The sequence below is a fragment of the Salmo salar genome, chromosome 11 (assembly GCF_965601325.2).
Source record: "Salmo salar chromosome 11, fSalSal1, whole genome shotgun sequence".
Taxonomy (NCBI): Eukaryota; Metazoa; Chordata; class Actinopteri; order Salmoniformes; family Salmonidae; genus Salmo; species Salmo salar.
The window spans coordinates 2,092,888-2,220,650 of record NC_138301.1 but is presented as its reverse complement, the minus strand read 5'-3'; the positions used below and the strand labels follow the sequence as shown (position 1 = coordinate 2,220,650).

General features: G+C 43.0%; 3 protein-coding genes and 3 non-coding genes across 10 annotated transcripts; 1 reads left to right on the top strand and 5 right to left on the bottom strand.

Moving 5' to 3' along the window:
• Positions 1 to 22,978: 22,978 nt before the first annotated feature.
• On the bottom strand, positions 22,979 to 81,797 carry LOC106561878 (bifunctional glutamate/proline--tRNA ligase). 5 transcript variants are annotated; one of them, XM_014126152.3, is made up of 35 exons: positions 81,531 to 81,797; positions 72,933 to 73,017; positions 72,576 to 72,675; positions 71,699 to 71,855; positions 68,371 to 68,516; positions 68,068 to 68,156; positions 67,804 to 67,930; positions 65,348 to 65,540; positions 64,981 to 65,152; positions 58,848 to 59,081; positions 58,524 to 58,608; positions 58,229 to 58,288; positions 56,293 to 56,313; positions 55,198 to 55,308; positions 54,678 to 54,814; positions 49,365 to 49,572; positions 48,711 to 48,823; positions 48,301 to 48,412; positions 47,664 to 48,002; positions 47,165 to 47,401; positions 46,772 to 46,990; positions 45,899 to 46,126; positions 45,355 to 45,623; positions 43,873 to 43,924; positions 43,283 to 43,492; positions 42,979 to 43,051; positions 42,659 to 42,738; positions 41,520 to 41,621; positions 36,010 to 36,165; positions 30,246 to 30,443; positions 29,900 to 30,073; positions 29,282 to 29,442; positions 25,725 to 25,803; positions 25,298 to 25,362; positions 22,979 to 25,122 (listed from the first exon to the last, which is right to left on the bottom strand). In XM_014126152.3, exons 1-35 carry the CDS (start codon positions 81,571 to 81,573, stop codon positions 24,972 to 24,974), a joined length of 4,986 nt encoding a protein of 1,661 aa, XP_013981627.1. In that variant the 5' UTR covers positions 81,574 to 81,797; the 3' UTR covers positions 22,979 to 24,971. The 5 variants fall into 5 exon arrangements, with proteins under 5 accessions (XP_013981627.1, XP_013981629.1, XP_013981630.1 ...); XM_014126154.3 differs by having other exon boundaries at positions 47,165 to 47,380; XM_014126155.3 differs by having other exon boundaries at positions 47,165 to 47,329.
• Positions 29,614 to 29,748, bottom strand: LOC123725269 (small nucleolar RNA SNORA5). Its single transcript, XR_006757770.1, has one exon. It is a non-coding gene; the product is annotated as a small nucleolar RNA SNORA5 (small nucleolar RNA).
• On the bottom strand, positions 30,864 to 31,000 carry LOC123725325 (small nucleolar RNA SNORA5). The gene has a single exon (XR_006757823.1). It is a non-coding gene; the product is annotated as a small nucleolar RNA SNORA5 (small nucleolar RNA).
• LOC123725268 (small nucleolar RNA SNORA5) lies at positions 41,211 to 41,343 on the bottom strand. Its single transcript, XR_006757769.1, has one exon. It is a non-coding gene; the product is annotated as a small nucleolar RNA SNORA5 (small nucleolar RNA).
• A 9,264-nt stretch (positions 81,798 to 91,061) lies between the features above and the next one.
• On the top strand, positions 91,062 to 98,462 carry spdya (speedy/RINGO cell cycle regulator family member A). The gene is made up of 7 exons (XM_014126151.3): positions 91,062 to 91,511; positions 91,883 to 92,195; positions 92,362 to 92,420; positions 96,174 to 96,259; positions 96,542 to 96,713; positions 97,010 to 97,367; positions 97,651 to 98,462. The coding sequence occupies exons 2-7, from the start codon at positions 91,943 to 91,945 to the stop codon at positions 97,710 to 97,712; spliced, it is 990 nt and encodes a 329-aa protein (XP_013981626.1). The 5' UTR covers positions 91,062 to 91,511; positions 91,883 to 91,942; the 3' UTR covers positions 97,713 to 98,462.
• Positions 98,463 to 98,579: 117 nt separating this feature from the next.
• Positions 98,580 to 108,779, bottom strand: trmt61b (tRNA methyltransferase 61B). Its single transcript, XM_014126148.3, has 8 exons — positions 108,675 to 108,779; positions 107,395 to 108,495; positions 106,963 to 107,065; positions 100,551 to 100,741; positions 100,060 to 100,151; positions 99,637 to 99,839; positions 99,319 to 99,402; positions 98,580 to 98,704 (listed from the first exon to the last, which is right to left on the bottom strand). The coding sequence occupies exons 2-8, from the start codon at positions 108,289 to 108,291 to the stop codon at positions 98,670 to 98,672; spliced, it is 1,605 nt and encodes a 534-aa protein (XP_013981623.3). The 5' UTR covers positions 108,292 to 108,495; positions 108,675 to 108,779; the 3' UTR covers positions 98,580 to 98,669.
• Positions 108,780 to 127,763: the final 18,984 nt, after the last annotated feature.

The following is a 127,763-nucleotide window of genomic DNA, read 5'->3' as shown; positions in this document are numbered from 1 at the left end:
TGGGGTTGGACAAACATAAGAACCCACCAAATTATTTGTATTTATTTATTATTAATATAGCCTATTAATAGCTGCAAATAGAGAGAAAGCATGCCAACCTATAGGCCCTGCATGACCCCATTGCATTAAAAACTACACCATGTCCGGGCCAGTAGAAATGCTGTTCGGCCAGTAGATTTTTGGCCAGCTGGCCTGGTCGTGCCAGTGAGAAAAAAAGTTAGCTTTGGACCCAGTCATAGCCTATAAATAGGAACCAAAGGTTTACCTGACAAGGTCATGAGATTAGGAAAAACTGCCGGCCCCAGAAAAGACACGTAGAAATTTTGCCATACCACTTTTGAACCTGTTGTGTATCTGTGCTTTAAATACTATAACTTATGTCTTACCCTATCATAAACCAAAATATAAGTTTGCATTACTCCATTGTTTATAATAGGAATATAAACCATGTATAGTTTCAAAATATGTTAAAAGCTGTCAACTACTTTGAAGGCTTATTTATTAGGCTAGGTCAAATGAAGGGTTACGAGCAGTTTCGAGGACACAGATTACACCTAGCCCTGGACTAGAAATCCTTTTGGCTGGTGATTTTCCATTTATCTTGCTTTTTAGTCCATGACTAGGCTTAATCTGTGTCTGGGAAAACTTCCCCATAATATTTAAATGAGTGAAATGGGATGAGGTCTTACATGAAAAATCCTATTTACAGTACCAAGTATATTAATGGCTAAACCTCCTCTAAGAGTATGCAATAGGCTGTTTGAGAGAATGTTTGAATCCTAATCAACCCATCCAATGTGAGTACATCTGTTGTTGAGGTAAAGTAGATCAAAAAAAGCTACAGTACTCTAGCAGTAGTCAAGCTGCTTATGCTGAAAAGCCTTGTTAGTGCATAGGTAAAATTAGCTTTAGAATTTCCAGTCTTTTTCCGCTTCAGACAAAAGCTAATATTTCACTTAAAACATAGCTTTTTGTATGAATACTTCTTTACAAACAAAGATCTCTCTGTGATAAAATGGATACGCTACATGCCAACGTTATGTTCCAATGGGCATACCGAGAGGCCAGCCTTATCTGTCTTACTTTCTGAAACATGGTTAGATGAGACAATCATTGACTCCGAGCTTAGTTTGGACATTCGGTACACCATACAGGCTTGACAGAGACTATGCGAGCAATGGGAAAAAGCACAGAGGAAGATTTTGCATTTATTTCGAGAAAGCGTGGAGCAGATATCACTGCTCATCAGATGTGGAGCTCCTTAAGAATTCGGTCAGTTCTTTATCATTCTAGTGTATATTCCACCCACAGCCAATGTCACTCGAACAGCAGATTTTATCACATGATCGTGCATGCAGCGCATAGAGTCAAAATCACTGGTAAGCTCAAAAAGACTCAGCCTTCTTATCAGCAATATGTTACATGTGCTATAAGGCATAGTAAAACAATTGATCTTTGCTTCAACAAAATTAACCATGCCTACAAATCTATTCAGAAGGTTCCGCTAAGCACCGCTGATCATAAAGGCGACCGCATACTTGGTTCAGTTGCTCTCAGCAAAACTCAGCTTGGCGAAGCGAACGTCTGTGCCTCGCATGCGTCGTTTTTATTTTTTTACTGCAATATTACCGTTTGTCCCTCTTGAGATGCTGTAGCAACAACATAGCCAGTATACACTTCCTCAAAATCGTCCGAATTAATCTAAGCTAAATCAAGAAATCAGTAATATATTTTCACATTAAACAAAGCTAATTGGTGCAGTATTTCTCAGGCCAAGGTAGGAGAGTCAGACATATACACATGCAAAAACATCATTCACACTTACTTCCAGTATTGGAGTTGTTGGTTCTGTGGGTTGGGCGGATGGGGCACTGGCATCCTCCTTCTGAATCCTCCTCACGATGGCTGCAGAAGCTGGGGTCCTTGGGATATGTTGCCTACTCTGGATTTGAGGTCTTACCAATGCCTTGCCCAGCTCCTCGAGAAAGAGGCGTCTCCTCTGGAGCTTCCCTCTGTTCCAATCTGGGTTCAATGCCATCCAGATGACAAACGCGTACTCTGAGATGTCCAAGATGTTGAAGAATATCACAAGTGGCCAGCATAGGGTTCTTCTTTTGCAGCTGTAGCCAGTCACCCAGATTGTCTAAATTGTCCACCCCTCCTTTTGTGGCATTGTAATCCATTATGATTTCTGTTTTTTGATGGTCCTGGCCACAGATTCTCTCATCCCTATGCAGCGTACTCATGGTTACAAAAATGTTTGCGTTTCTTTGGCACGTAGGACACTAGGGACGTGTCAGTCATAAACATTGATTGGCCTGTTCCGTGTATTCAACAGCTGAGGTGGGAGCTCTGGCTTGTTTTTTCATAGTGTTCCTACCATCGTCAGCTTCCTCTTGAGGCACACCTGTCCCAGCTTGTGCGAACTAAACAAGTTATTACATGTGATGTTGTGGCTACGAAGTCACTGTGTCACGTCCAGGACAACCCTCATCCCTTGGTTCTTCTCAGGGGCTCCTCCATCTGGCTTCCCCGTATACACTCGCAAGTTCCAAGCATATGATGAAGCAGCATTACAGGCAGCCCAGATCTTGATTCCATATTTTGCGGGTTTAGACGGTATGTACTGCATGATGGGGCAGCGGCTCCTAAATGGCATAAACAGCTCATCAACAGTAACGTTGGACCCAGGGTTGTAAAACATGGGAAAGTGGTCCACCCGCTAGCTTGTCTTTCTGTCGCCTAGCTGGTCTGTTGTCTCGGTTATCGAAGTGGATAATCCTGGAAATAATGTAGAAGTTTTCCAGAGACATTGTTGCACAGAAAAGTTCTCTGCCCGTTTCTGCATCCCACAGGGATTCTGTGGATTCCCCATTGGTGTCACGTCCTGACCTGTATAAGGGTTATTTGTTATTGTAGTTTGGTCAGGACGTGGCAGAGGGTATTTTGTTTATGTGTTTCGGGGTGGTGGTGTATGTAGTAGGGTGTTTGATTTATTATTTCCGGGTTTTGGTCTATGTTCTATGTTTTGTATTTCTATGTTCTTTCTGGTTTTTTGAATTTCTATGTTTAGGTTGATGGGGGGTTGGACTCTCAACTGGAGGCAGGTGCTTTCTCGTTGCCTCTGATTGAGAGTCCTATATATGGGTAATTGTTTGGTTTGGTGTTGTGGGAGATTGTTTCTTGTTTTGCCTGTGTGAGCGGGACAAGACTGTTTTGTTGTTTGTGCGGTCTTCATTTTGATATTTTGGTGTTCTCTTTATTTAAAAATAAATATTAAGACGAGCATCCACATCCCTGCTGCGTTTTGGTCCTCTATCCCTGAAGACAACCGTTACAATTGGATCTGAAAACACCAGCAAGGATAAGAACCCCAAAGTATGTATGTAAATTAATTTGGTTCATCTCTTTCCAAAAACACACCTTCCCTCCAAATTAGTGCAGTCCAGAATGATTTTCTGGATGGTGTCTGGGATGACCAGTTCAAAAGAAGACTTTATGTGAGAACTTGTTCTCAACTAGCCTACCTGGTTAAATAAAGGTGAAATACATTTTTATTTTTTAAATGTCTGGGGCTGGCTGAGGGTCAATCTCATCCTCTTCTCCCAACTCACTGTCAGACTCTGAATTGACAGCGACATGATCCTCATAATCAGAAAGTTCTTCACCTTCCAAAGTGGAAGACGCTCCTAGCTTCTCTCTCTCTGCAAAAATTATTTCTAAGGCCCTCTGAGCAGAGATTATTTTTGCCATACTGATTGATTGTAGTAAGGACCTAAACATACAAAGCTATTTATTTGTTGTGTCCCTCCCCCAATTTGCACCTGGCAGGGATAGAGCGTGGGAAAATACATTGTAAAAAATGCAGTATCTAAATAATGTATCAAAATAATGTATTGTAATAACATTGTGTAGTATTGCACACTTCAAAGGGTAGAGTGAGAGAAAAGCAGGAGACATACAGACAGGCAGGGAGACAGACAGGTTCTTGATGCTATGTTGAAACAGCAGGCCCAGGGAGGAGGAAGACGGAGTGAAGGCACACAGCAAACCTTTTTGTTTCATTTTTAGTTTTCACCTACACTCACACACACTTTTCCACACTTATTACCCTTGGGTGGACCCGAACACCACATATGTAATAAATGTGTAGGGGGTGCACAGTGTACACTCAATGAAAATGTATTATTTTACATTTGTCACAGAAAATAGGCCAAGGCCAGTGAGTCTCAGATTGAAAAAATTATTCATTGTATATTAATTTTAGCAAACATTGAAAATGGGTCCCACAGACCCAAACACCAGGGTTAAGCTGGCAGTATTTTGAGACTGGCTTGAATTAGCCAATAGGCAGAGGGTAGCATAATTTGCCTTATTCTTTGTAATAATGGTATGGGAATAATAAAGCATTTTATTTTGTGAAGTGGTTTCTTGCATCAAACAACACCATTTCCAGTCACCTCCTTGTCTGAAGGACAAGTGGATAAACAGGTTAATGTTAAACACAGCATGTTTTTTAAAAGTCTCATGGAATGTAGGCAGGCCTGCATTGAACCCCACACATTGCCTGCTACAGTAGACAATGATAGAACAGCTATTTCCATGTTAAAATGTTATGGGATGAATTTTTTTCCATTGTTTTTGATGGTAGGCCTACATTATGATCAGATAGCCACAGTAGCCTACTTGGTCACTGTTAAAAAGCAGGTACAGCCTCAGTGTTCACAGTAAATGTGCACTGGAAGTTGCACACAACGTTCAAGTTTGCTCTCAGCTGACCTGGAATGTTCTCAGTGCCGAGAATAATTAGAGGGAACATTGCCACAGGTTACTGTTGGATTTGAGAAGGGCGCTCCTCCATCACCGCTTTTGCCCGTTCACGTCACAGGCCATAGATCGGTGCACTGCAGCTCAGGTTAATAGAGCTCCCTCATTGTGCTAGGCTAGGGCAACAAGCGGATAAGGCAGATGGGCAAAAAGCGGATAGGACCAGATAGGAACGCCAGATGTCCCAACTCTGTTCTTTCCTCTATGCTAAACTCACCTTCTTTACATACAGACGTGTAAGCCGGAACATTGGTACATTGTTGGAGGCAACCCTGTCTGTCCAGAGAGACTACCATCCGGGTATTGTATTATTGATTTGATGACTGTTGTACTGGCTAACAGAAAGTGCCAGTGGTTTAATCTTGTAACTTAAAGAGAAACTCGTAATAAAATTGTTTTTTATAAAGTATTGTTTGGTCCATTGTAATGCTCAGAACTCATGATCCAACTCAATAGGTGGCCTGTTACGAACCTGTGTCTTCCTATGATTGAGGTGTTCCCCCTCAGTAAACAGGAACTGCCGTAGTGTCACGCCCTGACCTGAGAGAGTCTATTTAGGTTTGGTCAGGGTGTGATTTGGGTGGGCATTCTATGTCTGTATTTCTATGTTGGGGATTGCTTTGTTTCGGCCAGGTATGGCTCCCAATCAGGAACAGCTGTACATCGTTGTTGCTGATTGGGAGTCATACTTAGGCAGCATGTTTTTCCTTTGGGTTTGGTGGGTAGATGTTTTCCGTATAGCTTATGTGCCTTATGGAACTGTGTAGTCGTTGTTTTGTTTTTTGTAAGTGTTCACTTTTCTTAAAATTAAAAAGATGAGCATTCATATTCCCGCTGCGTTTTGGTCCTGTGTTCCAGACGACCGTTACACGTAGCCTGTTAGTTCTGCCATTTTAGGTAACCCTATAGGCGGCAGGTGTTACTTAGTCATATGGCCAATAATATATTCTGTAAATATAATTACAATACAGAAATATACTTGCTCTTCAGTAAAGTTCTGTCAATCTTATGTTCTAAACCATAATCACGGAAACCTAGTTGCACACTACTTATACAAATACTAACCTGTTTCTTGAACACCAGTGTTTTTTTTAGGACAAGAATGACTAACCTTTAGGACAATGTCTCCATCACAGGTCTCCAAGGGTATAGTAAGGGTATATCGTTGATAACATAACTTGGGATGGTTTAAATGTTCAGATTGGGCATGACAAATCAATTAAGTAATCTTCCAACGTTGTGTCATTTACATTATACCTCACACAACCTTTCCAAGTTGATAAGCATTGAATGTAAGATTTTCACCTTTGTGAAGTAAGATGTATCTTTGAAAGTAATGACTCAAGCAACAACTATTGTTCAAGCAAATATATGGTGTAAACAGTACTGGAGGGGCAGAGCAAGCAGGTGGGCTTCCTAAATCTTTTGGGATACACTAAGGGAGGAGTTTGAGTCCCCGGCTGGGCAGGGGTGAAGCCATTGTCTACTGAAGGGGGTGGCTCTCCCATAGACACCAATGCAATAGCATCTGGGTCTGGTCTACTTAGCTCATTGACATTCACTAAAACAGAAAAAACATGTGGGATGTCCTCTTCAGTCTCTGGTGAAGCTTGTCATTCACTTGACTAGAGGTTATCTGGTGGGGCCCAGCTGAGGCCACTATGAAGGAGACAGGAGACCACGTGGAGAAAAATGGAGGGAAAGGGAGAGGGGGGTATCTGTGTAGAGTGGTGTCAATATAAGATTAAGTCGGCTCCAGGGGGGTTGGCTCCAGTATCTGGTGGACTGGGAGGGGTATGGCCCAGAGGAGCGGTGTTGGGTTCCGGTGAAGGACATTCTGGACCCCAACATCATCTGTGGTTTCCACCTTCGCCGCCTGGACCGACCCACTCCTCGTCCTCTGGGTCGTCCCTCTGGTCGGCGTCGTCCTGCGGCTGGAGCCACGCGTCAGAGAGGGGGTACTGTCACATCTTCTCCTGCTCCTCCCTTCCGGCTTATGACGTAGCCAGAATACTAACCACCGGTCCTGGGATTAATCATTACGCACACCTGGCACTTATTACTCATTATGATTCACACCTGGACTTCATTACCTTCATAATTTCCTCCCCTTTATATGTCACGCTCTCATGTTTTCTCACCAGTTGGTATTATTCTTGTGTACTGGCGTATTGCCACATGGAATTGTCTCGTTTCTGGTTTTGTTGTTTTATTAAACGTTTCACATGCACCTTCTTCCTGACTCACAACTCAGTTAATACAATTATTAAGGCCTAAGCTACAATTACATTTAAAAGGTTTGATTCCAAAATGCAATATATACACATTTTCAGAAATGTTGGTCAATTGACGTTAATTAAAAACATATTCTAGTGAGAAAGAGCTATACTTTTTTTCATCTTACCATGACATGGGCAAGTGCAAAGACAGACATGATTTTGTTTGAAATATATTGCAAGGTCATTTTATTTTAGAGAGACAAATGTTCATGTTTTGTGGCAAAACACCACAGCATATAGTGCATTTGGAAAGTATTCAGACCCTTTGACTTCTTCCACACACGTTACAGCCTTATTCTAAAATTAATTAAATGTATGTTTTTCCCTCATCAATATACACACACAATACCCCATAATGACGAAGCAAAAACAGGTATTTAGACATTTTTGCAAATTTATTACAAATAAAAACAGATACCTTATTTACTTAAGTATTCAGACCCTTGGCTACAAGACTAGAAATTGAGCTCAAGTGCATCCTGTTTTCATGATCATCCTTGAGATATTTCTACAACTTGATTGGAGTCCACCCGTGCTAAATTCAATTGATTGGACATAATTTGGAAAGGCACACACCTGTCTATATAAGGTCCCACAGTTGACAGTGCATCTCAGAGCAAAAACCAAGCCATGAGGTTGAAGGAGCTGTCCGTAGAGCTCAGAGAAAGGATGGTGTCGAGGCACAGAGGGTCCCAAAATATTTCTGCAGCATTGAAGGTCTCCAAGAACACAGTGGCCTCCATCATTCTTCAATGGAAGAAGTTGGGAACCACCAAGACTCTTCCTAGAGCTGGCTGCCTGACCAAACTGAGCAATAGGGGGAGAAGGGCCTTGGTTAGGGAGGTGACCCTAACCAAGGAACAACCTTCCAGAAGGACAATCATTTCTGCAACACTCCACCAATCAGGCCTTTATGGTAGAGTGGCCAGACAGAAGCCACACTAAAAGGCACACGACAGCCCACTTGGAGTTTGCCAAAAGGCACCTAAGGGCTTTCAGACCACGATAAACAAGATTTTTTGGTCTAATAAAGCCAAGATTGAACTCTTTGGCCTGAATGCCAAGTGTCATGTCTGAAGGAAACCTGGCACCATCCCTAAAGTGAAGCATGGTGGTGGCAGCATCATGCTGTGGGGGTGCTTTTCAGCGGCTGGGACTGGGTGACTAGTCAAGATCGAGGGAAAAATGAACGAAGCAAAGTACAGAGACATCCTTGATGAAAATCTGCTCCAGAGTGCTCAGGACCTCAGACTGGAAGGTTCACCTTCCAACAGGACAACGACCCTAAGCACACAGCCAAGACAATGCAGGAGTGGCTTCGGGGCAAGTCTCTGAATGTCCTTCAGTGGCCCAGCCAGAGCCCGAACTTGAACCTGATCAAACATCTCTGGAGAGACCTGAAAATAGCTGTGCAACGATGCTCCCCATCCATTCTGACAGAGCTTGAGAGGATATGCAGAGAAGAATGGGAGAAACTCCCCAAATGCAAGTGTGCCAAGCTTGTAGCGTCATACCCAAGAAGACTCAAGGCTGTAATCACTACCAAAGGTTATTCAACAAAGTACTGAGTAAAGGGTCTGAATACTTATGTAAATATGTTATTTCAGTTTTTTTTATACATTGGCAAAAATGTCTAAACCTGTTTTTGCGTTGTCATTACGGGGTATTGTGTGTAGATTGAGGGAAACAACTATTTAATACATTTTAGAATAAGGCTGTAACGTAACAAAATGTGGAAAAAGTCAAGGGGTCTGAATACTTTCTGAATGCACTGTACATATGAAATGGGTAAAACAGTATGTAAACATTATTAAAGTGACCTGTGGCCGATGTCTAGGTACATAGGGCAGCAGCCTCTAAGGTGCAGTACTGAGTAACCGGGTGGTAGCCAGCTAGTGACTGTGACTAAGTTCAAGGCAGGGTACTGGGTGGAGGGTGGCTAGTGATGACCATTTAATTATTTAGCGTCTAAGACGTTGGGGGGTGCTAAGATGACATATGGAATTGTTTTACAACGGTCATACTATGGATCATTTAGACATTTTGAATTCTGGGACCCCTATAGGAATCCCCACATTTCTTTTACAAAATATTGATTTTGATCTTTATTACTAAAGCCGATAGAAACACATGCGGTGAATTGAGACGCATCCAATGCAACAAAAAAAAAACATCTCTAGCTTAAATTGACGGATTTTGATGGGGATTTTTTGGTTATGTAATTAGATAGACGCAGCAGTGTGTCAATCAACTCTAGGTGGTTAACAGTCTGATGGCCTGTTTTTCCAGTCTCTCAGTCCCAGCTTTTATGCACCTGTACTGACCTCGCCTTCTGGATGATAGCGGTGTGAACAAGCTGCGGCTTGGGTGGCTGAGGTCCTTGATGATCTTCTTGGCCTTCCTGTGACACCGGGTGCTGTAGATGACCTGGAGGGCAGGCAGTGTACCCCGGTGATGCGTTGGGCAGACCGCACCACCCTCTGGAGAGCCCTACGGTTGTGGACAGTGCAGTTGCCGTACCAGGCGGTGATACAGCCCGACTGGATGCTCTCAATGGTGCATCTGTAAAAGTTTGAGTGTTTTTGGTGACAAGCCGAATTTCTTCAGCCTCCTGAGGTTGAAGAGGCGCTGATGCGCCTTCTTCACCACGCTGTCTGTGTGGGTGGACCATTTCAGTTTGTCCGTGATGTGTACGCCGAGGAAGTTAAAACTCTCCACCCTCTCCACTACTGTCCCGTCGATGTAGATGGGGGCGCTCTCCTAAAGTCCACGATCACCTCCATCGTTTTGTTGACATTGAGGGATTATTTTCCTGGCAACACTCTGCCAGGGCCCTCAACTCCTTCCTGAAGGCAGTCTTGTCGTTGTTGGTAATCAGGCCTACTGCCGTTGTGTCATCTGCAAACTTGATGATTGAGTTGGAGGCGAGTGTGGCCACACAGTTATGGTGAACAGGGAGTATAGGAGGGGGCTGAGCACACCCTTGTGGGGCCCCTGTGTTGAGGATCAGATGTACACAGTGTAAAAGCTCTTCAAGTTACAATGTTTTCGTTATAACATTTTTATAACAATTTTAATGACATCACAAAATAGACATACATTTTCCATCTCTCATCATTCAGATTGTTCTGTTATAGATGTAATAGGCTGACCACAAAATAAATAAAATGTTATTCAATTACTGCGCCCACACTGCTCGCGCGTCTGCGTTGCCAAGGGATAAAATAGAACTCCTTTCTATTTCTGACTCAGATCGCGCTGCAAGTCCTGCCTCTCCCATCTCCTCATTGGTTTATAGAAGCGGGTACCCACGTGCCATCTCCTCATTGGTTATACCCACGTGGGTGATTGAAAGACGAACTGTGTTGCCGGTCGGTGTAGTAATACTATGAAAGTTTAGATGCCGATCACCATATAAGTTCAAAGATGAAAAAGACTGGAAGGAGGAGGGATGACTAGAAACGATTTGGTTGACCGTTTTATGTGTGGATTAATTGTCGGAGTAGAGAACCTTGTGCATTTCAGGTAAAATAACAACTCAATGTTTATATCCCAGGACAAATTAGCTAGCAACAGCAAGCTAGCTATATAGGACAAATTAGCTAGCATGTGAAAGCTAACTAGCTAAATTGCCATAAATATTTAATGCTTTTCGACCTCTTCCCAAATTAATGTAATTGGTTCAGAGTTTGTTTTGATATTTTAACCTTCGTGTCGTGATCGCCTTTGGTGTAGGGGGACATAATAAATTTATGCACGATGGCGCACGCGCGCAGCCAGTTTGGGTTCCGTGTAATACTTACCTACACCTTACCTATATTACTTACCTTGAATTTGGCTCCCCCTATTGTTGACCTTGTTGAAGTTGGTCATTGTTACCTCATGTAGAGCTCAGAGTGCTCTGTTTTTAGTTGTCTGCTTACACTCTTCATCCATCCTTTACGTTATATGCCTTAGGAAGCTTTGTCAGTGAGTATTTTCATTGCTTTTGCATATATCTTTAGTTTCAGAGCATTATTTGTGGAATTTGGATGTGTATGTTTCCTTTGTGGAATAGATGGACAGCACTAGCTTAATTGCGACATTATGTTAGCCTAGCTTTTGCTAGTTGTCAGTGTGAGCAAAATATCAGGTTACGTTCATATCTAGTTTGTATTTAAGGACAGATTACATTGTCTTATGCAGACATTGTTGTTTTTGTGTTTCAGTTTCACTCTGTTTCAACTCAATAAATCTTGTGAACATGGATATCATGCTTTGAGGGTAATTCATGTGAAGGCATTTATCTTGCTGTCAAAATATGCACCATAACGCAAGAGGGTGACGGTATACGGATGTTGAAATATATTGTCCCAGTGTTCATTGTTTGACGTTGAAGTTTTGGGCAGCAAACTCTTCTGTAACAAAGAGACATTCTATTCGCCGAAACTTGAAACAAAAAGGAATCATCTGCCGCCTACAGGTGTCATAAAACCCCCACATCAATCCCCCCGATCAACTGTAACCTGATCCTTGGAGGAGGATGGATCCTTGGAGGAGGTTACAGTGGAGAGTCATGACACGTGACTGTAAACTGATAGCGTTAGATAGCTAGAGTGGGCCATTGTCTAACAGCCAAGATCCTTGGCAACGCTTGCATCACCCTCATGTTGGTGCTAGCAAGCAGGCTAGGTAGTGCTAGGTACAGTATCAACAGCCAATCCGGTAGGGGCTGGAAACTATAGTGAGCTTCGATTGGTCATTCACGACGCCATGTTGCAGACTATTTGAATAAAGTTAAGCTTATTCCAACTTTGGACCCGCGCTGTTCATGTCCCTCGCCCAAGCTCGCATTGCCCAATGTTCCTCCGCCCACTTCGTTTCCTTCATTGAAAATGAATGGGCTTGAATGGGTTGTTTCATCACGCCCAACATGCTAGGTGGATTTCCGGTGTTAAAAGGATCTCAGCCGTTACGTGAGATAGCAGGTCGATTCCACCTGCCCTGATATGTCTCGTATCTCGCAAAGGGTAATGGGATAGCTCAAAAGTAGTTCTGCTACAATGTGCAGTCTAACATTCATAAATATTACCTAGGTGACATCGTCTGATGAAACCCATTTCTGCCTCAAGTGTCGGAATTAATCTATGCTAAAACAATAAATATGTCAATAATGTTTATGCTTTTTTGGCGAGGAAGTCTTAGTTGCCCCATTTTACATCTAGCTAAGGATTCTTGTGATTCAATGAACAGTATTTCTTAAGTTTGACTATGGCACGAAAGCTAGCATAAATTTGTCCAACATTAATGCTAACGTTAGCTGAGCCAGTCACTGAAATCATGCTGCTAACCAACTATCTACCTACTTAGTGCTGCACACACAATGTTGAATCTTTCAACAAACGCTAGCTAGCAAGCTATGGTAGCTAGTAGTGCTAATTCTTACATTATTATTATTATACCCAGACACTTCACAGAAACTGGAGAACAGCCAGCAACACTGGCCCTTCACCACCCTACACCACTTCTCTCCCAGGAACTACATGCAGATACACTGCGCTATGCCCAAGCCGTACACAGTAAGAGGCCTCACGCAGAGTTGAGCTTCGCAAGCCACACTGCCCTCCACACTACCCTCTTCCCCCTACCCAATTCCCCCTAAAACCTCCCTCCCATGCCATACATGTAAAATCAAATTTCATGGCTTCTCAACCTTTCAATATTTCTGTTCCCAAGAAATTTGACCTCCTGGTTGTAGATGTGTCCATAAACCAGAATACACGTTTCTTTGTTGCTTGGATTTACCGCCGCCCTGCTGTATGGTGGATGCTAGGGTGCAGGCCAGGCAGCAGGCTGTTAGCCAGCCTGCTAGTTTAGTGGAGCCACTAGCACAGTCAGCGTAGTCAGCTCAGCTTTCCCCATTGAGACCGTGTCTGTGCCTCGATCTAGGTTGGGCAAAATTAAAGATGGCGGTGTTCGCTTTAGCAATCTCACTAGTATAAAGACCTCCTCCATTCCTGCCATTATTGAAAGAGATTGTGATACCTCACATCTCAAAATTGGGTTACTTAATGTTAGATCCCTCACTTCCAAGGCAGTTATAGTCAATGAACTAATCACTGATAATAATCTTGATGTGATTGGCCTGACTGAAACATGCCTTAAGCCTGATGAATTTACTGTGTTAAATGAGGCCTCACCCCCTGGTTACACTAGTGACCATACCCCCCGTGCATCCAGCAAAGGCGGAGGTGTTGCTAACATTTACGATAGCAAATTTCAATTTACAAAAAAAACAATGACGTTTTCGTCTTTTGAGCTTCTAGTCATGAAATCTATGCAGCCTACTCAATCACTTTGTATAGCTACTGTTTACAGGCCTCCTGGGCCATATGCAGTGTTCCTCACTGAGTTCCCTGAATTCCTATCGGACCTTGTAGTCATAGCAGATAATATTCAAATTTTTGGTGACTTTAACATTCACATGGAAAAGTCCACAGACCCACTCCAAAAGGCTTTCGGAGCCATCATCGACTCAGTGGGTTTTCTACAACATGTCTCTGGACCTACTCACTGCCACAGTCATACTCTGGACCTAGTTTTGTCCCATGGAATAAATGTTGTGGATCTAAATGTTTTTCCTCATAATCCTGGATTATCGGACCACCATTTTATTGCGTTTGCAACAAATAATCTGCTCAGACCCCAACCAAGGAGCATTAAAAGTTGTGCTATAAATTCTCAGACAACTCAAAGATTCTTTGATGCCCTTCCAGACTCCCTCTGCCTACCCAAGGACGTCAGAGGACAAAAATCAGTTAACCACCTAACCGAGGAACTCAATTTAACCTTGCGCAATACCCTAGATGCAGTTGCACCCCTAAAAACATCTGTCATAAGAAACTAGCTCCCTGGTATACAGAAAATACACAAGCTCTGAAGCAAGCTTCCAGAAAATTGGAATGGAAATGGCTCCACACCAAACTGGAAGTCTTCCGACTAGCTTGGAAAGACAGTACCGTGCAGTATCGAAGAGCCCTCACTGCTGCTCGATCATCCTATTTTTCCAACTTAATTGAGGAAAATAATATTTATTTTTGATACTGTCGCAAAGCTAACTAAAAAGCAGCATTCGCAAATGGAGGATGGCTTTCACTTCAGCAGTGATACATTTATGAACTTCTTTGAGGAAAAGATCATGATCATTAGAAAGCAAATTACGGACTCCTCTTTAAATCTGCGTATTCCTCCAAAGCTCCATTGTCCTGAGTCTGCACAACTCTGCCAGGACCTAGGATCAAGGGAGATACTAAAGTGTTTTAGTACTATATCTCTTGACACAATGATGAAAATAATCATGGCCTCTAAACCCTCAAGCTGCATACTGGACCCTATTCCAACTAAACTACTGAAAGAGCTGCTTCCTGTGCTTGGCCCTCCTATGTTGAACATAATAAACGGCTCTCTATCCACCGGATGTGTACCAAGCTCACTAAAAGTGGCAGTAATAAAGCCTCTCTTGAAAAAGCCAAATCTTGACCCAGAAATTATAAAAAAACTATCGGCCTATATCGAATCTTCCATTCCTCTCAAAAATTTTAGAAAAAGCTGTTGCGCAGCAACTCACTGCCTTCCTGAAGACAAACAATGTATACGAAACGCTTCAGTCTGGTTTTAGACCCCATCATAGCACTGAGACTGCACTTGTGAAGGTGGTAAATTACCTTTTAATGACGTCAGACCGAGGCTCTGCATCTGTCCTCGTGCTCCTAGATCTTAGTGCCGCTTTTGATACCATCGATCACCACATTCTTTTGGAGTGATTGGAAACCCAAATTGGTCTACATGGACAAGTTCTGGCCTGGTTTAGATCTTATCTGTCGGAAAGATATCAGTTTGTCTCTGTGAATGGTTTGTCCTCAAGGTTCCGTTTTAGGACCACTATTGTTTTCACTATATATTTTACCTCTTGGGGATGTCATTCGAAAACATAATGTTAAATTTCACTGCTATGCGGACGACACACAGCTGTACATTTCAATGAAACATGGTGAAGCCCCAAAATTGCCCTCGCTAGAAGCCTGTGTTTCAGATATAAAGAAATGGATGGCTGCAAACTTTCTACTTTTAAACTCAGACAAAACAGAGATGCTTGTTCTAGGTCCCAAGAAACAAAGAGATCTTCTGTTGAATCTGACAATTAATCTGGATGGTTGTACAGTCGTCTCAAATAAAACTGAAGGACCTCGGCGTTACTCTGGACCCTGATCTCTCTTTTGAAGAACATATCAAGACTGTTTCAAGGACAGCTTTTTTCCATCTACGTAACATTGCAAAAATCAGAAACTTTCTGTCCAAAAATTATGCAGAAACATGAATCCATGCTTTTGTTACTTCTAGGCTGGACTACTGCAATGCTCTACTTTCCGGCTACCCGGATAAAGCACTAAACAAACTTCAGTTAGTGCTAAATACGGCTGCTAGAATCCTGACTAGAACCATAAAAATTGATAATATTACTCCAGTGCTAGCCTCCCTACACTGGCTTCCTGTTAAGGCAAGGGCTGATTTCAAGGTATTACTGCTAACCTACAAAGCATTACATGGGCTTGCTCCTACCTATCTTTCCGATTTGGTCCTGCCGTACATACCTACACGTACGCTACGGTCACAAGACGCAGGCCTCCTAATTGTCCCTAGAATTTCTAAGGAAACGGCTGGAGGTAGGGCTTTCTCCTATAGAGCTCCATTTTTATGGAATGGTCTGCCTACCCATGTGAAAGATGCAGACTCAGTCTCAACCTTTAAGTCTTTACTGAAGACTTATCTCTTCAGTAGGTCCTATGATTAAGTATAGTCTGGCCCAGGGTTGTGAAGGTGAACGGAAAGGCTGGAGCAACAAACCGCCCTTGCTGTCTCTGCCTTGCCGGTTCCCCTCTCTCCACTGGGATTCTCTGCCTCTAGCCCTATTACAGGGGCTGAGTCACTGGCTTACTGGTGTTCTTCCATGCCGTCCATGGGAGGGGTGCGTCACTTGAGTGGGTTGAGTCACTGACGTGGTCTTCCTGTCTGGGTTGGCGCCCCCCCCCCCTTGGGTTGTGCCGTGGCGGAGATCTTTGTGGGCTATACTCGGCCTCGTCTTAGGAAGGTAAGTTGGTGGTTGGAGACATCCCTCTAGTGGTGTGGGGGCTGTGCTTTGGCAAAGTGGGCGGGGTTATATCCTGCCTGTTTGGCCCTGTCCGGGGGTATCATCGGATGGGGCCACAGTGTCTTCTGATCCCTCCTGTCTCAGCCTCCAGTATTTATGCTGCAGTAGTTTGTGTGTCGGGGGGCTAGGGTCAGTCTGTTACATCTGGAGTATTTCTCTTGTCTTATCTGGTGTCCTGTGTGAATTTAAATATGCTCTCTCTAATTCTCTCTTTCTCTCGGAGGACCTGAGCCCTAGGACCATGCCTCAGGACTACCTGGCATGATGACTCCTTGCTGTCCCCAGTCCACCTGGCCGTGCTGCTGCTCCAGTTTCAACTGTTCTGCCTGCGGCTATGGAACCCTGACCTGTTCACCGGACGTGCTTGTTGCACCCTCGACAACTACTATGATTATTATTATTATTTGACCATGCTGGTCATCTATGAACATTTTAACATCTTGACCATGTTCTGTTATAATATCCACCCGGCACAGCCAGAAGAGGACTGGCCACCCCTCATAGCCTGGTTCCTCTCGGTTTCTTCCTAGGTTTTGGCCTTTCTAGGGAGTTTTTCCTAGCCACCGTGCTTCTTTCACATGCATTGCTTGCTGTTTGGGGGTTTAGGCTGGGTTTCTGTACAGCACTTTGAGATATCAGTTGATGTACGAAGGGCTATATAAATAAATTTGTTTTGATGCTATAGCTGAGTGTTTAACACCTTTTCTGTCCTCGGAGTTGGTCATTTTAGGGGATTTTAATCTGGATTGGCTATCCCCGGCATCAAATCAATTTAAGAGTATATGCATTGATTTTAATCTGACTCAATTGATCTCAAAACCCACACAGCCAAATGTGAAAAACCCTGTTAACTCTTCATTGATTGATTTAATTCTTACAACAACAAAAAATATGTCTAGTATTTGCATATGATCTCAGGGTTCTTTGTCCCATAGTATGTATTGAAGATACGAATTAGCAAAATACTAATCCCTGTTTAATTAAATAGACACATTTTAAAATGTTTCCTGCTCAAGGGTTTTTACAAGCCATGTTCTACTCTGATTTAGCCACTGTCAGCCTCTCCTGTATTCCTGACCTTGAGTTGGCGCTAGAAAATTTATCCTTTATATTTATTCCTCTGGTAAACACGCCCCTTTTTTGTTATTAAAGTCATATTATGGGGTCTAGTGTGGAGCTTGGCCGGCTGCTGGAATGACTTGGACCTCGGTAGCAATCGTGGGGCAGGCTCGGGCACTCGTTGTCGCTGCACCTCTGTCATTGGGTTGGTTGGCTAGACAGCATCCTCATGGGGGCCTCTCCATGGCCTCGATCTGTTGGACTAGGATTGTGATATGACATAAATAGCAGCAAATGTATACAAGCAATAGCAGAAAATGGCACATAGGCAATACTGTACATTGGCAGCTAATAGTGGTAGGCGACCTCAACACACATACAATAGCTGAGGAGCGGCTAGGCCCTAAAAATTGTCAAAGACTCCAGCTACCCTAATCATAGACTGTTCTCTCGGCTACCGCATGGCAAGCGGTACCGGAGCACTAAGTCTAGGTCCAAGCCAAAAGACTCCTGAACATCTAATCAAATAGCTACCCAGACGATTTACATTGCCCCCTCCCCCTTTACACCACTGCTACCCTCTGTTGTTGTCATGTATGCATAGTCACTTTAATAACTACCTACATGTACATACTACCTCAAGTAACCGGTGCCCCCGCACATTGACTCTGTAGTGGTACCCCCCTGAATATAGTCTTGCTATTGTTATTTCACTGCTGCTCTTTAATTACTTGTTACTTTTCATTTCTTATTCGTATGTTGTTTTGTTTTTTTACATTGTTGGTTAGGGGCTCGTAAGTAAGCATTTCGCTGTAAGGTCTACACCTGCTGTATTCGGGGCGCATGTGACTAATAACATTTGATTTGGTTGCATCACTGCCTGGTATGGCAACTGCTCAGCCTCCGACCACAAGGCACTACAGAGGGTAGTGCATACAGCCCAGAACATCACTGGGGCCAAGCTTCCTGCCATCTAGTACCTGTATACCAGGCGTTGTCAGAGGAAGGCCCTGAAAATTGTCAACGACTCCAGCCACCCTAGTCATAGACTGTTTTCTCTGCTACCGCACGGCAAGCGGTACAGGAGCACCAAGTCTAGGTCCAAGAGGCTTCTGAACAACTTCTACCCCCAAGCCATAAGACTACTGAACATCTAATCAAATATTTGGATTTTTAAGAATTATCTTTGAAAGACAGGGTCCTGAAAAAGGGACGTTTCTTTTTTTGCTCAGTTTAGAATAGCCTACCTTGAAAATAAGACATTTTTGGGGCTATATGGTCCTTGAAAAGTAATCGGTTATGCTAGACTATTAAGGGGGCAGTATTTTGACATCTGGATGACAAGCGTTCCCAAAGTAAACTGCCTGTTACTCAGGCCCAGAAGCTTGGATATGCATATAATTGGTAGATTTGGATAGACAACACTCTAAAGCTGTTAAAATAATGTATGTGAGTATAACAGAACTGATATGGCAGGTGAAAACCCGAGGACAAACCATCCAGAAAAAAAAAAAAACAATCAGCCCACCATTGATTCCTATGGCTGTCATTTTTAATATGAAGGGAAAACCTACCAGATTGCAGTTCCTAGGGCTTCCACTATATGTCAACAGTCTTTAGAAAGAGTTTCAGGCTTGTTTTTGGAAAAATTTGCTCGAATTTGTAGTTTTTCTAAGTGGCTCCCATTTTGGCTGTAGTGTTTGACGCGTACTGGCGAATGCGCGTACTTGGTTGTTTATCTCCGGTAATGACAATAACGATTCTCCGTCTTAAATTGTATCGTTTATTTACGTATTAGGGTACCTGAGGTTTGATTATAAACTTTGTTTGACTTGTTTGGAGAAGTTTATTGGTAACGTTTGTGATTCATTTTGTATGCATTTTGAAGGAGGGAAACCGGTGGCTTATTGAATGAAGCGCGCCAGGATATAAAGAAAGACTTTATCAAACAAAAGGACCATTTGGGATGTAGCTGGGACCTTTTGGAGTGCCAACAGAAGAAGATTTTCAAAGGTAAGGCATGTATTGTATCGCTATTTCTGCCTTTCGTGGCTCACCTGCCTGGTTGGAAAATGTTTTTAATGATTTTGTGTGCAGGGCGCTGTCCTCAGATAATCGCATGGTGTGCTTTCGCCGTAAAGCCTTTTTGAAATCTGACACAGCGGCTGGATTAACAAGAAGTTAAGCTTTGAACTGATGTATGACACTTGTATTTTCATGAATGTTAAATATTACTATTTCTGTTATTTGAATTTCGCGCTCTGAAATTTCACAGGATGTTGTTGAGGTGGGTGTCTGACTATTCTTATCTCCTTCCCTCCCCTGCAGAGTTCTGTCTCAGTTACACATTTCTCAGAGGGGTCTTTTTATAAGAGAGAGCGAACTAGAAAACAACTGTGGAACAATTCTAAACCTCTATAATGAATATATATATATATATATATATATATATATATATATATATATATATTATATATATATATATATATATATATTGTTAATCTGTAGTCTAGGACCCTATATATGTAAGGAGGGAGGGGTCTTATAACATAATACAACCTTACCTGTTCAGGAGTCTTATGGCTTGGGGGTAAAAACTGTTGAGAAGCCTTTTTGTCCTAGACTTGGCACTCCGGTACCTCTTGCCATGCGGTAGTAGGGAGAACAGTCTATGACTGGGGTGGCTGGGGTCTTTGACAATTTTTAGGTCCTTCCTCTGACACCGCCTGGTGTAGAGGTCCTGGATGGCAGGCAGCTTAGCCCCAGTGATGTACTGGGCCGCACGCACTACCCTCTGTAGTGCCTTGTGGTCAGAGGCCGAGCAATTGCCATTCCAGGCAGTGATGCATACAGTCAGGATGCTCTTGATGTTGCAGCTGTGGAACCTTTTGAGGATCTCAGGACCCATGCCAAATCTTTTTAGTTTCCTGAGGGGGAATAGGCTTTGTCGTGCCCTTCACGACTGTCTTGGTGTGTTTGGACCATTCTTGTTTGTTGTTGATGTGGACACCGAGGTACTTGAAGCGCTCAACCTGCTCCACTACAGCCCCGTCGATGAGAATGGGGGCGTGCTCGGTCCTCCTTTTCCTGTAGTCCACAATCATCTCCTTAGTCTTGGTTACGTTGAGGGATAGGTTGTTATTCAGGCACCACCCGGCCAGGTCTCTGACCTCCACTCTATAGGCTGTCTGGTTGTTGTCGGTGATCAGGCCTACCACTGCTGTGTCGTCTGCAAACTTAATGATGGTGTTGGAGTCGTGCCTGGCCATGCAGTCGTGGGTGAACAGGGAGTACAGGAGGGGACTGAGCACGCACCCCTGTGGAGCTCCAGTGTTGAGGATCAGCATGGCAGATGTGTTGCTACCTACCCTCACCACCTGGGGGCGGCCCGTCAGGAAGTCCAGGATCCAGTTGCAGTGGGAGGTGTTTAGTCCCAGGATCCTTAGCTTAGTGATGAGCTTTGAGGGTACTATGGTGTTGAACGCTGAGCTGTAGTCAATGAATAGCATTCTCACATAAGTGTTCCTTTTGTCCAGTTGGGAAAGGGCAGTGTGGAGTGCAATAGAGATCGCACCATCTGTGGATCTGTTTGGGTGGTATGCAAATTGGAGTGGGTCTAGGGTGTCTGGGATAATGGTGTTAACGTGATCCATTACCGACCTTCCAAAGCACTTCATGGCTACGGACGTGAGTGCTACGGGTCTGTAGTCATTTAGGCAGGTTTCCTTTGTGTTCTTGGGCACAGGGACTATGGTGGTCTGCTTGAAACATGTTGGTATTACAGACTCAATCAGGGACATGTTGAAAATGTCAGTGAAGACACCTGCCAGTTGGTCAGCACATGCCCGGAGCACACGTCCTGGTAATCCGTCTGGCCCCGCAGCCTTGCGTATGTTGACCTGTTTAAAGGTCTTACTCACGTCGGCTATGATGCTCTCATGCATGCCTCAGTGTTGCTTGCCTCGAAGCGAGAATATGTGATTTAGCTCATCTGGTAGGCTCTTGTCACTGGGCAGCTCGCAGCTGTGCTTCCCTTTGTAGTCTGTAATAGTTTGCAAGCCCTGCCACATAAGACAAGCATCAGAGCCGGTGTGTAGAATGATTCATTCTTAGCCCTGTATTGACGCTTTGCCACTTTGATGGTTCGTCGCAGGGCATAGCAGGATTTCTTGTAAACTTCCAGGTTAGAGTCCCGCACATTGAAAGCGGCAGCTCGACCCTTTAGCTCAGTGCGAATGTTGCCTGTAATCCATGGCTTCTGGTTGGGGTATGTACGTACAGTCACTGTGGTGATGACGTCCTCAATGCACTTATTGATAAAGCCAGTGACTGATGTGGTGTAGTCCTCAATGCCATCGGAAGAATCCCGGAACATGTTCCAGTCTGTGATAGCAAAACAGTCCTGTAGTTTAGCAGCTGCTTCATCTGACCACTTTTTTATAGACCGAGTCACTGGAGCTTCCTGCTTTAATTTTTGCTTGTAAGCAGAAATCAGGAGGATAGAGTTGTGGTCGGATTTACCAAATGGAGGACGAGGTCGAGCTTTGTACGCGTCTCTGTGTGTGGAGTACAGGTGATCTAGAATTATTTTTCCTCTGGTTGCACATTTAACATGTTTATGGAAATTTGGAAGAACTGATTTAAGTTTCCCTGTATTAATGTCTCCGGCCACTAGGAGCGCCGCCTCTGGCTGAGTGGTTTCCTGTTTGCTTATTTCCTTATACAGCTGACTGAGTGCGGTCTTAGTGCCAGCATCTGTCTGTGGTGGTAAATAAACAGCCACGAAAAGTATAGCTGAAAACTCTCTAGGTAAGTAGTGTGGCCTGCAATTTATCACAATATACTCTACTTCAGGCAAGCAAAATCTAGAGACTTCCTTAGATTTCATGCACCAGCTGTTGTTTAGAAATATGCACAGACCGCCCCCCCCCCCCTCATCTTACCGGAGTGTGCTGTTCTAGCTTGCCGGTGCAGCGTATATCCCGCTTGCTGAATATCCATGTCGTCATTCAGCCACAATTCCGTGAAACATAGGATATTACAGTTTTTGATGTCCCGTTGGTAGGATATTCGTGATCGTACCTCGTCTAATTTATTGTCCAATGATTGCACGTTGGTGAGTAGTATTGACGGTAACGGCAGCTTTCCCAGTCGCCTTCTCCGGGTACTGACCAGGTATCCGGCTCTTTGTCCTCTGTACCTGCATCGCTTCCTCTTGCAAATAACGGGGATGTCAGCCCTGCCGGGTGTTTGGAGAATGTCTTGTGCGTCGTCTTTGTTGTAGAAAAAATCTTGGTCTAATCTGAGGTGAGTGATCGCTGTCCTGATATCCAGAAGCTCTTTTCTGCCGTAAGATACGGTTGCAGAAACATTATTTACAAAATAAGTTACAATAGCACAATTGGTTGGGCGCCCGTAAAACTGCTGCCATTTGTTCCGGCGCCATTTTACATGATCTCTGGGAAAGTGGAGTTTCACTTTTCCACACTGACCATAGAACAATGATGTGCACCTGTTTGGACAAGAATCGACACATTTTCATATAAAGTGGCCATAATTTACAGATAAAAAAGCACTCAAATGATAATGCATTTCCCCAAAACAGAAATCACCTGAAACTATACAGTGGAAATTCATAGTCCCTTTATTATTATAGATAAGTTCTACAATTGCATTAGTTGGAGTAAATCAGAAATTACAGTACAGGTATGTGATAGTACGTATTCCAATAGAATTAGGATGCTACAATGGATATGAACCTTCTTATGGTGGGACAAAGGTCTGCCATTTTGGTCAGGGAGATGGTCAACCATGGTTTGCCAGTGCTGTGATAAATAGTGTAAAATAATGAATTTGAATAATGTATCTGCACTGTATGTTTGCTAGCCAGCTTCAGAGGAATGATTCAATGCATTTTTCAAATTATCTGCCAATATGACAACATTCCATTCAAACAATGCTGTCAATCCACAGCCTGTCTCAAATCAGTTGATGATAGTACTTAAAAACAATATTGTTGCATTTACAACTTTTTTATCATATAATAGCACTCACAGCTTTCCAAGAAAACAAAAATGCAGACATTTATGGTCTTTTTCCATATATATTATAGAGCAGTGCTCTCCAACCATGTTCCCGGAGCGCTACTGTCCAGTAGGTTTTCGCTCCAACCCTAATCTAGCTCAACTGATTCTAATAATTAGCTGGTTGATAAACTGAATCCTTTTAGTTACAACTGGGGTTAGAGCAAAAACCTACAGGAGGGTAGCGCTCCAGGAATAGTTGGACAGCACTGTTTTAGAGGGGCATTCGCAATAAAAACTCTACTTATGATATTACAATATTTTAAGTTCACAATTCTAATACACAATTTCTGAAATCACATGCCTTACTTTTATTTTCCTGCATAAGAAAAATGTGGATTATGCCTCTACTGCCATCAATTTCAATTAGGCTGGTTTGGATTTCTCCCTGACCAATATAGATGTGGCAAAGAGGTCAATGGAACGCAGACCGTGGGGGATAAAAAGGACGTCGGATTGGCGCACATTCAACAAATCTGATTGAACAAAGTGGATATTCATCAAATCCCTCATTATTGATGTATTGTAGCAGGCCCACAATGTGATTACTAAAGGCAGATTTGGATATATTTGGATGTTTACGCTGCATAAAATTTAGAAGTAGTTCCTTTTCAGGTTTAGAAGAAGTAACTGCTAAATGCTAACTCCCGTTCGTATAAGCTGGTAGCACAGCTAGCATAAAGAAATCGGTGGTGGTAGTCAGTTGTTTTTAACTCTAATCCAGTTGATTATTACAATAATTATTTATATTTGTTTTACCTCAAGTGTGAAATACACAATAACAGCCTAAATGTAGGAACATTTTGCTGGGGGGGGCAATGAGAAGATTCGGGATCTTTCCCCCACGCATTTCCATTGTTTTGGTCGAGATCCATTGACCTTGTTACTGCTTCTATGGCTGCTATTTTCACCACATTCTGGAGCTTTGAGGGTTGTTTATGACATAGATCCTATTAAATTACTAGAGGGGCTATGAGTATTCCTATGAGTTGGTACACAGGAATAACATGTCTAAAACCTCCAGGAAACCACCCTCACAACCCCCTAGTCCACCCCCAATTGCTATGACAGAGAGGGGTCAATGTCAGTTCAGTTAGTGGGGAGGTACTAAAACATCTTGCCTGAGTACAAGGACATCTTTAAACCTGTAAAAGGTCCTGAGATAAGTTAGGGTGAAAGGGAGAAAGGGACAAGACTGTCACTGGGTATAAAAATGCCTTTTTTTGTTACATTTGGGGCTAGTGGGGGGATAATAGCTGATTACGGAGAGTGCCTTTCTTTAGTCACTTTCGAGGGGTTGGGCCACCACTGCAACATGGTTAAGGGCTGAAAGAAAGGGAACACACTATGGGGTGTTGACTCGGTATATCTCAATAGTCTGAAGTGACTTAATCTCTGCTCATTCAAAAGAGCATGATAGGGGGAAACACCCAGAGAATTTCAACTATCTAGTTCTTCACATTTCCCAGACAAAGTAGAAGTGACGAGGAAAGGAAGCCATTTCAGACGATTGAGATAAACCCTTAAGGTGTGTATTTAGTAGCTACGGCCAAACAGAGTGTAGTACTGGGCGGCCTCCTTGCCGCTGACACACATCTGGCCCGGCTGCAGGGGCTTGAGGGGCTTGAAGGGGATGCACAGGCTCTTTGCACCCATAGAGGGGGCACCGGGCTCCAGATCCTGGTCCCTGGAGAGGGGGACAGAGAGTTGACAGATCTATTGAGCTTCATTCTACATTTGCTAACACTTCACTAAGAGACGATAATGCATATTGATGTGATTATAAAGAATTACAAGACTTGTCATACACATGTACGTATATATGCATCACGGTCATTGAGAGATACTTGAGTGATACATACTTGGCAGTGGTCTTCTTGATCCAGTCTTCACACTCGATTTCTCCACAGAAGGGGATCTGGACAATCTGTGGACATCCCAACAAAAAATATTTAAAAAAATAAACGGTCAGTGTGTTTGTATTAGTTAAGCCAGCCAGAAGTGAAGAAAACTGACAGGAGTGGGACTGCCCCACTTCCCCTCCCAAATTGTATTTTTTGGGAAGTGGGGCAGTCCCACTCCTGTCAGTTTTCTTTAGCTTTATTGAATTGCTAGTACAGTGTGATATACGGAGAAGGGTGAGTCAAAGGGCAGTGGACCGGATACGAACCCATGCAGACTCTGGCTTACATGTGTGCCGGGGTGAGCGGCTGTAACTGCTTTACCACACGGGCCATGAAGACTTAATCTCTGATGAAGGTTCAAAATAACAGATAAACAGTAACTCACCCTGCCCTGGTCTAGGTCTTTCTGGAACTGTTCCATAGAGTCTGCTACCACCATGTGCTTGTTCAAGTCGTCTGATGCCCTGCGACACATAAAAATTTGAAATTAGTCCAGGATTCGACAGGTGACATGTGTGTGGAGTACATCAGCTCCAGTGCAGTAGCTGAGACACAAACAGAGACACAGAGAGAGAGACACAGAGAGAGAGAGAGACAGAGAGACAGAGAGAGAGAGACAGAGAGACAGAGAGACAGAGAGACAGAGAGACAGAGAGAGAGAGCATGTACAGTTGTGGCTAAAAGTTGAGAATGACACAAATATTAATTTCCAAAGAGTTTGCTGCTTCAGTGTCTTTAGATATTTTTGTCAGGTGTTACTATGGAATACTGAAGTATAATTACAAGCATTTCATAAGTGTCAAAGGCTTTTGACAATTACATGAAGTTGATGCAAAGAGTCAATATTTGCAGTGTTGACCCTTCTTTTTCAAGACCTCTGCAGTCCTCCCTGGCATGCTGTCAATTAACTTCTGGGCAGCATCCTGACTGATGGCAGCCCATTCTTGCATAATCAATGCTTGGAGTTTGTCAGAATTTGTGGGTTTTTGTTTGTCCACCCGCCTCTTGAGGATTGACCACAAGTTCTCAATGGGATTAAGGTCTGGGGAGGTTGCTGGCCATGGACCCAAAATATCGATGTTTTGTTCCCCGAGCCACTTAGTTATCACTTTTGCCTCATGCTGGAAAAGGCATTGTTCGTCACCAAACTGTTCCTGGATGGTTAGGAGAAGTTGCTCTCGGAGGATGTGTAGAGACCATTCTTTATTCATGGCTGTGTTCTTAGGCAAAATTGTGAGCCCACTCCCTTGGCTGAGAAGCAACCCCACACATGAACGGTCTCAGAATGCTTTACTGTTGGCATGACACAGGACTGATGGTAGCGCTCGCCTTGTCTTCTCCGGACAAGCTTTTTTCCGGACGCCCCAAACAATCAGAAAGGGGATTCATCAGAGAAAATGACTTTACCCCAGTCCTCAGCAGTACCTCCCTGTACCTTTTGCAGAATGTTAGTCTGTCCCTGATGTTTTTCCTGGAGAGAAGTGGCTTCTTTGCTGCCCTTCTTGACACCAGGCCATCCACCAAAAGTCTTTGCCTCACTGTGCATGCAGATGCACTCACACCTGCCTGCTGCCATTCCTGAGCAAGCTCTGTACTGGTGGTGCCCCGATCCCGCAGCTGAATCAACTTTAGGAGACGGTCCTGGTGCTTGCTGGACTTTCTTCACAACAATTGAACCGCTCTCCTTGAAGTTCTTGATGATCCGATAAATGGTTGATTTAGGTGCAATCTTACCGGCAGCAATATCCTTGCCTGTGAAGCCCTTTTTGTGCAAAGCAACGTTGACGGCACATGTTTCCTTGCAGGTAACCATGGTTGACAAAGGAAGAACAATGATTCCAAGCACCACCCTCCTTTTGAAGCTTCCAGTCTGTTATTCGAACTCAATCAGCATGTTAGAGTGATCTCCAGCCTTGTCCTCGTCAACACTCACACCTCTGTTTACAAGAGAATCACTGACATGTCAGCTAGTCCTTTTGTGGCAGGGCTGAAATGCAGTGGAAATGTTTTTTGAGGGGGGATTTAGTTAATTTGCATGGCAAAGAGGGACTTTGCAATTCATTGCAATTCATCTGATCACGCTTCATAACATTCGGGAGTATATGCAAATTGTTAAGTTCATGTTTTAAGTATCCCTATAATTCTGTTATTAAGGGGCTATCACTCTGTCAAGAGTGCACCTGCGCAGGAAGTTTAGTTGTTGATGGACCTAGCCTTGAGTGGAATGGCTACCTTGTCATACAGTATAGTAAACTTTGTTAAACTGGAACCTTGTCGTTGTGTCATTTCGAGTTAACACAAATTGCCATCATACAAACTGAGGCAGCAGACTCTGTGAAAAATAATGTGTGTTATTCAAAACTTTTGGCCACGACTGTACAGTTGAAGTCGGAAGCTTACATACACCTTAGCCAAATACATTTAAACTCAGCTTTTCACAATTCCTGACATTTAATCCTAGTAAAAATTCCCTGTCTTAGGTCAATTAGGATAACCACTTTATTTTAATAATGTGAAATGTCAGAATAATAGTAGAGAGAATGATTTCAGCTTTAATTTCTTTCATCACGTTCCCAGTGGGTCAGAAGTTTACATACACTCAATTAGTATTTGGTAGCATTGCCTTTAAATTGCTTAACTTGGGTCAACCGTTTTGGGTAGCCTTCCACAAGCTTCCCACGATAAGTTGGGTGAATTTTGGCCCATTCCTCCTGACAGCTGGTGTAACCGAGTCAGGTTTGTAGGGCTCCTTGCGTGCACATGTTTTTCAGTTCTGCCCACACATTTTCTATAGGATTGAGGTCAGGGCTTTGTGATAGCCACTCCAATACCTTGACTTTGTTGTCCTTAAGCCATTTTGCCACAACTTTGGAAGTATGCTTGGGGTCATTGTCCATTTGGAAGACCCATTTGCAACCAAGCTTTAACTTCCTGACTGATGTCTTGAGATGTTGCTTCAATATAGCCACATAATTTTCCTGCCTCATGATGCCATCTATTTTGTGAAGTGCACCAGTCCCTCCTGCAGCAAAGCACCCCCACAACATGATGCTGCCACCCCAATGCTTCACGGTTGGGACGGTGTTCTTCGGCTTGCAAGCCTCCCCCTTTTTCCTCCAAACATAACGATGGTCATTATGGTCAAACAGTTTAGTCTAAACAGTTCTATTTCTCCAAAAAGTATGATCTTTGTCCCCATGTGCAGTTGCAAACCGTAGTCTGGCTTTTTTATGGCGGTATGTCGATATAGGACTCATTTTACTGTGGATATAGATACTTTTGTACCCGTTTCCTCCAGCATCTTCACAAGGTCCTTTGCTGTTGTTCTGGGATTGATTTGCACTTCTCGCACCAAAGTACATTCATCTCTAAGAGACAGAATGCGTCTCCTTCCTGAGCGGTATGACGGCTGCGTGGTCCCATGGTGATTATACTTGCGTACTATTGTTTGTACAGATGAACGTGGTACCTTCAGGCATTTGGAAATTGCTCCCTAGGATGAACCAGACTTGTGGAGGTCTACAATATTTTTCCTGAGGTCTTGGCTGATTTCTTTTGATTTTCCCATGATGTCAAGCAAAGAGGCACTGAGTTTGAAGGTAGGCCTTGAAATACATCCACAGGTACACCTCCAATTGACTCAAATGATGTCAATTAGCCTATCAGAAGCTTCTGAAGCCATGACATCATTTTCTGGAATTTTCCAAGCTGTTTAAAGGCACAGTCAATTTAGTGTATGTAATCTTCTGACCCACTGGAATTGTGATACAGTGAATTCTAAGTGAAATAATCTGTCTGTAAACAATTGTTGGAAAAATGACTTGTGTCATTCACAAAGTAGATGTCCTAACCGACTTGCCAAAACTATAGTTTGTTAACAAGAAATTTGTGGAGTGTGTGTCTACACACTTGTATGAGTGCGTGAATGTACATGCATTCTACCTCTTGAAGAGGTTGGTCTGGATGTCCTCCAGTAGCTGTGTGAGCCTCTTCTCTGTGTCGGCCTCGGGCAGGGTGATCTTCTCCCCTGTGTCTCTCCTCACGGCCACACACTGACCCTGCTTCAGGTCCTTAGGACCCACTTCTAGACGAATGGGCACACCCTTAGAAGGATGGATGGAGAGAGGGAGGGGAAGAGAGAGAGAGGGGAAAGGGAAAGAGAACAAGAGTGAATGAGCAAGAGAAAAAGATAGAGATGGAAATAGAGTGAGACATTTCCCTTTGATTAGACACCTAATATTGGACTGATGAGAAGTTCATCCCTGAAATAATCTAATTGTCAGTAGTACAAATGTATCCCCAGGATCCATGGAGATGGGACAGGAGACCCATGGACTACAGGTTCACGGTGGCAGTCATTTCAGCCAGTGCGGTCCATTGTAGAGGAAGCACTGAATGACAAGATTACAAACCCCTAAAAGGGGATGTGGGGAGTAATAACAACAACAACTACTACTACTTTGCGTATGACCCCAGTGGGAATCGAACCCACGACCCTGGCATTGCTAGAGCCACGCTCTTACAAAGTGACCAGAACATGGCCAGGAGTTGTGGTTTTACCTTGAGCTCCCAGTGGTTGAACTTCCAGCCAGGGGAGTAGTTTTCTCTGAGGTCTGCCTTGACTCGGATCTCTCCCCTCTGCAGCCGAGCCAGGTACTTGGAGCACTGGGCCAAGAGAACATCTTTCTCAGCCTCGGGCAGAGAGGCCGTGATACCACATGGGATGATGATCACCTTGGTGAGAAGAGGAGCAGGAAAAGATGCAGAGTTATATCATTTTGAATTGGCACTGAATTTATTACGTCAACTTGACTCATGCTAATAAAGGTTGTTTTACAAATCTAAATCATTTACCTTTTGCCATCATTGTAAATAAGAATTTCCTGGTAGAATAAAAAAAACGTACCTGGAGACATGCGACTTTGGGGGGCAGCACCAGGCCCATGTTGTCACCGTGGACCATGGTGAGCACGCCGATGGTGCGGGTGGTGATGCCCCACGAGTTCTGATATGCCAGCTGCTTTTCACCTGGCTTCTTGGGGTCCTCGAACACAATCTCAAACATCCGCGAGAAGTTCTGTCCCAAGTGATGGGACGTGGCGCCCTGAGAGGAAGAGAAACATTTCACTTGGTTGTTTTCTTATTGTTAAAAAGCAGACCTGGGTTAAAATACCGTATAAAATCTTTCAAATATATATTTTTTCCTTTAGCCTACCTGGAGTGCCAGGTGGGTGGGGTTTGCACTTTGGGGACTTTTCTATTTATGTTAATTGCAACTGGTAAGAATCTAAAAATATATACAGATAGTCTTGCTCACCCTAAATATTCTCCTTAGGCGTTTACTCCATAAAATTATAGGGAGCATATAGTGTGCGACAATCCTTATTTATTTTTACACAAGTGTACTATTCTGTTAATCAGCACTTCTACTCCCCCCCCAAAAAAAATTGGTGTGCCAATTCATGCTTCTTATTGGATTTTCATTGTCTGTTAGAATGTATAATTGAAATCCACCCTTAGGCCCAATTGTCTGTAGTTCAAATCTATCCCCAATATCCAATGAAAAGAAATGTGAGGCCCATGAACTACAGGTTCAATGTGGCAGCCATTTTCGCCAATGCGGTCCATGGAAGAGGAAAAATGGAATTTGACAAGACTGCAGACTTTGAAATACTTGAGAAATGCGCTTAATTCAATTCAGGTCTGATAGTCTTATGAAGGCTCCAGCTATTTTACATATTGCACACACCTACTCCCATTGAAACGTCATTGACTCGATCCAGAATTTATGCCCATCAGATTAGTTCTCGCGGAAGTCATTCATTGTCAATGGAGCAGTCCGCAACACTACATTGGGGATGCCGCACTAGGCTGCGTTGCGCTCTGTGTACCACATGCTTTAAATACTTTCAACTGGTGCGTTGCATTTACATTTACGTCATTTAGCAAACACTCTTATCCAGAGCGACTTACAAATTGGTGCATTCACCTTTACCGTGTGGTGGTACAATGTACGTTAAAAAGCGTATCGCGTCAAATTCCATTTGTCACATGCGCCTGTGAAATGCTTACTTACAAGCCCTTAACCAACAATGCAGTAGTCCAGGTAGCCATTTGATTAGCTGTTCAGGAGTCTTATGGCTTGGGGGTAGAAGCTGTTTAGAAGCCGCTTGCCATCCCAGGCAGTGATGCAACCAGTCAGGATGCTTGCGATGGTGCAGCTGTTGAACTTTTTGAGGATCTGAGGACCCAAATCTTTTCAGTCTCCGGAAGGGGAATAGGCGTTGTCGTGCCCTCTTCACGACTGTCTTGGTGTGTTTGGCCCATGCCAGTTATTTGGTGATGTGGACATCAAGGAACTAGAACCTCTCAACCTACTCCACTACAGCCCTGTCAATGAGAATGGGGGTGTGCTTGGCGCTCCTTTTCCTGTAGTCCACGATCATCTCCTTTGTCTTGATCACGTTGAGGGAGAGGTTGTTGTCCTTGCACACTGCCAGGTATCTGACCTCCTCCCTATAGGCTGTCTCATCATTGTCGGTGATCAGGCCTACCACTGTTGTGTCGTCTGCAAACTTAATGATGGTGTTGGAGTCGTGCTTGGTCATGCAGTCATGGGTGAACAGGGAGTACAGGAGGGGACGGGGCACGCATCCCTGAGGGGCCCCCGTGTTGAGGATCAGCGTGGCGGATGTGTTGTTACCTAACCTTACTACATGGGGGCAGCCCGTCAGGAAGTCCAGGTTCCAGTTGCAGAGGTAGGTGTTTAGTCCCAGGGTCCTTAGCTTAGTGATGAGCTTTGAGGGCACTATGGTGTTGAACGCTGAGCTGTAGTCAATGAATAGCATTTTCACATAGCTGTTCCTTTTGTCCAGGGCAGTGCGGAGTGCAATAGAGATTGCATTATCTGTGGATCTGTTGGGGCAGTATGCAAATTGGAGTGGGTCTAAGGTTTCTGGGACAATGGTGTTGATGTGAGCCATGACCACCAGCCTTTTAAAGCAGTTCATGGCTACAGACATGAGTGCTACGGGTCGGTAGGCATTTAGGCAGGTTACCTTTGTGTTCTTGGGCACAGGGACTATGGTGGTCTGCTTAAAACATGGCATTACAGACTCGGACAGGGACAGGCTGAAAATGTCAGTGAAGACACTTGTCAGCTGGTCAGCGCATGCTTGGAGTACACATCCTGATAATCTGTCTGGCCCTGCAGCCTTGTGAATGTTGAACTGTTTAAAGGTCTTGCTCACATCGGCTACGGAGAGCGTGATCACACAGTCATTCGGAGCAGCTGGTGCTCTTATGCATGCTTCAGTGTTGCTTGCCTCGAAGTGCGCATAGAAGTTACTTAGCTCATCTGGTAGGCTCATGTCACTGGGCAGCTCGTGGCTGTGCTTCCCTTTGTAGTTTGTAATAGTTTGCTGGTCGGATGTGGCAGGGCTTGCATCGGAGCCAGCGTAGTACGATTGATTCTTAGTCCTCTATTGACACTTTGCCTGTTTGATGGTTCGTCGGAGGGCATAGCGGGATTTCATACAATTCTTATTTCCTACTCTGCCTTTCTAAGGTCTTCGAAAGCCAAGTGAAACAGATCACCGACCATTTCGAATCCTACTGTAACTTCTCCGCTATGCAATCTGGTTTCCGAGGTGGTCATGGATGCACCTCAGCCACGCTCAAGGTCCTAAACGATATCATAACCGCCATCGATAAGAGACAATACTGTGCAGCCGTATTCATCGACCTGGCCAAGGCTTTCGACTCTGTCAATCACCACATACTTATTGGCAGACTCAACAGCCTTAGTTTCTTAAATGACTGCCTCGCCTGGTTCACCAACTACTTCTCAGACAGAGTTCAGTGTGTCAATCGGAGGGGCTGTTGTCCAGACCTATGACAGTCTATATGGGGGTGCCACAGGGTTCAATTCTCGGGACAACTCTTTTCTCTGTATACATCAATGATGTCGTCCTTGCTGCTGGTGATTCTCTGATCCACCTCTACGCAGACGACACCATTCTGTATACATCTGGCCCTTCTTTGGACACTGTGCTAACAAACCTCCAAACGAGTTTCAATGCCATACAACACTCCTCCCGAGGCCTCCAACGGCTCTTAAATGCAAGTAAAACTAAATGCATGCTCTTCAATCGATCGCTGCCCGCACCTGCCCGCCCATCCAGCATCACTATTCTGGACGGTTCTGACTTAGAATATGTGGACAACTACAAACACCTAGGTGTCTGGTTAGACTGTAAACTCTCCTTCCAGACTCACATCAAACATCTCCAATCCAAAGTTAAATCAAGAATTGGCTTCCTATTTCGCAACAAAGCATCCTTCACTCATGCTGCAAAACATACCCTCGTAAAACTGACCATCCTACCGATCCTCGACTTTGGCGATGTCATTTACAAAATAGCCTCCAACACTCTACTCAACAAACTGGATGCAGTGCAAAACAGTGCCATCTGTTTTGTCACCAAAGCCACATATACTACCCACCACTGCAACCTGTATGCTCTCGTTGGCTAGCCCTCGCTTCATATTCGTCGCCAAACCCACTGGCTCCAGGTCGTCTATAAGTCTTTGCTAGGTAAAGCCCCGCCTTATCTCAGCTCACTGGTCACCACAGCAGCACCGACCCGTAGCACGCGCTCCAGCAGGTATTTCACTGGTCACTCCCAAAGCCAATTCATCCTTTGGCCGCCTTTCCTTCCAGTTCTCTGCTGCCAATGACTGGAACGAACTGCAAAAATCACTGAAGCTGGAGACCCATATCTCCCTCACTAACTTTAAGCACCAGATGTCAGAGCAGCTCACAGATGACTGCACCTGTACATAGCCAATCTGTAAATAGCCCATCCAACTACCTCATCCCCATACTGTTATTTATTTTGCTCCTTTGCACCCCAGTATCTCTACTTGCACACTCATCTTCTGCACATCTATCACTCCAGTGTTTAATTGCTATATTGTAATTATTTCACCACTATGGCCTATTTATTGCCTTACCTCCCTTATCCTACCTCATTTGCACACACTGTATATAGACTTTTTCTATTGTATTATTGACTGTTTGCTTATTCCATGTGTAACTCTGTTGTTGTTTGTTGCACTGCTTTTCTTTATCTTGGCCAGGTCACAGTTGTAAATGAGAACTTGTTCTCAACTAGCCTACCTGGTTAAATAAAGGTGAAATAAAAAAATAAAAAATAAAGTGTCTGGGTTAGAGTCCCGCTCCTTAAAAGTGGCAGCTCTACCTTTTATCTCAGTGCGGATGTTGACTGTAATCCATGACTTCTGGTTGGGGTATGTACGTACGGTCACTGTGGGGAAGACGTTATCAATGCACTTATTGATGAAGACAATGACAGATGTGGTGTAGCTTAGCTTAGCATCTGTGGCATCTGACCACTTCCGTATTGAGTGAGTCACTGCTACTTCCTGCTTTAGTTTTTTCGTGTAAGCACGAGTCAGGAGGATAGAGTTATGGTCAGATTTGCCAAATGGAGGGCGTGCTTTGTACGCATCTCTGTGTGAAGTAAAGGTGGTCTAGAGTTTTTTTCCTCTGGCTGCACATGTAACATGCTGGTAGAAATTAGGTAAAACGGATTTAAGCTTGCCTGCATTAAAGTCCCCGGCCACTAGGAGCGCCACTTCTGGATGAGAATTTTCTTGTTTATTGCCTTATACAGCTCGTTGAGTGTGGTCTTAGTGCCAGCATAGGTTTGTTATGGTAAATAGTAGATAAACTATTGGTAAATAGTGTGGTCTACAGCTTATCATGAGACTACCTCAGGCGAGCAAAACCTTGAGACTTAATATTAGATTTCATGCACCAGCTGTTATTGACAACTAAAGGCCGTCACCCCTTGTGTTACCGGAGGCAGCTGTTCAGCCAGCTGTATGTTATCCATGTCGTCGTTCAGCCATGACACAGTGAAACATAGAATATTACAGTTTTTAATGTCCCGTTGGTAGGATAGTCTTGATCGGAGCTCATCCAGTTTATTATCCAATGATTGCACGTTGGCTAATAGGGACTGATGGTAGAGGTGGGTTACCCACTCGTCGTCAGATTCTTACAAGGTACCCCGACCTACATCACAGTCTCTTCATGTGAATGACAGGGATTTGGGCCTTGTCCGGTGTCTATAGTAAATCCTTTGCGTACGACTCATTAAAGAAAAAATCTTTGTCCAGTACGAGGCGAGTAATCACTTTTGATATCCAGAAGCTCTTTTCAGTCATAAGAGACGGTGGCAGAAACATTATATACAAAATAAGTTACAAATAATACCAAAAAAAAACACAATATCACAATTGGTTTGGAGCCGGTAAAACGGCAGCCATCTCCTCCGATGCCATTATGTGCGTCAAGTACGGAAAATGCAGGTAAGACATTCGGCAAAATAAAATGCATATGCATCTGGTGGACATAGGGCGTCAAAGGGCTCAGACACAACAATAGCTCGTTATTGTTATTCGTACACCTCTGAATGTAATTTGCAAACCGAGTGCGCACCGATTTTACATGTAGAATCGAGTAAAAAAAATGGTTAGTCAGACGTCTACAGTGGGTTGTCCCTAAAAACCACTACGCTGAACGATCGGCATACGAACGCTAGATCCACATTCAGTGCGATGTGTGCAAGCCTCAAGAGTACCTGAATGGCTCTGCCACTGGCAGAGATGAAGGCCTCCACGGTGGTAGTGTAGTCACCTCCGGCAAACTTCTCCTTCTCAGTCTTCCTGCCCTTTACCACGGGGATGGCCATGAGCTCCTCATACACCCGCGCGTACAGGTCCAGGATCTGTAACACCTGGACACACGCACAGGAGGAGGGACAAGAGTAGTCAGTATTTATTACAAATACTACCATGTTCAGAAGACATGTAACTGGGAGGTATTAGCTACCCTAACATGAAATCATCCACCAACAATATCAATCTCTGTGCAAATGGACAATAATGGTAATTGGTAATTAACCAATCACTAAACTCCGCCCTCGAACAGCAATTGTCCAATCAGAGCTTAACAACTGCAACCAACCATCCGACACTTCACAAAAAAGCCTCACGGGTTCCATGACCTCTAACGGAGAGAAGTGTAGGTTGTGGAAAAAGCTTTGTGGACAACTTCATGCACAGTTTAACACAAGCAAGATAACAAAGGATGCATATACGTTTGCTCCAAGGTAAGCAACTATGTTAATCTTTTGCATAATGTGTGATATTACAATATATTTATAATAAAAAAATAAAAGAAACTGTAGACAAAGTCAGCAACAACTTTAACATTACACAACTAAGCTAAACATTGCTAACTTAGCTAGCTACCTTGTTAACAACATTAGCTAGCTAGTTAGCTTTGTTAGACTACATGTATCACAATGTAGGCAACAGATGTCTGATTTACACATTTGATTCCGAAGACCACTGAAACAATATAACCCTAACACTGAATATCTGAATGAATAACACTACATGTATCATCCCATATCTACAGATAAAGATCTGATGCGCAACAGGGCTCTACTGTGCGGCCATTTTACTTGCATATGCACTTAAATATTTTGCTGTGCGACATGGAATTTTTATTTAGGAATTCCAGTGCAAGATTCTAGCTTCAACACCTCACATTTTTCATTGTGCTCCTAAATTTGTGTGAGCCTATTTAAAAATAAATTAAGGCACACATGTGCTCCTTGTAGAAAAACGTCAGCGTAGAGCCCTGTGCAAGATGCAGCTTCCACTAACACCACAGGAGAGACCGCAACCAAATCACCAGAGGATACCGGAGATGACAATTCCTCCTTTGTTGAACTATCTGCACAAGGCCGGCAAGAAATGCTTAAAAAATAAGCAGTCCAACTGGCTTTTCATGCTATCCCACTTTTCTGCATTAACTCCAGGTGAAAGTCATTTTTACACATGACAAATAAAATCACACCACGCCATCCCTGTGATTCCCATTTGTCCCATAATATGGAAGTGGAACTCATGATTAGGTTTGTAAGCATAGCTACCATCAGCTCTTTGACAGAGATATTTACTACCAGTAAAGTTGTCTTGGTCTGGGCATTTTATTTCCAGAAGCCGTGGCATGGGTTCTCATTTCTCTAGACTTTCCTGTCAGGAGATGTGCCTAAATGGAGGGAGTGGGGGTTGACAACAAAACCACATGGGAACACTTCGTGCCCAGTGACTTCAGTATATGGTGCTGCTGCAAGCAGCTCAAGGTCTATCATCATTGCCTAGGTCTGCATGGTCTTCTTCCTCTGCATGCTGGTGGCAAGACTGTCAGTCTGCTACCTTGGAGCACACCCTCTTAAAGACGATGAAGTAAGTGGCTGGGAGCAGACGCCATGGCGGGTGTTGTTGCTCTGCCATCTTGTCTCTTTTTCCAGTGCCTCTGCTTCAGACTGGGAGATCATTAAATCACTGTTGTAATATCTTATTTTCATTCAGAACTGTAGAGAAACAGCTGGGTTGTTGGCGGCAGAGGAAATGTTGGGAACTCATCCGTAGGGTTGGAGGAGGATGGTGGTGGTGCTGTTCTCCAATAGTGGGAGCTGCAAAAGAACAGGGGAAAAACAGCTTTTACAAAGCACCAACTTGTTTAAATCATGTACGGTAGAAATTCATATTTTTATCATTTGGTGTATTTTGTGTTTCCAGAGTACATAGAGGAGCACCCCCAGTTGGAAGAAGATAAGGAAGGGATGAGCTTAAAGAGTCTACTCGCTCAAAAGTATGAGGAAATTGACTAGTTAAAAAGGGAAAAAAAAATCATGCTCTTCAGGAAACTCAAACCCCTAACCGGTTAACACCAGTCAGTAAATAACAGCAGTGTCCCCCCAACTTCTTCCAATACTGCACTGGGTTTACTTATGGTCAGTTTAATAACTTGTGCAAATTTTTAACATTATCAAATCAGAAACATATCCCCACAGACAACTATCCCCTTGACATAGAAGAGTAGATTGGCAGATGCAGTTTCTGCTTGTGCTGATGAAACTTAAGACAATTTTGACCTGAAAGATCTGGCTTTTACATTTCATATGGATTTACAAAGTGTTAGCACTTCATTCAATGGACTTTATTTTGGACAGGCTTGGTCAGTTGTCTGTATGGCCTCACAAGGACAACATCACAAAACATGCCAGACCACTTCAGGAGAGATTTTCCAACGACCATTGCAATACTAGATTGCACCGAGTTAAAGATGGAGAAACCAAGCTCATTGCTACTGCAAAGTAGGCTTGGGTGTAGATATACCAGGGTATTTGGAAATAACCATGGTATGGTTTTTCAATACAGTTCAAACTATTTATTTGAAGTTTTTATAGATATTTACTGAAAGTATCTGCAGTGAACTTGTGCAATACGTTAGGAGATAAACAACATTTCATTCTTTCACCTGTCACATAATTTTTCATTATGAAGCTTACCAGTAGTCCCCAGTCACATGGTGTTTGTTTACAAGCATACAAAGACAAGACTGGAGCCTTGAGTCACTCACTGTTGTGCAGCACGTAGCAGGTGATCTAGGTACAGTATGGAATTCCCAAATAAATGTTTGCCAGCTAGTTAGATATCTTATAACTAAGTTAACTGTATAACATGTGCTAAATGCTTTGCAGTTGTGCATTTGGTTTGCCAATTTATTACCTAGTTAGCCATCTAGCTAAGTGGTTAGCTTCTTCAGAAAAAAAAGCTTTCCTTGGTAACAGCAGAAAATCCCCTCCTGGATCAAGAGCCTTGCTGTCTAATATTTATTTTGTGTGTGCAGCAAACTGTTATTAGAATTTCTTTGTTACTTGTATAACTTTGAGCTGCGTTTCCTGTCCTGCAAATACTTCAGGTCAGAGACTGTACAAAAAGTTTACAATGAGCTCGTTAGCATTTAGCTGGCATTGTTTATGGGATTTTACATGTTTTTGTTAACATAGTAAGACTCAGTGGAGGTTAAACTTCAAAGCCAAACTTACTCCATCTACAAGTCTCCTGATAGCACGTGACCTATGTGGCTCAGTTATATTTGCATTCACCCTTTAAATATTTATCTGTCAGGACTGGATCCTGTGTAAACAGTAACATCACAGAGCGACTGCAAAATTTGATTCAATGTGGCTACCTTAAGAGAGGTGATGGGCTCATGGCAGACGAGGGGTTTCTCAATGAGCATGTTTACATGCACAGTAATAATTAGATGTTAAACTGACTAAGGAAGTAGGCAGATTATGCAATAGTCATGTAAACATCATACTCTGCTTGTCTTGAATTGTCTTAAGGTCCAACTCTAAGTAAGCATACGCTGATTAAAACCTGTTGTTCTGAGCAATCTTTAGAATGATTAGGACATGTAAATAGCTTAAATGGGCGTTCCAGTGGTGGGTTTGATCTGCACATGTGCTAGCACCAGCCGAGCCAGCCTCCCTCTTTAGCGTGACTGAAGTGAGTTCGGAATCTATGCGTCTTAGAAGTAGTTTTCACAACTTTATATGTCCAAACTCAGAATCCAATATACTTCCCAAAAATAACATGGTGTAATGTTTATATTGGTTGCCAATTTTCTGCATTTATCAGAGTGCCATCAGGTAGCCTGATTTCAGATGTGTCCATGGAAACAGAGTTATTAGGGAAATCGTTCTTCTTCCAAAGAATGTAAACACTTTAATCAAACTATTATATAAATCTGACTAGCCAAAATAATCACATTATGTGCATGTAACTGTACTCAGAGGAAGATGGAGGAAATTGGCCTTAGACTGAACATTCCTCCCTACAAATACTGAGACGACAAACATTTTGAAGCATAGGGTGCACGTGGAAAGGGAAATAGCCAAAATTAAGAAGTTTAAAGTAGTATCACGTAAGATCCCCAATTCCAGATGAGGAAACATAAAACAGATATGCTTTGTGGTTAGTATGCTGTCCAACTTCCAGGTACACATTCACCAGTAAATGGAAATCTGTTCATTTTGACACTGTCCTGAGAACATAAGCATACAAACATGAAGGTGAAAACATTTGATGACATCTGTTTATGCATACCCCTACTGTTTCTGCTGCTAACCATAGCTACATATCAAAGAAACCCATGTTAGACTAACAGTGAAAGATAATGGACTTGCCTCAGTTATAATACCCCCGTGGTTGGATTGATTACTACATGCATTAGAGATTGTAAACAAGACATTCACGTGTAGCTCACCTGTCAGTTCTAACTGCAGTAGACTGGTCTTCTTTTCCGACCCCGACCGCTGTAATAGGCTTGGCATCAATCTTCTTGCCTCTTGGCTTATGCAACTGTTGTAGCAAGCTTGTAGTGGACATTTCATCTGAGGCTCTCCAGAGGTCCAAGGTGTGGATCAGCCCAACAACATGCGAGCAGTAACCTGTGGAGTTAGCATAGAACGGTATATTTGTTGAAGCGTTGTTGGTTGTTTACGTTAGCATGACAGCTAGCTGAAGCTGAGATTGTACACAATACTGTATTGTATGAGTTTTGTTTTTAAATGATTGTGAGACCTACCCTGCAGTTTAGGAACAATGTTGCTCCTTTGCCTCGATGGTCAGCTAGTGGGGTTTCTCCCACTTACACTGGGAGCTGTAGACTTTGCCTCTATCCTAGTCCTCCTGCTTGCTGTGTTAAGCTCCTGCATAATTATTTCGTGAATATAGCCTTCAAAAGGCATACTGAAGATCCTTTAGTTTCCTCCAAACTCATATAAGTGATGGTTGTCTCCAAAAGTAACTTAGTACCTCATTGGGGAGTTCCCTTAGTGTTATTACTATGCGCTTCTCCATTTTCACAGGAAAATAAAAAGGCAAAGCTTGTCAGAGTTAGCAACAGTAACCAAGGTGTAGTACAAATGTATCCCCAGAATCCATGGAAAAGAGATCCAGTGCCCATGGCCTACAGGTTCACAGTGGCAGCCATTTTGGTCAGTGCGGTCCATTGTCAAGGAAACCCTGAATTTGACAAGACTGCAAACTTTCAAATACTTGCAAATACTTGCATCTAAATCCAAATTACCAAAAAACCCTGTTAAGCATCATTTGAATGCACTCCCCAGACATGACAAGTTCTATGTTTTTTACTCAACATTCACAAGAGAAAAGTAAGAACTAGTCTCATGGACGGTTAATAATAAAATGGCCTTGTTACCTCTTCGGCGGCCTCCTCTTTGGTGGCGAAAGCCGTGTGTCCCTCCTGCCACAGGAACTCTCTGGTCCTCAGGAAGGGTTGGGGGTGCTTGAACTCCCACCTCTGGGGGTGAGTGAGAGAAAGCAAAAGAAATTAGAGAAATAGTAAAAATCACGATACATTCTGAAAAGATCACTTTCGCAGTCAAACAGCAAGCATGACTTAAATTTAACCTTATACAAACAATTCGGTAGGAATGAGGTTTGGGCAGTAGGCCTTATACATTATCAAAGCATATTGGCTATATGCCTGGCCTGCAAATATTATTCTCAGACCATATTACATTTCAAAACTCAAGCTTTGATAAAATAGATCAGTTGGTGTAGCACTTGCGAGGCATGAATTGAAATAATTAGCTTTTATTTTACTGGACTGATTGTAACTGTATCTGATGGTCATGGTGCTTTCAAGACAACTGGGAACTCGGGGGGGGCAGGGACAATGTCAAATCGTGACGTCAGTGAGCAAGTCCGAGCTCTAGAAAGACACCCCAGTTTCCGACTTGAAATTCAAAATGATCCCAGTCAGATCACGTTTCCCCCTGTATTCTTTGACAGTCTCTCTGTGGTCATGGTTTTAAGTGCTTCAATCTTACGTAGGCTAGTAGCCTATCAAACTTTGCTGTGGCCAGGGTCGTGGAAGCTCTGCAGGCATGATAATGTGAGTGATCTGATTGGCCAGCGCTGTAGGCGTACTCGAGTTAGCCACAGATCTCCCGGTCCATCGGATAGGCGGAGTTTGTCTTTTCAGACATATAACATGGTTCAAAATGGGAAAACTGTGCTTACCCAGTGCGCAGCGCTTCTGAATCAAGTGCAACTATTGACAATGCAACACAAATAAAAAATAAATAAAAAGGAGCGCAAGCCTTTATTGTTGGCTTTTCTACAGAAATGTTTGGTGATCGACTGGGAATGCCTTGCGATCAACCGGTTGGTGACCACTGTCCTTAAACGGTTCTGCCAAAAGGCAGTGGACATATTGGACAGGGTTGAAGTCTTCTATTTTCAGTAGGTTTGGGCTTTTCCATTTTGAAAATTGTACTGACCCTAACAGTGATGGTGAATATGACAATTATCATTCATGGATTGGACACTGACCACAACGTTGCACCACTGGTTGAGTTTGATGGGGAGGTCTCTGTGAGACTGGACCCATTTGGCGTAGGCAGGGTACATCACTGTAAAAAGAAAAGACGAAGGATGCATTGGTCAGGGTGTGAATTAGTAAATGAATACATATATGGCATAGAGGGTAGAAGTAGTAAGCGCCTTGGATGAAAATATCCATAGATTTGTTGTGTCGTGAGTTACACCTATACAATGTAGTTCTTTGAGACCTAGTGAAAAGCATCTGGAAATTCACTGTGTCAAGTTTAACTTTAAAGTCTGACAGAAGTGGTCAGGTGTGTTTGTATTACCAGTTTCACTAGTGGGTCGGATAGCGACGGGCTCGGCAAGCTCAGTGTTCCCTGACCGCGTCACCCAGGCGACCTGAGGGCAGCACACACACAAACACAGTTCACTACAAATGTGTCAAATCACTTAAAGGGGGATCTTCAGTATGACAAGACAAATTGTGATCACACATCACTTGAGAAGCGAGGACCAGGATTTCCAATAGGGATTCATAAACGCTGACACCACATCTCACCACTAGATGGTGTCAGGAACACCCATCCCCCCAGTCCCCCTCCAACACCACACACACTTCGCAACACCCACCTCGGGGGCAAAATCCGCAATGTGGGACTTCTCCTTCTCCAGGGCAGCCTGTGAGACAAACATTGGGAAGTAGCAGTTCTCCACGCCCAGCTTCTTGATCTCGCGGTCAAAGAACTCCTTGATGGACTCCCAGATGGAGTATGACCAGGGCCGCAGCACATAGCAGCCGCTCACATCGTAGTACTCAATCATTTCCGCCTTAGTGATTACCTGGAGGGGCAGATGTGAAGGGAGACACTTGTCTTGAGCCCTATACCATGGCTGCATTCCGATTCTCCACCCTTTTCCCAATCCTCTAATGGATCTAAAACCACTGGATTGGTGTGATCATTGGCTGGAGGGACTTTCCACCATTGTTAAATCAATGACAGGAAGTGTGCAAGTGCACACCCTAGCTCCAGGCCCTATTCCCAATTACTTTTTCACATCCTTTTAAATCCACCAGGGGGAGTGTACAAGGAGTAAAAAATGGAATTGGGCTTCAGTCCAAAAGAGGATTGTGACAATCCCAGAACTACTGGCTATAGTGGAGTTTAGACTGCTAGTAAAAAAAAACTGGGGCAATCACTCGCACAGGTGTACAGACTCACCTGAGAGTACCAATCAGACAGGTTCTCCTCCTTCTTAGCCTCCAGTCCCAGTCTAAATGAGGAAAATACACAGAAATCAGGTGTGAAAACCACACAGTATACTACAGATGAGTTCAACAACTTTTTCTATTTTATTGATTAGTTGATGGTTGCTAGGGCGAAAATATAGGGAGAGCTATGCATGCATACTAGACATGGTGACTTGTCTATTGCGGAGGGAAAGCCACATTTTGTATCTAGTGAAGTCAAATCTATGCCCACTTTGCCCAGCAATGGAAAATATCACTTCAATTGGTGTTTTTCAATTCCCTATTTCAAATAGATACGGATGAATTAGACTGACTAATCGATTAATCAAACTCATCCCTACAGAACAGTGCGAACAATCAGCAGAAATCCATCTTCCGGTACAGTTAAAATGGTGATTCATAAGATGTTATTCCTTTGCTTGTAAATCCAAGATAACTTTTCAACAATGAATAAGTTGATAACAGAAAGTTTATCATGTTGTAGAGTCCACTGTAGCCAGCTAGCTACCTAGCTCTGGGCCTGGAAAAACTGCTCAACTTCAGCACCAACCCGTGTCTGCTAGCTAGGCCCTGAATCCATGGGAATGCACCCCTGGGGGACACCAACCTACGTACGGAAATGAGATTGAGTAGAGACTGCAAATGTCACTGCCATGACAAAATATGCATGTCCATTGAAAAAAAAACTGTTCCACTGCACTACATTTACATGATTTCAATTGTAGTCATCATTTAGCAGACGCTCTTATCCAGAGCGACTTACAGTAGTGAGTGTATATCATTTCATACTGGTCCCCCGTGGGAACCGAACCCACAAACCTGCCATTGCAAGCGTCATGGTCTACCAACTGAGCCACAGGGCACTACATATCAAAATCAGATTGGCTAATCATGCCGTCAATCCAAGGCCCTGCTGGTAGGATCAGGGGAAGATTCCTCCTCAGACACCGATACAGAAAACCCTGATTGGATAGCTATTCCTGTTTCCCTTCCCCACCACAGACAACACCACTCTGAACACAAGAGACGAATCATGATTGACAAGACTAATATAATTTTCAATCACTTAAACCTTTAATTTTCGGTTTAAATATTCTTAGGCTTCCTCTGATGGCTCTGACGGTACAGCACTGTCCAAGAGCAATGTTTTGGGCCAATGGCACAGCAGATCGAACCGCACAGGTAAGAATACCATAACGTGTGCATACATTTGTATTGCTGACCCCAGCAGGAATTGAACCCACTACTCTGACATTGCAAGCGCCAAGCTCTACCAACTGAGTCACACAGGACCACATCCACATTCAGCCTACATTCATCACCACCATCTCCCTTGATTTCTGCCATCTATCATTCCATTTTCAAATCTCCACTCCATTAAAGTACCAATGATCTCTATTCATCCATCTCTGCTTCCCACTCTCCCCTTCATCCACCCATCCAACCCTCTCACCGTGTCTGTTTCTTGGGACCTCCCTCTCCTCCTCCCCCTGCACCTCCCGATGAGACCTCCTTGACTTTGTCTCCCTTGGGCTGCTTCTTCCCTCCTCCTCCGCCACTACCACCTCCCTGTTTCTCAGACTTGTTCTCTCGGTCTTTGCGGTTCTTGTCCTCTCCGCCTGAGGCTCCGGCGGAAGCCACAGGTTTATACTCGTCTCCTGTGAGGGCCTTGTACTGGGTCTTCAGGGCCAGAAGCTGCTTCACGGCACCGTCCAGCTGGTCCTGGTTACAAGGATGGCATTTCACATTGGTTGTGTTATGTGGTCTGTTGCATTTAATTACTCAACAATCAGGACTATCCCTGAATAACAATATTAAGATTGAAATCTGATTTATCATTTGTACAAGTAGCTACAGTTGCCAACGTTAGCTAGCTATTCTAAGTTCTACATGCGCCAAAACTTCAGCATTCCTCATCTGAATAGCTTGTTCTCGTCAACATGTTTTCAGCACTTTTGGTCATAGATTTACGTGAGGAGAAATTAAATCTCACTAACCTTAGGAGCCTTCTCCGATTTCAGATTCCTCACTAACTCCCCCTGATGGGACACCTGGGAGAAGAGCGCCTTAACGGAGGAGCTAGACTGGGCCTCGGGGGCGGGGCTAGCCTGGACAGGGGCAGGGCTGGTGGCTGGGGCCATGCCTGGTTTGTAATCCTGGCCAGTCACCTGCTTGTACTCTGCTTTGAGTGACAGCAGATGCTTGACTGCTGCGTCCATCTGGTCCTGAGGGAGGGGACAAAAACAGAAGGGTTCATGTCACTTTCTTTTAAACTACCGTAAATGAATTAATAAAGCTCTTAATGCCAAAAATATGGGGTTAAATACAAAGATCAGGATACTATTTTTTTTTATTTTTAATATCTCTTAGATATAGGAGACACTTCAGAACAAACTTCCTTTTGATATGTTGTCGGGACTATTTGTTGTTCCATGTAGTGAATGTTATTCAATGCCTTTGTATGGGCTAATAGCAGTAAGACCAAAAATAATTGTATCAAATTAGTGTATATATTTCTGGGGATACTTCAAGGGGCCTTAAAATTCAAAATCAAAATAGCTAAATGATCCTTGGTATGACCTTAAAACGCCATATAGTAGAAGCCCCCACCTCCTCCCCTGGCTTAGACAAGGCTTAGACTCCGATGGGTTCATATTGTAAAGAATGTTGAAATAGAGCAGGCATGTCAATTCTCTCCCCAGACTAGTGAGTGTATGTATAATCGGAGGGTTGGGTTAATACAGAAGACACATTTCCATCACATATGGACTAATAAAGCATATCTATCTTATCTATATTAATTTATGAATCATTTTATCCAACTTGTGCCTAATGAATGCCAGCCTATCATCCCTTCCTGTTGGCCTCACCTTGGGGGCCTTCTCGGTTTTCAGCTTCCTCACAAAGTCACCCTGCTGAGTCACATGTTCATAGATGCCCGAGCCAGATGTGACTGTGGGGGCCTGGGTGTTCTGGACTGGGGCAGCAGCAGGGACTGGGGCAGTTCCTGGCTTGTAATCCTGACCTGTTGCCTGTTTGTACTCTGCCTTCAAGTCCAAGAGCTGCTTCACCGCAGCATCAACCTGGTCCTTTGTGGAGAGATAGAACCACTGTATATGATCAATCAATGGTAAAAATGTAGAGAACAGTTATGAACAGCTGGAGCAAATAGAGATGAGACAAGTCTTACAATGTACTATTACCGCATAATCCCCAATACCTGCAGGCTAAAAGTAAAGCATTACTGAACTCGTCTTCCTTACCTTCGCTGATTTCTCAGATTTAAGCTTCCTCACAGTGTCTCCCTGTTCGGTCACACGTTCGTATAGGCCTAAGGGAGAGGATGAGGGGGATGAGGCAGAGAGAGCAGTCTTGGCTTGGGCAGCAGAAGGAGGGGTCATCCTTGGCTTGTACTCCTTGCCTGTGATCTGATGGAACTCAGCTTTAAAATCCGGCAGCTGCTTGACTACAGCATCAACCTGGTCCGGGAGAGAAAAAAACTAAAAAGAGCGTTTAAAAAAAGTATTTTATTTCTACAGATAAAACCTTGAGATTAAAATATTTTTCACTTGTGACTAGGAGGCATCAAAAACATTTTTTTTTATTAATAATGTTTAATCTTCTACTCGTGGAAAAAAGTGGAACTACTTCTAATTGTGTAGCAGGCTATTTCAACTCAGGATTCAAAATATAATCCATTAAAAAAAAAAAATCTATAAAAAAAAGAGCCAAATGATAAACAAGAGAAAAATATACTCAAACCTTGGAAGCCTTCTCGGACTTCAGCTCCTCCTGCTGGGTGATGCAAGCAAAGGGGCAGGAGGTGGAGTCAGCAGAAGGTGCGGGGGTTGCGGCCTTCTGAGTGGTGGAGCTGGCGGGTGGGGCCATGCCTGGTTTGTAGTCCTGGCCAGTCAGCTGCTTGAACTGGGCCTTGAGTGACAGTAGCTCCTTTAACACTTCGTCCACCTTCTCCTTGGAGGCCTTGGCGGTTTTTAGATCGCGTACCTTCTCACCTTGAGCCACAATGCCGGAGAAAACGGCGTAGGCATCGCTAGCTGGGGCAGAGACGGGAGCGCCTTTGCACGTGGCTGGGAAGGGAGCCTAAGAGGAGACAAGGAGTTTATTCCTTATATTACAGAAATTTAACAAAATCTACATAAATCTATAAGAATACAGGGTGTATCGGAAAAATCAGGTGGAAGCAAATCACCAGGTGAGCCTCAGCTATATTGATTTGACTTATCCTATATTTTCAGATCAGTGCAGATAAATGAGACAAGTAGAGGAAGCCACTTCAGACTATTGAGATGAGCCCGTAGTTATTTCCTCTGTCCTTTCCTGTCACAGTAAAGGAGAACTCTAGAAGAGGGGAAATAGAGGAGTAAGTATTAAGACTCACTGTGGTGGTGGTAGCCTTGCACTTCTCCTTGGAGCCAGCGGTGGGCATCTCCTTGGTGTGGCCATCGGGGATGAACAGCAGCACACAGGGACTCTCCTTACAGCTGTGGGGACTGGTTGACAACACCAGGGACACGTTACGATGTGCTTCTGCATTTAGGAAATGTAGCACCCATCCAATCCTCTGGCCCAAGTCTAGTCACAGAGTATTAATACAGACACACTCTGGAACAATGCAGTAGTACTTCATTTTGAAGAGGCATTGTGTGCTTTTTCTTTAGAGAATATCCATCCATTTATTATCTCATCCAACTATCAAACCATCAATCCATCCACCCACGCATCCCTCCCACTGGCCCAAATGCAGTCAGTCAAATCAACTAGTCAAATATCTTGTAGAGGAGATGGAACCTGATTGGCTCGTAGGGCTGGTCACAGATGTAGAAGCCCCGCCTCTGCAGCTGGATGATGTCACCCTTCTTCAGGTCCTTCAGACAGGGGTCTCCCAGCATCTTTTCCTCCAGCTGAGAGAAAAAAAGGATGGGAGACAGAAAGAAAGGATGGGAGACCGATGTGAAGAAGAGAGAGAATGTGATAGAGGGATGTGAGGAGAAATAGGAAAACCCTTTCAGTCTTCCGAAGGATTAGAAGAGTGTTCCTCTATACTGGGCAATGATATCTGCTCCATTCAGAATGATGTGCTTTAATAAGAAATTACATTGGTAAAGCATTTTTCATTATACAGAATAATCCAAAAGTGCATAAAATAAAAACCAAATACAATATTTTTTTTAACTAGAGAGGGCAACTGACACAAAGAAGACAGCTGACACTACAAGGGATAACACCACCAAGGAGCACAGCTATCAACATAAAGCCTTATTAAAGAGAATGGTCATTAGGCCAAGCTGAAAACCTGATCCCCAAGGAGGAATATACTTAATTCTCATAACATTTTTGCTAACAAAAAACACACACAACACACTTCGCAAAGACAACCACCCTTGACTCGTCGCCACACACACACACACCTACCCTTGACCCATCCCACCCTTGCTCACCCACCTTGCTTTGTTTGTTGATGTACTCCTTGAAGTCGTCCTCCTTGCCTATGACAGGCTTGGTGATAAGGTGCTGGTAGTTGACGCAGACGGTGGGCAGCAGGGGCGCGCGGGGGGTCTCGGCCAGCCACGTTATCTTGGTGGTCTTCTTGTAGTCCTTGTTCTCCAGGTTCAATTTGCCGTCCAGGGAGGTGACCTTACCGCTGGCATCTCTGGATCACAGAGATCAAGTGAGGTAGTGTGAGGAGGGGGGGGATAGGATTTAGGAAGTTGACATTTCTTTTTACCATCATTGTATATTTGGTAACATTTTACGTAGAGTCAATAATGCATTTTAACGTGACACAGTTCCATTGAGCGAGAGAAAGACAGAAGGAAAATATACAGTGCCTTCAGAAAGTATTCAGACACCTTGACTTTTTCCACAGTTAGGTTTCAGCCTTATTTTAAAATGTATTACATATTTTTTTACACCCTCAATCTACACACAATACCCCCTAATGATAAAGCAAAAACAGGTTTAGACATTTTTACTAATTTAGAAAATAAGTAAGTATTCAGACCATTTACACAGTACATTGTTGAGGTACCGTTGGCAGCAATTACAGCCTCGAGTCTTCTTGGGTATGACGCTGCAAGCTCGGCACACCTGCATTTGGGGAGTTTCTCCTATTCTTCTCAAGCTCTGTCAGGTTGGATGGGGAGTGTTGCTGCACAGCCATTTTCAGGTCTCTCCAGAGATGTTCAATCGGGTTTAAGTCCAGGCTCTGGCTGGGCCACTCAAGGACATTGAGACTTGTCCGGAAGCCACTCCTGCGTTGTCTTGGCTGTGTTCTTAGGGTCGTTGTCCTGTTGGATGGTGAACCTTCCCCTTGTCTGAGGTCCTGAGCGCTCTGGAGCAGGTTTTCATCAAGGATCTCTCTGTACATTGCTTTGTTCATCTTTCCCTCAATCCTGACTAGTCTCCCAGTCCCTACCGCTGAACCCCCAAACTCCAAGCAGGCCGTCATGTGCCTTTTACTGAGGAGTGGTTTCCGTCTGGCCACTCTACCATAAAGGCCTGATTTGGTGGAGTGCTGCAGAGATGGTTGTCCTTCTGGAAGGTTCTCCCATCTCCACAGAGGAACTTTAGAGCACTGTCAGAGTGACCATGGTTCTTGGTCACCTCCCTGACCAAGACCCTTCTCCCCCTTCTTGGAAAACTTCAATGCTGCAGAAATGCTTTGGTACCCTTCCCCAAATCTGTGCCTCGATACAATCCTGTCTCGGAGCTCTACGGACAACTCCTTTGACCTCATGTCTTGGTTTCTGCTCTGACATGCAGTCAACTGTGGGATCTTTATATAGACAGGTGTGTACCTTTCCAAATCTCATGTCCAATCTACTACAGGTGGACTCCAAGTTGTAGAAACATTGAAGAATGATCAATGGAAACAAGATGCACCTGAGCTCAATTTCAAGTCTCATAAAAGGGTCTGAATACTAAAGTAAATGCAATATTTCATTATTTTCATTTTTATAAATTTGCAAAAAAACTGTTTTCGCTTTGTCATTATGGGGTATTGTGCCGAATGCTCAGGATTTTTTATTTATTTTTTAAACATTTTTGAATAAGGCCTTAACGTAACAAAATCTGGAATAAGTCAAGGATTCTGAATATTTTCTTTAGGCACTGTATATTAGTTACATGGTGTAGCTATAACATCTAGGCTAGCGACGATCCTTGCTGCACGTGGAGAGCCACAGCATATTTAATTTTTACTTTATTTAACTAGGCAAGTCAGCTATGAACAAATTCTTATTTTCAATGACGGCCTACTAAGAAGGCAAAAGGCCTCCTACGGGAACGGGGGCTGGGATTAAATAAAATATATATTTTTATACATATACACACACATCGTATCAAGTGATCTTGATTAGTTGAATTTAGTGTTTCACTGCTTAGCTGGTACTGCTGCTACCTGGGACTTGGTGAACACTTGCCTAGGCAAAGCCCTGTGGAATAGCCTTCTGTAAAAAGCTCTTCTGGTCCCACTTTAAATTAAGTACAATATATGAAGGCTTTATATAGCAAACATAAGTTTCAAGCACAAAATAAATGCTTCACAAATCAATAGGATTATGTTATGTTTTATAATGACTCTGTAGCCATGAAGTGCTTTGAAAGGACATGGCTCACATCAACACCACTTTCCCAGAAACACTAGACCCACTCCAATTTGCATACCGCCCAAACAGATGACGCAATCTCTATTGCACTCCACACTGCTCTTTCCCACCTGGACAAAAGCAACACCTACGTGAGAATGCTGTTCATTGACTACAGCTCAGCGTTCAACACCATAGTGCCCTCAAAGCTCATCATTAGCTAAGGACCCTGGGACTAAACACCTCCCTCTGCAACTTGATCCTGGACTTCCTGACGGGCCACCCCCAGGTGGTGAGGGTAGCCTCAACACAGGGGCCCCTCAGGGGTGCGTGCTCAGTCCCCTCCTGTACTCCCTGTTCACTCATGACTGCATGGCCAGGCACGACTTCAACACCATCATTAAGTTTGCTGATGACATAACAGTGGTAGGCCTGATCACTGACAACGACGAGACAGCCTATAGGCAGGAGGTCAGAGACCTGACTGTGTGGTGCAAGGTCAACAACCTCTCTCTCTCTCTCTCTCTCTCAATGTGATCAAGACAAAGGAGATGATAGTGGACTACAGGAAAAGGAGGACCGAGCACGCCCCCATTCTCATTGACGTGGCTGTAGTGGAAAAGTTGAGAGCTTCAAGTTCCTTGGCGTCCACATCAACAAACTAACATGGTCCAAGCACACCAAGACAGTCGTGAAGAGGGCACGACAAATCCTATTCCCCCTCAGGAGACCGAAAATATTTGGCATGGGTCCTCAGATCCTCAAAGGGTTCTACAGCTGCACCAGAGAGCATCCTGACGGGTTGCGTCACCGACTGGTATGGCAACTGCTCTGCCTCCAAGCACAAGGCACTACAGAGGGTAGTGCGAACGGCCCAGTACATCACTGGGGCAAAGCTTCTTGCCATCCAGGACCTCTATACTAGGCGGTGTCAGAGGAAGGCCATAAAAATTGTCAAAGACACCAGCCACCCTAGTCATAGACTGTTCTCTCTGCTACCGCACAGCAAGCGGTATCGGAGTGCCTAGTCTAGGTCCAAGAGGCTTCTAAACAGCTTCAACCCCCAAGCGATAAGACTCCTGAACATCTAATCAAATGGCTACCCAGACTATTAGCATTGCCCCCCTGCCCTCTTTTACGCTGCTGCTACTCTCTGTTATTATCTATGCTTAGCCACACCGGTACCCTCTGTATATAGCCTCGCTAAACTTTTTACTGCTCCTCTTTATTTGTTACTTTTATTTATTTTTGTAGGTATTTTTCTTAACTGCATTGTTGGTTAAAGGCTTGTAAGTAAGCAATTCACTAAGGTCTACACCTGATGTATTCTGCGCATGTGACAAATAAAATTCAATTTTTGATTTGATTTGACGTAATTCCCAAGGTTGGGTGAATTGCCAAATGTGACAATGCAGTGGTTCTTCAGCCTGGTCCTGGGGACCCAAAGGGGTGCACAATTTTGTTTTTGCCTTAGCACTATACAGCTGATTCAAAGCTTGATGATAAGTTGGTGTGTAGGGCCAAGGCAAAAACAAAAATGGGTCCACAGGACCAGGGTTGAGAACCACTGACATAACGCACTGTTTATTAGGGATGTAATGATTCACCAATACGCATCGGTCTCCAGTTCAAATGTTTAAGCTGAGTGCATTGGTCCCCAGGACCCCAAACTGATCCAAATGTAGCATGCATCGGTCATAACATCGACTGAAACATTACTTTGTTGTTGCTTGTACTACTTTCTTTCAACCTTCCGAAAATATCCCTAATCTTCTGTGACAAGTAATGTGTCCTCTACTTCAGTGTCAAACTAAGCATGTAACGGTGTTGACAGTCATTGATCTACAAGTCATTTTGCATCCCGAACAACCCAGGCTAGCAAGGCTAGTCAAACTGAGCACCGTTTCAAATGCTGACCAATGAGAGGTTGGCCGCGAGTCACTTTCAGCATTCAAACATTTGTAAAATGGCTTGCGCAAAATTAGGCTTTATCAGTTGAGTGACAACCAATGTAATTTATTACGTTATTGTTATCAAATGCACTGTTGAAAATGGTGTTTTACTGGAATAAAGTAGCCTAAGCAAGCGCCTGAGACAACTCAACTGGCTATATAGCCTACCTGGTGATCGAGGCTTAGCCTACAACAGATTTTATTTTGACTGTGCAGGTTCACTTTCAGCAGTAGTTTTGGTAGTTGTTTTGCTTTAAACAAACAATCAGTGTATATGGTAATTTCCTAGATACACAGGGTAAAGTTGACCATTTCATAATGAGGACAACAACTACTTTTTCTACCCACACCGCACTTCGAAATGCGAGGAAAAGAAAACTTCCAAACCATCTAAACCATTAGATTTTGAGACGGGGGTTAAATCCAAAGTTCTGATATATATTCATTGGCTATGTGAAAGCTAATATTCGATACATAACTATCTCAAACATTGTGAAACTCAAAAGGTACAAATTAATTAGTGGGTTTGCCTTCCTTATCTGTTGGTGGAGTGATAGATGCCCAGTTTCCCTTATGGCTCAGCTCAGGTGCCTACATACACCATAGACATATACACATGTAGATAAATGTACACACACAGACAAAGAGAGAAGTTCAGAGAGGCCCAGCTCATGAGCTCCATCAGCAGCATATTTTTGAATTTAGAATGGAACATGAATGTGTTTATACAACAAATGTAAGTGAATCGTATCGACTAGCATTGATTTGTTTCTCTAATCCACTGGTCAAACTCATCCCATGGAGGGCCGAGAGTCCGCGGGGTTTCGCTCTTCCCTTGTACTTGATTGATCATTTTGGGTCATTGATTAGTTAGGAACGCCCCTCACCTGGTTGTCTAGGTCTTAATTGGACAAAGATGTAAAGGAAATAACAAAAACTAGCATACACTCAGCCCTCATAATGAGTTTGACACCCCTGCTCTAATCAAACCGAATCATTTCAAAATAAAACATATCATTCCTGTATCGTATCGGAGCCCATGTATCTAGATACGTATCAAATGGTCTTGAAAGGGAAATATGCACATCCATAATGTTTTTAGACCATTTTTAAAGTATGACATGCTCATATAGATGATTTGAGAAGCATTTGTATGGTGCTTATGAAGCTTGTATGTATGCTTTATAAGTTGAACTTTAAGGTGGGATCAATCTTACTTGTGAATCTGGGTGATGATGATGTTTCCCCAGTTGATGAAGGTGACCATCTCTCCCTTTGTGAAGGTCTCTGCATCTGCCCCCTCCACCAGCACCCTGGGTCCGTACCACACTGCTTTCATCCCCACCTCTGTGTTCTGGGAGGGTAAAAAAAATACACATTTGCCAGGTTTAGTTACGGATGGTATGATGGATTGACTATATTTGGTTGATTTGGCGGTTTATTTGGCTATATTGGTTAGGTTATTAATTTGGAAAAGATAAAGTTGGTTGATTATTCACATCATATACTCAACTGAGGTATTTTGATTGTGAGGGGAACTCTTTTAGCATTGTCAGAGTAATATACATGTCATACTTTGGCTGCTGAACACTAGATTAGAGTGCAATACTTCTATCTTGTCAGGCTGTGTCCAAAATGACACCATAATCCCTATATAGTGCACTACCTTTGGCTTTTGTATTGTACTTTGTAGGGAATAGTGTGCCACTTCAGTGCAAATAAGTGGCATCAAGGTACCTTGGGGTGTTTGACGGCCTCCTTCATCTCCTCTGTTGCCTCAGGGATGACGACAGGAACTGAGTAGGATCCTGACAGGGCCGTGTATCTGGGGGCCACTGGGTCGATAACCTACAGACACACAGAAAAGGGAGAGGTTCATTATTGCAATGGTTTCCTGTGTAGACAGAAAAACTCATTCAATATCCTGACTGAAGACTAGTCCACAGAGGACAGTTCAATTGGACCGGAACATCTTCAACTTATTTCACACTAACCAGCTGAGTCTACAGAGCAGAGGGGTACTGTGCTGGCCTGGTTATGCATCCACCATAGTTGTTGGAACCATGCAGGAAACAACAAAGTGAAAGGAAAATACCCAACCCAGCACAGTACGGCTTGGCTCAAGTGTCAAAATAGTATTTCTCTGGGCAAGTGAACAGAAATACTTTCACCATACACACCATTGAAGGAAGTAAAGAAGGGGTGGATGGTGGTGGCAGAGTACAGGGACGACATGAAGGATAGAACGTAGAGGGGGAGCCAGTTTTGCAGTATGTATTGCCAACTACACAGACTAAAGGCAAAATGGGAGCATCTATAACCATGGGGAGCGGAGGACCTCTGAATTTTTCACATCCTGTAGCCTAGTGAAAACAGAGCCTAACAATGCACTGCTGTCATGTTATATACAGGTATGCCGGTGCCACCAAAGGTTTTCCTAATCAGAGTTTATAGATACTAGTAGTCTTCCAAAATCAAGTGAATAGTCACTTTCGAAGACTACTAGAATCCACTGTTTTCCTTGTGCTAGTCACCTCCACACCTCAAAGCTGCCAGTTGTGGGAATGGGAGGTGGCCGGAAAATCAAGGACACATAAGCAATGGGACAGGAGTGTCTTGGAGAGCAGTATGGGGGTAGGGGAAGAAAGTTCACTTTGTAGGGATGTTCTTCTCAGAAGTGACTAGGAGTCAGACTTCAGAATGAGCTTAACATTTGCGCCGAGTGGGATTTAAACAAAATTATTGTTGTAGAATTTATGAAAATGCAGATTGGAGAAGACAGGGGAGGGACAGGATGGAAAGCACAAAGATGGAGGGAAGGAGGAGGAGTACCTTGATACAGCTAATTGGCAGCTTGGAAACAGAAAGTGAGATGCAGTTCAATGTCAAACGAGAGAGAGACTGGAGGTTCGGAGTGGGTAAGACAAGTTCAGACAGGATCGGGTACATCTACTACATCCCTCCCCTCCTCATTACCAATATCATGGGCTTAGAGGGGAAATAAATGTCTTCCTTAGATATAATATATGACATACATAGCAATGTTTAAATCATTTCTGGTTTAGAAGAATGGGGTGTTTGTATATTGGACACAAAAAAATGGCAGTTTGACAACACCTAACCCCCCTGACCATGGCAGAGCGCTTTTTGATGACATCATCCAGCCCAGATGCATAGGTGCGCAAATTTAAGGAGGCAGTTACTGCATGCGGACAGACAATGGAATGCCAAGATTTACATGAAATTCTGAAAGGTAGCGAGGGGTGTATAAATTAGGGGGATATGATTGCAATGAATGTTACTCAGATAGTGCTGAGTTGTATTATCTGTGGCAAAAAAACTAAACATACTGGGTGTCAAACTGATTTAAGTTCTAGAAGTTTTTGGACGATTTTTCTTTGCATGTAAAAAAATATATTTTACATACAAAAAAAAAGAAGAAAAAAAAGAAAAGAAATCTGCCAAATACTTCTAGAACTTAAATCAGTGTGTGACACCAACGATGTATAAAGTATGCTGGACGGTGACATTCACATTTATTTTGAGAGAAACTTGTTTCATGATCACATCTATCAAACGTAAAGGCTAATGAATTGGACAGGAACCTAGCGCCTCCTCAAACCGTAGAGTCGGTTTTCATGGGCCTTAAGTCTATTCGTGGAATAAAAATGATGTTTAGTGGAGATTCTCCATTGAGCATTTTTTTTGGTCCAGAACTACACTTAATCTGGGTCTATGAAACCGACCCTTATAGTTAAGGTAAGAGGAAGATTGAAAAGTTGTACATTTTTCATTAAATGTCCCCTCTAAGTTTAAACCACTGACAGGAGCTACGTCATGAAGAGGGAAAGTGCAGGAAGATTTTATGTTTGTGCTTTTCTAATAACCAATTCGACTGGGTTCATGCAAGTGACTGATTCATCGTGCCTGAGAGGAATCCTCACTATTAGAATAAGCAATTTGGCAGTACGCCCAGAACATTGTTTTGAGAATCAAAAGGGATCTCTCAGTTTCAAGGTCTCAGCTTGGAGAGAAGAAGCCTCGTGAGGTCGTTCACATGTATGAACCAGTATTGGTCGGTCACATGCATGAACCAAACGTTAATGATGAATTAATTATGAATGATGAATAAGATAAATCATGCAAATGTAGCTTGTCTGTGTAATCAGTATATAAGATATCTAACGGGACTGCCCCGGTGGAGCTCACTTCAGACCAGTACTTTATGCATCTAAGTTTGACTGTGACATCTCCAGCTTGCTGACAAAGAATTATTCATTTAAGATTGACTTCAGGTGTCCCTGTGTAGAATTTCCTGGACAGAAGGATGGAAAGTGGGGAATGAAAGGAGGAAAAGGAGTAAAGCAGAGGAGAAAAAGAGCAGCACAAGACAAGGAAGGCAGCAATGCAAGCTGTGAGTAGGCACCCTATCAAAGGAACCATGTGTGTGTGCACGTGAAACAAGCTTCCTTAGGGATTGAAAGCATTTCATTTCTCTCCAACCAATTTAGGCAACCAAAACCTTCAATAATTGAACATTTCTAAAACCTACAATACAGTCTTGTCAAATCTACCAACAATGTATTTTCCCCTCATGCCACCGATTTTTATATATAGGATGGGCGGGATGTGACCAGCTTCAACCCTACAGTGGGTTTCAAAGTGGCAGGCTTTAATTAGGATCAAAGGGCAGGATTCAATCAGGATCAGTCCAAATGGGTATATAGGGAGTATGTGGAGGGGAATATCAGTGTCCATGCATGCATACCTTCTTGTTGAAGGCCCAGATCTTGTCCCATTCCATGTTGACCACGGACCTGGATCCACCCTGGGTGAGTAGGGGGGTAAAAACAAAATAAGGTTTCAAAGAAGGAATCAACAAGGGAATAAAAAGGGGGGGATACAGGTTAAAAACCTGAAACTAGGATGGGATGAACTTCAACATCCCCAAGGTTCTTAGACACACACATAGTTCATTAATATCTGAGGAACCACTGAGTACTAGAAAGCAGTTTAGACAGTCATTTCTCAAAACGGGGTTGTACATAGCAACACACACACACCTGGGCAGCGATGAACTGCTTGAGGCCCTCGACGGTCATTCCTCTGCGCAGGACACCTCTGACAGTTGGGAAGCGAGGGTCGTCCCTGAGGGAGAGGGAAAACAAATAATGAAGATTTTCTTATACCAACTGATCTCAAAGATGTACTCCATCAGCGAAAAGCGACTATTTATTCCAGAGAGATTGTTTTTTAAACAGAGTGGTACTTCCTGTATTTGTCAAATTAGAACACAGGTCTTCATTTACAGTTGCATACAATTTTGCTATGGTGTGTCCTACTGAACCCAACACCCTGTCGTGTGGAAAGGATATTAGTGGACTCACCAGCCATCGACGTAGCCCTGGTCAACGAACCAGGTGAGCTTGCGCTTGGAGAGCACAGTGTTGTTGAGGTTGAGCCGGGCGTACTCCCAGATGTAGGGCTTGCGCAGACGCAACGCCTCGATCACCCAGTAGAACTGGTCGTCGCGATCGTGGTACTCTGTTGTGCGCAGCGCATGAGTCACGCCCTCCACACTGTCAACGATGGGGCAGGCAAAGTCGTACGTGGGGTACACCCTGGGGGAGGGGTAGAGAGAGGGTTGAGTCACTATTTTGGAAAAGAGGATGCTTCTATACTGTCCCCCTGTATGTCTTCATGAAATGTGTGAAGCCTGTAATGCACCTTTGTGAGCTGCTGCACAGGACATACAATATTTGCCAGGTGTGAGCCAAGAGTGATACCAGTGTTTCCCCTACATTCATTCAGCAGCGGTGGGCAGGCAAAAATATTTCAGTGTAACCTTGAAGTGACTAAAACCATACAAAGTATGTATAAAAAAATAATGGAGCTATATATTTTTTTATAAGATCATCTTTAAGGAATAAAAACTAGACAGTCGGGGAGAATCAAAAATATGTTGCATGGGGTCCCCCATTGATTTTGTTGCGCTTGAGTGACTGACAGTATAACATTGCAAAATGTGTAGATTTGCAGGAAATAAGCTTTAAAACAGCAACATTTCACCCACGCCCTATGAATGGTGCCGGATGGGATGGCTGCCATTTTACGGGCTCCTAACCTGTGCTATTTTGTTCGTTTTTTCTCATTGTTTGTAACTTATTTTTTACATAATGTTGCTGCTACCGTCTGTTATGACCGAAAATAAATTCTGGACATCAGAACAGCGATTACTCACCTCGAAATGGACAGTAATTTTTTTTTTTTTAAACGAGTCCGGCGCCTAGGATATACTGCTTTCTCGGGAACAGGCCCATTTTTGTGAAGAAAAGATGGAGAAAAGGGGGGCAGAGGTCGGGCTGCATTCTGTGAATTCATAGGCGAGTGAGTAAACCTCCAATAGCATCCGTTCTATTGGCCAACGTGCAATCATTGGAAAACAAAATGGATGATATACGATCAAGACTATCCTACCAACGGGATATTAAAAACAGTAATATCTTATGTCCCACCAAGTCGTGGCTGAACGACGACACGGATAATATAGAAATGGCGGGATTTTCCACGCATCGGCAGGACAGACAAGCTACGTCTGGTGAGACAAGGGGCAAGGGTGTGCGTCTATTTGTCAATAACAGCTGGTGCGCGATGTCTAATATTAAAGAAGTCTCGAGGTATTGCTCACCTGAGGTAGAGTACCTTAAGATAAGCTATAGACCACACTATCTACCAAGAGTTCTCATCTATATTATTCGTAGCAGTCTATTTACCACCACAAACCAATGCTGGCACTAAGACTGCACTCAACCAGCTGTATAAGGCCATAACCAAACAAGAAAATGCTCATCCAGAGGCGCCGCTCCTAATGGCCGTGGACTTTAATGCAGGCAAACTTAAATCCGTTTTACCTCATTTCTACCAACATGTCACACATACAACCAGAGAAGGAAAATAATAATAAATAAATACACTAGACCACCTTACCCCACACAGAGACGCATACAAAGCTCTCCCTCCATTTGGCAAATCTGACCATAATTCTATCCTCCTGATTCCTGCTTACAAGCTAAAATTAAAGCAGGAAGTAGCAGTGATTCGATCAATACGGAAGTAGTCAGATGAAGCAGATGCTAAGATACAGGACTGTTTTGCTAGCACAGAATGAAATATGTTCCAGGATTCATCCAATGGCATTGAGGAGTACACAACCTCAGTATTCGGCTTCATCAATAAGTGTATCGACGACGTCGTTCCCACAGTGACCGTACGTATATATCCCAACCAGAAGCCATGGATTACAGGCAACATCCGCATCAAGCTAAAGGCTAGAGCTGCCGCTTTAAAGGAGCGGGACGCAAATTCCGCTACGCCCTCAGACGAATCATCAAACAGGCAAAGCATCAATACAGGACTAAGATCGAATCGTACTACACCTGCTCTGATGCTCGGCAGATGTGGCAGGGCTTGAAAACTATTACAGACTACAAAGGGAACCCGAGCCACGAGCTGCCCAGTAACGCGAGCCTACCAGACGAGCGAAATAACTTCTATGCGTGCTTCGAGGCAAGCAATACTGAAGCATGCATGATGTGCACTAGCTGTTCTGGATGACTGTGTGATAACGCTCTCGGTAGCCGATGTGAACAAAACCTTTAAACAGGTCAACATTCACAAAGCCGCAGGGCCAGACGGATTACCAGGACATGTACTCCGAGCATGCGCTGACCAACTGGCAAATGTCTTCACTGACATTTTCAACCCCTCCCTGACCGAGTCTGTAATACATACATATTTCAAGCAGTCCACCATAGTCCCTGGGCCCAAGGAAGCGAAGGTAACCTGCCTAAATGATTACCACCCCGTAGCACTCACGTCGGAAGCATGAAGTGCTTTGAAGGGCTGGTCATGGCTCACATCAACAGTATAATCCCGGATACCCTAGACCAGGGGTGCCCAACCAGTCGATCGCAATCTACTGGTTGATCGCGGAGTGTTTGCCAGTCGATCGTGAGATTATTATACATCTACTAAAATTCAGCCACACAAATCAATGCCTACAATCTCTTTCTGTTTTAACGTTTGGCAGTCCTCCATTCACAGCAATGTCTGACAAGTCACATGATTTACATAAAATATGACTAGTCCCTGCCCACTTATTGACGTATGCTTAGTTAACGCGGTCAGATTCCGACCAGCCAACTCCAAGTCGAGGTTATGGTGATGCCAGGCAGGTAGCTAGCTAACTTTGTAGACCGATTCGATCTTAAGTTGTGTGGTCGACAGCAGCAATAATGAGTGAAGGGAAGGATACCAAAAAAACAACGTATAATTTACACAAGGAATGGGAGGATTATTTTTGTCAGGTCAAACTCAAAATGCCTGTGCCTCATCTGCCATAATAGCATCGCTATCCCAAGGTAACATAAAACAACATTTTAAAACCACACAAAACCCAGGAAAGAGATTTTCCAGCAAAGACTGAATTACGAACAAGAAAGGTACAAGAAGAACAACCCAAAAAAAAATCTACTTGCAGCGCAGCAGTCAATTTTCACAAGGCCTGTGACCAAAGGGAAGGCGGCAACCATAGCATCTTATTATCTTAGTTATCACTGCGTAATTCATCAGCAAGCTTTGTGCCGGAAGATGCTAAACATGAAAGAGGTGGATGTTGCGATGAAGATTGTGTGTTCTAGTCGAGCATGAAGCCTACAGCGGACTCTATTTCGCACTCACTTAGAAGAGACTGAAGCGGAGAACACAGACCTGCTGCTGCACACGGATATCGGAGTTATAGTGAGTTGTTGCCTGAAATCAAGGAGTTTCTCAAGGTTTCCAAACATCCAGAATATGCACAGCTAGAGGACACACAGTGGCTCCTGGATTTAGCTTTTCTCACTGACCTAACTTACATGCTTAATGAATTGAATGCAGGGCTGCAAGGAAAAGGCAAACATGTAACCGACATGATCAGCTCTGTGAACATTTAAATGCAAACTACAACTGCTCACAAGATAGCTGCAATGTAAGGACCTGCACTTCTTTCAACACATGCATTCAGAACTTGAACGTCCGGGCAAGGACACAGCACAGGTTTACAATGCACGTTATGTGGAGCAAGTCCAGAGTATCTTATCTGAGTTTGACAGTCGTTTCTCTGACTTTGCATCACTTGAGCCTATTGCCACTTATATGTGCTTTCCATTTGGCACAGACATAAATGTGGAAGTCATTGCCTCCAAAACGGGATCACTTTTTCAGTTGGACACAACTATAGCAGAAACTGAAATTCTCACCATTCAAAATGACATTCAGCTGAAATCCAGGGCAACCACTGATGAAGGAAGAGTTCTGGGAGCTACTGCTAGAGGAGAAGTATCCCAACATAAGAAGATGTGCTCTCAACTTCTCAGCCCTTTTTGGATCAACCTACCTCTGTGAGTCTGCATTTTCTCACATGAAGATAATAAAGTCCAAGTACAGATCTACTATGACTGATGACCAACTTGTGGCCTGCATGAGACTTGCAACAAGCTGCTACAGCCCTGACTAAGAAAAACGACTTGCCTCCACCCAATGCCAAAAAACACACTACGGTAGGAAAGTAAATTAGTTGCATTTATTTGTGGAAAACATGTTTTTGGTCCACATTATATTTGGGTATCAAATAGGTATCATAGCAGCAGGTCCATACTCAGTGGTGTGTTGCGTTTCATACATGTTTTTGGTTGGTTTAGAGACTGGTAGATCTCATCAGGATGGCAAATGAAAAAGTAGATCTCACGTCAAAGAAGGTTGGGCACACCTGCCCTAGACCCACTCCAATTCTCATACTGTCCAAACAGATCCACAGATGACGCAATCTCAATCGCACTCCACACTGCCCTTTGCCACCTGGACAAAAGGAACAGCTATGTGACAATGCTATTCATTGACTACAGCTCAGCGTTCAACACCATAGTGCCCTCAAAGCTCATCATTAAGCTAAGGACCCTGGGACTGAACACCTCCCTCTGCAACTGGATCCTGGACTTCCTGACGGGCCAACCCCAGGAAGTAAGGGAGGAAACAACATTGCCACGCTGATCCTCAAGACTGGGGCCTCTCAGGGGTGCGTGCTTAGTCCACTCCTGTACTCCCTGTTCACCCACGACTGCATGGCCAAACACAACTCCAACACCATCATTAAGTTTGCTGATGACAACAGTGGTAGGCCTGAATAGCAACAACGATGAGACAGCCTATAGGGAGGTCAGAGACAACAACCTTTCCCTCAATGTGAGCAAGACAAAGGAGCTGATTGTGGACTACAGGAAAAGGCAGGTCAAACAGGCCCCCATTAACATTGACGGGGCTGTAGTGGAGCGTGTCGGGAGCTTCAAGTTCCTTGAAGCATGGTCCAAACACACCAGGACAGTCGTGAAGAGGGCACAACAACGCCTATTCCCCCTCAGGAGACGGAAAATATTTGGCATGGGTCCCCAGAAAGTTCTACAGCTGCACCATCGAGAGCATCCTGACAGGCTGCATCGCCGCCTGGTATGGCAACTGCTCAGCCTCCGACCGCAAGGCACTACAGAGGGTAGTGCGACAGCCCAGTACATCCCTGGGGACAAGCTTCATGCCATTCGGGACCTCTAAAAATCAGGCAGTGTCACAGGAAGGCCCTAAAAATTGTCCCAAGACTCCAGTCACCCAAGTCAAACTGTTCTATCTGCTACCTCATGACAAGCGGTACCAGAGTGCCAAGTCTAGGACTAAAAGGCTCTTTAACAGCTTCTACCCCCAAGCCATAAGACATTTTACATTTACGTCATTTAGCAGACACTCTTATCCAGAGCGACTTACAAATTGCTGCATTCACCTTATGATATCCAGTGGAACAACCACTTGACAATAGTACATCTATATATTTTTGGGGGGGGAGGGGGGTTACAAGGATTACTTAATCCTATCCCAGGTATTCCTTAAAAGAGGTGGGGTTTCAGGTGTCTCCGGATGGTGGTGATTGACTGCTGAACAATTAATCAAATGGCCACCGGACTATTCCGTTTGACCCCCCCACCATTTGTTTTTACACTGCTGCTATTCCCTGCTTATCATCTATGCAGTCACTATACCCCTACCTGCATGTACAAATTACCTCGACTAACCTGTACCCCTGCACATTGACTCGGTACAAGTACCCCCTCCCCTGTATATAAGCTCGATATTTTGTGATACTTTTTACTTTAGTTTATTTGGTAAATATCTTCTTATCACTTCCTTGAACTGCATTGTTGGTTAAGGGCTTGTAAGTAAGCATTTCACAGGAAGGTCTACACCTTGTTTTTCAGCTAATGTGACAAATAAAGTTTGATTTGATTAGATTTTTTTGGTATTGCAAAACCTGTCCTTAAGACTATGTAAAAATATCAACAGAAATCCTTTATTTGCTAGTGCATTAGGCTAAATAATTTTAAAAAGTGCATTAATTCCATTAAAAAAAAAAGATGGTAGCATGCCGTGTCCCCCTACCTGTAGGTGCTGCCAGTGCGGGGGTGGGGGGCATTCTTACAGCGGTAGAGGGTGGGGTCGCGCATGCAGCCGTTGTTGGAGGCCATGTCAATCTTGGCCCGCATGCAGCACGTCTGGCCATACTCCGTGCCCGCCTTCATCTCCTCCCACATCTTCAGGTTCTGCTCCACCGCTGGGGGAGAGCGAGAAAGGGGTGAAGATGCAATGAGTGAAAACAATGAGTGTTGCGGTTATCATAATTACTTCCACATGCCCTGTGAAATTACGCCACGTGGCTACAACTATCAAATCGTTTCAGATCTAACAGGGCCTACGGATTAAGGGTGATGTTGGAATTCAGCCATTGCTCCACTCCTATTCCCCTTACAGTTGCTGCGGTGGCGGGACTCGGTGCGCTGTTCCCTTGCCGCCTTCATCTGCTCTGGGGGTGTGTCATCGATATAGGCCTTGCCCTCCCTCAGCAGCTGCTCCGCCATGCCCTGGATGCGAGGGAAGTGGTCGCTGGTGTAGGTGAACTGGTCAGGCTTGATCTGCAGCATGGCCACGTCCTCCAGGATCACCTATGATAAAACAGAGGGAACAGGTGGATAGAGTTTTCAGGGGTTTCATTACAACCACTTGCATTGCATCACTTCAAAGCAGCCCCGAAAAGTCCAAGGCACACCAAGTCTTTTTTCAGGCCAGTTATACTCAGAGATGGAAACACAAAAGTCTGTCTTTAGGCCAAGCAATTCTTACGGTGGAAACATGCCATCAGAGTTCAATTCTGAGTTTAAATAAACATGTGAAACGCACACTTTCAGATTGATGTCAATGGAGACTTCTACGAACATTTGAGTAAGGCACAAGGATCTCAGGTCAGAATAGCACTTGGGTTGGGCGATGTCAACCTTTGTCCTATTGTGATTATGGACCCAGAAAGCATTGAGATAGATATATAGATATCTATATATCTATCTCTGTTATCGCCTCTTATTGGCCAACCCCTCCCCCAAAACTCACCTAAAAACGCCAGTTGGTCTATTACCCAAAAACGAATGAACTGGATGAATCCTAACGTTGTCGATAGCCTCTGCCCAGGCTAAGTGCCGGCACATCATTTTTTAATATTCCTTTCTTGTGGAGGAGCTTCTGCATGAAACAGCTTCTGCATGAATGTTTGTCTTAGTGGGGCGCACATGATGGCGCAGTGACAGTCTGGTAAGTAGGTTATACATCATGGGCTGGATAGAAGCAGTCTACTGTATTCAGAACTGGATAATAATTGCTTTATTTGCCTCATAAAATAATAGTAAATAAACAATATTGTTTGTTCCATCTCTCATAAAGCCGTGATTGAAAATAGCCTATAGGATTAGGCTATAAACCTCTTCGGGATCGGTGTCCCTTCCACAGGACGGTTGAGCTAACTTAGGCTAATGCGATTAGCATGAGGTTTGTAAGTAACAAGAAAATTTCCCAGGACATAGACATATCTGATATTGGCAGAAAGCTTAAATTCTTGTTAATTTAAAAGCACTGTCCAATTTACAGAAGCTATTACAGTGAAATAATACCATGCTATTGTTTGAGGAGAGTGCACAATTTTGAACATGAAAAGTTAATAATAAACAAATTAGGCACATTTGGGCAGACTTGATACAACATTTTGAACAGAAATGCAATGGTTCATTGGATCAGTCTAAAACTTTGCACCTGGGCTGGAATAATACATGATGGCCTTTCTCTTGCATTTCAAAGATCGTACAAAAAAAATGGTTATTTCTTTTCCTCGTATTATCTTTTACCAGATCTATTATGTTATATTCTCCTACATTCCTTTCACATTTCCACAAACTTGAAAGTGTTTCCTTTCAAGTGGTACCAATAATATGCATATCTGTCATTTTAGGCAAAAAAAATTGAAAAAAGGGGCAGATCCTTAAGAGTTAACTTAGCTTTTATGATGAGCCAAGTAGGAGGATAGGTTATTGGCCATTTGGTTTTCACCCTCGCATGGACGGATTGTATAGGCCGCATGAATCATTTTGCTTAAACTTGAATAAACTTGGAATTAGATTTTTCTATAGGCTATTGATATTGTTTGTCATCTCTTATTATTAGTCCCATGGCTACTTTACGTTTTTAGGCTTGTCAAACAACAGATGGAACTCCGTTACATTCATTGTTTGATCAGGAGAAAGCCATGCATAAAACAATAAAAGCGTAGCCTGTAGCCCAAAGTCAAATTAAGAGAGAAGATAATATAGGCCACGTTTTTTAAAACAGCTAGAGAAAAGATAGTTAAGGAGTGTCCATTATAATAAAAAAAATTATTAGGTTAGGTTTAGGCTATATATAGCCTAAGACTGATAATGCATCCGACAGCTTTGGTGGATTTCTCCGCTCCGTCTGGATAACATATTCAATAACTATTTCAATAACATATTTATTGAAATAGTAATTTTCCTATTTGCTATAGCCTATGTGTGCTGCCCTGCTGTGCACTACGAGGCTCCGTTCTTTACTGCGCAGACCAATTCAAGTTCTAATAGGCTAAACACTAAATGATCGCCTGTCCCATCACGATGTTGTCACCATCAACGAGGCTGTAAATCATCGTCGATGCTATCGTAATATCGCCCAACCCTAAATACCACCCTGTATCAGCATGGAGGAGATTTTCTCAAATGTGTTGTAGCTATATTGCCTCAATGTGTAAGCAATTCTTCAACGTGCATGTAGACAGTATTTTCACACTTGATGGTTTATAAATCAAGAGAAAATAACTGATATGAAACAATTTAGTTAACCAAAAGAAAATAGGGACATTTGGGGGAATACCTTCTCAAAGTCCTCCTTCTCCTTCTCAGGGTTGGTGTCGTCGAAGCGCATGATGAGCTTGCCCTTGAATGTCACCTGGTAGTGCTGGTTGAGCAGGGCAGCCTTGGCGTGGCCAATGTGCAGGTACCTGAGAGAGAGAGGAATAGAAATATTAATACAAGTAATAGCTATACATTTCCCCTTTTAAAATGTTAAAAATACATTCTCCTGTTTGTTCCTACTGAACACAACACTGTTGTTTTTTTGCCAAGTGGTGACACTCACCCGCTGGCCTCAGGGGGGAAGCGAACCACCACTTTTCCCATCTCGGCTCCTGGCAATTCCACAAACTTGCCCAAGTCCTGCTTCTTCTCCTGTTCCTCAGAGAGTAGGGACACAGAGAGGAGGATACAGTCAGATGGATTTGGGAATGCATGCATGCTTGATTTAAGTGTAAGTTTGTGTGAAGTGTGCAGATTTCAAGCTAGGACTCCACTCTTTACATTGGATTTACAGACAGAAATCCATTATTTCCAATGCAAAGAGGAGACATACAGCGAGTTTACCGTTGGCAATTGTGTTACTTACATCGGACTTGCGAGGAGTGGCCTTGCTGTTGGCATACTTGTTGCCCACTGCAGTAAAGGGCACCTGGGAGCCCAGGAAGGAAAACCAGCGAGCCACGTGAGAGAACGCCCCCGCCTGCTTCTGGATTGACTGCCACTCGTAGCTACCTGTACGGACACACGTGTGAGTGTGTAAGAGAGAAAGAGAGAGAACATACAACTGTCAAGTCCAAAATCAATGCCTAGCCTCGACCCCTCTACATCAGATAGATGTTATCAATATAGCTCTGTGCATCTAGTACAAGGTGCATCTAAATAGTTTAGTTTTTTAGATGCACACTATGTATATTTGCCTGCGCTATTATGTATGACTGTCTACACTGTCGTGACGTTGCCCTGTTGGGTGAGGTTTATGACCCCCCCCATAAATAACCTTTCCCCCTTTTCTCTCCACTCTACAGAATGGACTCTTGGAAATCCCTGTGTTACCACAAAGTACGGTATCATCAAAAGGTTGGGGAATGGAACAATATTTCCCTTTCTCAACCAGTTGAAAGTGTCCGTTGGTACTTAAAGAATATGATGTCAGATCAGTTGTTGTCTGGAACATTATATCTGATGATATGACGACAAATTGTATCTTGGAAAATCAACACATTCTCGTTAGATTCACATGGAATTGTTGTGCAATTTAAATATGAAACTCTGTGAGAAGATGAAATGTGATTTTAGCTTCTAAATGAGAGAATTGTTTTCATAAGTAAACTTATGCTCACTCAGTGGCCACGCTCAAGTGAACAGACATTGGTTGAGAACTATGAAACACACCCTTCTCTCCCGCAGTACAAAAGCCATTGACAGGAGTCAACCTCAGTTCCCGATGACATGAGGACTGGTGTCCATACGTTTGAAAGGGCTAATTTCAAATACAAAACTAAAGATATTGACATTTAGTTCCATGAAATGTTATAACTGCTGTCCTAACATTTAAAAGGGCGAATCTCAACGTGGAGCTGACGATCACCACACAGAAATGGTTAATTTCAACTAGACCAGCCAGAATACAGTGAGAGCTGATTGTGGCAACTTGGTATGAATGATTGAATGATTATTCCCTAAAGAAGAAGTGATAACTCAACGTCTAGGAGGTATCGGCTGCAGCTGTAAACGTACATGGCCTAAGAAAGGACAGACAATCTCCTAATAACGACAGGGTACTTTAACGCATCTGCTCTACAACACCACGACCAGAAAGATTCTTCAAAAAGGACAATGGCGATCTCTGCTTGGTGAACCAGTCTTCCATCTTCGACCCATCTATCGAAGCGCAGCTCAGAGTAAATAAATATATTGCATTTTCCTTTTCCGAATGGGCGGTTCTTAGAATGCATAAGATTCTGTATTTATGGTATGATAGCTTCTCAAGGTCCAATAGAGACCCAATCCCTTTGTCTTCCCTCTCTTTCATTGAAACCCAACCCCCTTCCTTTGTGTAACCAGCCATCATATCAGGTTAGCCAGCTAGGGGCTTTTTATGACAGGACAGATCATAAACTCAGCAAAAAAAGGAAGGTCCTCTCACTGTCAACTGCGTTTATTTTCAGCAAACTTAACATGTGTAAATATTTGTATGAACATAATAAGACTCAACAACTGAGACCTAAACTGAACAAGTTCACAGACATGTGACTAACAGAAATGGAATAATGTGTCCCTGAACAAAGGGGGGTTAAAAATCAAAAGTAACAGGATCTGATGTGGCCACCAGCTGCATTAAGTACTGCATTGCATCTCCTCCTCATGGACTGCACCAGATTTGCCAGTTCTTGCTGGAGATGTTACCCCACTCTTCCACCAAGGCACCTGCAAGTTCCCGGACATTTCTGGGGGGAAATGGCCCTAGCCCTCACCCTCCGATCCAACAGGTCCCAGACGTGCTCAATGGGATTGAGATCCGGGCTCTTCGCTATCCATGGCAGAACACTGACATTCCTGTCTTGCAGGAAATCACGCACAGAACGAACAGTATGGCTGGTGGCATTGTCATGCTGGAGGGTCATGTCAGGATGAGCCTGCAGGAAGGGTACCACATGAGGGAGGAGGTCTTCCCTGTAAAGCACAGCGTTGAGATTGCCTGCAATGACAACAAGCTCAGTCCAATGATGCTGTGACACACTGCCCCAGACCACGACGGACCCTCCACCTCCAAATCTATCCTGCTCCAGAGTACAAGACTCAGTGTAACGCTCATTCCTTCAAAGATAAACGCGAATCCGACCATCACCCCTGGTGAGACAAAACCGCCACTCGTCAGTGAAGACCACTTTTTGACAGTCCTGTCTGGTCCAGCGACGGTGGGTTTGTGCCCATAGGCGACGTTGTTGCCTGTGATGACTGGTGAGGACCTGCCTTACAACAGGCCCACAAGCCCCCAGTCCAGCCTCTCTCAGCCTATTGCGGACAGTCTGAGCACTGATGGAGGGATTGTGCATTCCTGGTGTAACTCGGGCAGTTGTTGTTGCCATCCTGTACCTGTCCCGCAGGTGTGATGTTCAGATGTACCGATTCTGTGCAGGTGTTGTTACACGTGGTCTGCCACTGCGAGAACGATCAGCTGTCCCTGTAGCGCTGTCTTAGGCGTCTCACAGTACGGACATTGCAATTTATTGCCCTGGCCACATCTGCAGTCCTCATGCCTCCTTGCAGCATGCCTAAGGCACGTTCACAGAGATGAGCAGGGACCCTGGGCATCTTTCTTTTGGTGTTTTTCAGAGTCATTAGAAAGGCCTCTTTAGTGTCCTAATTTTTCATAACTGTGACTTTAATTGCCTACCGTCTGTAAGCTGTTAGTGTCTTAACGACCGCTCAACAGGTGCATGTTCATTAATTGTTTATGGTTCATTGAACAATCATGGAAAACAGGGTTTAAACCCTTTACAATGAAGATCTGTATGTGTAATTCTGTGTGATTATTTAGGTATTTAGTAAATAAATAATTAAGCCAATTTGTGTATTGCTGATTCAACTTGTTAGCCAGGGTTCGTGCAGATAATCAGAATGAGACCAATCGAGGTGACAATTAATAATTGACTGCTACTGATATAAAAGATCGTCAGATCTTTAAGAGTGTGAATTCGGGAGATAACCGCTCTATATTACTTAATGCTTCCGTGGTGCCCCAGATTATTAATGGTTTAATTAAAACACGTAATCAATTAAACGTTAGGTAATCGATTTGATAAAATTGCATGTCATATAATTGAATCATAGTCAGAGACAAGACCCCATCCATCTTCGGTTATATAGTTAGACGCCCACTAGGGTCAGCTGGGTCACTGGGACTGACTGACCTTTGAGCGCGGCCCACACACAGAGGTCGGCCAGAGTCAGGCTGTGGCCCACCAGGAATGTGCGCAGAGCCAAGGCCTTGTCCAGCTCCTCCAGGGCTGTGGTTAGGCCCGACTGGCCACACACGCGCCGTGCACTGAACTCCAGCCAGTGGTCCACCTGGAGAGAGACAGAGGAGGGGATGAAGGGGAGGGTATTGAAAAAAAGAGACAGGTTGAGCAATAGTAAGGAGGGGAGGGGACCGAATGGCACACAATCTGAAATGCCTTAGATATAGCTGCATTGCAACTGATAAGACTCAAGTAATAATAAGTTGATCCATTGAATAGCAGTGAATGGCTGAATTAATTAATTTAGTGAGGGCCTCCCGAGTGGTGCAGCGGTCTAAGGCACTGCATCGCAGTGCTAGCTGCGTTACTACAGACCCGGGCTGTAGTCTCAGCCGGAAGCGACTGGGAGACTCATGAGGCGACGCACAATTGGCCCAGCGTCGTCTGGGTTAGGGGAGGGTTTGGCCGGCAGGGATGTCCTTGTCCCATCGCGCTCTAGTAATTCCTGTGGTGGGCCGGGCGCATGCACGCTGACATGGTCGCCAGGTGTACAGTGTTTCCTCCGACACATTGGTGTGGCTGGATTCTGGGTTAAGTGTGCATTGTGTCAAGAAGCGATGCGGCTTGGCGGGGTTCTGTTTCAGAGGACCTTCGCCTCTCCTGAGTCTGTACGGGACTACCAATTGGATATGATGAAAATTGAGAAAAAATGTATTTAGTGGGGCCTCCAAGCTCTGAGTTGAGTAGCCATAACACAGCTAATAATGCTGGGTAAATCTTAGGCAAGCCCAAGCACTTGGGAATCAGTGTGGCAGTGCTAGTCTGTCACCTCAGTTTGTTCCAGCATGTTGGAGCCGTACAAGCTCAGAGTGGGAGTCACACGGGCAAGGTAGCGAGTGATGGAGTTCACGTCGCTGAACTGCACTGACCTGTGGGAGAGAGGGGGAGAATAACCACTGTCAGCCAGACAAAAAGCTTGATTATTGCACAGTCAGTGCCTTATAAAACATCCTTATATAGGCCTAGTCACTATTGGTACTTTTGCAAAACACTAAACAGTGTCAAGTAGCTGAACCTAAAACGTAACAAATCCTTTACTCTCTCTTCACACATCAATGACACATTGTCATGAGAACATTTGTATAGAAAAAGCCATTGCTAGGTGTTGTGGTTGTTGTGTACTCACTCTGAGACATGGAGCTTGTTGTCTTTGCCCTCATCCACAGACAAGTTCACGCTGCCCTTCACATGCTCGGCTGCCAACAGCGCCCCTGCAGGCAAATAAAGTAATCAATGTAATTGGAATTTAAAGACCTCACCCGTCCTATCATGAATCCATTACTTGACAGAGTGCCTTAAATATAAAGTGGAAAGTGTGTGTGTGGATTTCATAACCCTTAGTTACGAGACTAAGCAAGTTCTAAAACACACAAAACGTTATGTTCTCACATTGTTGTGCGCCAGACAATGATGACACCCAAAGCCAATATGTGACCCGTTTCAAGAAGTCACTACTTGGCAGGAGAGGCATGAGTGTTTTTTTTGGCAGAAATGCCTTCTGGGACATGTTATTAAGGCACGTGAAAGTTAACACACTTGTATGGCATCTATAAATACAAATTGTTAAAATTACGAGCCTAGTAGGTTTAGCCACAGAAAAGGACAGGAACCTTCCCGATAGCCATGACTGGCTGTGCTAATGGATAGGCTGGACATGCCTAGAGATGAGTTCGGATTGGTCTGCCATGTAGCGCGCTTCTGTCTATAACCAGTGATGCAAACTTAGCAATTTTGTTGCTAGATTTAGAAACTTTTCAGACTACCCTGGCAACTTTTTTTTTTTTTTTTTTTAAACAGCACCGAGCAACAAATTTAGCTACTTTTAAAAATGTATTTTGAACTTTTAGCAACTTTTGAAAAGTGACTCAAACGCTAAAATACATGCATTTTCCCTCTAAATGACACAAATATGATTTTCTCTGTCACACACTCAGTCACAACACACGTGCCTGGCTGCGAAAGTGCATTGTGAGTGACGTCAGCAGCAGGCGCTCGGCTCGTGCACAGGCAGCAGCAGGCCAGCAGCAATTTCAGTAAATTGCAAATCATTGTTGGCTGACTGCAGCAGCACGAGTTCGACAAGCCAAACCCAATGAATATAGTTGGTCACGAATGTTTGATCTTGAACAGAACTTACAACATCAATCAACATGTCTCAATCAGAATTGTACAGCCAGAAGTAAAAAAAAGAGTGGCAGTCTGTACCTGAACAAATGTCAAATCATATTTTTTGCGGAGGTGGCAAGTCAATTTGAGTAACGTTATTGTGTATTCTACGTAATGACGCAGTTTTACGTTATCACGCAATAACATCACAACGTCATTTAGCAACTTTTAGCAACAAATCAACCTGCCTCTAGCAACTTACCCTGAAAATTTGTTGGCAACACTGTCTATAACATTAGCTGCTCAGTATGTGTAGACAATCCTTGCTACCGCAGCTTTTTTGAAAAATATAACATTAGCCATGGAAAACTATAAAAGTGTTGCTACTGCGCTCAAAATTGCTGCCCGGAAAAGACACGCTGCTGTGAAGTATTCATCCATGTATATGGGTAAGAGTCTAACTACATTTTAAGATATTATACATTTCTAATTTTGTCAGAAAGTTGTTTTCCTTGCAAGTTAAAGCGTACTGTTAGCAAGCAAGCGAACATTAGCTTGCTGGCTCGCTAGCTAACATTACATGATCTAGTAGTAATATTATTTCTCAGAAATCCATTTGCATTGCTAGTTATAGCCTAATGTTAGCTAGCTAGTTAACAATGAACCTAGTTGGTTAACTTTAGCTACCTGCAGATTCATACTCCAGCGTTACATGCATGGTGGCTAGCTATGACAATGCGTTCGTACTGTAGGTATGGGTAAGGATTGTGGTTTACTGTTTACCTACCTACCTAAAACGACTTAATAGGTGTAGACAAAGAAGAGCTCTCCAGTAGGCATACCAAAACATTCAAGGTCCATTTTTATCAAAAGGAGGGTTCATTACCTTTGAAATCAGAATTACTTTCCCATTGTTCCTCAACTGCAGTGTATGATATACCATTTTGTTGATCTGAATCTACTTTTACCCAATGTAAAAAAAAGAAACAAGATTTAAAATGTTGCTACATAAGACCGAATTGAGGCGGTCGGTCTAATTGACAAAAGTCTGTCAACTGTCAACTAGGGCCGGGACAATACCAGTATCACAATCCTCGTTAGCATCATGGCAAGGAAACAAAACACGAAGCAGAACTGACTTCTTGATGAAAAACAACCCTAAATGTTGGAAACAAACATGATTATGATATCATCCAGAATGCTTGTGTTTGGCATTTTAGACTAGCTAGTATGCATACTTAAGAAACTTGCCAAACTTGTTCTGTGACAAAAGTCACAAGAGTGGTTTCGGTTGTTTTTGTGTACTCAACAGCTTTGAACTGTGAATAACTTCCCATCAACAGGTCAATGATAAATTATACATGCAAAAATTCTGATTCGAATGCATAAACCAGTTAAAGTATTTCCAGCTGGTCTCATGTCATTTGCATCAGCAAGTTATTATTGCTAACGCCATGACAGCAACTATCCAAAGCAAAATATAGACTCAAATCAACTTTGTCACATGCGAATACAACAGGTGTAGACCTTACCGTGAAGTGCTTATTACAAGCTTAACCAACAATGCCGTTAAGAAAATATTTACTAACTAAAGTTAAAAAATAAGAGTAACGAGGCTATATACAGGGGCTAACGAGTCAATGTGCGGGGCCACAGGTTAGTCAAGGTAATTGATGTAATATGTAGAGTACCAGTCAAAAGTTTGGACACACCTACTCATTCAAGGGTATTTATTTTTTATATATTGTAGAATAATAGTGAAGATAAACTATAATAACACATATGGAATCATGTAGTAAACAAAAAAGCTTCACCTGGAATGCTTTTCCAACAGTCTTGAAGGAGTTCCCACATATGCTGAGCACTTGTTGACTGATTTTCCTTCACTCTGCGGTCCAACTCATCCCAAACCATCTCAATTGGGTTGAGGTCGGGTGATTGTGGAAGCCAGGTCATCTGATGCAGCACCATCACTCTCCTTGGTCAAATAGCCCTTAGACTGGAGGTGTGTTTTGGGTCATTTCCTTTTGAAAAACAAATGATATCCCATCTGGTTTGCGCTTAATGGGACTGGCGAATCACTGAAGAATGCTGTGGTAGCCATGATGGTTAAGTGTGCCTTGAATTCGAAATAAGTAACTGACCGTGTCACCAGCAAAGCAACCCCACACCAAAAATCTCACATTTGGACTCAGACCAAAGGACAGATTTCCACCGGTCTAATGTCCATTGCTTTTGTTTCTTGGACAAAGCAAGTCTCTTCTTCATTGGTGTCCTTTAGTAGTGGTTTCTTTGCAGCAATTCGACCATGAAGGCCTGATTCACGCAGTCTCCTCTGAACAGTTGATGTTGAGATGTGTCTGATACTTGAACTCTGAAGCACTTATTTGGGCTGCAATCTGAGGTTCAGTTAACTCTAATGAACTTATCCTCTGCAGCAGAGGTAACTCTGGGTCTTCCTTTCCTGTGGCGGTCCTCATGAGAGCCGGTTTCATCACAGCGCTTAGTGGTTTTTGTGACTGCACTTTAAAAAACAAAGTTCTTGACATTTTCCAGATTGACTGACATGTCTTAAAGTAATGATGGACTGTTATTTCTCTTTGCTTATTTGAGCTGTTATTGTCATAATATGGACTTGGTCTTTTACCAAATAGGGCAATCTTCTGTATACCACCCCTACCTTGTCACAACACAACTGATTGCCTCGAACTCATTAAGGAGGAAAGAAACTCCACAAATGAACTTTTAACAAGAAACACCTTGTGTGTAGAAATGCATTCCAGGTGACTACCACATGAAGCTGGTTGAGAGAATGCCAAGAGTGTGCAAAGCTGTCATCAAGGCAAAGGGTGGATACTTTGAAGAATCTCAAAAAAAGCATTCCAGGAGAAGCTTTTTTGGTTACTACATGATTCCATGTGTTTACATAGTTTTGATGTCTTCACTATTATTCTACAATGTAGAAAAAAAAATAAAGATACAGAAAACTCTTATGAGTAGATGTCCAAACTTTTGACTGCTACTGTACATGTAGATAGTCACTTAATACCTATGCATAGATACTAAAACAGTGAGGATCAGCTGTGTAAAAATGGAGGGGGGGGGGGGGGGGGGGGAGTCAATGCAAATAGTCCGGATAGCCATTTGATTAGCAGTCTCAGGGCTTGGGGGTAGAAGCTGTTAAGAAGCCTTCTGGACCTAGACTTGGTACTCAGGTATCGCTTGCCGTGCGGTAGCAGAGAGAACAGTCTATGATTAGGGTGGCTGGATCATCTTGAACCATGTGTGAAAATGACTTAAGATGCAGCCATCTTATGACCTTGCAAGAAACATTTCGCAAATGTTTTAATTAACCAGATAGCCATTTACTCACCAAATATGCACCTGAGGTACCTACAGTTGAAGTCGGAAGTTTACATACACATAGGTTGGAGTCATTAAAAATATTTTTTTTTCAACCACTCTACAAATTTCTTGTTAACAAACTATAGTTTTAGCAAGTCGGTTAGGACATCTACTTTGTGCATAAAACAAGTAATTTTTCCAACAATTGTTTACAGGCAGATTATTTCACTTAATCACTTAATTTCAGTGGGTCAGAAGTTACATACGAGGTGACTGTGCCTTTAAACAGCTTGGAAAATTCCAGAAAACGATGTCATGGCTTTAGAAGATTCTGATAGGGTAATTGACATCATTTGAGTCAATTGGAGGTGTACCTGTGGATGTATTTCAAGGCCTACCTTCAAACTCAGTGCCTCTTTGCTTGACATCACGGGAAAAATCAAAAGAAATCAGCCAAGACCTCAGAAAAAAATGGTAGACCTCCACAAGTCTGGTTCATCCTTGGGAGAAATTTCCAAACGCCTGAAGGTACCACGTTCATCTGTACAAACAATAGTACGCAGGTATAAACACCATAGGACCACACAGCCGTCATACAGCTCATGAAGGAGACGCATTCTGTCTCCTAGAGATGAACGTACTGTGGTGCGAGAAGTGCAAATCAATCCCAGAACAACAGCAAAGGACCTTGTGAAGATGCTGGAGGAAACAGGTACAAAAGTATCTATATCCACAGTAAAACGAGTCCTATATCGACTTAACCTGAAAGGCCGCTCAGCAAGGAAGAAGCCACTGCTCCAAAACCGCCATAAAAAAGCCAGACTACGGTTTGCAACTGCACATGGGGACAAAGATCGTACTTTTTGGAGAAATGTCCTCTGATCTGACGAAACAAAAATAGAACTGTTTGGCCATAATGACCATCGTTATGTTTGGAGGAAAAAGGGGGAGGCTTGCAAGCCGAAGAACACCATCCCAACCGTAAAGCACGGGGGTGGCAGCATCATGTTGTGGGGGTGCTTTGCTGCAGGAGGGACTGGTGCACTTCACAAAATAGATGGCATCATCAGGAGAAGGGCAAATTATGTGGATATATTGAAGCAACATCTCAAGACATCAGTCAGGAAGTTAAAGCATGGTTGCAAATGGTTCTTCCAAATGAAGAATGACCACAAGCATACTTCCAAAGTTGTGGCAAACTGGCTTAAGGACAACAAAGTCAAGATATTGCAATGGCCATCACAAAGCCCTGACCTCAATCCTATAGGAAATGTGTGGGCAGAACTGAAAAACCGTGTGTGAACAAGAAGGCCTACAAACCTGACTCAGTTACACCAGCTCTGTCAGGACGAATGGGCCAAAATTCACCCAACTTATTGTGGGAAGCTTGTGGAAGGCAATGTGAAACATTTGACCCAAGTTTAAATTGTTTAAGGCAAACGCTACCATACACTCAATTTGTATATGTAAACTTCTGACCCACTGGGAATGTGATGAAATAAATAAAAGCTGAAATAAATCATTCCCTCTACTATTATTCTGACATTTCACATTCTTAAAATAAAGTGGTGATCCTAACTGACCTAAGACAGGGAATTTTTACTTGGATTAAATGTCAGGAATTGTCAAACTGAGTTTAAATGTATTTGGCTAAGGTGTACGTAAACTTCTGACTTCAACTGTTTTCCGGTCCAAAAACAATACATTACATTTTTTTCCTTTTGATAGTACATTTATTTCTTGCAGTATTACTTTACTGCCTTATTGCAAACAGGATGCATGTTTTGGAATATGTATTATGTACAGGCTCCCTTCTTTTCACTCTCTCAATGAGGTTAGTATTGCGTAGTAACTACAATGTTGTTGATCCATTTTCAGTTCTCCTATTACAGCCAGTCGCCATTGGTCTCATGGTAAAAACCCTGAGCAGTTTCCTTCCTCTCCGGCAACTGAGTTCGGAAGGACGCCTGTGTCTTTGTAGTGACTGGGTGTATTGAGACATCATCCAAAGTATAATTAGTAACTTCACCATGCTCAAAAGGGATATTCTTTTTTTCCCCCCACCTACCAATTGGTGCCCTTCTTTGCCAGGCATTGAAAACCTCCCTGGTGTTTGTGGTTGAATCTGTGCTTGAAATTCCCTGCTCGACTTTGAAGGACCTTACAGATAATTGTAAACTCATCAAAAAAAAGAAAACGGCCCTTTTCCAGGACCCTGTCTTTCAAAGACAATTTGTAAAAAAAAAGTCAAAATAACTTCACAGATCTTCATTGTAAAGGGTTTAAACACTGTTTCCCATGCTTGTTCAATGAACCATAAACAATTAATGAACATGCACCTGTGGAACGGTCGTTAAGACACTAACAGCTTACAGATGGTAGGCAATTAAGGTCACAGTTATGAAAAATTAGGACACTAAAGAGGCCTTTCTAGTGACTCTGAAAAACACCAAAAGAAAGATGCCTAGGGTCCCTGCTCATCTGTGTAAACGTGCCTTACGCATGCTGCAAGGAGGCATGAAGACTGCAGATGTGGCCAGGGCAATAAATTGCAATGTCCATACTGTGAGACGCCTAAGACAGCGCTACAGGGAGACAGGACGGACAGCTGATCATCCTCACTGTGGCTGACCATGTGTAACAACACCTGCACAGGTTCGGTACATCTGAACATCACACCTGTGGGACAGGTACAGGATGGCAACAACAACTGCCCAAGTTACACCAGGAACGCACAATACCTCCATCTGTGCTCAGGCTGTCCGCAATAGGCTGAGAGAGGCTGGACTGAGGGCTTGTAGGCCTGTTTTAAGGCAGGTCTTCACAGGCAACAATGTCGCCCATAGGCACAAACCCAACGTCGCTGGACCAGACAGGACTGGCAAAAACTGCTCTTCACTGATGAGTCGCGGTTTTGTCTCACTAGGGGTGATGGTCAGATTCGCGTTTATCATTGAAGGAATGAGCGTTACACCGAGGCTTGTACTCTGGAGCGGGATCGATTTGGAGGTGGAGGGTCCGTCGTGGTCTGGGGCGGTGTGTCACAGCATCATCGGACTGAGCTTTGTTGTCATTGTATTCCCCCCAGAAATGTCCGGGAAGGTGCCTTGGTGGAAGAGTGGGGTAACGTCTCACAGCAAGAACTGGCAAATCTGGTGCAGTCCATGAGGAGGAGATGCAATGCAGTACTTAATGCAGCTGGTGGCCACATCAGATCCTGACTGTTACTTTTGATTTTGAACCCCCCCTTTGTTCAGGGACACATTATTCCATTTCTGTTAGTCACATGTCTGTGAACTTGTTCAGTTTATGTCTCAGTTGTTGAATCTTATGTTCATACAAATATTTACACATGTTAAGTTTGCTGAAAATAAAACGCAGTTGACAGTGAGACGACCTTCCTTTTTTTGCTGAGTTTGTGTGCAGTACAGAGATGGGGTAGTCATTAAAAAACTCCTGTTACACACCATTGCACACAGTTAGTCCATGCAATTTATCTGACTTGTTTATCAATTTTTTACTCCTTAAGTTATTTAGGCTTGCCATAAAAGGGGTTGAATACTTATAGATTCAATATATTTCAGCTTTATTTTGTAAACATTTCTAAAATATAATTCCACGTTGACATGTTGGCGTATCGTGTGTAGATCAGTGACAAAATATACATGTAATCCATTTAAAAATGTCGGCTGTAACAACAAAATATGGGAGAGGTCAAGGGGAGTGAATATTTTATGGTACTGTACCGGGCGAAACAAAAGTAAATTACGATAGTTGCAGGCAGGGCAGGTATTTCGTGAGTAACGAACGCGTTGACATACAGTAAGTCAACGCTTGCAGAGCTGTCTAATGGGAAGATGACTAGAAGCATTCTGGGCAGAAAGATCATCTCGTCATATTCATCGTCGGTCCACATCCCATCTACCGTAGCTTCATTATTAAGCTAGCTATGTTAGCTGTGTTGTGACTTATTTAGCAGACATTTCCAACGACTATCGTTACATCATGCATTGAGAACATAAAATAAAATGTCTAACTAGCTAGGATTAATTTACTTTATGAAATACCAACATAACATTTATAATTACTTACTTCCTGGTGATAGTTTCGACATTGTGTCACGACAACAGAAGTCTAGCTAGCTCTCAGTAGCTATAATGAACTGTCATCACGGACCCTCACTGTCAGACGACACATGCTAGCTTACTTTTACTAGCCAAAGATTCTTATCCATATTTTAGCTTTACCTAGCAAACAATACTATCACGCTTACCTAAAGGAGGGTTGCTACTGTTGATGGTAAGGTTTAAAGCCATGCTTTCTCTTCCCTTTCTGTTCGTGATGGCTCTCGCACTGTCCAGAAGCTTTTCGAAAGTCTGCTCTCCGACAACACTCTCTTCAAGCAAAGATTATGGATATACTGACAAGATACTTGCCTATCCGCCCTAACAATGACAGTCGTTGTCCACAAAGCGGCACGGCGAACCGTCTAGCTCCCGCCTATCCTTTCTTTGGATTGGTGGATACATCTAATTATTTTCACCTATTTTGAATGATAAACTGTGTGGTTCGATCCCTGAATGCTGATTGGCTGACAGCCGTGGTACATCAGACCATATATAACGGGTGTGACAAAATGTGTGTTTTTACTGCTCTAATTCACTTTTATAATAGCAATAAGGCACCTCGGGGGGTTGTGGTATATGGCTAATATACCACGGCTTTGAGTCATGCCTAAGAACAGCCCTTAGCCGTGGTATATTGGCCATATACCACACCCCGTCGGGACTTTAACTTAAATATTCGATGAGGGTTGTTGACGTCAACCGCCTGTATTCATTGGAGAGAGAGAGATGCTTTGCTACTTGCCTCAAACATGAATATGCATTCTCGAGACAACTCCGATATAAAGTGTTTATTTCTCAGTTGCCAGGATGTCACGTATCCTACTTATGTCAGTACAGTCGTATGCATTACGAAACATCTATTCGATTAAATAAACCTCACGTAGCAAATAAACCATGAATTTCTTTGGTGATCAAATTCGACACTCTCTCATCGACCTCCATACAAAAAAACGAATTCCTTGGTCGGTGAAAAAACGCCACCTGCTGGAGGGAGACAGATTTTCAGATGAGTTTGGGCTCTCTTCCTCTTTCTCTTCGTCTCTGCTTCAACCAAAAGCCACACCGGCTACAAGCAGCCCAGCTTCTTTGAGTATGTGCAACGGTTTTAGGAACCCTCTTGGAATTAGTGTAGAGAAGAACCGTTCCACTACTTTAAGTCGTGGCCAAAGAGTTTGGCCTTTTCCTCGGGTATGGTTTAGGAATAATATAATTACAAAAAGGCATATTACTTATGATTATTAGCTACCTATCTACGCCAAGAGGTCGTCACTAGTTACCACAGTCAAAGTCATAAACCCCGCCTATTTCTACAATTTCTCTTCTTAATATCTGACCTCAACCCTAACCTTAACCACAATGCTAATCTTATGACTAATCTTATGTATTTGTAACTTTTCAAATAAATAAAACGGGAGAAAGAAAAGTGGAGGCATATAACCTTTAGTTTAGTTTTAGCAAAGATATGAATTGTGTGGTAAAAGCAAAGGTGTGTGGTATTTTAATCAAAGGTGTAAGGATATTTCTACAGTAGTGGCCAAATATATTGGCACCCTTGCACTTAAATTTTTTTTTTGAAATCCCTATTTCTTCTCAAATAAGTTTGGTCTCCACACCTTGTTATTGGATTTTAGTTTAGAATTTTTATTTTGAAAATAACAGTGGGGTAAATGACTTAAGTAAACATACCCCCCAAAATGTAAATATTAGTTCAAAGTATCAGAACTTTACTTTGCTATTTATATTTTTGACAACTTTACCTCCACTACATTCCAAAATAAAATATGTACTCTTTACTCCCATACATTTTACCTGACACCCAAAAGTACTAGTTACATTTCTAATGCTCAGGCAGGACAGCAATATGGTCGAATTCAAGCACCTATCAATATAACACATTGTCATTCCTACTGCCTCTGATCTGGCGGACTCACTCAACACAAATACTGTGTTTGTAAATGATGTCTCGGTGTGGGAGTGTGCCTCTGTCTGTCCGTAAATAAATAAAAAATGAGAAAATCATCCCGTCTGGTTTGATAAATATAAGGAATTTGATGTATAGCATTTACTTTTATTCAGGTATCACAATTGAGTACTTTTTCCACCACTGGAAAATAAAGACAAATGGCATGGACAAAATGATTGGCACCCCAGGCTTAGTTGCACAGCCTGTGTGTGTGTGTGTGTGTGTGTGTGTGTGTGTGTGTGTGTGTGTGTGTGTGTGTGTGTGTGTGTGTGTGTGTGTGTGTGTGTGTGTGTGTGTGTGTGTGTGTGTGGTGAAGCCCTTCATTGCCATTCACTGTCGTGAGCTATCAAGGTCATTTTAGGGAATAGAAATGAAGGAAGGAGGGAAATAAAGTTAAGACTTTCTGGGGGTTTTTGAATGATGTGGAGGGAAGCCCTTGTGGAGGGAATTGACCTCACTAAACAGGTAAGAGAAATGAGAAAGGCAAGGAGAGGTAGACTGTCAGTTAACTTTTTTAACCATTTAAGTAAAGCCTACTAATAATAAGACCATACATTTTGATGTAGACACCAATGGGACTTCTTGTCCCCTTCGCCAGACCTATATGATTTTCATAAAGGGTTGAAGACGGAAGTTTACATACACCTTAGCCAATTACATTTAAACTCAGTTTTTGAGAATTCCTGACATTTAATCCTAGTAAAAATTCCCTGTCTTAGGTCAGTTAGGATCACCACTTTATTTTAAGAATATGAAATGTCAGAATAATAGTAGAGAGAATGATTTATTTCAGCTTTTATTTCTTTTATCACATTCCCAGTGGGTCAGAAGTTTACATACACTCAATTAGTATTTGGTAGCATTGCCTTTAAAATGTTTAACTTAGGTCAAACATTTCGGGTAGCCTTCCACAAGCTTCCAACAAAGAGTTGGGTGAATTATGGCCCATTCCTCCTGACAGAGCTGGTAAAACTGAGTCAGGTTTGTAGGCCTTCTTGTTCACACACAGTTTTTCAGTTCTGCCCACACATTTCCTATAGGATTGAGGTCAGGGCTTTGTGATGGCCATTGCAATATCTTGACTTTGTTGTCCTTAAGCCAGTTTGCCACAACTTTGAAAGCATGCTTAGGGTCATTGTCCATTTGGAAGACCCATTTGCAACCATGCTTTAACTTCCTGACTGATGTCTTGAGATGTTGCTTCAATATATCCACATAATTTTCCCTTCTCCTGATGATGCCATCTATTTTGTGAAGCGCACCAGTCCCTCCTGCAGCAAAGCACCCCCACAACATGATGCTGCCACCCCCGTGCTTCACGGTTGGGATGGTATTCTTCGGCTTGCAAGCCTCCCCCTTTTTCCTCCAAACATAACGATGGTCATTATGGCCAAACAGTTCTATTTTTGTTTCGTCAGATCAGAGGACATTTCTTCAAAAAGTATGATCTTTGTCCCCATTTCCAGTTGCCAACCGTAGTCTGGCTTTTTTATGGCGGTTTTGGAGCAGTGGCTTCTTCCTTGCTGAGCGGCCTTTCAGGTTATGTCAATATAAGACTCGTTTTACTGTGGATATAGATACTTTTGTACCTGTTTCCTCCATCATCTTCACAAGATCCTTTGCTGTTGTTCTGGGATTGATCTGCACTTTTCGCACCAAAGTACCTTCATCTCTAGGAGACAGAACGCGTCTCCTTCCTGAGCGGTGTGACAGCTGCGTGGTCCTATGGTGTTTGTATTTGTGTGCTATTGTTTGTACAGATGAACGTGGTACCTTCAGGTGTTTGGAAATTGCTCCCAATGATGAGCCAGACCTGTGGAGGTCTACAATTTTTTTCTTCTGAGGTCTTGGCTGATTTCTTTTGATTTTCCCATGATGTCAAGCAAAGAGGCACTGAGTTTGAAGGTAGGCCTTGAAATACATCCACAGGTACACCTCCAATTGACTCAAATGATGTCAATTAGCCTGTCAGAAGCTTCTAAAGTCATGACATCATTTTCTGGAATTTTCCAAGCTGTTTAAAGGCACAGTCAACTTAGAGTATGTAAACTTCTGACCCACTGGAATTGTGATACAGTGAATTATAAGTGAAATAATCTGCCTGTAAACAATTGTTGGAAAAATTACTTGTGTCATTCACAAAGTAGATGTCCTAACCGACTTGCTAAAACTATAGTTTGCTAACAAGAAAGTGGTTGAAAAACGAGTTTTAATGACTCCAACCTAAGTGTATGTAAACTTCCGACTTCAACTGTATGCATTGTAGATTACCTAACTGTGGGGGAAAAATTCTAAAAAAAGTATCATATAGCTGACGACTAGATCAGCTGTGTTGGGCGCAGTCCATTCAGCACCATGCCACGGAGCTCCACTATGTGTTTCCCAAAGTTGGTCCGGGGGCCACCATTGTTAATGTTGTAAATCGCTATTGTAGCTGGAAACGGCAGATTTTTTATGGAATATCTACATAGGCTTACAGAGGCCCATTATCAGCAACTATCACTCTTGTGTTAGCTAATCCAAGTTTATCATTTTAAAATGCAAATTGATCATTAGAAAACCCTTTTGCAATTATGTTAGCACAGCTGAAAACTGTTGTCCTGATTAAAGAAGCAATAAAACTTACCTCTGTCCAGTGTCTTGGTTCTTTTGCCCATCTTAATCTTTTCTTTTTATTGGCCAGTCTGAGATATGGCTTTTTCTTTGCAACTCTGCCTAGAAGGCCAACATCCCGGAGTCGCCTCTTCACTGTTGACGTTGAGACTGTTGCTTTGCGGGTACTATTTAATGAAGCTGCCAGCTGAGGACTTGTGAGGCATCTATTTCTCAAACTAGACACTCTAATGTACTCTTGCTCAGTTCTGCACCGGGGCCTCCCACTCTTCTTTCTTTTCTGGTTAGAGCCAGTTTTCGCTGTTCTGTGAAGGGAGTAGTACACAGCATTGTACGAGATCTTCAGTTTCTTGGCAATTTCTCACATGGAATAGCTTTCATTTCTTAGAACAAGAATAGACTGACGAGTTTCAGAAGAAAGTTCTTTGTTTCTGCCCACTTTGACCCTGTAATCGAACACACAAATACTGATGCTCCAGATACTCAACTAGTCTAAAGAAGGCCAGTTTTATTGCTTCTTTAATCAGAACAACAGCTTTCAGCTGTACTAACAAAATTGCAGAAGGCTTTCTAATGATCAATTAGCCTTTTAAAATGATAAACTTGGATTTGCTAACACAACGTGCCACTGGAGCACAGGAGTATTGGTTGCTCATAATGGGCCTCTGTATGCCTATGTAGATGTTCCATAAAAAATCAGCCGTTTCCAGCTACATTTACATTTACATTTAAGTCATTTAGCAGACGCTCTTAACCAGAGCGACTTACAAATTGGTGCATTCATCTTATGATATCCAGTGGAACAACCACTTTACAATAGTGCATCTAAATCTTTTAAGGGGGGGGGGTTACAAGGATTACTTTATCCTATCCTAGGTATTCCTTAAAGAGGTGGGGTTTCAGGTGTCTCCGGAAGGTGGTGATTGACTCCGCTGTCCTGGCGTCGTGAGGGAGCATGTTCCACCATTGGGGTGCCAGAGCAGCGAACAGTTTTGACTGGGCTGAGCGGGAACTGTGCTTCCTCAGAGGTAGGGGGGCCAGCAAGCCAGAGGTGGATGAACGCAGTGCCCTTGTTTGGGTGTAGGGCCTGATCAGAGCCTGAAGGTATGGAGGTGCCGTTCCCTTCACAGCTCCGTAGGCAATCACCATGGTCTTGTAGCGGATGCGAGCTTCAACTGGAAGCCAGTGGAGAGAGCGGAGGAGCGGGGTGACGTGAGAGAACTTGGGAAGGTTGAACACCAGACGGGCTGCGGCGTTCTGGATGAGTTGTAGGGGTTTAATGGCACAGGCAGGGAGCCCAGCCAACAGCGAGTTGCAGTAATCCAGACGGGAGATGACAAGTGCCTGGATTAGGACCTGCGCCGCTTCCTGTGTGAGGCAGGGTCGTACTCTGCGAATGTTGTAGAGCATGAACCTACAGGATCGGGTCACCGCCTTGATGTTAGTGGAGAACGACAGGGTGTTGTCCAGGATCACGCCAAGGTTCTTAGCACTCTGGGAGGAGGGGACAAGGGAGTTGTCAACCGTGATGGCGAGATCATGGAACGGGCAGTCCTTCCCCGGGAGGAAGAGCAGCTCCGTCTTGCCGAGGTTCAGCTTGAGCTGGTGATCCGTCATCCACACTGATATGTCTGACAGACATGCAGAGATGCGATTCGCCGCCTGGTTATCAGAAGGGGGAAAGGAGAAGATTAATTGTGTGTCGTCTGCATAGCAATGATAGGAGAGACCATGTGAGGATATGACAGAGCCAAGTGACTTGGTGTATAGCGAGAATAGGAGAGGGCCTAGAACAGAGCCCTGGGGGACACCAGTGGTGAGAGCGCATGGTGCGGAGACAGATTCTCGCCACGCCACCTGGTAGGAGCGACCTGTCAGGTAGGACGCAATCCAAGCGTGGGCCGCGCCGGAGATGCCCAACTCGGAGAGGGTGGAGAGGAGGATCTGATGGTTCACAGTATCAAAGGCAGCAGAAAGGTCTAGAAGGATGAGAGCAGAGGAGAGAGAGTTAGCTTTAGCAGTGCGGAGAGCCTCCGTGACACAGAGAAGAGCAGTCTCAGTTGAATGCCCAGTCTTGAAACCTGACTGATTAGGATCAAGAAGGTCATTCTGAGAGAGATAGCAGGAGAGCTGGCCAAGGACGGCACGTTCAAGAGTTTTGGAGAGAAAAGAAAGAAGGGATACTGGTCTGTAGTTGTTGACATCGGAGGGATCGAGTGTAGGTTTTTTCAGAAGGGGTGCAACTCTCGCTCTCTTGAAGATGGAAGGGACGTAGCCAGCGGTCAAGGATGAGTTGATGAGCGAGGTGAGGAAGGGGAGAAGGTCTCCGGAAATGGTCTGGAGAAGAGAGGAGGGGATAGGGTCAAGTGGGCAGGTTGTTGGGCGGCCGGCCGTCACAAGACGTGAGATTTCATCTGGAGAGAGAGGGGAGAAAGAGGTCAAAGCACAGGGTAGGGCAGTGTGAGCAGGACCAGCGATGTCGTTTGACTTAGCAAACGAGGATCGGATATCGTCAACCTTCTTTTCAAAATGGTTGACGAAGTCATCTGCAGAGAGGGAGGAGGGGAGGAGGGGGAGGAGGATTCAGGAGGGAGGAGAAGGTAGCAAAGAGCTTCCTTGGGTTAGAGGCAGATGCTTGGAATTTAGAGTGGTAGAAAGTGGCTTTAGCAGCAGAGACAGAAGAGGAGAATGTAGAGAGGAGGGAGTGAAAGGATGCCAGGTCCGCAGGGAGGCGAGTTTTCCTCCATTTCCGCTCGGCTGCCCGGAGCCCTGTTCTGTGAGCTCGTAGTGAGTCGTCGAGCCACGGAGCAGGAGGGGAGGACCGAGCCGGCCTGGAGGATAGGGGACAGAGAAAATCAAAGGATGCAGAAAGGGAGGAGAGGAGGGTTGAGGAGGCAGAATCAGGAGATAGGTTGGAGAAGGTTTGAGCAGAGGGAAGAGATGATAGGATGGAAGAGGAGAGAGTAGCGGGAGAGAGAGAGCGAAGGTTGGGACGGCGCAATACCATCCGAGTAGGGGCAGAGTGAGAAGTGTTGGATGAGAGCGAGAGGGAAAAGGATACAAGGTAGTGGTCGGAGATTTGGAGGGGAGTTGCAATGAGATTAGTGGAAGAACAGCATCTAGTAAAAATGAGGTCAAGCGTATTGCCTGCCTTGTGAGTAGGGGGGGAAGGTGAGAGGGTGAGGTCAAAAGAGGAGAGGAGTGGAAAGAAGGAGGCAGAGAGGAATGAGTCAAAGGTAGACGTGGGGAGGTTAAAGTCACCCAGAACTGTGAGAGGTGAGCCATCCTCAGGAAAGGAACTTATCAAGGCGTCAAGCTCATTGATGTACTCTCCAAGGGAACCTGGATAAATGATAAGGATGTTAAGCTTGAAAGGGCTGGTAAGTGTGACAGCATGGAATTCAACTGAGGAGATAGACAGATGGGTCAGGGGAGAAAGAGAGAATGTCCACTTGGGAGAGATGAGGATTCCAGTGCCACCACCCCGTTGGCTCGATGCTCTAGGGGTATGCAAGAACACGTGGGCAGACGAAGAGAGAGCAGTAGGAGTAGCAGTGTTATCTGTGGTAATCCATGTTTCCGTCAGCGCCAGGAAGTCTAGGGACTGGAGGGTAGCATAGGCTGAGATGAACTCAGCCTTGTTGGCTGCAGACCGGCAGTTCCAGAGGCTGCCGGAGACCTGGAACTCCACGTGGGTCGTGCGCGCTGGGACCACCAGGTTAGAGTGGCAGACAGCTACAATGGTCATTTACAACATTAACAATGTCTACACTGTATTTCTGATTAATTTGATGTTATTTTAATTGACAAACATTTTTGAACGGTAGTGTATGCCTTTTATTTCAATGCATGTGTAGGATTTATCTGGTATAGTTTGCATTTGCGGTCAGCTATTTTATTCACTGGTTACTTTCACAGTGATGGCGGTATTTGAAGTCAGCCTTGTTGTGACTTGGTAGCGTGTATTATGCATCTATTTCATGTTGCCATGTATGCGCAGTTCCACAAGTAGAGTTAATTTATGAGGAGGTTGAGTAGTGCTTGAAATTGTACACAGAGTTCCACAGACTTTAAACCTAATATAATTCTTGCTTGGAGTAATTTTTGTTTGTTTTTGCTGTTCTACAAAAATAATTTTAGAGATTTTGCCATACCCTAGGTTTAGCTGAACTGACGCCACCGCATTACAGATTACTATAACAGCGAAATTGCGCAAAAATCTTTTTTAATGATCTTAACAGGCCCTTGGACCACCGACAATGTCACCTTTTTCATTGTTTTATTATTATTATTTTTTATTTTGTGTGTCAATTTCCACCAGCCCACCCAACACAAAAATGGTCCAGCCCATCTGTAATTTACCAGAATTGCCAAATGGCCAATGTGCCCCTGGCTGTGATAGTTGTAGGCCTAATTTATATATTTTTTAGTAAACTAGTGCAATTTTGGTTTCATATATTGGTATGAAAATAAACACAACTGAACAACTTGCTATTTAGAGCATTTCCCCAAAATACATGTCCTGTTTTTGGCTTAAAAGACTATAATAATTGTAGGTTATAACAAATGTACAATGTCATGCAGTGACAATTATAATTGAGATAATGCAAATCTTTAATTATTACTTAGTTGGGCTATTTTTTACTTCTTGCTATAGGCCTACTTCATCACCTCTGCTTGCATCCCTAATCCCTACCTGTAGCCTACAACAACAAAAAAACATACATTTCGGGGCACACCGTTCTTACATTTCAGTGGGACACACTTGTGACTTGCAATTCATGTTCCACATTTAAATTATAAAACGAGCATGCAATTCAAATGAGAAAATTCACCCTGATATTTTAAACATTTAATTTGGGACTCGAGGTACTTCACGTGACGTGTCAAGCCTCGATATTAAACACAAACAAATACAGGTTGATCATAATGAGGCACGTCTCTCCATTACTTTGTGTTGAAATTGCGCAAACTCCAAAAATTATGAATGGATACCACTTTGAAGTGTCTAATTATCCCTACACAATGTTCAAACCCCCAGTTTTGGGACATTTGTGCATATTGCGGAGGCGCACTAATGGAGGTCCGAGGTGAAATTGAAGGTGGCGATTTGGGATTAAACCTTGGTCTCTACACATCGTAGGCGGGTTTTCTCCCTGTTCAATTGCCCGTCTGTAAACGACATTGTGCGGTTCTGATAAAAACCAGTTCCATGTTTGACGTATCTTCAAGCGCGCTCCCGTCAAGCAGTTAGTTAGTCGCCCGCATCTGTTTGAGATAGCACGAGGAGACACCTTTCAGTTCACCAGTTTCCCCCTCATTAAATAATTGTTTACTGAAATAACCATACACATACCAATTACCCAGTTGATACACTTTTACTCGAATAACAACTGCTTTCTTTGCCCTGTCACAACAACATAGCAGCTAACGGAAGTTAGCCAGCTAGTTACTGTAGCATAGGACGATCTGAGGAAACGTTACAGATTTCTTCAAGTCTTGATTTTCACGTCTGAATCTGAGACCACACTACTATCTGTTCTAAGCAAAGGTAAGACATGGCTACTTCATCTGTAGACCAACATATTTAGAAGTCAACTAAATGAATTGTGTGGTTGTCCCCCATAGATTTTTAGCTGCCGGCTCCTGTCATAGCCAGCCGAAGTGACCGCTTACGTCGTTAGCCAGCGCTAACTAGCTGTGCTGTAAAGTAGTTGATTTTGTTGCTAGACAGTTACAAAATGATTGTCTATGCTTGCTGACCTTCTAACTCGCTAGCATTTCTCGAGCGTAACTAGTTTCAAAGAAAGTTGGTTCTTAACTAATTTATCTACGTCAACTAGCTACTAAAACATGTCAAAATATAATTATCACATTGTTGTCAGTCATTAAATTCTCTCACACTACTTATGTCACTACCAGGTCAGGAACACTCCCTCAGAAAACATTTCACTAGTGACCATTCATGAACAAAACAGCAGCATGATGAAACACACACACAGCTGGTGCCAGACACCCCCCTCAGTCACGGTGAGAATCAAACCCAACACAGCACACACCCTCCAGATCAAGAGAGGCCTGAGGCTGAAGAGACCCAACCTGCAAGTGGCCCAGGGGCCTCCAGGCAAGAGTCAACCCAGCCAAAGTCATGTCGAGGCCACAAAGGGCAAAATCATATGGGGCCCGACGCTTGTCATTCAACGAGACGAGATGGCAGCCTTCTTCAGACTTTTTGGTGAGCCAAAGAGAACAGTCCACTTACACAAGTCATAATATCTAAGGTTGTTTGTTTAAAGTTGATAGAGCCCTCTCAACAATTTGTTTGTTTTATTGAGGCTTGGCACATCTCAGATTAGAGACAATGAGCAGTCGGTTTCTCAAGCAATTTTATTTGGTTACAGATGACGATTTGATACAAGACTTTCTGTGGATGGACTGCTGTTGCAAAGTCACAGACAAGGTAAAAAGCATTGCTTTGGAGGGTACCAATTTCATTTGTGTAGTGATTAACATATACAACTACGGATGGACATGAGTACTCGAATGGACGTCAAAACTTTATCTTTAACCAGGGTTCAAATTTTTTTTCAAATATTGTAAATCTATTTGGTCGACATTTTGTCTTGAAGACCACGTTCATTTTCTCGGAATCTAGTGTTCCATTTGTACATGTGCATTTGCATGACAACAAAAAAGGAACCAAGCCAAGCATCACAGTTCTTCCTAAATTCCCTTCCCGCTCCCTTTATGCCTACAGAAATAAATGCCTATTAAAAACGTATCTAACTGATGGGATACACAAGCTACATTCCTTGCCAAATGATAACAGTTTTATCACAGATTCAAAATGGACTGGTTGACTGAAGTAGGGAAATGTTTTCCAACAACTTGCTGCAGTTTTGGACTAATTGCATCCAGTCTATTTTCTGCCTAGGTTACTTTGCGGTTGTCACTAGTTACCACAGACACAAAGTCAAACTTGGCTATATTGAAGGCATTTCTGAAAACAAAAATGAGCTTTTTGGTGTTAATTTAATGTTAGGCATAAGGTGAGCAGTGTGGTTAAGTTTTAAAGAAGATAAAATGTAGAAATAGGCAGGGTTTGACTTTGTGGCTATGGTAACTAGTGCCGACCCTACTTTTGCGAACTGCTAGTGCCATTTAGAATTTGTTAGCCTAGGCTATAAACTCCTTAAACATAGACAGGTTCCACACTGACAATATGCAAAATCATATGTTTGATAAAGACAGAGCCTATTTTCATCAGAATCATTAAGCCTAGGCCTACTCGCCAAACGGATGACATGGCTGTAATTCATCCCCATGAAGTGTGTTCAATGTGGAATTGTTAATCCATTTAGAAATTTCCAAAGAACAGGCAGAATTAACTAAATCAAAAACAAGACAGATTTTGGTTTGTAACCCTGAATATTTTTTATTTTGACTTGCCATATTGAGCCCAGTTTCAAATTATCACTAATTGAGAACTATTCGAGATGCGCATCACTTCACACTATTTTATTCTGTTATATTACATGTTTTTTTACAATAAAATAGGTGTCTTGACTGTAGTAAGGGCTCGGGAACTAAGAGCATCATGTCTGCTAAATTAACAAAACAAGGCTCTGCCATTGCACAGCCATAGGCTTCTAAGCATGCGCGACTGATGAGGTTACTACCTTTTTGAAGATTGTGTTACACGATATAATGTAACCAGTTGATATAGCGGTTTCAATAAATTAATCTTTAAATAGCCCTTGTTTTTTTTGACTGAATTATAATTCCGCAAATAGGATTCATAATGGTGATAAATGATGCATTGTTGCGCATGGTTTGCATATACAGTACCAGTCAAAAGTTTGGACACACCTACTCCAAGGGTTTTTCTTTATTTTTACATTGTACAATCGTGGCCAAAAGTTGAGAATGACACAAATATTAATTTCCACAAAGTTTGCTGCTTCAATGTCTTTAGATATTTTTGTCAGATGTTACTATGGAATACTGAAGTATAATTACAAGCATTTCATAAGTGTCAAAGGCTTTTATTGACAATTATATGAAGTTGATGCAAAGAGTCAATATTTGCAGTGTTGACCCTTCTTTTTCAAGACCTCTGCAGTCCTCCCTGGCATGCTGTCAATTAACTTCTGGGCCACATCCTGACTGATGGCAGCCCATTCTTGCATAATCAATGCTTGGAGTTTGTCAGAATTTGTGGGTTTTTGTTTGTCCACCCGCCTCTTGAGGATTGACCACAAGTTCTCAATGGGATTAAGGTCTGGGGAGGTTGCTGGCCATGGACCCAAAATATCGATGTTTTGTTCCCCGAGCCACTTAGTTATCACTTTTGCCTCCTGCTGGAAAAGGCATTGTTCGTCACCAAACTGTTCCTGGATGGTTGGGAGAAGTTGCTCTCGGAGGATGTGTTGGTACCATTCTTTATTCATGGCTGTGTTCTTAGGCACAATTGTGAGTGAGCCCACTCCCTTGGCTGAGAAGCAACCCCACACATGAACGGTCTCAGAATGCTTTACTGTTGGCATGACGCAGGACTGATGGTAGCGCTCACCTTGTCTTCTCCGGACAAGCTTTTTTCCGGATGCCCCAAACAATCGGAATGGGTATTCGTCAGAGAAAATGACTTTACCCCAGTCCTCAGCAGTCCAATCCCTGTACCTTTTGCAGAATATCAGTCTGTCCCTGATGTTTTTCCTGGAGAGAAGTGGCTTCTTTGCTGCCCTTCTTGACATCAGGCCATCCTCAAAGTCTTTGCCTCACTGTGCGTGCAGATGCACTCACACCTGCCTGCTGCCATTCCTGAGCAAGCTCTGTACTGGTGGTGCCCCGATCCCGCAGCTGAATCAACTTTAGGAGACGGTCCTGGCGCTTGCTGGATTTTCTTGGGTGGCCTGAAGCCTTCTTCACAACAATTGAACCGCTCTTCTTGAAGTTCTTGATGATTCGATAAATGGTTGATTTAGGTGCAATCTTACTGGCAGCAATATCCTTGCCTGTGAAGCCCTTTTTGTGCAAAGCAATGATTTCGGAACGTGTTTCCTTGCAGGAAACCATGGTTGACAGAGGAAGAACAATGATTCCAAGCACCATCCTCCTTTAGAAGCTTCCAGTCTGTTATTCGAACTCAATCAGCATGACAGAGTGATCTCCAGCCTTGTCCTCGTCAACACTCACACCTGTGTTAATGAGAGAATCACTGACATGATGTCAGCTGGTCCTTTTGTGGCAGGGCTGAAATGCAGTGGAATTTTTTGGGGGGGATTCAGTTCATTTGCTTGACAAAGAGGGACTTTGCAATTCATCTGATCACTCTTAATAACATTCTGGAGTATATGCAAATTGCCATCATACAAACTGAGGCAGCAGACGTTGAAAATTAATATTTGTGTCATTCTCAACTTTTGGCCACAACTGTAGAATAATAGTGAAGACATCAAAACTATGAAATATCACATGTAGTAACCAAATAAGTTTTAAACAAATATATTTTATATTTGAGATTATAAAAAGTATCCACCCTTTGCCTTGATGACAGCTTTGCACACACTTGGCATTCTCTCAACCAGCTTCTTAATGTGTTCGAGCCAATCAGTTGTGTTGTGACAAGGTAGGGGTGGTATACAGAAGATAGCCCTATTTGGTAAAAGACCAAGTCCATATTATGGCAAGAACAGCTCAAATGAGCAAAGACAAACGACAGTCCATCATTACTTTATGACATGGTCAGTCAATCCGTAAACTTCTTCAAGACTGTTGGAAAAGCATTCCAGGTGAAGCTGGTTGAGAGAATGCCAAGAGTGTGCAAAGCTGTCAAGGCAAAGGGTGGCTACGTTGAAGAATCTCAAATATAAAGTATATTTTGATTTATGTATCACTTTTTTGGTTACTACATGATTCCATGTGTTATTTCATAGTTTGTCTAAACTATTATTCTACAATGTAGAAAATAGTAAAAATAAAGATAAACCCTGAGATGAGTAGGCATGTCCCAACTTTTGACTAGTACTGTAGATGAATGTGCACATTTCTTTCCCAGTGCGGGACTTGTTCTAAAAATGTTTTTATTCAAGTACTCTGAAAACAATTGAGTATTTGAACAGAAAAAAAAAAAATTCAAACGCCCATCCCTGTATACAAGCCATGATGATGCATCATAAAGTAATTTCAATTCAACCTCTCTTCCCTATTTCAGTACCTTCTAGCCATGGCGTTTGTCTACTTCAAGAGGGCTCGCTTCAGTATTGGCGAGCACAACAGAACAAACTTTTTCATTGCACTGTAAGTTCTGTGAATCTACTACTCTGAAACAAATAGTTGACTCTCTGTATTCTGAACATCTGAGTAACTTTCAATGGATGCATTTGTATCAGTCTACAAGTCCTAAATGTATCACTTGTTGAGAATGGAATCGAATGGGCCGGTGCGGACTGTGACAAACAACCTTTGTAATTGTAGAGCTACTTATCCCCCCCAAAAAGAGGGAGAGAATTAATTGTACAACTGGCAACAAAAAGCTAGGAATCCTATTTTTGATATCTCATGCCACTTTTCTTTTCACAGATACCTAGCCAACACCATGGAGGAGGATGAGGAGGAGAGCAAATACGAGATCTTCCCATGGGCGCTGGGCAAGACCTGGAGGAAGCACTTCCCTCGCTTTCTCAAGCAGCGGGACAAGCTGTGGGCTCGCATCGAGTACCGGGCTGCAGTCAGCCGCCGCTGCTGCGAGGAGGTAGGTATACAAAACCATTACATGAAATTATGGATTAGGTGTAGGTCTTCCGCTCTCTCTTGACCTGGATGGAATTTAACTTGACGCATCAGTACATAACTCAAGCATGCTGTCAAGCAGTCAGATTTGGGCCAACATTTGAGATACCCACATGGATGTCTAGGATTCGTTCCTGTGCCTTACTGCTATTGTCAGCCGCATCTTTGAACTGGAAAATGTACCATCTCTCCTCTTGAATTGGTTGTGTCTTTAACCATGTTTATTTATCCTTGTCTGTGTACACGCCCTCCTTCCAGGTGATGGCCATCGTGCCTACCCACTTCATCTGGCAGCGGGAGCGCGCCGAGCACCACAGCGGCGCTCAGCGGTTCTACATTGGCGACCGGGAGAAGGTACACATCCCCCGCGGGCCCTCCGCCTCCCCCGCCCCCTGTGCCCTCTGCGCCAAGAGCTCCGGCCTGGGCCTCTCTTCTTCCTCGGACTCTGGATCCTCAACCTCCCTTTCGTCCTCCCCACTACCCTTTGCCCTGGCCCTCTCCCTGGAGACGACTCCACCCAGGTCCCAGGCTTCATCCTCCCGCAGACCGGGCGAAAAAAAGACCAAGGTCCAAACCAAGGCCCAGCGCCCCTGCTGCTGCACAGAGGAGGCCCCAAGTGAGTGCAGGCGTTGGTTACAGGACGGCTGTGCTATGGTTAATTTCTTGCAATTTTGTTAATTTCATAGTTTGGAAGCAAAAGGATGACTACATATTGATTGGCAAGGCTTGCTTGAAGTTACATTAAAGTAGAGTGACAGCAGCCAAGTTTTTCTGTATCAATTTCTAACTTATGTTTTGAAGTAAAACACCCAGCAAAGATTTGTTAGACCCTCAAGATATTATTTTGCTCCTTTAACAACTCTCATGTCTTAGCTAACAATTTGAATGTGTTTTGTCAGGGAACGAGTCTTATTGTGGAGCAGGACACGACCCATCTATGGACTGGATCAACGAGGAGTAGAATAGTACTACAAAAACCAACTCAGGACTACATTTCCCAACCCTGGTCCTGTGATGCACTGATTCCCAACTTGTGCTTTTCATTCTGTGAAGCATGTATTTAGTTTTCATAAAATCTATAGAATGCCAATTTACTGCTCTACCTCGATTAGGTGGTTTAAATGGAAACTAGCATCCACAGGGGACTAAATCCTATCTTGAGTATTTGTGTAACTAACTTGTAGTTGTCTCTCATTTATCAAGTTAGGAATTGGTTCAGGGCTTCTTTGATCAGGGTTTATATTGTTGCTTTAGATAAAGGCATGTAACATTTCCCTCAACTGTCCTGACATGCCATGAAATATGAAACATTCCAGTTAAAACATTTGCTTCACTTTGTTCGATGTATACTTTTTATAGACACAACCTGTACAAGGACTTAAGTCAAACTCTCGGGCCTCTGTGTAGTCAATGTCTTTGCTTTAAAAAAGCTCGTAAATTCCGTAAAGGTGGACACGGTTGATTTTTTTCAGAACTGATTAATCACTCAAAACACTTATTTGCTGAAGCACTTCAAGGTCTTGCACATTGGGCGGATCCTGTAATGGATTTGCGGCGGGAACTGTTGACTAATTCCTCAAATCAGCTGGATGGATATGTACAGCATTTGATCCATGAGTGAAGGCTTTATTGGCCAATGGGGTTACAGTGGGTATGTTCTGTGATACTGACTTGCCAGTCTAATGGCCTTACAATAAAGGCTTCTTATGTCCCCCTTAGTTTGGTGTTTTATTGAGTCTTTATATTTGAAGTGTTGTCAAGCAATATGAATTTCTATATCAAGGGCAACTACTACATTTTCCTCTGCCATACCAAATCACTCTAAATGTTCTCAGACAAGGCAACTCACATTTATTTATTAATATAATACATCCAATCACTCCTCTGATGAGTCTTCAAATGCGAGGAAGGAGGCTAGCTACCCCTGACTCTTCCTCAGTTTCACCAGGAATGCTGAAAAGGACAAAATGTTACAGTGAACAACAATACCATGGATGTATTCAGAGATAATCATTCTGAATGTAGCAGATATGTCATGAAGACCTGCCCAATTCTCCATGGCAGAAAATTTCTATCTCAACAGACCCCACATCGAATAGGCTAATTTGATCAAATACGCGCATTTTCCACTTAAGGCTGTGCATAATAACGTGGGGCACATTTTGCACTTATGTTTAAGTTCAATGTGTTCCCATTGCATTTTCCACTCTACCGATGGTTATCACACAAACTATAGATAAATATCAAACTTGCCCAATCTGGTTTTGGCGCATGCGCTATAATCTAGACAATGGTTTGCTGGTAAAGTGGACAGGGTAAGGGTTATGATGAGATATGGATGAGAGCAATATTTATATTTAATATTTGGCAGCCAGGCATTGATCATGTAATTAGCACTCAAATAATAGCCTTGATATTTATTGGAAATTTGCATCAAGCTCATCCCCTATCCACCATTAAAGGTAGACCAGTATACTTAGCTAAATGACTGTCGCTGTCATGATTTGTCATTCGATATGATTTAACTTGCATAAAAACTTTATGGAAACGTGGTTGTTGACACTAACCTGTGTGGCTAGCTTGCTCCGGGTGAGGTCGAGCAATGTAAGGGACACTCCCATATGGTGCGGGTTCCGGACCGCTTGTGTATTCTGAAAGAATAACAAAATGTGTGGTAACACCCAATATTACTAAATAGAGGACTTTTATTTTGAAAATGTCAGTGATCATGTGCCATGTGAAAGACGGGGTCAGAATAACACATTTCTGTATAAGGGAATCATATAATGCAACGGCAGCAGGATATTATAATTGCCTTTAGTTTATACAGACATTATGACATCCAAGGTAACCCATGTGACCGGATGATTTGAACAAGAAATCACCTTTTTCTTCATCCAACTTGTTATTCTCCCCGTCCTCCTGGTTTCTTGCTGAGGGAGGAGCTTTCCTGCGGCAAAACCGCCCATCTTTCTGGATTGCCGGGGCCAACAGCCAATCCCTGAGCTGCACTTCGATGATGCGTTCACACAGCAGGGGGAGGGCAGAGCATCGGAGGCCCTCCAGTAGATCAATGACCTGCGTTATACTGAATCGCACAGAAGAGAGAGTGAAGGAGACATGTAAAGTACCTCAAAAAAATGGAAAACACACTTGAAAGGAAAGTATATGAGGAAATGAGGGCCCTGTCCAGAAATAACCTCTGAACCCCTTCACACTTGTGGAGATCTGAGAGGATTGGACAGGTGTATGCAGTGTTTATGGGGTATGGGCAAGGGGTTGTTTATGGACGGGTCAAGGTTACTCACTTGGCTAGGTAGACAGCACAAACTGCTCCGGGATGGAGATGTGGAGTCACAGTGGGCAAAACCAATTGAGGGCTTATCATATCCAGAGCAATCTGAAACACACACACACAAGTTTCTGAAGGTTAGTCTTTCAAGTGACTGGTCAAGGGATGGTTTCCCAGACACAGATTCAACTCCTGGGCTGAAAACCATGATTAGTGCCTGAATCTGGCGCAGCAGTAATGCTCCCGAATCGTGACCACGCATACCCCCATGGTGACGGGGGTTCAAGCCCTGTCTCGGCCACTCAGTCTTTGCCCCCAGGAGTAGGGGCCCTACTTCTGCCCCTCTATTTCTCTGTATGTCCTATCATAAATTATAAGATTTCCAAGGTGATTTGCCTTGCACTGCAAAAAAAACAATAATACAAAAATACACCAGTATACAGAATTGCTCAATAAAAACTATAAGTCACATGCACTCAATTACAAGCAAAAAATACATATCCTTACAGAGTGAAACCCTCGCCCGGCGAGGAGCAAGGATGCCCCCTGCAGGTCAGAGATATGAAACTGGACGTTGTCGGGCCATTCCTCTCCTCGCCGCAGGATCCAGGAGGAACGCCAGTGGTTGTAGTTGAGCACAGCTCGTCTGTGGTGGTCCTCCCTGATTTCCACACTCATAACGCTGCCCTTGGAGCCCACTGGCGAGAACAATAATAATAATACATGCCATTAAGCAGACACTTTTAGGGTGTTTTCACACTTGGTCCCTTTCAACCAATTTTTGTAAACTCAGTGCGGTTCGCAGAATTTTTTGTACAGTGTTAACACTCCAAAGTAACTCAGACCACTCAAAAGAGCCCCTGAAGTGAACCAAACTGAGACCATCTCGAGAGGTGGTCTGAGTTCGGTTCGCTTGAATTCCGCGTCTGGTTCCCTTTTTTAGGGCAATGTGAACTCAAAGCTCCCCAGGTGTGCTTGTCATTATTCCCGCACCACACACTAGACTACTGCAACATCCTCATATTGGTGCCACAAAAGAGAGAAGATGATGATGTGCAGGTTCGCTGGAAAATGTGTGCTGTTTTTGGATATTGACTACAAATTGTCAAGGACTCACAGAAATTCCAACATTTGTGGAGTTTTTAGTTCAGATTATTTGTTTGCAATATGTGATCTATAGGCTAAGGTAGCTTCCTAAGCTGTTTATTGATTGTAGAGTTTGAATAGTGTGAGAAGACAACCTATTTGGTGAGAATCACAGAGTACACAATCTATTTTAGCTCTTAAAGGGGCAGTAGCTTACCGGGGACCTTTTCAATTATAGCATTATTTAATCTGCAGTTATTCTGCTATTTATTCTGTTAGCAATAAAATGTACATGTTAATAGTATCTTCTGATTGCATTTAATTAAAATATGAGACATAATAATTGTAATCAATTAGCAGAGTGGTGCCAGGAAAATAACCACTCCTTCAACGTCAACAAAACAAAAAGGAGCTGATCGCGGACTTCAGGAGACAGCAGAGGGAGCACGCCCCCATCCACATCAACGGGGCCATAGCGGAGAAGGTGAAAGGTTTCAAGTTCCTTGGCATACACGGACAATGTAAAATGGTGCACCAACACAGACAGTGTGGTGAAGAAGGCGCAACAGTGCCTCTGCAACCTCAGGAGGCTGAAGAAATTTGGCTTGGCCCATAAGACTTCAAACGTTTACAGATGCACCATTGAGAGCATCCTGTCAGGCTGCATCACCGCCTGGTACGGCAACTGCACCGTCCGTAACCGCAGGGCTCTCCAGAGGGTGGTGCGGTCAGCCCAATGAATCACCGGGAGGACACTGTCCTTCAGGACATCTACAGCACCCTATGTCACAGGAAGGCTAAGAAGATCATCAAGGACCTCAGCAACCCGAGCCACAGCCTGTTCACCCGCTATAATCCAGAAGATGAGGTCAGTACAGGTGCATCAAAGCTGGGACCGAGAGACTGAAAAAGAGCTTCTATCTGAAAGCCATCAGACTGTTAAATAGCCATCACAAGTCGGCCTCCACCCAGTACCCTGCCCTGAACTTAGTCACCGTCACTAGCCGGCTACCACCCCATTACTCCTCCCGGCACCTTAGAGGCTGCTGCCCTATATACATAGACATGGAACACTGGTCACTTTAATAATGTTTACATACGGTTTTATCCATTTCATATGTACAGTATGTAACCTTTATTTAACTAGGCAAGTCAGTTAAGAACAAATTCTTATTTACACTGACGGCTTACCCCGGACAACCCCAGACGACGCTGGGCCAATTGTGAGCTGCCCTATGGGACTCCCAATCACGTTCGGATGTGATGTAGCCTGGTAACCAGTACCAGTCAAAAGTTTGGACACATCTACTCATTCCAGGGTTTTTCTTTATTTTTACTATTTTATACATTGTAGAATAATAGTGAAGACATCAAAACTATGAAATAACACATATGGAATCATGTAGTAACCAAAAGCGTAAAACAAATCGAAATATATTTTATATTTGAGATTCTTCAAAGTAGCCACCCTTTGCCTTGATGACAGCTTTGCACACTCCTGGCATTCACTCTACCAGCTTCATGAGGTAGACACCTGGAATGCATTTCAATTAAAATGTGTGCCTTGTTAAAAATTAATTAGTGGAATTTCTTTCCTTCTTAATGCGTTTGAGCCAATCAGTTGTGCTGTGACAAGGTAGGGGTGGAATACAGAAGATAGCCCTATTTGGTAAAAGACCAAGTCCATATTATGGCAAGAACAGCTCACATAAGCAAAGAGAAACGACAGTCCATCACTACTTTGTTGGGTTCTAAACGAACAGAGTAAAACTCACTGACGATTAGTAAAGCTTAAAACCAAGTTTATTCACCCATTGGGTCATACAGCTGCATAAGACAGAGCCATGGTTCCACCAGTGGTAGTATATATACACCCCAATTTGTGTGATGTCCTCCTCTCTAAACATTACATCTCTATTGCTAGGCAGGAAGTTAAGTGATGCTGGCAATAAACTGTTCCTTCTCCCTTAATGTGACCTGACCTCATCCCCCATTCCTCACTAAACCACATCTCTCCATCCTTATCAGTGCCTGCCACATGTGATTCTTTCCCTCACTCAGTACATTCCAAGCTTAACTGCATCCACCATATACATTCCTCCTACAGATAACCATTACCTTCTGGTGTAGAAACCAGACTATGGCACTCAATATTTCAATTGGATACCTGATAATTAACAATATTTCAAGTTTAGAGTCAGAACTCATCAACTTTAAGACATTAAGGTCAGTCAATCCGGAAAATTTCCAAAACTTTGACAGTTTCTTCAAAAGCAGTTGCGAAAACCATCAAGCGCTGTGATGAAACTGGCTCGCATGAGGACCGGCCCAGGAAAGGAAGACCGAGTTACCTCTGCTGCAGAGGATATGTTTATTAGAGTTAACTACACCTCAGATTGCAGCCCAAACAAAAGCTTCACAGAGTGTGGTCCAGTGCTGCAAGGAAAGACCTAGTTAAGCTACAGTTGGCCCAGCACGTCTTGCTCTTCATTGTAATCAGAGGGCTGATATAAATACTATGCATGCCAGTCTCTCTTGGCTAAGAGTTGATGAGAGACTGATTGCATCACTTCTTCTTAAAATAAACATTAAATGTGTTGAAAATTCCTAATTGTTTGCATAGTCAACTTACACACAGCTCTGACACACACACACTTACCCCACCAGACATGCCACCATGGGTATTTTCACAGTCCCCAAATCCAGAACAAATTCAAGAAAGAGTACAGTATTATATAGAGCCATTATTGCATGGAACTCCATTCCATCAGCCCATGGGGATCCAAATGAAATACCAAGTAACAGACACATCTCAACATCAACTGTTCAGAGGAGACTGCATGAATCAGGCCTTCATGGTCGAATAGCTGCAAAGAAACCACTACTAAGACAGCAATAAGAAGAAGAGACTTGCTTGGGTCAAGAAACACGACCAATGGACATTAGACCGGTGGAAATCTGTCCTTTTGGTCTGGTGAGTCCAAACGTGAGATTTCTGGTTCCAACCTTCGTGTCTTTGTGAGATGCAGAGTAGGTGAACGGATGATCTCTGCATGTGTGGTTCCCACCATGAAGCATGGAGGAGGTGTGATGGTGTGGAGGTGCTTTGCTGGTGACGATGTCAGCCATTCATTTAGAATTCAAGGCACACTTAACCAGCATGGCTACCACAGCTTTCTACAGTGATACACACTCCCACCTGGTTTGCGATTAGTGAGACTATCATTAGTTTTTCTACAGGACAATGACCCAAAACAAACCTCCAGGCTGTGTAAGGGCTATTTGACCAAGAAGGAGAGTGATGGTGCTGCATCAGATGACCTGGCTTCCACAATCACCCGACCTCAACCCAATTGAGATGGTTGGGGATGAGTAGGACGGCAGAGTGAAGGAAAAGCATCCAACAAGTGCTCAGCATATGTGGGAATTCCTTCAAGACTCTTGGAAAAGCATTGCAGGTGAAGCTTTTTTGGTTACTACATGATTCCATATGTGTTATTTCATAGTTTTGTCTACAATGTTGAAAATAGTAAAAGAAAGAAAAACCCTTGAATGAGAAGGTATGTCCACACACACACACACACACACACACACACACACACACACACACACACAGTTGAAGTCGTAAGTTTACATACACTTAGGTTGGAGTCATTAAATCTCGTTTTTCAATCACTCCACAAATTTCTTGTTAACAAACTATAGTTTTGGCAAGTCGGGTAGGACATTACTATGTGCATGACAAGTAATTTTTCCAACAATTGTTCACAGACAGATTATTTCACTGTATCACAATTCTAGTGGGTCAGAAGTTTACATACACTAAGTTGACTGTGCCTTTAAACAGCTTGGAAAATTCCAGAAAATTATGTCATGGCTTTAGAAGCTTCTGATAGGCTAATTGACATCATTTGAGTCAAATGGAGGTGTACCGGTGGATGTATTTCAAGGCCTACCTTCAAACTCAGTGCCTCTTTGCTTGACATCATGGGAAAATCAAAAGAAATCAGCCAAGACCTCCACAAGTCTGGTTCATCCTTGGGAGAAATTTCCAAATGCCCGAAGGTACCACGTTCATCTGTACAAACAATACTACGCAAGTACAAACACCATGTAACCACGCAGCCGTCATACCACTCAGAAAGGAGACGCATTCTATCTCCTAGTGATGAACGCACTTTGGTGCGAAAAGTGCAAATCGATCCCAGAACAACAGCAAAGGACCTTGTGAAGATGCTGGAGAAAACAGGTACAATAGTATCTATATCCACAGTAAAACAAGTCCTATATCAACATGACCTGAAAAGCCGCTCAGCAAGGAAGAAGCCACTGCTCCAAAACCGCCATAAAAAAGCCAGACTGCGGTTTGCAACTGCACATGGGGACAAAGATCATACTTTTTGGAGACATGTCCACTGGTCTGATGAAACAAAAATAGAACCGTTTGGCCATAATGACCATCGTTGTTTGGAGGAAAAAGGGAGAAGCTTGCAAGCCGAAGAACCCCATCCCAACCGTGAAGCATTGGGGTGGCAGCATCTTGTTGTGGGGGTGCTTTGCTGCAGGAGGGACTGGTGCACTTCACAAAATAGATGGCATCATGAGGTAGGAAAATGATGTTGATATATTGAAGCATCATCTCAAGACATCAGTCAAGAAGTTAAAGCTTGGTCGCAAATGGGTCTTCCAAATGAACAATGACCCCAAGCATACTTCCAAAGTTATGGCAAAATGGCTTAAGGACAACAAAGTCAAGGTATTGGAGTGGCCTTTACAAAGCCCTGACCTCAACCCTATAGAAAATTTGTGGGCAGAACTGAAAAGGCATGTGTGAGCAAGGAGGCCTACAAACCTGACTCAGTTACCCCAGCTCTGTCAGGAGGAATGGGCCAAAATTCACCCAACTTATTGAGGGAAGCTTGTGGAAGGCTACCGGAAACATTTGACCCAAGTTAAACAATTTAAAGGCAATGCTACCAAATACTAATTGAGTGTATGTAAACTTCTGACCCACTGGGAATGTGATGAAAGAAATAAAAGCTGAAATAAATCACTCTCACAATTATTATTCTGACATTTCCCATTCTTATAATAAAGTGGTGATCCTTACTGGCCTAAGATAGGGAATTTTTACTAGGATTAAATGTCAGGAATTGTGAAAAACTGAGTTTAAATGTATTTGGCTAAGGTGTATGTAAACTTCAACTGCGTGTGTGTGTGTGTGTGTGTATGTATATATACACACACACACACTCCGACATTGCTCACCTTAAGAAAAATGTATTCCATTCTTTTACTTTTAGATTTGTGTGTATATTGTAGGATAATTACTGCACTGTTGGAGCTACGAACCCATGCATTTCGCTAAACCATCTGCTAAACATGTGTATGCAACAAATAAAACTTGATTTGCTTCCAAAATCTAAGTAGTTATATCTAGCTGTATGATAACACACTCTGATTGAATGGCTTGTCCTGCACTTTGTGAAAACCCGGAGTGCATCCAGGTGACTTACAAAAATGTATACACGCATGACTGTTTGGCCCCAGCGGGAATCAAACCCACAACCCCTGGCGTTGCAAACGCTATACTCTTACCGACTGAGTCACACAGGATCAAGACCAGAACGAGGGGTATCGGGGACACCCCAAATTGCCAATCTTGGACTATTCAGTTTTAGAATAAGGCTTTCTGATTCATCCTAGTGAAGCCTCAGAATATGGATGCAGTTTAACTTTCCCCTCTATTGTATGACAACCAGCCACACAAGCATTTGTCCACATTCACTCATCATGACTCATAGCAAACAGGTGATAAAATAAATATACAAACCAGCTCGGGACAGGAAAAGTGACATGGCCCCTGACCCGGAACCTGACTCCAACACACAGTCTCCCTCTGTGACGTCCATCATCATCAGCATCATACTGGCATCCTGGAGAGAGGAAGAAAGAAGAGAGTGTGAAAGTGAAAGAGACAGAAAAACTCATAGGATATAAGTCTTTCCTACAATGACCTGTTGTAGCTAAGTATGTATTGTGCAGCTGTATTATGCAGTTAAAGTATAATCTCTGATATCAAATCATGTAATGTTTGATTCCACAAGCCAAGCCAACAGTCAAGACTATACCATTGGGCTGGTGATAGCACTGCATGCACTCTCCATAAGAAACAATGATACTGCTCAGTAGCATGATGTATTCTGGGGAAAAAAAAGTTCTGCCTCTTCCAGTGCCAGACTGGAGCATTTGCTACATACAATACCTTTGGATAGGCGATTGCCGGCCCCCTCTTCATATAAAGCACGTATTCCTCCAGGTTGGGCCGCCGTATAAGGATGGGTGTCCCGTGGATGGTCCGAATGAAGTCTCCTGCGTGGCGGCCGACAATGTCACTGTGTCCGATGGTGCCCCAACTGCTCTGGAGACGTTGCCCATCCTGCAGCTGAAACATCTTCCTAAACTCCACGCGGCCCTTCTTCCGGTACTCCGCCAAAAGTAGTTCCCCAAAAGTGAGTAAATGCTCCCCGGGAAGAAGGGTGGGAGTCATAGGAGTCACGTATCCCTCCTCTTGCAAAAAATTTGGGCAACCATTTGGCTCTAGTACTGTGTTATCAATGACAGTACCATCCTCTTTTTCTTCTCTCGGTCTAACTCTGTCATATCCTATTTGCACCTGTGGCTCTGCACTTTCTACTTCTCCTTGTGAGCTGTGGGTCTTAGTCTCAGTCACCGAGGCTGCTTTAGTGTTGTGGTCTTTTTGAACACCAACCCCATCAGGTTCCCCCTGTTCCACTTCCTGGTTATCCTCCTCTCTCAGCGCCAACAATTCTGGGGCTAGGGAGTCTTGAGGCAAAAGGCGGCTAATCCTCTCCAAGGGTGAGAGGGGTCGCCTTTTACCAAACAAACCTCTTCCCTGGGTGTGCATAGGGGTTAGATTCTGGGGTGAGGGGTCAAGGTTGTCTGTTGTTTTGCTCCCTTTCTCATTTTCCCCTTTCTCCCCCTTAGGATCAGTCCCAAAGCTCCTTGTGTACAGTGTACATGTAGGGAATCGACTTTTGGGATGGAGCTGCCTGTATCCCTGCTGGCCAATGCAGGTGACACATATCCGCACCACTCTTTGTGTGAGGAGAGACCCACCTAACTGAAACCCAACAGACATCAGTGCGAAGTGGAGTAAAACTGTGTGTGCTGAATTGGTATCATGTAGATAGTGCTTTCATGATACCAGCATGTTGCATTCAGTGTTCAATGCTTTTTCAAATCACTAAGTGTCACTTGACAAGTGACATATGATACTGACAGTGACTCGATTTCACAACGAACTTTGTTGGAGAATAACAACCCACATGTGAAAAATCCGGTCCTTCACAAATGAGAGAAGGCAGAGACGAGAGTAATTATAGATATACAGTATACTATACATTTACATCAAAAATCATGAACAAAATTGACGGCGCGTTTACATTTCAGGAGGCAATGGCAGATAGCGTACAGAAGACGATGTATATAGATCACCTATTTTTTTTAAAGTCATTAACTTACCGTTTAGGTCCTTGCCCGTTGCTTTACACTATGGATGTCGCCATGCTGGAAAACGCATGTGTTCTACGTCAATGCAAAGCGACCACGGCTGCCGTACTTTCTATTTACCAGTAGATGGCGCTGATTAAATAATTATTTCCTGGCGATAAATGCACATGTACTCTCCAAAAAGTGATGTGCTCAGTTGCTAATGTTTACACTAAAAAGGTCATGCCACCATGCAAAAGAGAAAGAAAAAGTTAATGTCATGCCGACATGCAAAAGAGAAACAATTGCTATGGCATCCACGCATAATTTGTTGCTCTTTGCACGGTAGTAGGCAGCTATAATACTGCCAAATAAATAAATACCCTACCATCTATTCTAACACTACACTCAATACATTTTTTATTTTTATAAAAATAACACCACCCTACTACACTATTTAAATCTATTTAGTCCTACCTCAGGCCTACCTCACAACCTGAAAGGATGGGACACCACCACCTCACACACCCTGTAACTCTTCTGATGTCAAGTCTCGCACACCAAAATACCTCTCTGCAGCTGCCACCACATTCTCAATTTCCCGGACTTACGTTCCATCACTGCAGTACAGTTGATAACCATTGCTATAAATGCTAAAAATCCAATCTTACTGAAACATATCACTTGTTGACCTATCCCTTTGCACTGGTACAGATCTACTACTCACACCACTCCACTCATGACCCTTCCCCCATCTTCTTCTACTTTCTTCACTGCCTCAGCATATGACAACTTCTGCACAACTCTAACCCTGGAAACCTCAACCTGCCTCTCTTGCACGGGACATTTCTGATCCCCAGCCCCATGGGCACCCCTACAATTAACACATACCACTACTTTCCCCAATGCTACACATTCCTTTATCTCATGCCCATCTGCACACTTCTCACACCTAGGAACCTCCCTCAAAGACACTGCTGCCACATGCCCATAAGCTTGACACCTGTAACAACGTAATGTATTTGGCACAAAAGCTTGTACAGGATAACTTATATATACTTACATCACTGTCAGGCAAAACTCCAAAGAACAGACAATGACTCTTCTGTTTCACCACTCTCACCACCCTGCCTGCGTCGCACCAAACGACGAGCATCACAAACACCGGGAATCTTCTCCTTCAGTTGGTCAACTTTTACATTTACTGCTACCCCAGTAATCACTCATTTCAATGGTGCCCTTTTCTTGAGAGCAAAACAATTCACATTTCTTGCCCCCATTCATTTAACACCGAGCTCCTGTTCCCTCTGACCAGCAGAAATACAAACAATTATCACAAGACCACTTTTGGTTACCCTCACTGATTACACAGCACCCAACTCTGTTTTCACCCACCCTAAAACCACAAATGGATCAGCCAAAAGGCAAGCGTCCACTTTTTCCAAAAACTTCACTCCTACTGTCACAGACTCATCTTTATTCTGACCCTCGGTGCAAGCCTCGGGCTCTGAGAACTTCACCACACCTACCACCACCAATAAGTCACCCTCATTCACATCCATTTATCTTCCTTTCAGCTCACCCTGCTTACACTTTCTACCAATCTTCCAATCTTCTTCCTCCTCTGGGAGCAGGGTTGCCAGGTCAAGCTCATATTTCTTGCCCAATTACTACTCAAAACCCGCCCAAAAGGCATGAAAACTTGTTCCCCAAAAATGTCACAGCAAGAGAGGAGTTGCCACATTTATACAATAAACCATTTTTCCATAACGTTTTTTGAGCCAATTTAGGAGTATCGTAATAACAACATTATAAGCAAAACTTGTTTTTACTCAAAGTAATATTTATTGTAAGCTATGACATGACGTAATAAAGGAATATGAATATGTACAAGACAAAAGATAATTAACCCTTATTAAACTCACCAGATCATTTTCCATCAATGGATATCGATTTAACTTGTTTGACTGCTATAATTAAGCAATATGATTAAGCAAGAAGGCACAGGGGGTATGGTATGTGGCCAATATACCACACAGTGGCGATTTTAGCATGTAAATCTTTTTTTTATGCATGCCAGCAAAGTAACTACCCAACACAAAACAATATATTCATTGCACTATAACGGTGACAAACGGTGTCCACAATCTGTTAGGGCCTACATAAAGCTGTCCCAACAGCAGAGATTTCTTTTCAGCACCATGGAGTGAATCCTTACCACCGCTACACCTGGCTATCAGCGGATTCTTGTATGGCAGCGAAACAGTTAATTCAGCCTCATTTACTTCCTTTTTGTTTTTAAAACATAGCTGATATGGCTGACTTGCTTTATTAAAGAAATGTGGTTTCTACTGACAATTTAGATGTACAAACCATGGCACAATGGGACGATGAGCGGATAAGAGGCAATCTGTAATTTCGATTAAGACAATGAGCGAGCTAAAATGGACGTAGTCAATATAACTATTTGCTCAGCACTTTTGAAATGTACAGCGACAGAATTGAGAACATGGGCCGTTCTTACAGTATTCTCCCTGTACACCAAGTCAGAACCATAGGATAAATAAAGGGGCATATACTGTAAGCAAACAATGAACGCTCTTACAATATTCAATGATGACATTTCTCTAAAACACGATAAAGGCTACATGTGCACCACCAAGTCAGAACAGTAGGCTAAGTTATGAGGGGGAAAGGGACCAAATTATTAGGGTGAGGCACATGGGCTACTAACAGTTTACTACACAACATACAGTCGTGGCAAAAAGTTTTGAGAATGACACAAATATTCATTTTCACAAAGTCTGCTGCCTCAGTTTGTATGATGGCAATTTGCATATACTCCCAAATGTTATGAAGAGTGATCAGAGGAATTGCAATTAATTGCAAAGTCCCTCTTTGCCATGCAAATGAACTGAATCCCCAAAAAACAGTTCCACTGCATTTCAGCCCTGCCACAAAAGGACCAGGTGACATCATGTCAGTGATTTTCTCGTTAACACAGGTGTGAGTGTTGACGAGGACAAGGCTGGAGATCACTCTGTCATGCTGATTGAGTTCGAATAACAGACTGGAAGCTTCAAAAGGAGGGTGGTGCTTGGAATCATTGTTCTTCCTCTGTCAACCATGGTTTCCTGCAAGGAAACACGTTCCATCATCATTGCTTTGCACAGAAAGGGCTTCACAGGCAAGGATATTTCTGCCAGTAAGATTGCACCTAAATCAACCATTTATCGGATCATCAAGAACTTCAAGGAGAGCGGTTCAATTGTTGTGAAGAAGGCTTCAGGGCACCCAAGAAAGTCCAGCAAGCGCCAGGACCGTCTCCTAAAGTTGACTCAGCTGCGGGATCGGGGCACCACCAGTACAGAGCTTGCTCAGGAATGGCAGCAGGCAGGTGTGAGTGCATCTGCATGCACAGTGAGGCAAAGACTTTGAGGATGGCCTGGTGTCAAGAAGGGCAGCAAAGAAGCCACCTCTCTCCAGGAAAAACATCAGGGACAGACTGATATTCTGCAAAAGGTACAGGGATTGGACTGCTGAGGACTGGGGTAAAGTCATTTTCTCTGTTGAATCCCCATTCCGATTGTTTGGGGCATCCGGAAAAAAGCTTGTCCGGAGAAGACAAGGTGAGCACTACCATCAGTCCTGCATCATGCCAACAGTAAAGCATCCTGAGACCATTCATGTGTGGGGTTGCTTCTCAGCCAAGGGAGTGGGCTCACTCACACAGCCAAGAAATAAAGAATGGTACCAACACATCCTCCGAGAGCAACTTCTCCTAACCATCCAGGAACAGTTTGGTGACGAACAATGCCTTTTCCAGCATGATGGAGCACCTTGCCAAAAGGCAAAAGTGATAACTAAGTGGCTCGGGGGAACAAAACTTCGATATTTAGGACCATGGCCAGGAAACTCCCCAGACCTTAATCCCATTGAGAACTTGTGGCCAATCCTCAAGAGGCGGGTGGACAAACAAAAACCCACATATTCTGACAAACTCCAAGCATTGATTATGCAAGAATGGGCTGCCATCAGTCAGGATGTGGCCCAGAAGTTAATTGACAGCATGCCAGGGCGGGTTGCAGAGGTCTTGAAAAAGAAGGGTCAACACTACAAATATTGACTCTTTGCATCAACTTCATGTAATCGTCAATAAAAGCCTTTGACACTTATGAAATGCTTGTAATTATACTTCAGTATTCCATAGTAACATCTGACAAAAATATCTTAAGACACTGAGGCAGCAGACTTTGTGAAAATTAATATTTGTCTCATTCTCAAAACTTTTGGCCACGACTGTACACTTAGTATTACTTTCTTAGCTACAGTATACATATCTCCCTGGCATTTTACATTATTTATGCAGCAGCATACAATACATTTTTGGACTCACCGTTGTGCTGTGCTCACTTGAACAGGAAGGTGGCGGGGTGGTCCTTCTTGTGGGCAAATTATCTCTTGAAACTTTGCCATCAAAGTCTGGCATTCTCTGGATTTATGGTGCTTTCAAGACAACTGGGAACTCTGAAAAAAACAAGGTCGAATCATGATGTCAGTGATCTTCAGGTCGGAGCTCTAGAAAGAGGCCAGAGTTCCCGACTTGGAATTCCAAGTTGGATGACCGTTCAAAACGTATTTTCCCAGTCTGAGCTCGTTTTTTTCCAGAGTTCCCAGTTGTCTTGAACTCACTTAAGTCTGACATTTTCCAGTTCCGAGTATCCAGTTGTTTTGAATGCGGCAGAAGTCCTGCTGGATTGACATAATTGCCAATCTATTCAACTTTTCTGGCCTATGGTGTTGCGTGTGAATGTTTATCCCTTTAAGCTTGAAAAAGAGACCCTTAAACCCAGACTTGGACCACACACCTCTCCACCGAATAGCAGCCAGGGGAAGGAAAATAGTGATTGCTTTGCAACGTTTGCATTTAACCACTGATTCCTTCCAAACCACTCATTGTTGAATTTGCGATTTCCAACTTGTTATGTAATGTTTATGTCCAATGGCTGATGACCACCAATACGTTTTATCAATAATTTCTCTTCAAATGACATGGATTGAAAATGATTTGCCAGTAGATTGTCGGTGTGATTCATGATGATAACTGCTTGTCTAGCTTGCTAGCTAAGATTTTCAAAGTATGATGTTGACATTATCAGTCCAATCAAAGCTACGGTAGATATAATGTGATTTGACATCATTTTATCTTTGGCCAATGACCTTGAGCCTTCTTGGATGGACACTTCTAATGTAAGGTGCATTCGGAAAGTATTCAGACTCCTTCCCTTTGTACACATTTTGTTACCTTACAGCCTTATTCTAAAATGGATTACATTTCTAAAAATCCTCATCAATCTACACACAGGTTTTGAGAAATGTTTGCAAATGTATTAAGTATTCAGACACATTGTTATGAGACTCCAAATTGAGCTCAGGTCAATCCTGTTTACATTGATTATCCTTGACATGTTTCTACAAGTTGATTGGAGTCCACCTGTGGTAAATTCAATTGATTGGACATGATTTGGAAAGGCACACACCTATCTATATAAGGTCCCACAGTTGACAGGGCATGTCAGAGCAAAAGCCAAGCAATGAGATACAAAATTGTCCGTAGAGCTCTGAGACAGGATTGTGTCAAAGCACAGATCTGGAGAAGGGTACAAAAATGTTCTGCAGCTCTCTTCCAAGAGCTGGCCACCCGGCCATACTGAGGAGGGAGAAGGGCCTTGGTCAGGGAGGTGACCAAGAACCCCATGGTCACTCTGACAGAGCTCCAGAGTTCCTCTGTGGAGATGGGAGAACCTTCCAGAAGGACAACCATCTCTGCAGCACTCCACCAAGCAGGCCTTTATAGTAGAGTGGCCAGACGGAAGCCACTCCTCAGTAAAAGGCACATGACAACTTGCTTGGAGTTTGCCAAAAGGCACCTAAAGGACTCTCAAACCATTAGAAACAAGATTTTCTCGTCTGATGAAACCAAGATTGAACTCTTTGGCATGAATGACCAGCATCATGTCTGGAGGAAACTTGTCACCATCCCTATGGTGAAGCATGGTGGTGGCAGCATCGGTCATTCGGGATGTTTTTCAGCGGCAGGGACTGGGAGACTAGTCAGGATCGAGGAAAAGATGAACGGAGCAAAGTAAAGAGATATCCATGATGAAAACCTGCTCCAGAGCGCTCAGGACCTCAGACTGGGGCAAAGGTTCACCTTCCAACAGGACAACAACCCTAAGCACACAGCCAAGACAATGCAGAAGTGGCTTCGGGACAAGTCTCTGAATGTCCTTAAAAAAATCTAATCAAATGTATTTGTCACATGCAGATGTTAATGCAAGTGTAGCGAAATGCTTGTGCTTCTAGTTCCGACCATGCAGTAATATCTAACAATGTAACGGCCGTCGAAGGGAGTAGACCAAGGCGCAGCGGGTTGAGTGCTCATAATTAACTTTATTTAGACCACTAAACAAAACAAGAAAAACCACGACAGCCAAACAGTACTGTCAGGTACACGAAACACTGAACAGAAAATAACCACCCACAAACACAATGAGAAAAAAAAAACTACTTAAATATAGTCTCTAATCAGAGGCAATGAGATACAGCTGCCTCCAATAAGAGACCAATCCCAAACACTCCCAACCTAGACATGGACAAGCTAGAATAAACATAGAAATAGACTAACATAGAACATAACCCAAAACCCCCAAACCAAACACCCCCTGCCACACCCTGACCAAACTACAATAACAAATAACCCCTTTTACTGGTCAGGATGTGACAAACAAGTAATATAACCTAACAATTCCACAAGAACTACCTTATACACACAAGTGTAAAGGAATGAATTCGAATATGTACAAAAAAATATATAAATGAGTGATGGCCGAACGGCATAGGCAAGATGCAGTAGATGGTAAGAGTACAGTATATACATATGAGATGAGTAATGTAGGGTATGAGAACAGTATATAAAGTGGCATTGTTTAAAGTGGCTAGTGATACATTTAATTACATCAAGATGGCAAGATGCAGTAGATGGTATAGCGTACAGTATATACATATGAGATGAGTAATGTAGGGTATGTAAACATTATATAAAGTGGCTAGTGATAAATTCATTACATCAATTTTTCCATTATTAAAGTGGCTGGAGTTGAGTCAGTATGTTGGCAGCAGCCACTCAATGTTAGTGATGGCTGTTTAACAGTCTGATGGCCTTGAGATAGAAGCTGTTTTTCAGTCTCTCGGTTCCAGCTTTGATGCACATGTACTGATCTCGCCTTCTGGATGATAGCGGGGTGAACAGGCAGTGGCTCGGGTGGTTGTTGTCCTTGATGATCTTTTTGGTCTTCCTGTGACATCGGGTGGTGTAGGTGTCCTGGAGGGCAGGTAGTTTGCACCCGGTGATGCGTTGTGCAGACCTCACTACCCTCTGGAGAGCCTTCCGGTTATGGGCGGAGCAGCTGCTGTACCAGGCGGTGATACAGCCCGACAGGATGCTCTCGATTGTGCATCTGTAAAGGTTTGTGAGTGTTTTTGGTGACAAGCCGAATTTCTTCAGCCTCCTGAGGCTGCTGCGCCTTCTTCACCACTCTGTGTGGGTGGATGCTCCCTCTGCTGTTTCCTGAAGTCCACGATCATCTCCTTTGTTTTGTTGACAATGAGTGTGAGGTTATTTTCCTGACACCACACTCCGAGGGCCCTCACCTCCTCCCTGTAGGCCGTCTCATCGTTGTTGGTAATCAAGCCTACCACTGTAGTGTCGTCTGCAAACTTGATGATTGAGTTGGAGGCGTGCATGGCCATGCAGTCGTGGGTGAACAGGGAGTACAGGAGAGGGCTGAGAACGCACCCTTGTGGGGACCCAATGTTGAGGATCAGCGGGGTGGAGATGTTGTTACCTACCCTCACCACCTGGGGGTGGCCCGTCAGGAAGTCCAGGACCCAGTTGCACAGGGTGAGGTCGAGACCCAGGGTCTCAAGCTTAATGACGAGTTTGGAGGGTACTATGGTGTTAAATGCTGAGCTGTAATCGATGAGCAGCATTCTTACATAGGTATTCCTCTTGTCCAGATGGGTTAGGGCAATGTGCAGTGTGATGGCGATTGCCAGAGCCCGGACTTGAACCCGATTGAACATCTCTGGAGAGACCTTACAATAGCAGTGCAGCAATGCTCCCCATCCAATCTTTCAGAGCTTGAGAGGATCTGCAGTGTAGAATGGGAGATACTCCCCAAATACAGGTGTGCCAAGCTTGTAGCGTCATACGCAAGAAGACTCAAAGCTTTAATCGCTGCCAAAGGCGGCTAAATGTATTCCATTCCAGCCATTACAATGAGCCCGTCTGCCTATAGCTCCTCCCACCAGCCTCCACTGGCATGTACTAGAGCTAGTGTGTACTAGCTAGTTAGTGTTGTACTAAGTAGCTAGTGTTGTACTAGCTAGCTATCCTAGTTTGTGTGTACTAGCTAGCTGCACAAGCAACAGTGGTTAACATAAAGCCCTGGACAAGAGTATAGCACACTCACGCCCTGGAAAAAAGCTATTGACTCACGTGATGCACGAGATCAACAAACATCTACAGGTTGCACATCAGTGGCGGTCAGTGTCGTTTAAGATAAGGGAGGATGATTTTTTTTTTAATGAGAATGGCCTTATTTCTATATTGGATGACTGTTGGATGACTGTCATTCATTTTCCATTTACCCAGCTCAATGTAACATCGATTGTTTTAAGTTACTGCATGATACTTGAATTTTCCCAGTACCCATCATGAGGTGGCTACAACCTAGCCTATGAATTAAAGTTCACAACGTAGGTGCACAGGTCGAGAGAACTTTGAGTAATCAAGGAGACAGACAGTGACACATTCAACACCGCCTTTCACACTCTTGCCTGCATCTAGCTGATCTAGGGTGTAATCATTAGTCCAACAGTTGCAAATGAGAGTTTCCATTGGACAAATTCAGGTATATTTAGCCCCGTTTCGTTACATTTGCTTCCATTTAAGAAACCTTTTTTCATCAGAATCGGTGGAATGAATACACTCCTGATCATATGCAAAACAGTTCACTTTCATAGCAGCCATATAAAAACAGCGTGATCACGTTTTTCCTTCTATATATCATTCCTTCTCGCAACTATCTACGTGCTCTCCTCCTCTCATCTTTTCCCTTCACCTGTGGACCTCAGTGCACAACACATCAGCTGTCTGTGACCAAGCAAAAAAACCTTTCCAAGTCAAACCATATCATGACTGCTAAACGTTATGCACATTCTCTTCATCGTTGTCACCTCATAGTCAACATAGTTACTGGAACTAACGAGTTAGTCAACCCACTACAATCATGCAGTACAGTCAGAAATCAGTTATGTGGTGCATTTTGGACCACATATGATTTTTTTCAAAAGTTATCTTTTTCATTTGTTTTGTATTCTATCAGAAAAAGGACACATTGGTCAAGCTTAAGCACTTAAATCCTAATAAATATAGGCAGTTTGTTCACACATGGGCCACATGACTGTCTGAAAGTGTTAACAATGCATGTATATATCTAGATTTGTATTTTCAAATAGATAAAATGTCCCGGAACAGTGCTTCATTTGCACCACATTTTTGCTAATAAGAGTGAATAACAACAGAATTTGGTCAACATTTTTGCATATGTAGTTGACCCCTTCTATCTCTACAAGTTACGACAAAGATATAAATAACATTTTATGGTTTTGTTAAATTCTGATTTTAAAACACTGACCTGACAGTGAGGAATGAAGCATAACAGGGTGGATGGTCCTCCCCTTCCTCCTCTGAGGAGCCTCCACTGTTGCACATGCACAAATAGAGCTTGCCAGTTAGTAGTCCTAAAACCCGGATATAACTTACCTGTGGTTTGTTCAGACATCCCTATGGGAAAAATGTATGGGGAAAGATTAGGGTTTTGGAAAAAACGCATAAAATAAGGTTTTGAGGTTAACACAGGTTTAGGAGATCTTATATGTTTTGTTATATGAGATAATAGCTGTCAGCTAATATGACCTTTACCAATTATGATGCCTTTATGTGATGTGTATTTTATTATTACTTATTCCTCAAAATTCGAAATAAGTGACGTTAGTTGATGATGATTATCTCATAGAACAAAACTATAAGCTCTACTAAGCCTGTGTTTACCACAGACCTTATTTTAGGCATTTATCCAAAAACGCCATTTATTTTTCCTCATAGGCTTTGTCCAATGAACCATGGCTGAGTCTACAAAGAGACGCCATTGCTATTTCTCTCCGCACCATCTGAGAAGCAAGCACCTGCACTTTTAGGTTCAAAGACCAGGTGTGTCAGAGCGCATAATCTGCAGATCGATCAAAGACAGTACATTATTGATTGTTTTGAAATTCTGTGGCTGGATGCTTCTCAAAGTCTGTTCAAGAATTGACAAGACCGTTTTGGGCAAACGTGTCGTTCAGTACAAACCGTCCCGCAACATAGCACACGTTCAAGAAAAGTGAATGCACCCCATTTACTTTTATATGACATTTTATTTATAGAACGAGAAACCCTTTTTTCATGCCACTAAGATACCGAAGTGACTTTTTTGTCGGAAAAGGATTAGGGTTATCGAACCTGCTACGAAAATCACTTTGTATCGTGTGAAAAGAGTGTTTCATTTTTTAGGAAAAACACTGTAGCAATGTTCCAATACTCATACTAACCGCACTATTTGTGACGTAAATTGAGCCACTTCGGGGCCTGGAACGCCCCATAATTCAATTTGCAATGATTGTATATCCGTGAAGAAAAGTCTGTCAAAAAGTAAAACCTCGCCGTCAATATGGAGTCAACATACAAGTGTATGTAAAAACGAATGTAAATCAGTTAGAAATTGTGCTACAAATGCACAAACACGTTCCATAAAAGTAAATATGTTTTTGTTTGGTTAGCTTTTGGAAATTGTAAAAATAAAAATGGTCCTTCAGAAGTTCCAGCTAGGCAGGCTGTTATTTAGCTAATTAATTTGCTAGCTATCATACAGTAGGAGTATATTAATAATTATAAACTTGGTGGTTCTAGCCCTGAATGCTGATTGGCTGACAGCTGTGGTATATCAGACCGTATACCCCGGGTATGACAAAACATTTATTTTTACTGCTCTAATCACGTTGGTAACCAGTTTATAATAGCACAGGCAGTTAGCAAAGCTAAGGCTAGCTTTTTCAAGCAGAAATTTGCATCCTATAGCACAAACTCAAAAAAGTTCTGGGACACTGTAAAGAAGAGCACCTCCTCCCAGCTCCCCACTGCACTGAGGCTAGGAAACACTGTCACCACTGATAAATCCACTATAATTGAGAATTTCAATAAGCATTTTTCTACGGCTGGCCATGCTATCCACCTCGCTACCCCTACCCCGGTCAACTGCCCTGCACTCCCCACAGCAACTCGCCCAAGCCTCCCCGATTTCTCCTTCACCCAAATCCAGAAAGGTGATGTTCTGAAAGAGCTGCAAAATCTGGACCCCTACAAATCAACCGGGCTAGACAATATGGACCCTCTCTTTCTAAAATTATCTGCCGAAATTGTTGCAACCCCTATCACTAGCCTGTTCAACCTCTCTTTCGTATCGTCTGAGATTCCCAAAGATTGGAAAGCTGCCGCGGTCATCCACCTCTTCAAAGGGGGTGACACTCTAGACCCAAACTGCTACAGACCTATATCTATCCTACCCTGCCTTTCTAAGGTCTTCGAAAGCCAAGTTAACAAACAGGTTACCGACCATTTCGAATCCCACCGTACCTTCTCCGCTATGCAATCTGGTTTCAGAGCTGGTCATAGGTGCACCTCAGCCACGCTCAAGGTCCTAAATGATATCATAACCGCCATCGATAAGAGACATTACTGTGCAGCCGTATTCATCAACCTGGCCAAGGCTTTCGACTCTGTCAATCACCACATTCTTATTGGCAGACTCAACAGCCTTGGTTTCTCAAATGATTGCCTCGCCTGGTTTACCAACTACTTCTCTGATAGAGTTCAGTGTGTCAAATCGGAGGGCCTGTTGTCCGGACCTCTGGCAGTCTTTATGGGGGTGCCACAGGGTTCAATTCTCGGGCCGACTCTTCTCTGTATACATCAATGATGTCACTCTTGCTGCTGGTGATTCTCTGATCCATCTCTACGCAGACTTGGACACTGTGTTAACTAACCTCCAGACGAGCTTCAATGCCATACAACTCTCCTTCCGTGGCCTCCAACTGCTCTTAAATGCAAGTAAAACTAAATGCATGCTCTTCAACCGATCACTGCCCGCACCTGCCCGCCCGTCCAGCATCACTACTCTGGACAGCTCTGACTTAGAATATGTGGACAACTACAAATACATTTTACATTTTAGTCATTTAGCAGACACTCTTATCCAGAGCGACTTATAGTAGTGAATGCATACATTTCATACATTTTTTTCTGTGCTGGCCCCCCGTGGGAATCGAACCCACAACCCTGGCGTTGCAAACACCATGCTCTACCAACTGAGCTACAGGGAAGGCTATCTAGGTGTCTGGTAAGACTGTAAACTCTCCTTACAGACTCACATTAAGCATCTACAATCCAAAATTAAATCTGGAATCGGCTTCCTATTTTGCAACAAAGCATCCTTCACTCATGCTGCCAAACATACCCTCGTAAAACTGACCATCCTACCGATCCTCGACTTTGGCGATGTCATTTACAAAATAGCCTCCAACACTCTACTCAACAAACTGGATGCAGTCTATCATAGTGCCATCCGTTTTGTCACCAAAGCCCCAAATACTACCCACCACTGCTACCTGCACGCTCTCGTTGGCTGGCCCTCGCTTCACTCTCGTTGCCAAACCCACTGGCTCCAGGTCATCTACAAGTCTCTGCTAGGTAAAGCCCCGCCTTATCTCAGCTCACTGGTCACCATAGCAGCACCCACCCGTAGCACGCACTTCAGCAGGTATATCTCACTGGTCACCCCCAAAGCCAACCCATATCTCCCTCACTAGCTTTAAGCACCAGCTGTCAGAGCAGCTCACAGATCACTGCACCTGTATGTAGCCAATCTGTAAACAGCCCATCCAACTACCTCATCCCCATACTGTATTTATTTATTTATCTTGCTCCTTTGCACTCCAGTATCTCTACTTGCACATTCAACTTCTGCACATCTACCATTCCAGTGTTTAATTGCTATATTGTAATTACTTCGCCACCATGGCCTATTTATTGCCTTACCTCCCTTATCTTACCTCATTTGCACTCACTGTATATAGACTTTTTGTTTATTTTTTTTTCTACTGTATTATTGACTGTATGTTTTGTTTATTCCATGTGTAACTCTGTGTTGTTGTATATGTCGAACTGCTATGCTTTATCTTGGCCAGGTCGCAGTTGCAAATGAGAACTTGTTCTCAACTAGCCTACCTGGTTAAATAAAGGTGAAATAAAATGAAATCAAAAGGCACCTCGGGGGTTTGTGGTATATGGCAAATATACCACGGCTAAGGGCTGTATCCAGGCACTCCGTGATGCGTTGTGCCTAAGAAAGCCCTTAGCCGTGGTATATTGGTCATATACCACACCTCCTCGGACGTTATTGCTTAATTATATATTTAATGTAAGTAGACATGCAATCATAATTGACTGTAGCGCGTATAAAGCACCCACAGCCACAGCTACCGGTGGCTGAAAACACAATCATCGCGGGATGAACGAGTGACGAATTTCTGGGCAAGGGCGGTCCACTTAAAAATCATTCCTTCCTCCCTCGCCACTTTTTATTTTTTTAATTTATTTCTTATTCACAAATATCAACAAACAAAAGAGGAATAGTCACATGCAAACAAGCATACATACAAATTATTTACATTGCCAGGAATCCTAAACAAACAAATCCTATTCATTAATAATTCAACAAGTTTGAATTACCTTTTGGTTTTTCATTTTAGTTAAAGTAGTGCCATATTGTTTAAAATCATTTATAAAGTGAAAAAAGTTAGGTTTTGAATTAGAACATATGTGAATATAAAAAGTACCTAATATTATTAGCAGTTGAATTAAATATACTACAGCTTTATCAATGTCAGAATGTTTAAATAAATCATTACATCAAAACCATTAAATTGTACAACCGGTCCTGTTTTCTTTGTAACAATGTTCTGTATGTCAATCCAAAAAATATACTCTAAATACAGGTAAAAAAAGCAAATGCAAAATGGTCTCCTTCTCCATTCCACAGAAATCACAATTATAGTCAATATTCAGCTTGAATCTTTCCAAAACATGTTTCACAGGATAAATTCTATGTAACATTTTAAATGACACTTCCTTTACCTTGTTACTGATACAATATGTGTTAGCAATTTTCCATGCTTTCCCCCACTGTATATCACCATAGATATTGGACCCAAAAAATCTTGCTGAGGGAAATGTAGTATCACAAACAATATTCCTAATCTGTTTATTACTACATTTATCTTTGAGGATGTTAATATTTGACAATTAATATATTTTCATGGAAATCTATGTTACTTACATCAACCACAGAGGAATTTAAAAAATAAATACAACACCCCTTGAAATCGCATCAAAAACAATTGCGTATTCTTTCGAGGTTATTGGAATTCTAAACTCATCAATAAATTCCCCATATGAGAGTAGATATCCATCCTCATTCAGTAACTGACCAACCAAAATAATTGTATTCTCAAACTAGTTATGAAAAAAAAGAGACTTATTTTTAAATCGTATATCTCTGTTGTTCCATAGAAAGTATCTGTGAGGGGAAAATGTATGTTTATACGCTGACATCCAAGCTAAAAGTGCCTACTTATGGAATGTGGCCAATTTTACTAGGATTTTATCAACATCAAAATTACACTGAAGAAATTCTAAACCACCAACAAAGTCAAATAAATACTTAGGGAAGACATTCCAAATACTGTTCTGGTTCTTGTTATACTTCAGAATCCAATTTATTTAAAGTATTATTTAGAGTATTGAAATCTAAAACGTCAAGACCTTGTTCTTGGGTATTACTGAGAATATCTTTCCATAGATAGAGGCTTGTTCCTCCAAATAAAATTGTCAAGAATCTTATCTAAGTCCTTTACAATTTTAGGGGTAAGTCAAGTGATAACGAGACATACACCGATCTGGATAACTCTTCAGCTTTTGACAATTAAACCCGACCATATAATTAAATATCTCTCAGTAACCAGAGGTTCAATTTCTTCTTTGTTTACTCAATAATGGGTTTAAAGTTTAATTCACTCCTTTGTTTTTCATCCTTGCATATAACAATTCCAAGATAAGTTACCTTATCTTGAATGGGATACCATATACTTCGTGTAAAACACAGTACTTGAGTGGAAATAAGACTGACTTATTGATATTAATTTTCAAACCTGAAACTAAGGAAAAGTCTTCAATACAGGAAACTGCTTGAGAAACCTCATTCCTTTCTCTCAGAAATATGGTGGTATATCATCAGCTAGTTAACATTGTTTAAATTCCTTGCCAAGTGCTGAAACACCTTGAAAATTCCCTTTCTTGATATGAAGAGCCATAATTTTAGTAACCAATAAAAATGGACTAATTGGGCAGCCCTGTCTAATGCCATGCCCAATATCAAATCTTTGGGATGTCCCGTCAGCTAATTTCACAGAGCTAATACAACCACTATATAAAGTTTGGACTGCTTTAAAAAAAAAATTACCAAACTGAAAAAAATATATTGCTTTGAACAGAAACTCACGTTCTAGTGTCAAAAGCTTTATAAAAATCAACAAACATAAGAAAACTATCAAGGATGAGGTCAGTATAGTCAATCATATCTAAGATCAACTTGATGTTATTACTAATGTGTCGACCATGCATAAAACCAGATTGTTCTTCATCAATTATATGATGCAAGCCTTGTTTGAACCTCTTAGCAAATACAAGGGCAAATCATTTCCCATCATTATTTAACAGGCTAATGGGTCTCCAGTTGTCTATATAAAGACTATCATTATTAGGTTTGAGAATCAAAGTAATTACACATTGCTTTAAGGAAGCCGGTAACTCCTCTTTTTCTATTGATTCTTGGAACAATTGATCATTCAATGTTCGTGGGAAATCATCCCAAAAAATATTTAAATGGCTTGATTAATACAAAATGATTCACAATAGCTACATTGTATGGCTAGATATCATTTTTTTTTTTAAATGTTGCAACCGCAGCATAAAATTATTAACTTTGTGAGAAAACCCTAACACGGAACACAAACCGGCCATCGTGCATAAATGTATTTTGTTCCCCCACACCAAACGCCATCACGATACGCAGATTAAAATATCAAAACAAACTCTGAACCAATTATATTAATTTGGGGACAGGTCAAAAAGCATTAAACATTTATGGCAATTTAGCTAGCTAGCTTGCACTTGCTAGCTAATTTGTCCTATTTAGCTAGCTTGCTGTTGCTAGCTAATTTGTACTGGGATATAAACATTGTTGTTATTTTACCTGAAATACACAAGGTCCTCTACTCCGCCAATTAATCCACACATAAAACGGTCATCGTTTCTAGTCATCTCTCCTCCTTCCAGGCTTTTTCTTCTCTTGACTTTATATGGCGATTGGCAACTTTCATAAATTAGGTGCATTACTGGCACTGACCTCGTTCGTCTTTCAGTCACCCAAGTGGGTATAACCAGAAGGAGATGGCACATGGGTACCAGCTTCTATAAACCAATGAGGAGATGGGAGAGGCAGGACTTGCTGTGCGATCTGCGTCAGAAATAGAACTGACTTCTATTTTAGCCCTTGGCAACGCAGACACTCATTGGCGCAATAACTGAATAACATGTATGTCTAAATTTATTTTTGCAACACTTGCGCACGCGACGCGAGCGGTGTAGTCAGCCTGTCAAATTGTTCCTCAGCTTGAACTGTTACGCCCTCTCATGCCGCCATCTTGAGCACCCACATTCCTTCCTCGCCCCTTGTCTAACACTATTTGACACGTTAAATAAGCTTTTAATTTGACACGTCAAATAACACAGTTTAATTTTAGAATGTTGTGTTGGACTGCAACTTCTTGTATTAGCTAGGTAGCCACTTGTTGTTAGCCTATTGAAATTGAAAACTTCAGTTCATGAAAATAAATAGCTAACCAGCTACTAAACCCTGTTGCCCAACGCTAACGTTATAAGCAGTCAGCTGGCTTCATGATGCTCGACCGGACCGGGTTATGTGTTATGAAGCTAGCCACACTAACGAATAGGTACCATATTGGAATTTGCTGTTTGCCTTCAAAATAAAAGTAGCTATTTGAAAGTGACGCAGAAGGTTACAATTGGTGGAATCATGCCATATTTAGACTAGATAATGTCAAACAAGGTTGGAAAGTGAAGCAATGAAATGGGGTATCAGTCTACTCGGTGACATCCACAGAACACAACTGTGAAGAGTTTACGCAAATATTAGCGGTGTAGCTCTTATCGCGGGACTGTGACTGTGTGAAAGCACCTCCCGATTCAGCCTATTGTGTGTATTGACATTCATATTGCACTGTACAGCTTTATCTAAGGATTGGGGATCAATGCAATGCGTTATCAGTCTACTCAATACCCAAGATATTTTTTCCCAAAGTCCTCAGAGTTATCAGACTCCAAAACATCCACGCAGTATTGTTTTTCCTCTGGAATAGTGTTCAATACACATAGGTTGACAATAAGTGTGGCTCAATTCACAGTTATTTTAGAGTAACACAATAAGATCTACGACGCTAATGTTCTCTGGGTGTCACTGAGTAGACTGATACCCCATGTCATTGATCCACAATCCATAGGTTAGGCTAGTGGTTACAGTGTTGGGCCACTAACCGAATGGTTGCTAGATCGAATCTCCGAGCTGCCAAGGTAAAAAATCTGTTGTTCTGCCCCTGAACAAGGCAGTTAACCCACTGTTCCTAGGCCGTCGTTGTAAATAACAATTTGTTCTTAACTGACTTGCCTAGTTAAATAAAGGTTTATATATATATATATATATATTTTTTTTTTATAAATAAAAATGCTGTACAGTGAAATAAGTATGCCCCTCATGCAATTCTAAAGTCTAATACGTCCAGTGTGATTACAACAGATTTTTGTTGATTTTATATAACATTTCAACCTCGTTTAGCATGATCTATTAAATTATGTCATAATTATACTATTTGTATTCATTTGCATCACTGTCAATGACACTTATTTTGAAGGCTAACCGCAAAGTCCACTGTTGTGGCTAATCCTTATTGTGGCTAGCTTCACATAGACCGGTCCGACAACCAGTGATCAAATAAGAAAATTAGGGTTATTTTAGATGATGACACCAAGCTAGATAGTTAGCTTGCTAACTATAGCTACTGGAACAGATTGTCGTTTTGCTATGTTTTTGGGGAAGAACATTGTTTGCATCATGAGCTAGCTAGCTTTGTTTTATGACCAGCACGCGTTTACCAGCATCATAGCATACGTATCATGAATCGTTGTGACATTAAATTTCAGTGAAAGTGTAATCAATGAGTAATAACTACGTAAAACATTTATGAATGCATTAAATGTATGTGACGTGCAGTCATATTCAGGTCCTGATTGGTCAACAAGCTTATTTGGCACGTTAAATCGTGTTATTTGACGTGTATCTTTTTTGACACTCAAATACCCAAACGCCGTTCCATACTTGTCCTGCAAGTGTATACTCGTCAGACGTCATGGCACGTCATCAGAAGTGTCCACTTAATTTGAGGGCTGAGGGGATAGGGTGTCTTAAAAGGGTTTGGAATGCTGACGAAGTATACTAAGCAGTGGACACTATTTCCATTCTTTTTGGGCCCAAAATGCAATTCTTCAGGAAATGGGCGTGGCTTCAATTTGAAGAAAATGTTGGAAAATATGTGGCTGAAGTGTGATTGACGAGAGCGCATACAAACTAATTGCTTTAACTAATTATGACATGTTGAGCAATGTAATAAAATTAATACTTTTTCAAATAACCTAAACTAAACGTAATGTTAGCTGACATTTTTGGGATTTCGCAAACTTTACACACCACATAGATCATCATTACAGCA

Coding starts and splice junctions, on each gene's coding strand:
- LOC106561878 (XM_014126152.3), bottom strand. CDS start 81,573: ATGGCTTTAAACCTTACCATCAACAGTAGCAACCCTCCTTTAG. Junction 68,517..71,698: donor TGTGTGGGCCGCGCTCAAAG/GTCAGTCAGTCC, acceptor GTGTCCGTACAG/GTAGCTACGAGTGGCAGTCA. Junction 30,074..30,245: donor CCAAAGTCGCATGTCTCCAG/GTACGTTTTTTT, acceptor CTTCTCACCAAG/GTGATCATCATCCCATGTGG.
- spdya (XM_014126151.3), top strand. CDS start 91,943: ATGATGAAACACACACACAGCTGGTGCCAGACACCCCCCTCAGTCACG. Junction 92,196..92,361: donor AGCCTTCTTCAGACTTTTTG/GTGAGCCAAAGA, acceptor ATTTGGTTACAG/ATGACGATTTGATACAAGAC. Junction 96,260..96,541: donor ACAAACTTTTTCATTGCACT/GTAAGTTCTGTG, acceptor TTCTTTTCACAG/ATACCTAGCCAACACCATGG.
- trmt61b (XM_014126148.3), bottom strand. CDS start 108,291: ATGTCTGTTGGGTTTCAGTTAGGTGGGTCTCTCCTCACACAAAGAGTG. Junction 107,066..107,394: donor CGGCAATCGCCTATCCAAAG/GTATTGTATGTA, acceptor TCCTCTCTCCAG/GATGCCAGTATGATGCTGAT. Junction 100,742..106,962: donor ACTTTTCCTGTCCCGAGCTG/GTTTGTATATTT, acceptor TGTTCTCGCCAG/TGGGCTCCAAGGGCAGCGTT.